This window comes from Spermophilus citellus (genome assembly GCF_964194105.1).
Source record: "Spermophilus citellus genome assembly, chromosome: 15".
NCBI classification, from domain to species: Eukaryota; Metazoa; Chordata; class Mammalia; order Rodentia; family Sciuridae; genus Spermophilus; species Spermophilus citellus.
This window is the reverse complement of record NC_138195.1, coordinates 27,341,217-27,485,395: the sequence shown is the minus strand read 5'-3', so window position 1 is coordinate 27,485,395 and position 144,179 is coordinate 27,341,217. Positions and strand designations below refer to the sequence as shown.

General features: G+C 38.3%; 3 protein-coding genes and 1 pseudogene across 4 annotated transcripts; 2 read left to right on the top strand and 2 right to left on the bottom strand.

The window, feature by feature from the left end:
* Positions 1-12,553: 12,553 nt before the first annotated feature.
* On the bottom strand, positions 12,554-14,851 carry LOC308634308 (RNA exonuclease 5-like; the record flags this gene model as incomplete). The annotated part of the gene is made up of 1 exon (XM_081268117.1): positions 12,554-14,851. The coding sequence occupies one exon, from the start codon at positions 14,849-14,851 to the stop codon at positions 12,554-12,556; it is 2,298 nt and encodes a 765-aa protein (XP_081124243.1).
* Positions 14,852-18,299: 3,448 nt separating this feature from the next.
* On the top strand, positions 18,300-36,331 carry LOC308634100 (rho-related GTP-binding protein RhoU-like; annotated as a pseudogene). The gene is made up of 3 exons: positions 18,300-18,410; positions 21,096-21,154; positions 35,699-36,331. The product of its transcript is annotated as a rho-related GTP-binding protein RhoU-like (transcript).
* Positions 36,332-58,088: 21,757 nt separating this feature from the next.
* FAS (Fas cell surface death receptor) lies at positions 58,089-86,223 on the bottom strand. The gene is made up of 9 exons (XM_081268280.1): positions 84,208-86,223; positions 69,706-69,859; positions 64,864-65,001; positions 63,710-63,818; positions 62,893-62,954; positions 62,681-62,740; positions 61,236-61,303; positions 60,307-60,331; positions 58,089-59,566 (listed from the first exon to the last, which is right to left on the bottom strand). Exons 1-9 carry the CDS (start codon positions 84,235-84,237, stop codon positions 59,229-59,231), a joined length of 984 nt encoding a protein of 327 aa, XP_081124406.1. The 5' UTR covers positions 84,238-86,223; the 3' UTR covers positions 58,089-59,228.
* A 31,358-nt stretch (positions 86,224-117,581) lies between these two features.
* ACTA2 (actin alpha 2, smooth muscle) lies at positions 117,582-134,389 on the top strand. The gene is made up of 9 exons (XM_081268842.1): positions 117,582-117,718; positions 121,467-121,618; positions 123,035-123,163; positions 125,943-126,053; positions 128,311-128,395; positions 128,776-128,937; positions 130,247-130,438; positions 131,520-131,701; positions 134,033-134,389. The coding sequence occupies exons 2-9, from the start codon at positions 121,490-121,492 to the stop codon at positions 134,174-134,176; spliced, it is 1,134 nt and encodes a 377-aa protein (XP_081124968.1). The 5' UTR covers positions 117,582-117,718; positions 121,467-121,489; the 3' UTR covers positions 134,177-134,389.
* The last annotated feature ends 9,790 nt before the right edge of the window (positions 134,390-144,179 follow it).

Genomic DNA, 144,179 nt, shown 5'->3' with positions numbered 1-144,179 from the left:
CCATCATCATGAGAATACTCATCTATTTTGAGGTGCATTTCCTAAAATCAAATAAATAGTGTTTTGTGAATGGAAATTGGAAATAACATATTAATCATGCTCTATTCTAACATACTCCAGAAGACTTTTCCATATCCATGGTTAAATTACAGCTGACCTCTACATCAGTATGTCAATGCAGAAAGCAATGCAACAAAAAATAATCTATGGGATATGAGTACTATGTGGCTTTCTGATGATACAGTTTTCTTTCGTTAATAAACTTCAAATCTTCTCTACATATACTCTTAAAGGAAAGAGGTGGTCCTTAAGGTTAAAACTTTGTTCCTTCAATGGAACAACATAGAATCCATAGTTAACAACCAATGTTCCAAAGATATCCATCTCATCTATTATGAGTTGAATTGTGTCTCCTCAAAACTCATATGTTGAAATATTCTCAGATTCAAATTGTGACTGGGTTTGAAGATAGGATGTTAGTTATGTTAAATAAGGTAGCAGGGTGCAGTGGCACATGCCTGTAATTGTAGCAACTCAGGAGACTGAGGCAAGAAGATCTCAAATTCAAGTAAGCCTGGGCAACTTAATGAAAACAAAGGATTGGAGGTATAACTAAGTAGTAGAGTGTCCCTGGGTTAATTCCCAGTTCACATCTTTAAACAAAGTCCTTAGGGAGGGCTCTAGTCAAATATTACTCATGTCCTCAAGAGAAAAAGAAATTAGCATACAGACATACAGAGGAAAGACCGTGGGGGAAATACCAGGGAAATAGAGCTATCTCCTAGACAGGAAAAGATGTTTTAGAAGAAATCAAACCTTGGTCTCTGACCAAAAACGTGATCTCAGATGTCTAACTTTCACTTTTTTGACCAGATAAATTTGTGTCACCCAATCTGTGGTCTAATGTGATCTCTAGTGAACAAATACAACACTTCTACCTACCCCACCAGGAATGAAAACATTGAAAAGGACTGGGCTTCATGTCACATTTACATTATCTCAATTAATGAAAGCGGCATTTAACTCAAGAAAAACATGATACTTGACTCAGTTATTCAAAATGACATTTCACTAGTTATTTTTATCATATTGTCTTTCAAAAACTATTTTATTTTCAGTTAGAAGCTACTCTTCCACAAAAAGAATATGAGTCTGTATTCTCTAAATTCATTTTCAGCTAAATCCATGAGTGAAAAGACAGAATTGCCCAAGCAAAACAGATTTATTACTTGCAGTTTAAAAATCGGATTTAAAATCGTAATGTCAATATATGAATCATATATTTAAACTTTTTCTCATTTTAGTATATATACTACGTTTCATTTGCTTAACAATTTATCATGACACATCCCTTCATATTTTTATAATATATAAATTCACCTTTTTATTCAACTGCACAGGTAAAATATGGCATACACCATAATCTTTGTTTGTAAGTCAGTGGCCTAAGACTAAGCTGTGATTATTAGTTTATTCTGAGAAATTAGTTGTGTCACTCACTATTTTTACCATCTTAAGAAAATACCCCACCTCTCTTTCTTAAACTCCCCAATTAAAGATATAATGACAAGTCTAGTACTCAACTTACAAAATTGTTGTAAAACAAGATAATTCACAAGAAGTCAAAGACCCCAAATAGCACCTGATACCCATTAATAAATTAATTATACTAATCATTAGCAAAATAATTATTATCTTCAGGATCAATAGCAAGGCAAACATTCCAAATTTGCAAATTTTATATAAGTTATGTAAGATATTTCTACAATTTAAAATTGGATACATTTCAGTCTATGCTTCCTACTTTATTAATCTTCTTTTTAAAAATATCATGATTCATCACAGTCTATTTTATAAGCAGAAATATATAGATACACACTTGCACATAAACATGGATGCATGCACATGCATGTAATATAAATTTTAATGTAGGAGGAAGATGATTGGAGAACTTGAAAATACTGTTTTGCCTATGTCTTATTTTGATATATCAACAATGACTTCATATTACAAAAGTGCAATCCTTAGAACCTAGTGGAAAATTGTGATTTTTTTTGTAATTCATCAATAAAGGATTCTGAAGAATTGACAGGGTCTAATTTCTGTAATGGAACCACAGGTATTCTGATTCCAGAACATAGTTGGGTCTGTGTGGGGTTAAAATGTGAATCCTAAAGCCAGAACAGGGCCAGTATTTAGTTGATACATGCTTACATATTGTTTTTTATATTGATTTTATTTTTTTAAATACAGGACAGTGGAATGCATTACAATTCTTATTACACATATAGAGTACAATTTTTCATATCTCTGGTTGTATACAAAGTATATTCACACCAATTTGTGTCTTTATACATATACTTTGGATAATAATGTTTATCACATTCCACCATCATTTCTAAACCCATACTCCTTCCCTTCCCCTCCCATCCTTCTGTTCTATCTAGAGTTTGTCTATTCCTCCCACATTTTCCCTCCCTACCCCACTATGAATCAGCCTCCTTGTATCAGAGAAAACATTTGGCATTTGGTTTTGGGGATTTGCTAACTTCACTTAGCATTATCTTCTCTAACTCTACCCATTTACCTGCAAATGCCATAATTTTATTCTCTTTCAGTGCTGAGTAATATTCCTTTGTGTATATATGATGCATTTTTTTATATCTATCATCTATTGAAGGGAATCTAGGTTGGATCCACAGTTTAGCTGTTGTGAATTGTGCTGCTATAAACATTGATGTGGCTGTGTCCCTGTAGTGTGCTGTTTTTAAGTCCTTTGGGTATAGACCAAGGAGAGGGATAGCTGGATCAAATGGTGGTTCCATTCCCAATTTTACAAGAAATCTCCATTCTGCTTTCCATATTGGCTGCACCAATTTGCAGTCCCACCAGCACTGTATGAGTGTGCCTTTTCCCCTACATGCTCGCCAACTCTTATTGTTGTTTGTCTTCATAATGGCTGCCATTCTGACTGGAGTGAGATGATATCTTAGAGTAGTTTTGATTTGCATTTCTCTAATTGCTAGTGATGATGAACATTTTGTTTTCATATATTTGTTGATTGATTGTATATCATCTTCTGAGAAGTGTCTGTTCAGGTCCTTGGCCAATTTATTGATTGGGTTACTTGTTTCTTTCTTTTTTTTTTTTTTTTGGTGCTTAGCTTTTTGAGTTCTTTATATACCTTAGAGATTATTGCTCTATCTAATGTATGAGGGGTAAAAATTTACTCCCAGAATGTAGGCTCTCTTTTCACCTCACAGATTGTTTCTTTTGCTCAGGAAAAAAAAGCTTGATTTCATCTCATTTATTGATTCTTGGTTTTAATTCTTGCACTATAGGAGTCTTATTAAGGAAGTTGGGGCCTAATCCCACATGATAAAGATTAGGGCCTACTTTTTCTTCTATTAGATGCAGAGTCTCTGGTTTAATTCCTAGGTCCTTGATCCATTTTGAGTTAAGTTTGTGCATGGTGAGAGATATGGGTTTTATTTCATTTTGTTGCATATGGATTTCCAGTTTTCCCAGCACCATTTGTTGAAGATGCTATCTTTTCTCCAGTTCATGTTTTTGGCACCTTTGTCTAGTATAAGATAATTATAATTTTGTGGCTGGGGATATAGCTCAGATGATAGAGTGCTTGCCTTGCAAAACAAAAGAGGTGAAAGACCTCTACAATAACAACTATAGAGCATCCAACTAAATTCATCCAATTAAAGAAATTGAAGGAGATGTCAGAAAGTGGAAAGATATCCCATGTTGTTGGATAGGCAGAATTAACGTTGTCAAAATGGCCATAATACCAAAAGTGCTATACAGATTTAACAGAATTCCTATGAAAATTCCAATGACATTCCTCATAGAAATAGAAAAGGCAGTCATGAAATTTACTTGGAAAAATAAGAGACACAGAAATCCTTAACAAGTGAAGTAGGCAGCATCATAATACCAGACCTTAAACTATACTACAGAGCCATATTAACACAAATGTCATGGAATTGACACCAAAACAGACCCATAGACCAATGAAACAAAATAGAGGACACAGAGACAAATCCGTATAATACAGTTATCTCATACTAGACAAAGGCACAAAAATCAACTCAAAGTGGATCAAAGACTTAGGCATTATAACAAAGACCCTGCATTTAATAAAAGAAAAAGTAGGTCCAAATCTATCATGTTTGCTTAGGAACCTACTTCCTTAACAAGAAACCTAAAGCACAAGAAGTAAAATCAAGAATCAATAAATGGGATGTTATCATCCTTGGAAACAATCAATAATGTGAACAGAGAACCTATAGAATAGGAGGAAATCTTTATCACATGCACCTCAGATACAGCATTAATCTCCAGGATATATAAAGAACTCAAAAGACTCAACACTAAAAATCCCCCAATAACACTGTCAATAAATGGGCTAAGGAACTGAATAGACACTTCACAGAGGAAGAAATACATTCAATCAACAAATATGAAAAAGTGTTCAACATCTCTAGCAATTAGTGAAATACAAATTAAAAATATTCTATGATTTCCTCTCACTCTAGCTACAATGGCAATTTTCAAGAATACAAGCAACAATAAATGTTGGCAATGATGTGGTGAAAAAGGTACTCTCATACATTGCTGGTGGGACTGCAAAGTGGTGTAAACATTATAGAAAGCAATATGGAGATTCCTCAGAAAATGTAGAATGGAACCACCATTTGACCCAGCTACCCCACTCCTCAGTTTATACCCCCAAATACTTAAAATCAGCATACTACAGTGACACAGCCACATCTATGTTTATGGCATCTCAATTCACAATAGTCTGTGTAACTAACCTAGATTCTCTTCGATAGATGAATGGATAAGGAAAATGTGGTATATATAAACAATGGAATATTACTCAGCCTTAAATAAGAATGAAATTATGACATTTTGAGGTGAATGGATGGAACTGGAAGATAATATGCTAAGCAAAATAAGCCAATCCCCCAAAACCCAAGGCTGAACATTTTCTTTTATATGTGGATACTAATTCACAATAAGAGGTAGGGGAGCTAGGGGGAAAGGTAGATACTTTGGATTAAGCAGAGGGGAGTAAAGGGAGTGGAGAGGCTATGGGGGTAGGAAGGGTAGTAGAATGAATTAGGCATTATTACCTGTGGGGACAAGTGCATGGAGTACCGCATGCATGGAGTACTGCATTCATGGCATACATTAAGGGCATCCCATGTGGTGGCAGGCCGCTTACCCTGTAGGCATAGCCCTGGGCATGAGGCCATATGTTGCAGTCCCTGTGCTTGCTCCATGGCCCACTCCTCAATTGGTCACTGCAAGGATGGTTAGCAGAAATTGAATTGGTGGTTGCCTGTAATCTGCTTAGCTAATACCTGAGTGTGTGTGTGTGTGTGTGTGTGTGTGTGTGTGTATTAACTGCGCAATAAAATCAGACCTGCTTCCTGCTTGGTCTCCGGAGGTCTTGATTAGTGACTCCGCAGCCACATTCTCCTCTACCTTGTTCTGTGGATCTCTTCTCTGGATGAGACAGAGCCCATATAATTACCCTATGTACATATATGCTTACATGACTGAAGTGATTCTATATCATGTACAACCAGAAGAATAAGAAGTTATTCTCCATTTATGCATGAGGTGTCAAAATGTATTCTACTGTCAAGTATAACTAATTACAACAAATTAAAAAATAAAGTTTATAAAAAGTAAAAAATAAATAAATAAATGAAAAGAATTACTATAAACCCAGTTGATGTCCACAAAAGAAATGCTTGATATCTGAGGCAAAACTCCCACACAGTTGGTGTTAGGAATATTGAGTGAATTGTGTGAAAAAAAGGGAAAGGTGGGGTTTTTTGTTTGTTGGTTGGTTGTTGTTGTTTTTTTTTTTTTTTTTTTTGCTATAGCTTAGATAGCATTTTGGCTATATTTATTAAAAGGATACCTATAGCATTATGATACATACTAAACTACTTATTGATTAAACAATATATCCAGAGTTTGCTTCAAAATAATCATAAAATAAAAGCAAAAGTCATAGTAGCTATGAATTGTTAGTTAAAATCTGAGTGACAGGTAAAAGTTCATAAGTTTTCTTGTGGTTTTGATAAATTTACACATAACAATGAAGATTTTCTAAAAAGAATATGTATATACCTGTATTTTTTATATTTATTTTTTAGTTGTAGATCAACACAATAACTTTTTATTTATTTTTATGTGGTGCCGAGAATGAAACCCAGGGCCTCACACGTGCTAGGTGAGTGAATGCTCTACTGCTGAGCCACAACCCCAACCCCTGTACTTGTAGTTTTACCACAAAATCTTTCTTCCAAATACCAAAAAATATTTTGCTTCAAGTTCACTGTCCAAATATTACATATTGCTACTAAACCATTTTTCATTTACAACTAATGAAAAGTAGAGAGATTCTGACCATGGCAATATACAGGGAAGCGTTCCTCTGGTGAGCAAACTCCCAGGGGGTAACTGGCACTTTGTTTCCCACCCTTAGAATGTCCTGCAGTTTCTCCTAGGAACCAGTAAGATAACTAATACATGTGCTATGTCCAGCTGCTGTGGCAATGCCGCTAGAGTCTTATCAGCCCTGAACTTGATCTTAGGCACACAGCTCCTAGGAATAAAGGAACTCTCTGGTTGGACAACCAGAATGTTTCACTGAGCCTAAACCTGTCCACATATCAGTAACTTAATACAATAGAATTTCTTGAGAGATACACAAAGCTCCTGACATTGCACATTGCAACTTAGTATGTAACTGAGGAATAAACTGCATAATGTTGCTAAGTTTGGAACCTGCCTAGCAATACAATGAACAATATGTACTAATTATGCCAATGACCTAAACTAACATTTGATATAAATCAACCTGGCAGCTTGGCAGCTTGGCCCTTCAGCCATTCTGCCATGTTTCCTTCCTCTGCATCTTGTCTCTGTGCCTCCCTTTTTTTTCCTTACAGAAAAGTACCATAACATGTTCATTTAAATTAAAAGTTTCCAGGAGTCCAGTCTGTGTGATTGCTAGTCCCTCCTCTAGTGTAAGAATGAGGTGAATCAAATCCAAAGGAGAGAAGTCAGACTTCTCTGAAGATCCTGAAGGGGTACCCAGAACTTCCAACTATCTGGTATCTAACTACTCTGGAAATCGAGGCCTTCATTAAATGTTTAATACAACTCATTAATTCAGGGATTCAACAGCAGTAGTCACATTCCCTCTGTCTTAATTTTCCATACTGTCTGGATCATCAGTCAGTGGTGTATACTGCTCTGGGAGCCACCTCTGGCGTAGCCTTGGAAATACTGGTTTCCCTAGTGTTTTCCAGGTTCTTCCCACAATTGTTCTTCCAGTTTGCTGAAACATTGCTTCCAAGTCAAATGTGCAAGCATTTTTCCTGAACCCTTTGAAATCCATGGCAACAGCCAGCTCTGGATCCAATGCTGCTGCACCTGAGCCTGTGTCTTCCCTGAGCCCTGAGAAGTCCCTGGCCAGCCACCCCGCCAAAAGTGCAGCAGGTGCAGCCCATGCCAGTGGATGATCCCTACAAACCTGGGAAGAAGTTTTAAGGGAAGATTTTTTTAAAAACTCAAGTGAAGTACCAAGTCACCTACAAATGCTCAGAAATCAGAATAAATCCAAAGGTCAGAGCATATGCAATGGCATATTTCAAGCATTGAAAGAGAAATAATGCCAAACCTGCATTGCTATATACATCAAAGTTACTCTTCAGAATCAAAGTGTTATTCTCAAATTTGGGACCCCCAAAAGACCACCAGAGACCAAGATCGATGTAAGCAGCAAAGAGGTGTCTATTGCGAGCTAGCTGGGTCGTCTGGGCGCACACAGCCACTGGTGATGCTCAGAGACCCCTAGCCCAGGGTTTGCAGCAGTTTTATACATTCTTTGGAGAAGGCAGGGACCCCCACATACATCATAGCATCTCTTGGCAAATCATCACACACTGCGGGAAAATCAAATAACAACTCTAAAACATGATTAGCACATTCACTGGAGGGAACAAGTTGGGTAGTAATGATTGGTTACTACACGAGGGGGATTCATTTGAACTGATTGTTTTATGACAAGAGGGGTGTTCTTGATGAACTACATGGTTTTCCAACACCATAAACTACTGGGAGGGTCATCTGGCATCCCAGGTATTTCCCTGTTTCATGCTGATTGGTGGCTGCTAGCGGGTTGCTATGGGTCCCCACCTAGCCTGTAAGGGACACCTGGCCCAGCATACCTCTCCTGTTATTTGTAGATAAACCACTTAGCAGGGTGGGAATGTGCCCAAGAGTGCTCTGTGGGTCTTTCCAAGGAAAAAAGTCATGTCCCATCCTTGGACAGGCTTTGCTCTGAGGTAGAGGCTGGTTTTTCAGAGGGGCACGGATGTAGGAAAGATGGTGGAATGAGACAGACATCCTTATCCTAAGTACATGTATGGAAACACAAAAGGTGTGACTACTTTGCATACAACCAGAGACAAGAAAAATTGTGCTCTATTTGTGTAATATGAATTGAATTGCATTATGCTGTCATATATAACAAATCAGAATAAATAAAAATTTTAAAATGCATCATAAAGTAAGTGAAATATAGAAAAAAATGTGATACATTTTATAATGGAATATTGTATGACTGCTAAGAAGAATGAGAAAAACTATATGTCCACTGAGGTAAGACAACCTCTAAGATATCAGGTGAGAAGAGCCAAGGGCAGAAGGGTGTACACAGTGCTATTTATTGAAAATGAGGGGATGTATGTGTGCAGAGATGTATTTATAGATGCGATGAACATTTCTGGAACTGGTACCATTATTGCTTCTGTGAAAGTGAGGAAGTGATGGAAGGAGACCATTTTTTTTGTTAACCTTATATGCATCCTGTTTAAATACCTATCAACTACACTCATAACATAAAAACATAAGGATGAAAAGCAGTAAAACCAAAACGGAGAAGAGCATTTGAATCAGGCTTTACAAGAAAATAGCATAGATCTCTTTTTGGCTCATGCTTACAGTACAGCTAGGTCCAGAGATGCAGGAAGCTCCTTGATGGAGTAAGCCACTGAGCAGATGACTCACCTGAAAGTGGCTGTGTTTTGCAAATACTTATCTGCCAGCACTGCTTTATTGCAACGGAGTCCTTGGGCTGGTTCTGAGCCTCTAACTGGACCTTCAGGACAGACACAGGCAGGATCTGGGCAGTGTCATGTGAGCAAGGGGCATAGGAGGAATGATGAATGTGGATACCGCCCAGAGCCAGCGACCTTGCTAGGTATGGAGGCAAGCTAGGCAGAAAGCGGGTGGCAAGGAAGCTCTGAAAAAATTAGTTGAGGTAGGCGCAGTGTTCTAGGTGATTTTTCCTCTGGTGTTTGGAGACATGTTAAAGTGCCTTAGAAAAGTCTACTCATTTGAAAGAGGACATCCTTGTTCCAGTTTTTAGAGGGAATGCTTTCCATTTTTCTCTGTTTAGGATGATGCTGACCTTGGGGTTTGCAGATATAGCTTTTATGAGGTTGAGGTCTGTTCCTTCTATTCCTAGTTTGTCTAGTGTTTTGAACATGAAGGGGTGCTGTATTTGTCAAATGCTGTTTCTGCCTCTATTGAGATGATCATATTATTCTTGTTTTTAAGTATATTGATGTGATGAATTATGTTTATTGATTTCTGTATGTGAACCCCACTTCATTGAGGCACACTATCTTTTTAATATGTTTTTGTATGCTATTTGCCGGAATTGTATTGAGAGTTTTTGTATCGATGTTCATCGTGGATATTGGTATGAAGTTCCCTTTCCTTGATGTGTGTTTGTATGGTTTTGGTATCAGGGTGATATCAGCTTCACAGGGTTCTCTCCTTTTCATATTCCATGAAACATTTAGAGCAGTATTGGTGTTAATTCTCCTTTGAAGGTCTCATAGAACTCGGCTGAGAATCGATCTGGTCCTGGACTTTCCTTGATTGGTAGGCCTTAGGTGCATTCCCACCACAAAAATCCAACAAAGAAAAGAAAATGTTAACTATTCTGAAGTGATAGACGTGTTAGATGATTTGAGCTATTATTTCACAGCATTCACATATAGCAACACATCATGTTATGCAACTTAAGCGTAACTGACCACACGTATTTGGCAATAAATTTTGTCAAATAAAAGGGCAGTGACGATGGATTTCTTTCTTGAATGAGTAGAATTTTCTTTTTTAAAAAAATCGTTAAAATCTGTTTTAATTAGTTATACATGACAGTAGAATGCATTTATGCATTTTGATATATCGTAAATAAATAGGGTATAATTTCTCCTTTTTCTTCTGGTACACGTTGTCAGATCACATTGGTCATGCAGTCATATGTGTACGTAAGGTAATAATGTCTGTTTCATTCTACTATTCTTCCTATCTCCATATCCCTCCCCGCCCTTCACTGGATTCTACCTAATCTAAAGTAACTTTATTCTTCCCTCGCACCTTGGCCCTGATTGTGAATTAGCATCCACATATCAGAGAACGCATTCGGCCTATGGTTTTATGGGATTGGCTTATTTCGCTTAGCATGATGTTCTCCAACTCCGTCCATTTACCCAGAGATACCATAATTCCCTCCTTCTTTAAAACTGAGTGATATTCCATCAAATGTTACATACCACATTTTCTTTATCCAACCTAGGTTGGTTCCATAGTTTAGCTATTGTGAACTGAGCTTCTATAAATAAATCTTGGGCCTCCCAGGAATACCATAAGGCCGGTCTATTGCCCCCAGGGTTAGCATTTTCCAAGAAATCTGTACACAATGGGGATGAGTCATCTCATGGCTGGTCTTAACAAGACAGGGCCATACACAGTGGGGGTGAGTCATCACTGGTGTTGCAAGAAGGCAGCTTATCCAGCTTTTCCAGGTTCTCACAAGAGGGTGGAGAATTTCCTTGGGGGGGAGAGGGGTGACAATATGGCATAGGCCGCTCCCCTTCCCGACTTGTCTACCGAGTGTTCCAGGACAGGAGCACTTGGTGCGGGACCCAGAGGACCAGGCCAGGCATCAAAAGGGTCTAGGAGGCCATTGACCGCGTGATGCTTTAAGCCTTTCTCCTCCTGGGCAGTGAGAGGACTGACTCGTTGTGACCAAAGTCGCTCCTCACCAATGGCTTCCCAATACTGGTCTCATACTTAGTGTGAGATTGCCCCATCTTTTCGGGGAGACCCCTACCTCGAAACTCTCTTGGCTTGGCGATACTCTCACTTTTGGTGAGCAGACTTCTTAATGCCCCACGTTGGGCGCCAGATGTCGGGGTTTTTAGCCCCACCCCACCCCACCCGCTTCCCTCCTGACCTGCGGGAGAGATTGGAAGAGCACGCCCGGACCATGAGGAACCAAGAAAGGAAGGGCCGACTGACCGCCCCCCTCCCCCACCCAGCCCTCCCCCACGGGAGGACAATCAGACAAGCCAGGGAGACCAGTCAAAGCAGGATCTCAGTTTATTGAGAAAACACACAGCTAATACAAGGCACGGGAGCCAATCAGGATAAAGGTCAGCAGGGTGGGGAGAGTTCGCGTGTACGCCCATCTCGCAGGCCATAACGGGAGACCCCCCCCCAGCTGTCCGGAGGGCGGAAGGGTTCTGAGCCTATCCTAGAGGTCATCTGGTTTTTCCTCACAACCCAGGCAACGCCTTCTGGATGATCCCCAGGCGCTTAGCCACAGGTGGCCCCAGGACCCGGAAGCGGGCAGCAAGTTCGGTTTTTCCTCCTATCTGATGCAACATGCTCCACATGTTACATCGGGCCCTACGTCTGTGTTTCCTTTTTCTTGCCATCATTGTCAGAAATTCAGGGAAGTCAATTTTGCCATTACCACCAGCAGCTACTCCCTTAATCGCGTCCTGTGACTCGACTTCTGTGGGATTCCACCCAAGAGACCATCTCATTACACTTCCCAATTCCTTTGTTAGTATAGTATAGTTCCATCCCCGTTCCTGTCAAATGGTGGGAAAGCTTCTTTGAATTCTGCAATCTGCCCTTCAGCTAGATGGTCAGCCACGCTGCAAGGATTACCAGTTTCCGAGACTCAACCACATAACCACTGGGCTCATTCGCTCCACTCAGATCCCACACTTTTAAAATGTCACATAGCATGAATAGAATTTTAAACGTCCGAAGATATCAAACACGTTTACATTTATTTTGGTTTAATTATTATAAGTTGTATTTATTTTTATATATATTTCCTTTTCAATTGGCACATAGTAATTGCACTGACTCATTGGGGCACAGTGTGGCGTCTTTTGTTGTTTTAGTTTCCCGCTCCCCCACCCACCCTGTCTTAAGATGAGGAAGGCTTGAATTTTAGGCATTTATTGAAAACTTGCGCTTGCCATGTAAATGGATTAGACCCCTTAGCCGGCACACCAACTTCCCACACAAAGCCGTCCACTGAACCAAGAGGCCCAGCAGTCTTTGGGGAAGCTGCAGCCTGACCCGTCTTCTCCACCATCGCCCAGGAAGGATGAGAAAAGGCAAGTGGCGAGCCGACTCACAAACCCATGCTTGGGCCGGTGCTTTCCTCTTCTTCATCTTTTATTCCCATGAGTCCCAGGCCAGAGAGGGATCCATGAGGGCTAGTGGTTCCTGGCAGGAGGATGACGCAAAGGGTACCCAGGCTCAGGCTTCGGTAGAGCCTTCCAATCTTGCGGCCCCAACGCCGGGCTGCACTCTTTGCGTTTTCCACCTTTAAATTCTGCAAGGTCTCCCGCTCCGAGGGAGGAGGTCTCACTCTCAGACCTGCGGGCCTTCTTGATTCAGGTGGTGAGCTCCTAAGCCACGCGTGCAGGTGCCTGGGGGTTAGGGCCTGCCTGCCTTTCAGCTTCCAGTCCTTGCCTGTGAGGACATGGAGGGCCCTCTGGGCATTGCCAAAAGTTTTGAATTTCAGGAAACAGTATTTTTCCTGTCTTCCGCTTTGAGCATCTGGAGGCACGATCACAGCTTCCAGGCCACCAAAGAGGCTCGGCAGTTCCTGAATATGTCCTAAGAAATCTTTACCTACTCCAGACAGATAAATGGTTCCTCGGTTCTCAGAATCTTGTTCCAGCTCCTTAACGAGCGTGTCACAATCGAGAGTGAGTTCTGTCACCGGTCTCTGTACCTTTATGTATACACCTTCCACAAGAAGGCCATTCAAGCACTCGATGGCCAGCTGGGCAGCTTCCAGGACTTCATACTCTATAGAGAGATGAGGCTGATGCGTTTCCAGAACAGCAGTCATTGTACGAACTGGGCCAAAGCTCCTAAACAGCCTCTTCAGAGCACTTAGGTCCCAATCTTTGCTCAATGGCCCAGCATAGATAGTGGACATCTCTGTCCACTTGATCCGCATCCTTCGGTTCACTTCCTCAGTGAGGAGAGGTGAAAAAGGCTCCAAAGAGAACCGAATAACGCTGAAGGGGTACAGGCGCACTTGCCTTCTGGCCTGCTCAAAGACCTCTCTGTTGGAAAGGCACTTAATAGTCTCACAATCTTCAGGAGACGGGAGTTCAATATCGTCTGTCTCTCGGGATACAAAAAGGAGCTTGTGATGCCCCGGATCGAAAGATCTTAAAGCACCTCTGTAGGTGTACTGGAACTTTTCTCTGACGTTTCTTGGGTCTTGGGCTCTCCACAGCGCCTCCAGATTGAGTTCTGCGACCTTCTTTGGGCCATACTTGAGGAAATACTGAGCCAACTCAAGGGTCGCGGCAGCGTCCTCTGTGGGATCATGACCGTCCCTTTCCGAACGTTGAATGTCCTTCCCCAATACAGCTTTGGCTAAGAACTTGAGCTTGAATCTTCTGCCCCGCTCTCTGGCATAAAGCAACGAGGTGTCGATAACATATGGATGGATCACGTTCAATGCTCGGAGATCCACGTCTAGGGAATGACCTACCAACACCGCATCAGGAGGAAGCAGTGCTTCTAACCGCCTCTGAACGTCTTTCAGTTTCGTCGTCACCGGCTTAAGCATCTCCTCCGTGATCCCCGAATAGCAGGTGGCGTAGTCCACAATCTCCTCATCGGGTTTCACCAACTCATCCATGAGACACGAGCCTCCTTCGGCAACCAGTGAGATGCGGGTTAGTTCTCTCCCCTTGGACGTGATGCACATTTCTCCGTCCAGCCCAAAGAGAGGGCTGTTCTCTGTGACAGACGCATCACATCTGGTAGTTACAAAGTTCTCACAGTCGGGAGAACCTTGTAACGGGAAGTCAAATGTTCTCATTTCCTCCTCTGTCAGAAGGCATCGCAGCAAGCCCACCTTCTGAGAGCCATACTTTTGAATGACCGGGTCATTCTGCAGGTCGACCTTGGGTTTTGTACCGGCAGATGGTACAGATCCTCCCATGGTCTTAGGCAGATATCCAGCCGTTTGGTTTGGTAGCCCGATAACATCAGCTAGAAAAGTAGGTGATGGAGGAGGCAAGCGGAATTTGTGTCTGAAGGCTTTTCGGAGAAATCCAAACTCCAAATAGAACTTGTAGAAGTGGAGTTGACTCATCCCTTGAAGGATGACAACCACTGTTCTGCTCAGTTGCTTTCCGTACAGAAGCTGGCACCACCTGGGTCTCTCAATAACGGGTGCAGCCAGAACTGCGTACCTGAGCAGCTCACATAGCTGTTCGTGGGTTACTTCACAGTTTTCAGCCATTACGATGCCAGACAACCGGGCTCTCCTGGGCTCGGGATGCCTGTCCACGAGATCCAAACGGGGTATACTTGCCTCGGGCGTCCCCATCAGCCAGTCGGGGACCCGTCTCCTCTGGCTGTTCAGCCTCCCGGTCTTCTCCTTCTCAGGCTCCATGATCCTGTACTTGAGTCCTTGTTGTGGGACGCTGTCCTTGGTGTAGAAAGCTGTCCCTGGCATAGAAAGCTGTCCTTGCCTTGATGCCAATCCAGCGAGAGAAAACGTTCTTGAGAAGGAAAAAGGATGGTTTATTGCTTGGCCAGCGAAGGAGAAACGATGGTTCTCACATCAGCAGGAGTAGAGGGTTTTTATACAGGTGATTCAGAGAAAGTGAGATCAGGGAGGAGAGATCAGGAAGGAAAAGATTAGGGAAAAGAGAACCCAGAGGAGGAGACCAGGGAGGGGGAAAAGAACAGGGAGGAGAAGTTTAGGGAAAAGAAAAACAGAAGATCAGGGAGGAGAAGGGTAGGGGAAAGAAAATCAGGAGGACAAGGTTAGGGCAAAGAAGATCAGGGAGGAGAAGGTTGGGAAAAAGGGAAACAAACATGGAAGTTTCAAAGCGACAAGGGATGTAGTCAAAGCATCCAGTGAAGCCCTGTTGCAACTTCAATAAAATCTTCCCTTTGTATTCCAGCCTATTGCCTTTGGGGGACCTTGACTGTGGATTACCTTCCAGTAGTTTCATGGTTTCTTTACCCAGATTCCTTAAGTTCCAGGGAACAGGACCGTGCCCTGTATTTTGTATTTCCTCAGAATTCTGCTGTATACATAGCAAAGACTTGAAAAAGGAAAAAAAAATTGAAAAGCAAAAATAACTAAAGGTCTTCAGTGTTTCTGTACCCCTACAATCATGAGTTCCCCAACATTACTGTGAAATACAGGGAGCAGATAAAATTGACCTAAGTTTGCTAATATGGGCTTGAGGCCTCTGTAGGTAAAATGACTACTAAAATAAAAAAGAGGATGACAGCCCATCTGCTCTGGAGGCTGAGACAGGAAGATCGTGAGTTCAAAGCCTGCCTCAGCAACTTGGAGAGGCACTAAGCAACTCTGTGAGACCCTGTCTCAAAATAATATATATATATATATATATATATATATATATATATATATATATATATATAATACAAAATATGGCTGGGGATGTGACTTAGTGGTTGAGTGCCCCTGTGTTGAATTCCCTGTACCAGAAAAAAAAAGAAAGAAAAGAAAGAAAGAAAGAAATTAAGAAAGGATTACTGTACAAGAACCCAGGTCTTTCCTACCAAAGTCTCCTTTTGTTTCTCTTTCATCAGAACACATTAAGGGGTACTTTGCCATTTGCCCAGTAGTGTGATTGGGTTCATTGATCTTATTGGGTTGTTTTCAGTGTGGCATCTTAATACTTGTGTTCCAACGTAATGATCAGATCAGGGTAATTGGCATATATGTCACTCACACATGTATCACTCCTTTGTTTTAGGAACGTTCAAAACCCTATCAGGTTTCCCCCTTCCAGTACTGAGGATTGCACCCAGGGCATGGTACATGCTCAGCAATTATTCTACCACTGAGATACACCCCCAATCAGGTATTTTGAAATATTTAATATTGTTGTCAATCACAGTGATCCTACCAGGCTGTGGAATCCTAACAGTAAGTCATTTCTCTTATCCAAGGGCACCCCCCATACCTATTAACCATCCTCTTGCCATGTTCCCTCCCCTATGCCCTTCCAGGGCTCTGGTAACCACTATTCTCTGATTTCTATCAATTTTATTTTATTTTAATTATTAATTTTTTTATATATGACAGCAGAATGCATTACGATTCATATTATACGTATAGAGCACAATTTTTCACAACTCTGGTTGTAGATAAAGTATATTCACACCAACTTATGTTTTCATAAGTGTACTTTGGATAATGATGTCCATCACATTCCACCATCATTTCTAACCCCCTGACCCCTCCCTTCCCTTCCCATTCCTCTCCCCTATCTAGAGTTCATCTCTTCCTCCCATGCTCCCCATCCCAGACTCCTTATATCAGAGAAAACACTTGGCATTCATTTGTTTGGGATGGGCTGACTTCACTTAGCATCATCTCCTCCACCTCCATCCATTTACCTGCAAATGCCATGATGGTATTCTCTTTTATTGCTGAGTAACATTCCCTTGTGTATATGAACAGACTGGTAGACCAATGGTACAGAATAGAGGACAAGGAGACTAACCACTAAATTACAATTATCTTCTCTCAGACAAAGGTGCCCAAAACATACTTTGGAGAAAAGATAGCCTCTTCAACAAACGGTGCTGGGAAAACTGGAAATCCATAGGGAACAAAATGAAATTAAAACCCCAGTCTCTCTCCATGCACAAAACTCAATCCAGAGTGGAACTAGGGCCTAGGAATTAAGCCAGAGACCTTGGGTCTAACAGAAGAAGAAGTAGGCTCTAATCTTCATCATGTGAGATTAGGCCCCAACTTCCTTAATAATACAGCTATAGTGCAAGAAATAAAATCAAGAATCAATGAATCAGATGGATTCCAACTAAAAAGCTTCTTTGCAGCAAAAAAAAAAAAAAAAACAGTGAGGTGAACAGAGAGCCTACAGAATAGGTGGAAATTTTTACCACACACAAATCAGATAGAGCATTCATATCTCTCTCTCTCTCTCTCTCTCTCTCTCTCCCTCTCTCTCTCTCTCTCTCTCTCTCTCTTTTGCTATTGGTCCCCACCTAGCCTGACTGAGTCAGGGACACGTGGCCCAGCAGATCTCTCCTGTTATTTGTAGATAAACAACTTAGCAGGTTGATAATATGCCTAGGGGTGCTCTGTGGGTCTTTCCAAGGACAAAGGTCATGTCTCTTTCTTAGACAGGCTTTGCTCTGAGGTAGAGCCTGGTTCTTCAAAAGCAGAATAAATAACCTGCAAGATAAGAATAAACTAAAAGGATTTATGACAACTAAGCTATAGGGAATGATGTAATGTGGGGCATGTTGCATCAGAAAAGAGGAAAGTTAACTTGCTGCCTGCTACCCGCTTCCCAGTCCTGGGGCCACATTGGCTAAGAGTGCACCTAGGGATTAGCCAGAAGGCATTGCCATGGGTTGTGGTGAAGAATGGGACCACCTCTAGGATAGGCTCTGAACCCTTCTGTCCTGGCAGCTCCCATTTCTGCCTATAGGATGGGTGTATATGTAAATTCTCCCCACCCTGCTGTCCTTTACCCTGATTGGCTTTTGTACATTATATTAGCTGTGTGTGTTTTTTCAATAAATGAGATCCCGCTTTGACTGTTCTCCCTGGTGCATCTGATTGTCCTCAGGCAGGGGAGGGCTGGGTGTGGGTGCCAGTGGACCTTTACCTTTCTTGGCCCGTCCTAATCAGGGCATACCTGGACACTAAGCCAACATCATGGCAGAAGAGATGAAAAGGAATCGTACACACACAAGGAATATTGCAGCCACATACACAGTGAACAAACAGTTCTCCTAGCACAGGTGGTGAGTGAATTAGGAAAATAAGAAATTATTAGAAATAAAGACAAAGAATCGATTATAAGTGAAAGTAGGACGCCATGGGTGAACCAGCCCTGCTGGGGTCTGGCTTAACCATGAGTGAGAATCCCCCTGCATATTATATAGGCTTTAAACATCAAAGGGATTCACTGGGAAAAGGCTTCTTCAAGGTAAACAGGAGGGAGTTTGTGAGCCTAACTACTTAGTTGGGGTTTATCAGTTTGCCCAACTCTTCTACTTCCAGGCAAGTGGGATTTGAATTCAAGGCTTTTGAACTAGTAAATTCCATGAAAATCACAGAATTCTGCCTATCAACAGGAGTCATCCACAAATAGTCATTTCTCTGTGCACTCTTACAGGGAGAGATTCCCAGGAGAGGCATCTTGCTGTCCAGGGTTACACAGTTCCAAGCAAAGATTCACTCACAGCTCTTGACAAAGGAGATTAAAATCAACTATGAGAGCATAGGAAAGAATAAATCTCACTACAAAAATATATTTTAAAATGAAAATTAGGAGTTAATTCTATATTAGAAATAAAACAAAATAACAGAAAACAACACACAACTATTCTATATTAATACTAACTATAAATTGACATAATTCTCCAATTAACAATTTTAGGCTAGAATATTGAATTAATTCAAAAAGTCCCAACTATATGTTGTCTGCAAGAAGCACACATGACTGGCAGACAGACACTCACAGAATAAAAGTGAAAGATGGACAATGATATTCTATGCAAATGAAAGCCAAAGGAAAAAAAGTAGCTATGCTCATACTCAATAAAGAAGACTTTAAGCAATAATTACCCAAAGTGACTACATATTGGTAAAGGGAACAACCCAACAAGAAGATCAATGATAGTATATATGTATGTCTGAATGACATTACACCTAAGTTTATTTTAAAAAAATACTACTAAGCCAAAAGAGACAGATAGGCAAAAAGACTATGAGGGATAACAACATCAATACATCACTCTCAGAAATGACTAGATGAAAATATCAACAGAGTTCCTAGAGTTCAGCTGTATTTCACATCAAATGGACTTAACAGATGTCTACAGAATATTTCATTTGACAATAGGAAAAAACACATTCTTCTCAGCAGCACATAGAACTTTCTCTATAAAAGATCATATATTAGGACATAAAGCATATATAGATCATATATTAGTACATAGGAAATACCAAAACAACAAAATTCCCTCAAATTTATCATGTCATAATGGAATGAAAATTAGATATCAGCAGCCAGAAAAACCACATAAACTGTATAAACACATAGAGAAGGAACAATGTACTTTTGCAATTGCAAATGGGTTCTTAAAGGTATCAAGAGAAAAACTTAAAAAGTTTCAGAACCAAAAAGAATAAAAACATAGCATCCCAGAATCTGTAGGATATAGTAAAAGCAGGGTTTTTAAAAAATATATTTGTTTTATTTTATTGGTACAGCATAATTAACATAGTAGTGGGAATAATTGTGGAAGATGAATAGAGACACATAACACATTTTGGTCAATCTTTTCCCCCTGTACTTTTGTTTTGCCTTCCCTCTTCCTCACCCCTCTGATCCAGTGAAAGCAGTTAACAATGGCTACTTTATCTTGACCCTCTAATATGAATTCTTCCTATGCATCCCTCTTTCTCAGTTTTATACTCATCAAGCTAGTTTCTTCTTTTTTTTTTGTTTTTTTTTTTTTGGCTTGCTTTCTAATTGTTTTCCCTTCCATATGACATAACTAAGGATTGTTTACTCCTACAAAAATCTATAAGGTTAGACCTGTACATATACCCGACCTATTGCTATCCTTGTTTTCTATTATGATTTGGAGGTCTTTTATTTCTTACTCGAATGTTTTCCATCATCATATGCATATGGAAGATGATATGTGAAAAAGGCTGAGAAATAAAGAGTTTATAAAAACACCTTAATTTTGAGTCAGATGATGAAAAGAAAGGATCAGAAAAGCTCTTTACTCTGATGGATCTTACAAGTGTGGTTTCAGCCATTTCTCCCTTTTGACTGTCAGAATTACTGTTGCCAAGCAAGATTCTATTTTCTGGTTTCTCAGTACCATATTTTACTTCTGTGACAAGAGAAACAAAGAAAAGAGTACTTTAAAACATCTTCAATTTCAAGTCACTGAGTAGCACAAGAATAAGTTGTCTTCAAATATACCATCTCTTTTGGATTGTTGAAAAGCTTTATGTAATTTTCCTTTTTCTTTTGTCATATTCTAGGTAGGGGAAAAAACTCTCTATTTGGTTTAATTTGGTTTAACAAACACAAAACTTGATAAAAATAATTATAATATTCTCTATTACCACATGATACAATAGAGTAAGCATAGGTTTTGAATTCATTTGAATGTACAAACACCAATTCTGCTCCTACAACTTTTATACAGTGAAGCTTATGAGAGATGATACAGCAATCTGCAAAGTGTTGCTCAAAATACTGCCAACTGATTATTACACAAGTACTGACATAGAATAGACTGTTCTCTTAAACCAAATAACCTGGGGTAAAAATTATATCAATTAGTAATTTAAAGTTTTTTTAATCAGTAATTTACATTTTTTTCTTTCAAAGACAAAATACTAATGTTTAAAAAATTAAATTAATTGCATGTGATAGTTTGAATGTATTTTCACAAGTTGTATATGCACAAACTATCTTTTATGGCAAAAACCTGAGGCCTGAGTTTTAAGAGTTTTAAGATGGGTTGGAATCACACAAAGCATAAATTGCTTTCAGCCAGTTAAAGATAAATCAGTTAAAGATAAAATCAGTTAAAGATAAAAACAGTTAAAGATAAATAATTATGTGAATTCCACTCCTTCCCAGAAAGAGAAGAAGAACTGGCAAGAATATGTTTGTGGGGCAATGATTGATGAAGGAAAAAGGTACAGTTACTAAACAGAAGATTAACTAAATGACCCAGCAATGTTAACAAAAATGGCTGAAGAACAGACTGAAGAAATGTTTTCTGCAAGAAAATATTGAATCTTAGGAACAAATCTCTTTTATAAAAATAAGGTGGGAAGAAATAAACAAAAAGACATGACAATTCAATGAATGTAAGTTTAAACCAAAAAAGAGAAGAAAAGGGATTAAGAATAGGTTACAATAAGAATTACAACATAGAATGTTATTCATACCAATAATAACTGATAATACTAATTTGTATTGCACTATGCTTGCTTTTTTGTTAATACTTCTAAAGCATTTATTACTGTATAAAAAGAAATTCCACCAAATATGGTTAGAAACCACTACATAAAAACTGAACAATTACTAATGAAAAAAAAGAAAAGTGGAAAAATTTTAACAATTTCTCTGATAAAGAGATTTAGAATGAGAATCCTAAAGAGTAATGTACAGCTTGAAAAGATGTGTTTATTAGCAAATGAGATAGGACTCAAAAAAAGTCTACAAGAAATTTTAATCTGAGATTCATTCTAACCTCCTGGTTGGAAGATGTTAGAGAAATATTGGTTACTAATGTTCATATTTATGACATTTCTCTAAACTCTTTGCTAGTCCTTTATAATATTGATTCAAGCTACTTCAACTGAATTTATACATCCTAAACATTAAAAGAGAATGTAAACTTAAGCTATATTTTTAGAAAGTCAGTTTTCTTAATTATTAGCTATATCGTGCATATCATATACTTAGAAAACAAGTTTTCTGAACACTTATTCATGTTGAAAAACACTAAGAAATTTCTTAAATTCAAAAAATTTACTCTAGATCCTCCAGAACATATGCAAATGTTTCCTAACCACCAATAGTTCTTATCCGTAGAAGAGCTTTAAAATAAATATTTAAATAACTAGGTAAAGAAACTTCTAAATTTTGAAATCTCAAAATGTCACATAAGGACCTGAGCAAATATTTTAAAGCAATTCAATGCAAAAAGAAACCTCTGAAACTGAAGTTTTACCATACAGTTTGAGAGCCTCTGTTTCTAGAACTAGTTATTATTTTACACAAAGCACCTGCTATTCAACTAGATCCATACTTTTAAACATGCTTCTAGTGGAAAGACTCAGAAAACAAAGTGTATGTAATCCCTTTGCAATGCAAGCATTATGAAACAGATTCTGAATTTCTACATTTCCTCAAATTCTATTATTAGAAATATTTCAGTATAAATACACAACCAAGAACAGTCATAGAGTAAAACGCTGTCCTAAACATTATATGATACTAAAATATAAAGTGTCCAAGAGAAAAACTACATGCAGTGTGCCTTACACATTTCAAACTAAGGGCATCAGAGAAATCCCATGATTCTGTTAAGATCAATTCAATCCATTAAAGATTAATTAGGCATGAGAATTACAAGTCATGTTAAGTATGATCTTAAAGTCACAGTAGTGTAAACTTATGCAAATAATTCTTGACCAAATTTCTTATTTCCTCTGCAGTTTAAAAGCTGTTCTTAATTTTTCTGTCACTATGTATTTGCTAATCCATTCTTTTTTCCAATCCCCACTATCCTAACATGCTTGATAGAATATTAATATTTACAAAAGTTAAAATAACAAAAGAAGTCAACCTAATTCTATGGAATGGGTTTTTTGAGAATATTTCCATATAGAATAATAGGAAGACCATTGTTAAATTTTATGAGTTAACACCTCAAAATCCAAAATTCAGAGCCATAAAATTAAGTTCAGAAAAGAGCACTTTACCTTGATATCAGATTGATTGTTGCCTTCATCTTGCAGGCCAGGCATTACCAGGACCAGGTTTATTGGAAAATCCTTAGAGCAAGTTTAACATAAAAAATGGGCCAGTCATTTTTCAACAAAATAAACACTGGTGAGACTTTGGATATAACTATATTAAATGATGATTCTTGACTAATATAATTAAAATATGAACACAACTTTTAAAAAGCTCTTGTTTACATATTATTGACTCCACTTTTCCCATTCTATGAAATACAAAATGAAGGCACTTGGTTCCATTTCAAAGAGTGACAATGAATATATTGGCAGAAACCAAGAATAATTTATCTTCACAAACTGCCTATCTTGAAAGCTGAAATGATGATCCAAATAATGGCTGACGTAACTTTTGTAACCTGAATTGAAACAAACCCCTGATAACCCAAGACAAGCAGAAATATATACTGTCCCCTCTCCTTTGTGTATCCCTGCCTTAAAGACTGAGTTGGGTAGCTAAAAAAAAATGGTAGTCTTGGTTCTTCAGCATAAAAACCACCTATTAGAAAGACTCAATTGCTTCTTTTCGCCCACAAGCAGCACAGGGAGTTCCCTGAAACATTTTAAATGTTTGAAAGTTGAAAGTATAAATGTCAAAGAATGAAGACATATGTCATGATTGGGAAATTGGAAATACTTTTGTCAGATGGATTTAAATATTAAAAGTTAGAAAATCTTACCTTGTTCAAGATCATATAAACTAGCAAGCACTTCATTCAGACACTCTGTGGCATTCAGACACTCAAGGGACAAGATTGCTAGAAAAGCAAGTACTGGTAGTTGTACTTCTATTTTCCTAAGTACTATCTAAATATCCTACTTCCTGTGGGCTTCCACTCCCCAGTTCCTCATCTTCAGGACTCAGGGGAAGTCTCCAACCTTTCAATCTACATCTTACAAAAATACAGATTCCTGACACAAGGTTGGGCTCAAAAGATCAAAAGTTGGAATTCTCTTTCCTTGCACCTAGTAAACAAGAAAAAATGGAGTCTCAATCACTGGCATCAACATAAGCATGTTACCATCTACCCAACTGAAGCTCCATGATGACTTTGCCAACTAGTCATTCTCCTGCCCTACCCTACATGTACATCAGCATGTGGGGAAAATGAGTGGAAGTGAAGAGACATCTGCTCTGGGCCATAGATTCAGGAAATTCTAGTCCCCTGGTGCTGGAGGCTCTCTAAACCATCTCATATTCTTGTGTGTTCTTGATACTTGGCCCACTTGAATTTTGTCAGATCCTCAATTAAACAAACAAGGAAAGGATGACCTGTTCAGTATGACCTTCAATGCCCTATTTTAATATGCCCTTCAAGATAGCTCCCAATATCCAATATCCCAATATCCAGTGTCATGAATTCTTGTTTTGTCTTTATTGAACTGGTCATAAACCCCAGTGTTCTGATCTCTTTTCCAAACCCTCATTCCTACCCAACACAGTGTCATTGTTCTTCAACCTGTCTTTTCTCTATTAGTTCCATTCTGATCCTATACCACCAAATTCACTTCCTAATTGCATTATTATCCTTTTAAGGTGGGTTCCTAGACTCACTTTCCCATTCTATTAGTAAAACCTTCACCTACAGAATGATAATAATGAAGAGTATTGTACACCTAAAATTAAGAAACCTGAGCACAAATCTCATTGCTATCACATTCTAAACCTGGAAAATTCTTTTTTATTACCGTAACCACAATTGAAGTCCATATTAAACACATTTTGAAGTACTAGATGGTATTTCTTTTAGTCGTTAAAATCCTTACAATTCTGAAATTCCCTGTGCTTTGCATTTTGTCAATAAAAAATATATTTAGTGGACAGAATTTTTTAATTATTATTTTTTATACAGTTATTTATTTATTTATTTATGTGGTGCTGAGGATCAAACCCAGGGCCTCCCATATGCTAGGCTAGCGCTCTACCACTGAGCCACAACCCCAGCCCTGAACAGAACTTTTTTTTTAACAACTAAAGAAACACCAAGAATAGACAGTAAAAACAAAAACTCAAAAAAAAGTTTAGTCATAGAAAAAGAAAAAAGACTATAAGAGAAGAACAGTCTTTACAAGACTAGATAGGAGTCTGAAGGGAAAACCAAACAGGGAAATCAACAAGTACAGAAATCAATTGCAATATCATCTAAGTCAAAGTTTAATGTCATTAACATAAAATGGTCTACATATAAGTATTCTTCATTTCCAGTTAACTAATTCTTCTCCAGGAATTGCTTGATCTTGCTTATGAAAAACCATGATTCTATGACTACAGCTGCATGAGATTTTCCCTAAAAGATTTGATGGATGAAAAAGATATTGGTTACCAGTGCAACTATCAAAAATATCAGAACAAACTCTTGGATTGTAACCAAGCTTCTCAAGTAAAGCATAAATCAGAATTAACATAACTAACTTTGCCTTTCTGAATTGATCTGATATGGACCTGCATCTTAATTATAATATTTCATGGGTCCCTATCAATCTATGCAGTGGGTCAAGAGAATGGTATTGTAAGCTAGACAGGCTGACAATCTAATCACAGGCCAGCTACTATCAATTAGTAGGTCATAGTCCAATTAGTCAACCTCTCTCAATGACAGTTGCTTAATTGGTAAGTAATAGGTTATAAGAGAACACTTTCAAAGCTATTGTGATGACTATAACAAGTGAAAAACCTAAAATGGTTTGTATCCCAGATTAACTCACTCAACACATATTAGTTCCTTTTCTCTACATTCCCTAAATAATCAACATGAATTTTTCAAGGCTATAAAATCCCACCTGGTTAAAGAGTCATATTTAGAACTCATTCACTATTAAAGAAAATGGTAAAATATATGTTTAATCAACAAAAGAAAACTATAAAATATTAAAAATATATGCCTAATGCTTTCTTATACAGTATTCCTATAGGAACACGCATGGAGACTAGAATGAAAATCAATTATATTGCTAGAATGAAAATCATTTATATTGCTAATGGGAAATTAATATATTAAGAGCCCCATGTCCCCTTCTTTTGCATTTTTTGACCATTTTTGACAATATTAATTCTACCTATTCAAAAATATAGAAAAATCTTTCCAAAGTCTTCTTCAATTTGTTTTTTCAGTGTTCTGTAGTTTTCACTGTAGAGGTCTTTTCCCTCTTTGTATATATTAATTCTCAAGTATTTTATTTTATTTATTTTTTCTTTTTTATTATTTATTTTTTAAATATATGGCAACAGTGGAATGCATTACAATTCTTATTACACATATAGAGCACAATTTTTTTAAAGAGAGAGAGAGATAATTTTTTAATATTTATTTTTTTAATTTTTGGCAAACACAACATCTTTATTTGTATGTGGTGCTGAGGATCGAACCCAGGCCGCATGCATGCCAGGCAAGCGCTACTGCTTGAGCCACACCCTCAGCCCCAGAGAGCACAATTTTACATATCTCTATATGTAAAGTATGTTCACACCAATTTATGCCATTATACATATAATTTTTTTGCATTACAATTCTTAATACACATATATACCACAATTTTTCTTATCTCTGTTTGTATATAAGGTATGTTGACATCCAATTCAAGTCCTCATACATATACTTTGTATAATGATGACCATCACATTCCACTATCCTTGCTAATCCCCTGCCCACTCCCTTTCCCTCCCACCCCTCTTCCCTATCTAGAATTAATCTAATTCTCCAATGCTCTCCCTCCCTATTTCATGATGAGTCACTCCCCTTATATCAGAGAAAGCATTTGGTTTTTTGGGATTGGCTAACTTCATTTAGCTTTATCTTCTCCAACTCCATCCATTTAGCTGCAAATGCCATAATTTTGTTCTCTTTTAATGCTGAGTAAAATTCCATTGTCTATATATGCCACATTTTTTTTTACCCATTCATCCACTGAAGGACATCTAGGTTGACTCCACAGTTTAGCTATTATGAATTGTGCTGCTATAAACATTGATGTGGCTGTGCTGTATTTATCAATTATGAAGAAAATGGAATTCTTCAAACTTTGATTGCAAAATGTAAACTATTGTGTTCCGTGACCACAATCATAACTAAAAACTGTCAAAACAATATCATTAGCAGAATCAGTATCATAAAGCTGACAGTGTTGAACAAATAGCATGCTTTTTCTGGGTTAATGGCAATAGGAACAATTATAAGAGATTACACTGACATTGTTATGACACACAGCACCTTCTCCAGATTTTCAGTCAATACTGCTCAGTTTAGAATGAACAAACTATCTTAAGCCGGCTTTGAGCATTGCACTTTGCAATATGGAAAAAACGCAGGCAACAGACTGGAGATGCTTACAAAGACATTCCAGTTTAAAGTTGAGAAAAGCTTATTAGAAATCTAAGTGCTTAAACTCACTAATGCTATTCTGATGAAGATGCAAATCTCTTAGTTCCAGCTACTTTCTCTATTTTGCATTTGGTGCAAACAAGACTTTACCTCCAGTAGAAAGAAACATTAACAAGACGACACCCTCGGGAGCTCATACACTTTGATTCATATCTCAATGTCATAGAGAAGTTTAAAAAGAAGTACTAGGGAGATAGCAGAAAGTTGCCAAATAGTAATATGTAGTATGAGAAAATATTTCAATAAATCTATTAACTCACTCAAGTTTTCAGAATATGCCAGTCATTGGCTCTCCCTAGTGGAATAAAACACTCTTCTCACTTGTGTCAAATATGAAACAAAACAAAATAACAATGTGACATTTTCCATGAGACAGAATGTACTGATAAGTATTCAGGACAGAGGATGGAATTTAGAGCTTTCATAGCATGTGTGAGCCCTGGGTTCAATCCATAGCACTGAAATAATAATAATGATAATAATCATTTTTTAAAATATCAGTGCTGTGATAATAATTTAGACTGATTTCCTACTCATCCCACAAAGGAATTAGATCATTTTAATTTATGCATACTATTTATCAGCTTTCTGGTCCTAATTCCAACAGAAAGGTGCTCATTTGTAAAAGACTCTGGATGATAATTTTATGAATTCCAATTCTTGAGACTTTCTCCTTCTTTTGGGAAGAGTACATCTGATCCCAATAGACCAGGATGGTAAACTTGGTGCTATGTCATAGAGCATGCTATCAATTTTCTCAATCCTCCTCATTAGACAGCAAATGTCTACAGACATCATGCTTTTTAAGCATGTAAACTATATGTCCTCATTTCCTAAGCTTATGAAAATGCATCACACAAAAAAATTGGAAAACAAGGGCTAAAAATGTGGCCTATTCATTAAGTACATTCCTAGATTGCATGATGCTATGAGAAATGACTAGCACCACAAAAGAAAATAGAAAAAGCAATCTTAAATGATGGCATTTAATTACCTAGAAAGTTTACTATTTTAAATATTCAAAAATATTCCTAATAGAATGTGCGATTACATGATTTTTCCAGAAAAAAGCAAAATTCCGGATGGGGTAGATATCAATGGTTGACAGGGGTAATTATAACAGGGGATAATTAGTGGGGCACTAGGGACACTTAAGACAGTGAAACTGGTTTTATGTGATACTACAATTTTAAATACATGCTGTTATCCCTGTTTCCAAAACCATATAAAGTAAAGCACCAAGAATGAAGCCTAACATCAACTACAGACTTGGGTGATAATGATATTATCAGTGTAAGCTCACCATTCATAACAAATGTACCACTCTTGTGGTGGGTACTGATAATGGAGGAGGACTCACATGTGTGGGTGGTGCAGGGAATACAGAAAATGTCTGTGCCTTCTTCTCAATTTTACTGTGAACCTAAAACTTCTCTAAAAAGTGAAGTTATTAGGGTTCAAGGGTATTCCTCAGTAGTAGAGAACTTTCCTAGCATGCATAATGCCCTGAATTTGGTCTCCCATACTGCACACACAGAAAACTATTGACTAAAAAAAAAAACAGATATTCACTGAACCTACTGTTCCCCTCTATTACAGCAAGACAGTCACCTTCAAATTGGGGGCAAAGAGCAAAACAATAGAATATGGACACTACCTCCTAAGTTGAAAATTTTGAAAATACACAAAATGAATAATTTAATGACATAACATAGGTAAGGAAATAATTAATATCATAGAATATTTCATCATCTTGTTTTAGTGACAAACTCATTTTTGGTGACAAAAATAACTAATAATTTTTATTTATTAAATGCAATCTACTTATAGTAAAAATTGAATAGAAAATGCATGTTTAGAACTAACTGATCTAAGGAGAAAATATCAGAGCAATCACAACTCACAGTCCTTTCAAACATGCTGTATTGATGGGGAAGCAGATGGTCACAGAAGACAGTTATAGATAAGGGACATGATGGACAAAAGCCACCATGTGTTTTGAACAGCAGGGAGCTTGTGTTGAGATGAAGAATGGAGAATCAGCAGTTGATGGTCCCACCCTCTATGATTAGAGGCAGAAGCAAGGCCAGTAGCATGAGTTATCTTTAGGGAGTCTCTAGTGAGAGCACTGAGATAAGGGTAGCAAATTATGTGGTTTTCAAATTCCTCATCTAGGATAGAACCCACTGATTTGACTGCTCCCCACATACTCCCTGAGGCATTTTGGGTGAATACTGGAGCCTTGAACATTTGCCATGTCCCTAGACAAATGTAGTCCTATGGGTGAATACATGACTTACTTGCATAGTCCACATAATGCCAAATTTCTGCAGGTATAAAGGGCTTCTAACACCCAGATTCACCATGCCCCTGGGGTACAGACTAACAGCCACTGGACAGTACACGCACATTCCTGGAAAGCGATGGCTCCGTCCAGATTCTCATTTTGTCTATTCTACCTTTTTAGTTATTTTTTTTTTAATCTTATCATCTATTTTTTTTTACCAAAAATACTGCTATGTTATGTATGTCAACAGAGAATATGATGGTAACAGTCACATCTCACAGGGGCCCAGGATGGAGTATGAGATGGTGGATAATTCCACAAATATATTTTACCTTAGTTTACAATGCTACACTCACTAATAGTCCCTGCTTATACAGAGTCTATCAGTGGAGAAAAAGAAAAATAAACTGTCATCTTAAAAAAAAGTAATGCAGTAATTCAAAAATTATCAAAAAACAGCATAAAAACACATTTTGGAAAGACATTAAAAAGTCAAAATGAGCTGGTAACTATTCATTTGCCCATGGTCTTGTCAGGCTAAATATTTCCAGGCTTAGAAAAATGACTTTTTTCAGGTACAGGAGCAAGACAATGAATACTGCTGATTTTGGTTATAATAACAACAAGCCGCATAGTTTGTAAATGTCATCCTCAAGCAATTGCTCTCATTTGAGCAAAGAGATGATAATCACAGGTGAGTCTTGCCAATGACTTCAATCATGGAAGTTGGGGTCATTTGCAGTTCAAGCATGATGCTCTCAAATCAAATCTGATACAAATGAAGTCCCACAATAACAAAGTTTGCAGCACCCATAAATCTGTTATTTCCAAGTCAGCTGTCCATTTGTTCTTTTAGACAGAGGGCACATATTCACTCTATTGTCAGGGCAAACTAATTTAAATAAATAGATACCAGAGGTAGAGAAAGATAGCATTTATTCATGAATGTGTGTTGCTATGTAGTAGATCTTTTTAAATATTTTTTACTAGTTCCTTAAAAATATGCAAGAAAGTAGGGTGTGTTTTGATATACCATACATACATGGAGTATAACTTATACTAATTAGGCTTCCATTCTTGCAGTTGTACATAATGTGAAGTTCCACTGGTCACGTATTCATATATGAACATAGGAAATTTATGTCTGATTTATTCTACTGCCTTTCCTATTTCCATCTCCCTGCCCTTCCCTTCTTTCCCGTTTGTTTAATCCAATGAACTTCTGTTTTATCCTCCTTCACCCCCTATTGTGTGTTAGCATGCTCATAGCAGGGAGAACATTTGGCATTTTTTGCAGGGGGCAGGATTGACTTATTTAACTCAGCATGATTGATAGTTTCCCAATCCATCCATTTACCACCAAAAGTCATAAATTCATTCTTTTTTATGGCTAATATTCCATTGTGTATATATGCCACATCCATTCATCTGTCGAAGGGTACCTAGGTTGGTTTCATAGCTTAGTTATTGTGAGTTGAGCTGCTATGAACATTGATGTGGTTATGCCACTGTAGTATGCTGATTTTAAGTCCTTTGGGTACATATTGAGGAGTGGGATATCTGAGTCAAATTGTAGTTCAATTCCATATTTTCTAAGGAATATCTTCACTGCTTTCTAGAGTGGTTGCACCAATTTCTAGTCCCACCAGCAATGTGGTCAACCTTTTACCCCACATCCTCCCCCAACATTTATTGTTACTTTCACTCTTATTAATTGCCATTCTGACTGGTGTGAGATAAAATCTCAGTGTAATTTTAATTTACATTCCCTAATTGCTAGAGATGTTGAACATTTTTTTCATATATCTGTTGACCACTTGTACTTCTTTTGTGAGGTGTCTTTTCAGTTCCTTGGCCCATTTGTTGACTGGGCTATTTGGAGTTTGTTTTGTTTGTTGTTGTTGTTTGTTGGTTGGTTGGTTGGTGTTAGATTTTTTTGAGTTCTTTATATATTCTGGAAATCAACACTATCTGAGGTGCAAGTAGCAAAGATTATCTCCCATTCTGTAGGCTCTCTCTTTAAGTTCTTGATTGTTTCCTTTGCTGTGAAGAAGCTTTTTAGTTTGAATCCATCCCATTTGTGATTCTTTATTTTTCTTCTTGTGCTTTAGGAGTCTTGTTGAGAAAATCAGTTCCTAAGCCAACATGTTGAAATGTTGGGCCTACATTTTCTTCTAGTAGGCACAGGATCTCTGTTATAATGCCTACGTTTTTTATTCACTTTGAGTTTTGCACGGGGTAAGACATAGGGCTTCCATTTCATTCTCCTACATATGGACTTCTAGTTTTCCCAGAACCAGTTGTTAAAGAGGCTATCTTTATCATACTACCAAAAGCACTATACAGATTTAGTGCAATTCTGATGAAAATTCCAATTACATTCTTCATAGAAATAGAAAAAGCAATCATGAAATTCATCGGGAAAAATAAGAGACCTAAAATAGCTAAAGTAATCCTTAGCAGGAAGAGTGAAGCAGGTGGCATCACTATACCTGACCTTAAACTATATTACAGAGCAATGGCAACAAAAACAGCATGGTATTGGCACCAAAACAGACTGGTAGACCAATTGTCCAGAATAGAGGACACTAACCCACAAAATTACAATTATCTTATATTAGACAGTGGTGCCAAAAAAATGCAATGGAGAAAAGATACCATCTTCAACAAATGGTGCTGGGAAAATTGGAAATCCATATGCAACAAAATGAAATTAAACCCCTATCTCTCACCATGCACAAAACTCAACTCAAAATGGATCAAGTACCTAGGAATAAAACCAGAGACCCTATGCCTAATAGAAAAAAAAAGTAGGCCAAAATCTCCATCATGTGGGATTAGGCCCCAACTTCTTTAATAAGACTCCTTTGGTGCAAGAATTAAAATCAAGAATCAATAAATGAAATGGATTCAAACTAAAAAGTTTCTTCTCAGCAAAAGAAATAATATATAAGGTGAATAGAGAGCCTACATCTTGGGAACAAATCTTTTCCCCTCACACATTAGATAGAACACTGATCTGTAGGGTATAAAAAGAACTCAAAAAGCTAAGGACCAAAAAAAAATAAAATAACCCAATCAATAAATTGGCCAAGGACCTGAACAGACACTTCTCAGAAGATGATATACAATCAATCAATAAATATATGAAAAAAATGTTCATCATCACTAGCAATTAGAGAAATGCAAATAAAAACTATTCTAAGATTTCATCTCACTCCAGTCAGAATGGCAGCAATTATGAAGACAAACAACAATAGTGTTGGCGAGGATGTGGGGGGAAAGGAAGACTCATATACTGCTGATGGGGTTGCAAATTGGTGCAGCCAATATGGAAAACAGAATGGAGATTTCTTGGAAAATTGAGAATGGAACCACCATTTGACCCAGCTATCCCTCTCCTTGGTCTGTCCCCAAAGGACTTAAAAACAGCATACTACAGGGGACACAGCCACATCAATGTTTATAGCAGCACAATTCACAATAGCTAAACTGTGGAACCAACCTAGATGCCCTTCAGTAGATGAATGGATTAAAAATGTGGCATCTAGACACAATGGAATATTACCCACAAATAAAAGAGAATAAAATCATGGCATTTGCAGGTAAATAGATGGAGTTAGAGAAGATAATGCTAAGTGAAGTCAGCCATTCCCCAAAAACCAAATGGTGAATGTTTTCGAATGTTTTCTCTGATAAGAATAGGCTGATAGGGAGGGGAAATGTGGGAGGAATAGACAAACTCTAGATGTGGCAGAAGGGCAGGAGGGAAAGGGAAGGGGTATGGAGTTAGAAATGACGGTGGAATGTGATGGAAATTATTATCCAAAGTACACACAAATTGGTGTGAATATACTTTGTACACAATCAGAGATATTAAAAATTGTGCTCTATATGTGTAACAAGACTTGTAATGCATTCCACTATCATATATAAATAAAAAATTTAATTTAAAAAAATAAGCTATCTTTTTTTACAATGTATGTTTATGGCACCTTTGTCTAGTAAGAGATAACTATATTTATGTAGATTTGTCTGTGTATCTTCTATTCTGTTCCATTGGTCTCCTGTCTGTTTTCATGCCAATACCATGCCATTTTTGTTACTATAATTTAAGGTCTGGTATTGTGATGCCTCCTGCTTCACTCTTCTAGTTAAGGATTGCTTTAACTATTATAGATCTCTTATTTTTCCAAATGAATTTCATGACTGCTTTTTCTGTTTCTAGGAAGAGTGTCATTGGCAGTGTAATAGAAATTGCATTAAATCTCTATAGTGCTTTTGGTAGTATGGCCATTTTGACTATGTAAATTCTGCCTATCCCAAGAATACAAGAATATGGGAGATCTTTCCAACTTCTAAGATCTTCTTCAATTTCTTCCTTTAGTGTTCTGTAGTTTTTATTAGAGAGGTTTTTCATCTCCTTTGTTAAATTGATTCCCAAGTTTTATATTTTTTAGGCTATTGTGAATTGGATAGTTTTTCCACACTTTCAGCAGATTCATCACTGGAGTATAGGAATGCAATTGATTTATGGATGTTAACTTTGTATCCTGCTACCTTGCTGAATTTATTTATGAGTTCTAGAAGATTTCTGGTGGAAGTTTTTTTTGGGGGGTCAGTTTCTAAATACAGAATCTAGTAATCAGCAAATAGGGAGGATTTGAGTTCTTCTTTTCCAATTCAGATCGATTCAATTTCCTTCTTCTAATTGCTCTTGTTAGGTTTTCAAGAACTATGGCAAATAGAAGTGTTGATAGAGGGCATCTCTGTCTTGTTCCAGTTTTTAGAGGGAATGCTTTCAATATATTTTTTTTAATTAGAATGATGTTGGCCTTGGGTTTAGCATACTAAAAAGTTTCTAGCACTCACAATGTAGAGATATGTTCCTACTATCTCTAGTTTTTCTTATGTTTTGAGCATGAATGAATGCTGAATTTTGTCAGTGTTTTTTCTGCATCATAAAATAATCATGTAATTCTTGTCTTTAAGTCTTCTGATGTGATGAAATACATTTATTGATTTCTGTATGTTGAACCAATGTAGCATTCCTGGAATGAGCCCCATTTGATCATGTTGCACTATCTTTTTAATATTTTTGGTATGTTATTTGCAAGTATTTTATTAGGAATTTTTGCATCTATGTTCACCAGAGATGTTGGTCTAAAGTTTTCTTTCCTTGATGTGTCATTGTCTGGTTTCAGTATGAGGGTGATACTAGCTTTGTACAAAGTATTTGGAAGAGTTCCCTCCTTTTCTATTTCATGGAATAATTTGAGGAAGATTGGTGTAAGGAAATCTATCTGGTTGATAGATTTTTTTGTTGGAAGTCTTTTGATGAAATCTTCCATTTCATGCTTGAAATTGATCTGCTTAAATTTTCTGTCCTCATGATTCAATTTGTGTAAGTTATATGTCCCTAAAAATTGTTCAATATCTTCAAGATTTTCTATTTTATTGGAGTATAAATTTTCAAAATAGCTTCTAATTATTCTATCTATTTCCATAATGTCCAGGGTGATATTTTCTTTTTCATCATTAAAAAACATGTATCACTACCTAAAGTAAACTAAATGAACCACAAAAATGAATCATTTATATATTAAAATGACTAAGACATCTTAGATCAGAAAATCTTGCTTCCAAACTGGGGAAACAAGTCCATGTACTCTTTTGTATAGATAAACAAGACATATCCCATGGAGATAGAGAGAGGCAGAAACATAAAATAGAAAGAGAACTATTGGAAGTAAAAATCTACTGGACTTTTGCTGCTGAGGCATGAGACTGCAGCATGAGCCTTGGCTCAGAGAGAAGGATCCTAGCAATGGAAAAAAATTAACTAAAAAATAACAAAGCTTCCTCAAAGTGTCAGTAAAGATTTTTCTCAAGAATCTTACAGCAATTTTTTAAAACTTGCATTTCGGGCCACCTTGCAGCTGAGGGCAGAGCTGCCACGGAGGTGGCAACCTAGCGTCTTTGTTGGCCCCTGGTCTGGGCCCACAGTAAGGGTGCCCATGCTGTCTGGCCAATTTGACCAAGTAGTCAAGCTGGGAGCTGGGGCCCAGGGCAAAGGGCAGAAGTTGGGCAGGGCACTGCTGACGCCAAGAAGCATGGTGTCCAATGCTTGCTGGTAGGCGATGGCATGGTGGGCAAGACCAGCCTGGTGGGAGCTACACCACCAAAAGCTACCCCACCGAGTACATACATCTCCGCTGTCTTGAACAACTTCTTGGCTGTGGTGTCAGTCAGCCTGTGAGACTCCGGCTCAGTGACCCAGCAGGACAGGATGAGTTTGACAAGCTGAGGGCCTGTGCTGTACCAACGCAGACATCTTATAGCTCTGCTTCAGCATAGTGAGCCCCACATCTTTTCAAAACGTCAGTGAGAAGTGGGTGCCAGATATCCAGTGCTACTACCCCAAAGCTCCCATCATCTTGGTGGAGACGCAGTTAGACCTCAGAGAAGATGTCCAAGTGCTCATCTGGCTGGACAAAGGCAGGGAGAAGCCAGTGGCTGAGGAGGCAGCCAAGCTGTGGGGCCCAGGAAATCAAAGATGCCTCCTACATGAAGTGTCCAGCCTTGACTAAGAAAAGCCTCAAGGCCAAGGACTGCTATGACTGGCATCTGGCACCCAGCAAGCAGACTCCCTGCAGCAGCCCAGGAAGTATTAATTAAGACAGGACTCAGGACAAAGTGAAGGGCCTGTCCAGGTCCTAGTAAAGAAAGATCACTTGGATATGGAAGTTTGCTGTAAAGAAGGAGAAATAAAAAATTAAGGAAGAAAAAATAGGAAAATCTGGCTATTAGTTGGGGAAGAGATTGAAGAAGTTTCAATAAGGGGATAAAAACTCTGTGCAAGCAAACAATCAAAGATAACTTCAAAACAACTCAAACCCATGGATAATTATACCCACCTACGTCAAACCAAGGCTTAACTACAAACAGGCAAAGAGGAAAGCAGTCATTTGAATGTATTGCTAATATGAATATATGTATATTTTCAAATCTATTCACAGTGAGAAAACACACCATATACAATGCACACAAATCTTGCAAAATGGAGAAAAGTTCAAAATAATACAATAACAGAAAAAGATATTTGAAAAATTGGAAATGTTCAAAGTTAAAAAATGAATAATATATATTAAAATGTGGGGAAATATGGAGAAACATAGACAAGAAAATTGAAAGAAAAATAAGAGAAAATCAAACTGTTGAAGGAAACAGTATACTGAACCAGGAAAGTCAAAGGCTGCTTCCCACTGGCACTCCAGATTGGATAAAAACAATATCATTTCATTGATTACGGTGTACATACCTGGCAAATTGATTTGCCTTCAGGATGTTTACTTCTGAATTTCAGATTCTTTGTATTCTTTTGCACTGAAAATGAAAATGGGACACTTTTTCCTGAACATACTAATGTCTCCTATCTTATTGATAAAGTGGCAATTCAAAGTCTTTTGTCATTTCCTTCTTGTCTTTAATTGGTTCCATTGTTTAATACTCTAAGAATTGCTACTGCCTCCTTAGAGCTTCTGTGTAAGCTCCTATAAGACAATAATGTATGGATCAAAGTAATCAAACTTATAAGAGAGTCACCTTTCCAGTGGTTCTCTCTGTGAAAGAAAAAGTCTTGTTTGTATCACACAAAGAGAAAGAAAATAGGTGGTGAAAGGAAAGTGATCACTACACTCCTAGCCACCAAGAGATCTTTTTTTATACATTTTTTTTTATTTTTTATTGGTTGTTCAAAACATTACAAAGCTCTTGACATATCATATTTCATACATTAGATTCAAGTGGGTTATGAACTCCCATTTTTACCCCAAATGCAGATTGCAGAATCACGTCGGTTACACATCCACGTTTTTACATATTGCCCTATTAGTAATTGTTGTATTCTGCTACCTTTCCTATCCCCTACTATCCCCCTTCCCCTCCCCTTCCCTCACATCTTCTCTCTCTACCCCATCTACTGTAATTCATTTCTCTCCTTGTTTTTTTTTCCCATTCCCCTCACAACCTCTTATATGTAATTTTGTATAACAATGAGGTCTTTATAGTAAAGAGAAGTGAAGAGAGAGAGAGTGTGTGTGTTCTGGCAGGAGAGAGTTTTTATAGCCAAAATCTAATGGGGTCTCTGGGTCTGCAAGCTGCCTTGTTGCCATATGTGATTGGATCATACAGTAATTGCTAAGAGTGTCATCTTCTGCTTTCAGGCAGACCAGGCAGGGGTCAGATGTGGGTTTCCCATGGGTTTCTGTTGCGCCAGAATGGGGGCTGAGTGTTCAGCCTTGAGAGGGGCTGAGTGTTCAGCCTTGAATGGGGTTGAGTGTTCAGCCTTGGGGCAAACAATCGAAAAGGAACCAGATGGGTAGGGGTTGAATGTGCAGCCCACCCTGCAGCTTACAGGTGGAACTAAGAAATTAGTAAAAGAGGATTAGTGAGAATAATTGCAATAATTTCTTTTTTTTTAAAGAGAGAGGAGAGAGAGAGAGAAAGAGAGAGAGAGAGAGAGAGAGAATTTTTAATATTTATTTTTTAGTTCTCGGCGGACACAACATCTTTATTGGTATGTGGTGCTGAGGATCCAACCCGGGCCGCACGCATGCCAGGCCAGCCGCTTGAGCCACATCCCCAGCCCCAATTGCAATAATTTCTATGAAGCACTTCTCAATGGAAAATTGGATTTTCTTTGTAAGTATTTGTCCCTTTTCTGTTCCTGTATTTTGCCATGCTACTAAGGACACTGCCTTCAGAACCAGCTTCCATGTGGTGAGGAATTTCATCCAAACTAGTTTTGACTAAAAACTTGGGGACACTGTTGTGTACCATGACACAATAAATATACTCCTTATAGTTGTTCTATTGCCATTGTTCCAGAAAACTCCTGCTATGTGTTTGGCCCTGTCAGTTATATGCTCATGATTTTGCTAGTGACTTGTTTTTCTGTCAGCCTTTCAGCTTTCAGTTAGTGTTATAGGCATGAACAATCAGTTTAGGAATCAAACACTGAAAAATCTTGTTCTTTCATTTGACAAATCCAAAAAAAAAGGATATAAGAGTTTTTATTGCCTTAATTGCCTATCAGTAAAATAAATAATATTCATTCAAGAAGAGTCTCCAGGAATGGTCCCAAAGAAATACTTTGTAACAAAATATCAGCCTCATATACTTTTACTGTTTTATATTTTTATACTTTTGATTATTTTACCATTTTATTTAATAACAGACGAGAGTTATAAAAATGAAACTTTAACCAGTAATTTATGGATTTAAAAACTGTATTTGTAAAGTACTTAGATCATACAGAGAGACAGAGGATGTTTTGAGTGTTTTGTTCTGAGCTAGAGCTCTATCATGTGCTTGACACTTGTGTTTCCTCCCTCTTTCCTTCCTTCCTTCCTTCCTTCCTTCCTTCCTTCCTTCCTTCCTTCCTTCCTTCCTTTCTTTCTTTCTTTCTTTCCCAGAAATTGAACTCAGGGGCACTTACCCCGTGAGCAATATCCCCAGTTTTTTTATTTTTTATTTTGAGACAGAGCCCTGCTTAGTTGCTTAGGGTCTCGCTAAGATGCTGAGGCTGATTTCAAACTTGGGATCTTCCTGCCTTATCCTCTCAAATCACTGGAATTACAGGCTCCACCACACCCAGCCACTATTTTTTCTTAATAGTAATCACATGGCTTAAAAATATCTGTGCTTCTATAACCTATTGTTTACTAATTAAGTCACTGTCATTCAGAGATTTTGAGTGATTATCCCATGATTCCCAAATCAACAAATAGCTGGCCTGTTATCTGACCTTCCACAGCATGGCTGACAAAGCCATTCTCTCACCCCTGAGAATAGATTGATAGGGACCCATGAGGCATTAAGATCAAGGTGTAGATCCATACCAAATGAATTCAGAAACTCAATCTCAGTTATGTGTTCATTTTGATTCAGACTTTACCTGGGAAGCTTGGATATAGTGCAAGAGTTTGTCTTAATATATGGTATAGTTGCTTTGATAACCAGGACCATTTTTTAATTATTTTATTTGATTTTTTAAATTTAAATGAATTTATTTATTCAAATTTATTATACATCATAGAAGAATGCATTTCAATTCATAGAATTGTGCTCATATAGAGCACAATTTTCATTTCTCTGGTTGCACTCAAAGAAGAGTCACACCATTCGTGTCTTCATACATGTACTTAGGGTAATGATGTCCATCTCATTCCAACATCTTTCCTACCCCAATTCCCCTCCTTCCTCTACCTCCCCTTTGCCCTATCCAAAGTTCCTCCATTCCTCCCACACTCCCTCACCCCACTCCTATTATGGATCAGCATCCACATTTCATAGAAAACGTTTGGCCTTTGGTATTTTGAGATTGGCTTACTTCACATAGCATAATATTCTCCAACTCCATCCATTTACCTGCAAATGCCATGATGTTATTTTCTTTTAATGCTGAGTAATATTCCATTGTGTATATATACCACAGTTTCTTCATCCATTCATCTATTGAAGGGCATCTAGATTGCTAGCACAATTTAGCTACTGTGAATGGTGCTGGTATAAACATTGATGTGGCTCTATCTCTGTGTTACGCTGTTTTTTAAGTCATTTAGGTACAAATCTGAGGAGTGGGATAGCTGGGTCAAATGGTGGTACCATTCCAAGCTTTCCAAGGAATCTCCACACTGCTTTCTATATTGGTTGCACAAATTTGCAGTCCCACCAGCAATGTATGAGTGTGCCTTTCCCCCCACATTCTCGCCAACACTTACTATTGTTTGTATTCTTAATTGCTGCCATTCTGACTGCAGTGAGATGAAATCTTAGAGTAGTTTTGATTTGCATTTCGCTAATTGCTAGAGATATGCAACATTTTTACAAATAGTTGTGATTGATTATATATCATCTTCTGAGAAGTGTTTGCTCAGTTCCTTAGCTCAGTAATTGTTTGGGTTATTTGTTTTTTGGTGTTAAGATTTTTGAGTTCTTTATATATTCTAGAGATTAATGCTCTATCTGATGTGTGTGTGGTAAAAACTTGCTCCCATTATCTCTTCACCTTACTGATTGTTTCTTTTGCTGTGAAGAAGATTTTCAGTTTGAATCCAACCCATTTATTGATTCTTGATTTTATTTCTTGTGCTATAGGAGTCTTGTTGAAGAAGTGGGGGCCTAATCTGACATGATGAAGATTTGGGCCTACCTTTTCTTATTCTATTAGGCATAGGTTCTCTGATCTAATTCTGAAGTGCTTGATCCGCTTTGATTTTAGTTTTGTGCATGGTGAGAGATAGAGATTTAATTTCATTTTTAATTTCATATGGATTTCCCATTTTCCCAACACCATTTATTGAGAGAGAGAATTTTTTAATATTTATTTTTTAGTTCTCAGCGGACACAACATCTTTGTTGGTATGTGGTGCTGAGGATCAAACCCGGGCCGCCCGCATGCCAGGCGAGCGCGTTACCACTTGAGCCACATCCCCAGCCCCCCAACACCATTTATTGAAGAGGCTCTCTTTTCTCCAATGTACATTTTTGGCACTTTTGTCTAGTATGGATAACTGTATTTATGTGGGTTTGTCTCTGTGTTCTCTATTCTGTACCATTGGTCTACCAGTCTGTCTTGGTGCCAATACCAAGGTGTTTTTGTTACTATTGCACTGTAGTATAGTTTAAGGTCTGGCATAGTGATGATATCTGCCTCACTGTTCTTGCTAAGGATTGCTTTAGCTATTCTGGGTCTCTTATTTTTCCAGATAAATTTCATGACTGCTTTTTCTATTTCTATGAGGAATGTCATTGGGATTTTGAATGGAATTGCATTAAATAGGTATAATGCTTTGGGTACTATGGTCATTTTGACAATATTAATTCTGCCTATCCAAGAACAAGGGGGATCTTTCCATCTTCTAAGCTCATCTTTAATTTCTTTCCTTAGCATTCTGTACTTTTCTTTGTAGATGACTTTCATCTCTTTCATTAAATTGATTCCCAAGTACTTTTTTAGACTATTATAAATGTGGTAGTTTTTCTAGTTTCTCTTTCAGAGGATTTGTCACTGAGGTACAGAAATACTTTTGATTTATGGGTGTTGATTTCAGCTAATTTGCTGAATTCATTTATTAGTTCTAGAAGTTTCCTGGTGGAATTTTTTGGATGCCCTAGGTATAGAATCATGTTGTGAGCAAATAGTGATAGTTTGAGTTTTATTTTTTTTTCATTTCTGTATCCCTTTAATTTTTTTCATCTCTCTAATTGTTCTGGCTAGAGTTTCAAGAACTGTTAAATACAAGTGGTGAAATATGGCATCCCTGTCTTGTTCCAGTTTTTAGAGGGAATGCTTTCAATTTTTCTCCATTTAGAATGATGTTGGCCTGTGGCTTAGCATAAATAGCTTTTACAATGTTGAGATATGTTTCTATTTTTCCTAGTTTTTCTAGTGTTTTGAACATGAAGGGGTGCTGGCTCGGATCCCCCCTGGCCCCCGGGGCTTGGCGCCAACCCTGGTTTCTTGTGTGCACGTCAAAGAGGCCAGCTCCCAAGGCCTTGAAAGATTTGTGGTGTCTGTTTCCATATTATTCAGCCTATAACGGTTATGTGGGAACGTCCTGACCTGCTTGGGTCTGATAAGGTTCCTGGTTGAAAGCTTAGTATGAGTCGACAAGGACCACCTGCCCCCCTCCGTCCTTGCTTCCGCCTACCAGTAACTTTCCATTCTGTCTGAAAGAAATATATAAGGATGAGCTGAGATAATAAAGTCAGATTCCCCCTGGATGAAGGACCTCGGACTCCTGTGTCTTTTTAATCCCGACGTCTCCCGCCGGACTCGGCCCATTCGCCGAACGCGTGCGGCAAAGGGGCGCTGTATTTTGCCAAATGGTTTTTCTGCATCTATTGAGATGATCATATGATTCTAACCTTTAAGCTTATTGATGAGATGAAATACATTTATCAATTTCCATATGTTGAACCAACTTTGCATCCCTGGGATGAACCCCACTTGATTGTGGTGCACTATCTTTTTAATAAGTTTTTGTATTCAAATTGCCAGAATTTTACTGAGAATTTCTGCATCTATGTACACTAGAAATATTGGTATGAAGTTTTCTTTCTTTGATGTGTCTTTGTCTGGTTTTTGAATCAGGGTGATATTGATGTCATAGACTGAATTTGGAAGTGCTCCCTCTTTTTCTATTTCATGAAATAATTTGAAGAATATTGGTATTACTTTTTCTTTGAAGATCTTATAGAACTCAGCTTTGGATTCATCTGGTCTGAGCTTTTCTTGGTTGGTAGGCTTCTGATAGCATCTTCTATTTCATTGCTTGAAATTGAAATGTTTAACTTATGTATATCATCCTAATTCAGTTTAGGTAAATTATATGATTCTAGATATTTGTTGATGTCTTTAATAGTTTCTATTTTATTATAGTACAAATTTTCGAGATAATTTCTAATTATCTTCTGTATATCTGTAGTGTCCATTTTGATATTTCCTTTTTCATCACAGATTTTAGTAATTTGAGTTTTCTCTCTCCTTCTCTTCATTAATATCACTAAAGGTTTAGCAATTTCATTTATTTTTTCAAAGAACCAACTTTGTTTTGTTAATTTCTTCTTTTGTTTCAATTTTATTGATTTCAGCTCTGATTTTAATTATTTCCTGTCTTCTACTGCTTTTGATATTGATTTGTTCTTTTTTTTCTATGGCTTTGAGATGTAATTTTAGGTCATTTATTCGTTGACTTTTTCTTCTTTTGAGAAATGAACTCTATACAATAAACTTTCCTCTTAGTACTGCCTTCATAGTATCCCAGAGATTTTGATATATCATATCAGTGTTCTCATTTACCACTAAGGATGTTTTAATCTCCTCTTCAATGTCTTTTGCAATCCATTTTTCATTCAATAGTATATTACATAGTTTCCAGGTGTGGAGGTAGCTTCTATCTTTTATTTTATCATTGATTTCTAGTTTCATTCCATTATAATATGATAGAATGCAAGGTACATCTTTACTTTTTTGTATTTGCTAAGAGTTGCTTTGTGACATAGTATATGGTCTATTTTAGAGAAAGATCCATGTGCTGCTGAGAAGAAAATGCATTCACTCATTAATGGTTGAAATATTATGTATATGTCTGTTAAATATAAGTTGTTAATTATATTATTGAGTTCTATAGTTTCTTTGTTTGACTTTTGTTTGGAAGATCTATCTTGGTGAAAGAGGTATGTTAAAGTCACCCAGTATTATCATGTTTTGGTCTATTTGACTCTTGAAATTGAGAAGAGTTTGTTTGATGAACAAAGATGTTCCATTGTTTGGGGCATATATATTTTTATAATTGTTATGTACTATTGATGTCTGATTGCCTTAAGCAGTATGTAACATCCTTTTTTATCCTTTTTGATTAACTTTGGCTTGAAGTCTACTTTATTTGGTATGAGGCCAGAAATCCCTGCTTGTTTCCTAAGTCTATGTGAGTGATATGTTTTTTCCCAACTTTTCACCTTTGGTCTGTGGATGTCTTTTCCTATGAGATTAGTCTCTTGAAGACAGCATATTGTTAGGTCTTTTTTTTAAAAAAATCCAATCTTCCAGTCTATGTCTTTTGATTGATGAGTTTAGGCCATTAACATTCAGGGTTATTATTGAGACATGATTTGTATTACCAATCATTTTTGTTTATTTTTGGTATTTAACTTGACTTGGTTTCTTCTTTGATTAGTTTTTCCTTTGGTGTAATACCTCCCTTTGCTGATTTTCATTGTTTTTCATTTCCTTCTCATGGAATATTTTGCTGAGGATGTTCTATAGTATAGGCTTTTTAGTTGTAAATTCTTTTAACTTTTGTTTATTATGGAAGGTTTTTGTTTCATCATCAAATCTAAAGCTTAATTTTGCTGGATATAAGATTCTTGGTTGGCATTCATTTTCCTTCAGAGCTAGCTATATGTTATTTCAGGATCTTCTGGCTTTCAGGGTCTGGATTGAGAAACCTGCATATGTCCTAATTGGTTTCCCTTTATTTGTAATCTGATTCTTTTCTCTTGTGGCTTTTAAAATTCTCCCCTTATTCTGTACACTAGGCATTTTCATTATAATGTGACTTGGTGTATATCTGTTGTGATTTTGTACATTTGGTGTTCTGTAAGCCTCTTGTATTTGATTTTCCAATTCATTCTTTATGTTTAGAAATTTTTTTATATTATTTCATTGAATAGATTGTTCATTTATTTTGTTTATAACTCCATGCCTTCTTCTATCCCAATAATTCTTAAATTTGGTATTTTTATATTATCCCACAATTATTGAATTTTCTACTCATAGTTTCTTACCATCTTCACTGTGTGGCCAAGTTTATATTCAAGATTATATATTTTGTCTTCATTGTCTGAGATTCTGTCTTCCAAGTGATCTAATCTGTTGGTGGTGCTTTCTATTGAGTTTTTAATTTGGTTTATTGTTTCCTTCATTTCAAGAATTCTGTTTGTTTGTTTGTTTGTTTGTTTAGAACCTCTATCTCCTAATTGAAGTAAACTTTTGCTTACTGTATTTGCTTATGTACCTCTTTATTAAAAGGATCTTTTGCTGCCTGTATTTGCTCTCTTATATCATCCTTTAATTCACAGAACATTTTAATTATGTACATGCTGAACTCCTTCTCTGTCATTTCTTCTGCTCTGCTGACCATGTATTCTAACAATGTAGTCTCTTTGTTTGTTTGGGGTACCTTCTTCCCTTATTTTTTCATGTTGTTCATGTGTCTTCCCTTCTAGCACTATGGATCTGAGGTGTTACAGTTTTTAACCCTATAGGTTTATACTGTCCATTTAGGGTTCCAATACCTCTCCTTTAAGAGGGAGAACAATATTAACAGATCTCAATACAAACAATATATAGCCTTAAGCCAAACAGCTCCTGTTAAGACATTTGTGGTTTTGTCACAATATACAGAAATGGTTAGTTCAATTATTATTTACAATATAAGCAGTAGGTTTGCAAAAGGGTCTATAGATTCTGATGATAGACAAAGACAGAACCAGGGGTGGGGTGTAGGATGAGATGTTAAAGAGGTAGGAAGTGAGGATATAGAGTTATTAGATCTTAGGAAGCATGAAAAAGGAATCTAAAGAAGTTGACTAGCAGTAGGAGAAGATAGAAAGTAATTTGGGGGAGACAAGTAAGTGGAAAGACAATAGAAAGAGTACAAAAAAATAAGAAAAATTTAAAATGTAAAATTAAGAGATAAAAGGACTGTAACAGACATCCCAGTCCTCAGTAGCCTAATCTATAAAAAGTACTTGGTTTCACAAATGTTGGGAATTTGAGGGTGGGAGAGAGAGAAAAGAAAAAAAAGAGAGAGATTAAAAAAAATCTTGAAGGAATATACAAGGATTGTTTCTGTTGGAGATCAGTATATTTCCTGTTCCCTTCTCATCCAATTGGTGGGGTTGTCTGTTGTTTTCCGGTATCTCCACTCTCAGGATGGTGAAGGTTATTAGGGTGAGCAGGTTGGTCTTGAGTGTAGGGCTCCTGGAAATGGGGTATAGCACTTGCTGTTCCTCCCCAGTGGGATACTGCACCCCAAGGATCTCCTATGGGGGCCACACATGTAGTGTGGGTGCCTGGTCTTAGCTCCTTGTATTGCCTATAGACCTCTCAATTCCTGGTCTCTAATTTAGTCTCTAAACTGTATCTCACTCACCCCTTTCCTTTCTACTTCTCAATCAGGGACCTGTCTCTCCATATGTCTTGTGGGCTGCTTTCTGGGGCCTGCACACCTGTTGCAGAGAGCTGTCTTGTATTGGGCAGTTCAGGACCAGGCTTTGCAAGCTACAGACCGGCTGTGTAGCCACAAGCACTGTGCCAGGTTAGTGGTTACAGAGAGTAGGGAGTTGGGGACTGTAGATATCATGATATTCCTTCTAGGTCCCAGTTGGTGTCCCAAGCTTGGATTTGCCCCAACTAAAGATGACAACAAAGGTGCCCCAAGATGGAGGCAGATGGTTTCAGAGATAGGATCTCAGTTTCAGGTCGGGCCAGGTGGTGGCATTTGGCGGCATATTCAGAGATGGACCTCTATGGGGTTCTGTGTTGTGGCTGGCAGTTGTCTCCAGACCCTGTGCAGTGTCATCAGGTGCAGGCTACCATGTATAGGGGGACTATGTCAGTTGTTGCAATGTCCCAAGATGGAGGGCCCTGTGTTGGTAAATAGGGGTCAATATGAGAGTGGCACCCAGAGCCATAGGCAGTAGCCGGGTATCCTGAGTGGAAGTGGCAGCCGGGATTCCTGCATGGTTGGGTGACCAGGGGTCCTGCACAGGCACTGATGCTGGTGGTCTTGTTGGGGCATGGCAGCCAGATGTGCTGTGTGGGCAAATGGCCAGGGAGTCCTGGGCTGACAAAGGCATAGGGACCTGCGCAGGCACAGTGGCTGGGATTCCTGCATGGGAGCCACTGTTGGGAATCCTCTAATAACTCCCAGAGAAAAAGTATTCCCACTACTAGAATCCCAGGTCACAGAGTGATGCAGAATTCTGCCTCCCTCTAGCCACCATCTTGGATCCAACCAGTACCTTTATAACATCAAATCTTTTAGGAAAAATCTAATATAGGTGTTGGGGATATGGCTCAAGCGGTAACACGCTCACCTGGCATGTGCGGGGCACTAGGTTTGATCCTCAGCACCACATAAAATAAAATAAAGAAGTTGTGTCCACCGAAAACTAAAAATAAATATTAAAAAAATTTCTCTCTCTCTCTTCTCTGTCTCTCTCTTTAAAAAAAGAAAAAGAAAAGAAAAATCTCACATAGCTATAATTATTGTACCATGAGTTTTATATGAACAAAATCAAGCAAATTTTAGAAAATAATTGTTTTATAGGCAAGTTTGGAATATTGATGCATAGGCCACATTATATCACATTTTATGTATTATATTTAGAAACTTTTTAGAATATATTTTAATTGATTTCTCTGTTTTCTGATTTCTCAATTTAGATTCCCCTTCAGGCTACAACCCCTGTATAGTTCTATCTAGATACTTCTTTCTTTATAGTATTTTAACTTTTATATGACTATAATCTTTTCCCGTTTTTTATTGTCATTTTTTACATTCTATTCTACTTTTCTTTTTGCTTCTTTTAGTATATTAAGAAATTCTGTCAGCTAAGTATTCCTCTTTCTATATGCCGAATCAAAAGCATGGAGAATTTCAGGGTTTTAAGAAATCTTATCAACAAATCAAAGTAGTACTTCCAAGTGTGTTTAACAAAGGCAAATGGTTGTTAAAGATATTAAAGTAATTTTCTAGATATAGTGAATGGCCAGATTAAGATCTGAACTCAGGTTCCTTAATTATTAGCCCAACGTAATACAATTTTACTGTTCTGTAGGTGTTTTTTGTTCATTTATTTTTTCCATTATTTCTTTTTAGTTATACATGACAATAGAAATCATATTACATTATTATAAAAGCATGGAATATATCTTGTTCAAATTCAGTCCCTAGTATCCCTTCTTCCCCTCCCCTCCCCCACCCAAACCCCACTTCCTACTCTATTAATCTTTCTTCCATTTCCCACAGATATTTTTTAAATTAAATTATTGCAGATATATGCAATGGTTTCACCATGATATATTCATATATGTACATAGGAAAATCATGTCAGATTCATTCCACTGTCCTTCCTTTGCTGATCTCTTCTCCCTTCCCTACACTCCTGTTTGTCTATTCCACTGAAATTCTATTATTTTTTTAACCACCCTCCCCTTTATTTTGGATTAGATTCCACATATCATAGAAAACATTCAACTTTTAGTTTTAGGGCAATGTTTGATTTCACTTAGAATGATAGTCTCCATATACATCCATTTACTAGAAAATGTCATAAAATCATTTGCTATGGCTGAGTAATACTCTGTGTGTATGTGTGTGTGTGTGTGTGTGTGTGTGTGTGTGTGTGTGTGTGTGATTTTTTTATCCATTTATCTGTTGAAGGGCACCAAGCTTGGCCCCATACCTTAGATATTGTGAATCGCTCCACTATAAACATTGATGTGTCTGCCTCACTATAGTATGCTGATTTTAGATCCTTTGAGTATATACCAAGGAGTGGTATAACTGGGTCAAATGGTGGTCCCATTCCTAGTTTTTAGAGAAATCTCCATACTGCTTTCCAGAGGGGTTGTACCAATTTGCAGTCCAACCAACAATGTATGAGTATGCCTTTTACCCCACATCCTCACCAACATTTATTGTTACTTATATTCTCAAAAATTGCCATTCTGGTTGAAATGAGTGTAGTTTTAATTTGCACATAGCTGAGTGTTATAACAATAGGGAAAAAAAAGCATGTCTAGTAAACCCAACTGAAGAAGATAAGATAGAAGTTAGTACACGAACCCCATCTAGAGGATCAGAATGGAAGTAATAGAAGAATAACAGGTTTGAAGAGGAACAATGCCGAGTTTAGAGTTTTAGGTTTTGGGAAAATAGAGCAGAATATTAGGGTTTTTTTTTTTTTGACAAATTTGATAAAGAACAAACAAACATTAATGGCAAAGTATGTTGGGAGCTATCTAGAAAGACATTTAAAAATTGAAGTGCTGAAGAGGTTGTTGCATTCTTTTTTTATTTATTGGAGGAATGGGCAAAATCCAAGTTTCTGTGGAAAGATCTTAAAATAATTTGAGCCCTGGGAAGAGCAGAAAGGAATGTGAAGATGGCTTAGAGTTCCTCAAGCATCATGGGGCTCGAAGTTCCTGAACTTCAATTTTCTATGTCCCTGAACAGATGTCTGCTCACATTCATCCAACTCACTGATTCCATTCCTATGTAGGGTCAGGCAGGGTTGTGATTGGGTGGCAGAGCCATCATGAAGCTTCAGTTGAGTAGCTGTATAACATGTTCACACTGAGGTCAGTGACTGACACTCATTTAGCTCGTTTTCCAGGAGCAGGAAGAGAGAGCCCCTAAATTTGTCCTTTGAGCCCAACCTTGTTTCAGAAATTTTCATTGGAAGAAGATTTAAAAATAGGATATTGCCTTTGAGTCCTGCAGGAGAGGGTCTTTGGAGTGGGAGCCTGTAGGAAGCAAGTTATTAATATTGTACTTAAGGAAACAGAGTTACAGCTTCCAGAACTCTACTTTGCCAATAGTCTTTCCCCTTGAGTGTCTGAATGCCTACAGAATTTTGAATTACTTGCTACTTAATGTTGGACTGAATAAGGTAAGACCTATATAAGAAACTGAGTTGGATTTTATAATGTGTAATGCCTCCCTCTCTCAGGGAAAAAGGATTCTCAGTAACAATATACACATTTGTTTTTCATTATTGTACATTCATATTTCAAACAATTAAATTGGAACAGGTAACCCCCTATGATATTTCTGGGTGAAGGAAAGCAATAGGTTCTTTTCAGTAGGTGGTTTCCATGCTGAAGAACTGAACCTGCCATTTTCAAGTTAATCTGACTTAGTCTTTGATCCCTGAAGACACAAGTGTATAGGGACATCGTATATTTCTAGCTCATCTGGGTTACCAGTTTTTGCTTCAGTTCAGGTAATAGAAGTGATTTCTGTCATCATTTGGATTTTCGGTAGAGTCTTCAGGACAATTATTTTTAAAAAAGATTTATTCTTTCAACCTATTGGCCATCACCTTTGAAACAGAACTAAGTATCCCTTCTTTTAATATTCCATTGATTGGGAAAAGTGGAAAAAGAGGGGTAAAAATAGTGTTTTGAAAAACAGAAGTCATATGTTAATTGTATCAATCTAGAAAAATCATTTAATATAGTGATATCCAGACATTGATCAGCTTTTATTTCTTTGAAAACCTGGCCTCACTCATTTTTTTTTTTTTACTCTAGTGATCCTCCAGGAAATGTGGTCCTGTTGAAGATGGGCTTACATCCAATGTGGGCAACAATAAATCTGATACCAAGGTAAAGTGTGCTTTTGTGAAATTAATGTTCTTGGTTTGAATTTTTTGTGAAGTGTGTGCCATTACAATTAGCAGTGGTCTTCTGGTTATTTTCTATTGGAGTTTTGCAAAAGGAACAATATTACGTGGATTTTGAATTTTTCTTTTTTTTCTTTTAAATTTTGTAAATAGCAGTTATATGCAAACACTTATAGGTGGTAGCAGCTAAAAAATGTGTAGTAATACAAGAATTGCATTAGGGAAAGCCTTCCAACTGCAGAGAATAAATGAAATTTGGTCAAGGATTGTTTTGTTAAGCTTATTTACTGTGACTTAAATCCTAGTGATGCAACTTACATAATATTTGGGTATAAATTAATTTTTAATTAATTAGTTATCATGGTGACTTTTCTTTGAAAGCTGTAAGCACATTGCCTGTAGTTTTTTTTTTCTCTGAGACACTTTTTTTTTAAAGAGAGAGTGAAAGAGGAGAGAGAGAATTTTTTTAATATTTATTATTTTTTAGTTCTCGGCAGAGAGAGAGAGAATTTTTTTAATATTTATTATTTTTTAGTTCTCGGCGAACACAACATCTTTGTTGGTATGTGGTGCTGAGGATCGAACCCGGGCTGCACGCATGCCAGGCGAGCGCGCTACAGCTTGAGCCATATCCCCAGCCCCGCACTTTATATTTTAGTATCATATAATTTTTTGTTAGATTTTTCTCTATTTCAATCTTTGGTTCTATATTTACACTCGATAATATTAAGAACTGTGAAAATTTAAAAATTTTAAGTCTGTTTTTCAAAATTTGCATTGCAATGGTATTGCCCCATGTTTTCTGAATACTTCCATTAATAGTGTATTTAAACCTTTTTCTCTATCTGAAGGATATATTCTATAAATAATAACCAGTTCTAGAAGCAAAGACTCTCATTAAGCATATTGTATAATGTTAATTTTAAATTGTTTTTGCATTGTTGTGTTTTAAAGTATTCACTCCAAGACCTCAAGTCACATTCTAAGATTCAAATTTCAGAAGTTTCTGTACTTAATTTTTATTTATTTATTTTTGGTACTGGTGACTGATTTCAGGGGTAGTCAACCACTGAGCCACATCCCAGCCTTATTTTGTAGTTGTGCTAAGCAACTCAGTGAGCTCCCGAGTTGCTTAGCACATCACTCTTGCTGAGACTGGCTTTGATCCTCCAGACTCAGCCTCAGAGCTGCTGGGATTATAGGCATGTGCCACCACCCATGGCCTACTTATTTATTTAAATTTTCATTTTAAAGCTCTTCTGTCACTCAGAGTTACTGAAAGTTAGAAAACAGATTTTGTGTATCTTGAAGCACCTAGAACAAGGATTTGAATATGAGAAAGTTATTGAACCATTTGACATGAATAAGCAGGCAGAAAATAAGATTTCCACATAATGAAGTTTTCTACATAATATGATAACCATGAGGTGGCTAATAATTAGGGTTACTGAATTTCTAAAACTATGGCTTAAATTTATATTCTAAGTTAGAGGAGGTAGTGAGTTGAATTAATGTCAAAAATTACAAGCAAACAAATTAAAGAATTGCTAAACATTTAACAATTGGCTGTTTTCAGCTGGCAGAGCAGTCTTCCGCATAATAATGAGCCATATCTTCAAACTGTTTGCATATGAGTAATAAATTTTTCTATTGTGTTTAAGCCAGCTTGAGTTGGGTGCCCCAAAACATCCAAGTGTTCCCACCTGGAACGCCCTTTTACCCTCTCAACAAGTTTTTCTCTCTCCCACATCTTATGATCTCAAAGGAAACTGATCCTACCCTAGAATCTCCAAGAATGAATTAAGCCAATCTGCAAAACCCACTCCCTCCATTGTGGTCGTTGGTTCAGGAATTGCTTAGCTCTAAACAGTTCGATAAGAATGCATTTCAGGACTACAGAATGGGGGAAAAAAATTTTACTAGCTACCACTCTGACCAGGATTAATATCTGGAATACATAAAGAACTCAAAACAACATCTCTATCAATCAGGGAAATGCAAATCAAAACTACATCAAGATTTCATCTCACTTTAGACAGAATGGTGATGATGAAGCATATACGCAATAATAAATACTGGTAATGACATGGGAGGAAAGGTACACTATACATTGATGGTAAGACTGTAGACTAGCACAGCCACTAGAAAGCCATGTGGAGACTCCTCAAAAAAACAGAAAGGGAATCACCATATGACCAAGCTATCCCACTCCTCGGTGTTATCCAAAAGATCTAAAATCAGCATACTACAGTGATACAGCCACTTCAATGTTTGTAGCAGCATGATTCACAGTAGCCAAATTATGAATCAACCCAGACACCATTCAAAAGATGAATTAATTAAGAAAATGTGGTGTCTAAAACAATGGGGTTCTCCTCCACCACAAAGAATGACATAATGGAATAATGGCATTTGCTGGTAAGTGGTTAGAAACGGAGAAAAGCATGCTAAATGAAATAAACCAGACTCAGAAAATCAAAGGTTGAATATTTTCTCTCATATGTGGAAACTAGAGCAAAATAAAGAAAAGAATGCAGTGGTGGAGGGGATGGATATCATAAAGATACAGGAAAGATCAGTGAGAGTAGAAGAAGGAGAATGAGTAGGAAGGAAAAAGAAAAAGAAAGGAGAAGAAATATGGAATAAATTTAACAAAATTATGTTATAGACAAATATAAATGTACCAAAGGGAATTTAATGTTCATGTATATGTAGATAGTATCCAATCAAAAATAAATAAAGGAGTAAAAAAAAAGTTCATTTGAGTAGAGAAGGAAGAAAAGGGGGAGGGAGAAGGGGAGAAAAAAGGGGGGATGGGATTGAAATCAAATTCCTTGCATGTATTATTTTGTCAAAATGAACTCAAGTACTATACATAATTATAATGCTCTAATAAAACAAAAGAATGTTTCTTAGTATGCTTTCACGGAGTGCTAGAATGGAAGTGCTCCCTCTTCTGGGTGTTGTGACAAACAGTGATGTGATCACAGGCCCCTGTCACTATTAGTCTAACAAGCAGATATATAAAAGGAGTCCATCCAGGGAAAAGCAGGAGGAACCAGATTAGGCTAATCAAATCAATCCTATTTCTGAACTTCCAATAAGATATTTCAGTGAATTTCTGTTTTTCATAAGCATATGAATTGAGGGGTTTTATTACTATCTTGAGGTAGAGCCAGGTAGTGATATGTAATTCATACATGCTTTAATCTTCATGAAAACCAAAAAATGTTGAAACGATTTTCACATTTTATATATGGAGACACTAGGGATCCAAGAACTGCATCATTTGTTTCTTCCATTATGGGGCAAATAAATATTTCATCCAAGAACTGCATGATTCTCAGTTCACCACTATAATAAAATGCAGATCCACATGGGAAACCCTCATAATCTCTGTACTTCTCTCTTGAGTCCTGTCAAAGGGCTCAAACTTGAGCATTAGTTTTAACAAAAATGTAAACCAAACCAAAAGAAAACATTGTTTCTAGTCACCTAATGCCTAAAATGAGGCAGGCCTTCAGGTTAATTGAGAATTATAAATTTATTTCCTAAGGGCCACCCCCTCTGAATCTCAGCAAATAGCAATGATAAATGAAACATCTTTAAATGAAACTAAAAATACAGAGCTTTTTTATAAAATATGAGAAAAATCCTTCCTTGCTATAAGAATGGAAAATAACTACAAGATGCTGATAAGGGCACAGGCCAAAGTCTCATTGGGTCAATACCCGAGAGAAAAGCAAAGCCTGATCTCAGGTTTAGTAGAGGAAAAAAATGTGCCTTCTGGAGACAGAAAACAGAATCAGGCTCACTTCTCAAAATCAGGATCTGTGTTGGGTGTAGCTCAGTGGAAGTGCTTGCCTAACAGAGGTGAAGCCTTGGAGTCCATCCAGAACCACAAACAAACGAAAGCAAACAAAAAGTCAGCCAAGACCAAGCCACTATTAAACACTGCCTGGAACTATGACTTATATGAAGCTGAGGCCTAAGGAGCTAGAAAGCTGTCCTCAGACACAGGACTGAAATTGCTCTATCCCTGATGTCACAAAGGGGCATGAGCCTCAAATATCCATAAATCCTGGCTCACAGCTGGGGACTCTGGAAAATCTAGTTTGAGAACCCACAAAATTACTATTGCAGAGAAATTGAAAATCATCTGTCACTCAAGATGGATCTATAAACCAAGTTCAAAAGTAGTTGAGAAGCCAGGCATAGTGGTTTGTAATCCCAGTGACCCAGGAGGCTGAGACAGGAGGATTGCAAACAAGGCCAGTCTCAGAAAATGAGTGAGGCCATCAGCAATAGTGAAACTCTGTCTCAAAAAAACAAAAAGGACTGGGGATGTATCTCAGTGCTAAAAAATCCCGGGGTTAAATCCCCTAATACCAAAAAAAAAAAAAAAAGGAAAGGAAAGGAAAGTCACACAAGGAAAGCCAACCTACAAAACTGGCATAAAATCACTGTAGTTGAAATTAAGAAAACAAAGTAATTCTAAACAGGACTTCAAGCCAGATCTGGTGATCTGGTGGCACATACCTGTAATCCCAGCTACTCAGAAGCCAGGGCAGGAGGGTTCTGAGCTCAAGGCCAGCCTTGGAAATTTAGCAAGATCTCATCTCAATAATATTGACAATATAAACTTTCTTTTTCTTTAGTTTTCTTTCTTTCTTTCTATGCTGTGAATTGAACCCAAAGCCTTGGTCATGCTGAATAAGCTATCTCCTCAGCCCCTTGGTATAAAATTCTAAATCCAAATAAATTACCATCCAGAAATTGGCATGAAAAAAAATTATTTTTGTTATTTTTGCAGTGCTAGGGGGAAAAAATTCTAAATTACATGCATTATTAATATTAATTTTATAAGCATTATCCAGATAGCTTCAATACCTACAAAATATCTGATCAAATCAGAGATGGATGGACTCCATGGACATGCTAATGAGAAAGACCAAGATACTCCAGTATGTAAGGCCACCATGTGACCTGTGACCTCATTCTACAAATAGCCTTTTTTTCTACAGCTTATTGATGACATTTGGTTGATACTCAAACCCAGAATGCCCACCATAGATTAGGCCAGGTTCACCAGCATGAGGGTGACTTTGAACCAAGGAGCTCCCTTAACTCGGGAACATAAATGTGATTGCTGACGTGGAAAGAATCCTGCTTGGGGCCCCTGGGTGAAACCAGAAGTAGAAGAGCCATACTACCAAGTACAAAGGTCTCCTCAACTTCCTCCTCCCTCCAAATGAGCCCAGAGTTCTTGGTTGGAACTCACAAGAAATGGGTACAGGATGTTCTCTAAGTCATTTTTTTCCTTGTGAAGTAGGAATTCCACTTCTGGCTATGAAGAATAACTAGCGCCAGACTTGCCTTTCTGCTATCTACAGCTAGAAAACTAGACAAGGTAACACAGCCTATGAAAACTCAGAAAAGAGAAACGAATGAGGAGAGTCCTATGATCACTCAGATTTTCCCCACACAGGCGGGGCCCCTAAGCAAAGCACAGTCATCTTGCAAAGATGAAGAGCAGAGATTGGAGTGGAGGAGGCGAAAGCTGCTGGACTTTGCAGTACAGATATACTGGAGGGAAGGGAGATATATAGGTAAAATAGTTTCAAGTATTATTTTGCCATAAAGAATAAATTGTGTTATTTGCAGGAAAATAGAACTAAAGATTTAATGAAAAACGAAATAAGCCACACTCAGATAAACAAGTATCTCATGCTTTCCCTTACATGTGGAACTTGGGGGGAAAAGATGATATAGAAGTAGGGGAGACTTAGAAGTAAGGAAGGGCTCAGGGGAAGACAGGAGAGAGGGGAGGGTAAGAAAGGGAAGTTGAGGGTAGATGTGATCAAAGTATGTTATTTGCATGTATGAATATGCCACAATGAAACCATTTTTCTGAATTAAAATGTACTAACATATGAATGTGATATGATTGTAACTATTATGTATAATTATAATTTTTATTTATTTTACTTATATATATATATATATATATATATATATATATATATTTATTTATTTATTTATTTATTTTAAATGCACTAATAAGAAAAAAAGAAAGAAAAATTGTTCCAGATCTACCCAGAGGTTCTGTGGAGTCTCTCACTAAATACTATATGGTCATGAGGCAGTCCCTAAGAGTCAGGCAAAGAATAATTACAAGAGAAGTACTACTGGGAGCTATAAAGAGAACAACTCCCAAAGCTGTCACAGGAATGGGAGGTATTAAGTTCAGCCAACCAAAGTGAAAATATTATATTGAGCAAATCTGGGCAGTGCCAAACTTTTAGGTCTGGACTGGCCATAATTAAGGCTATTATAGACCTGCCCTAACAAATATAGAGACCAGAACTATTGAATACGGTAGTCACTAGCCACATGTGGCTATTGGCCCTGTAAAATGTGGGTAGTCCAAGCCAAAATGTGCCTGAAGGTATAAATAAAACATAAACAAGATTCTGAAGACTTCATATAGAAAAAGAATATAAACTATCTCATTTACTGATTACACATCAAAATATTAATACTTTGGGAATATTGGGTTAAATTAAATATACTATTAAAATCAAACTTAAAAAGAGAGATGGAAAGAGAAGACAATGTTAGGAGAAGAAAATTATTTCCTATTATATAGACTTTGACGAAGAGAAAGAAATTCCCCACTCATATAAGATCCTGGAAGTCAGCTTCAATTATCTGATATGGCTACTAGTCAATTAGTCACATTCCCTTAATATTGCTACTATTATTATATTTGAGTTTGTGATGAAGTTTAAGCTAACTTTGGGGTTCATATAAAAGCTACTGTGCTGTGACACATCTATGTTTAAATTGTGTTCTTGCCAACATGAAAAACAAAAGGAATACATTTAAGGATTAAGAGAGAATCAGTGGTCACCAAATAGTTAGAATGGAATATTAGCTTTCTTACCAGTAAAACCTACACTTTAAAATTTGTACTTTCCTATCCTCATTTTGGTGTCTGAATGTAACCTTGTCCAACAAATTATTGTGTGCTGTTTGAAAGAGGTATTCTTGGCAATAGCAATCTACAGAAGGGATTATTTAGCTATTAAAGGGGCTTTATTAAAAGGAAGTACCTTCTAAGTGATCAAAAAAAGCTTTGAAGCTTTCTCTAAACAGTAGTTACAGAAAAGGAAAACAAAAACAAAAAGTAAACCCCCACCAAAAAGGAGAGAACTAGAAATCCAAGAACATTGCTTTAATTAAATATTTTAACCTATATTTCCAAACATTAAATGGGGAAGAATCCTTTCTTGATGGAAGCTCTTTAGGTAATTCCAAGTACCTGCTTCAGTTTATAACCATCTTCAGGTCATTGTACATCTATATAAACACAAAATAGCCTTTATTAAAGTAGAAATATAAATAGCCTTTATTAAAATTCATATTTAATACAAACTTCCACAGATGTTTTAATGTAAAAATAAACAATTACCAGTAGGCAAAGGAGCTTGTTTGAGAACCTACAGACAATAACAAGAGCAATTCCTAAAACCTGACAACAGTTTTATCTTTGTAGCCAAAAATAATACAGGGGGAATTGGGGGACATTCTGCAGAGTAGGGACAAAATAAAAACCTTACCAACCTTGATAGTAGACATGGGCTCATGATATGCCATGAAACTGTCGCTGGTAAGAATAGTGAGTCTGTTTCAGACCAGGCTAGATAGGCTAAGGGCAATCTTGATTTATGGGGTCATTAAATATTTCTTTGGCAGTCCTTTCATATTTGAGAGTGTACTGGGCTGCCAAGATGACAGCAATGGAGGTAGCAAGGGTCTAGTGACATTCTTCTGTTAAAAATGCTTTTGATACCTGAAAAAGAAATCAAGTATTTTTGTCTAGTAAAATGGTACACAAATAGAAAATATTCAATAATTTTAATCCAATCTGCATTTTCCATGCAAATTCAAAACTGAAAATTGGACCACAGAATACCAGTGATCTGCACAAAGGTCTTTGAGGCATAAGTTTATTAAATTCTACATTCAAATATATATGCAAGCTCTGCCTGAATATGTTCCTCTCAGAGTGGTAAATAAAATTTACAAACATGGCAAAATCTCTAGAGTCATCACAGAATCACACAGAAGTAATATAGAAGCAAAGCAGTCTTCCCAGTGACTGATGTGGCAGCAAAAGTTCACAGTTTCTGTTGATGTGTGGAAAGAGGACAGCAGTGGGCAGACATTTATACTAATATTCACTAACTACATTCACACTGACAGAACTGCATGTGAGATGCTACAGCATGATCCTAAGCTTTCCCCCTTTGTACACACTTCTCTTTGGGTGTTTATCATGCCACTGCATTTACTCTTGACCATGCATGTCTGTCTTCCCACCTGTCTTAAATATCTTGAAGGAAGAATCCTAAGGTCTTTGAACTCCATAAAGTTATAGTCCTACAGATCTCACAAATGAAAAAACATAATGCACCCAATAAAAAATTAATTGATATTTACAACCTTTAGCTACACAACACTTTTTTCACACTGATTTTACTTTGTTGACTGTACATACTCAGAACTGAGTTAGCTCTTTTTCACCCTAGGCCAAGCTCTGTCTTTCATTTTCATTTCTGCAGCTTGAATTTTCACGGTCACTAACAACGTCTGTCTGGACAAAATCCTGAATTTTGTCAGCCAGAGCACAAAGATTGGCTTTTCGGAGACTTTTAATTAAAGTGTTATATGCATTCTTCTTGCCATGAAATTGATACCAGTTACGAAGCAGTTGGACTTTCTGCTCAGCTGTATCTTGCGGATTGTCATTCTTGATCTCATCTATCTTGGCTTCATTGATACCATTCTTACGAACAAATTCTCTAACTTGATTGATCGTCATCTCTTCAGCAATACTAATGATGTATTTACTCAGGTCAACATCTGAAAAATAGAATATAGTCTCTGAAAATTTGTGTTTTTTTTAAATGAAATTCCCATTACAGAAAATCATGTTTATTCCTTCCCTTACCATAATTAACAATACAGGAAAATCCTAGAGACCCAAATGGCTGATTATGGAAGAACAAAAATAAAAATAATTCTGAATTGTAATTCCAGCTCCTGCTATGGCCCCAGTAGTTTGCTCTCTGATCAGGGCATGACACATAACATCTCTGTTTCTTCCTACCTCCTGTATAAAATAAGAGGTTTAAAAGACATCAACTCTAATATCCCTCACAAAATTGAAGATCAATGAGCCACAAGCCTAAATAAATAGGCCAAAAGTTTATGATCATTTTATCTCTGAAGCCCAGGTCAAATGACAGAATCAAACAGCATCAGGTATGTTGTTACAGAATTGAGTACAACAAAGACAACTGAGTCTACAATTCTATTTATTTGTCACTCTGAACAGAGGTGCTATAATACACCTAACGGGTTCTGAAGGAACAATTTCTCAGAATGTGATGTTCTGTTGCTACCTGATTTATTTTTAACAATGAGCGCTATAGATTTAAATGAACTACTGAATAAACCCTTGATAGTGAGCAAGAAGAACTGTAAGCCCAAGGGGTAGCAAAGTCCACAATATGTTACTGAAATTAGCAAGACTTTATTCTAAAATTGGCCTACTCCTGCAAAGGAAGCTATCTTTTAGAAATACAATGATAAAGCCTTACCTAAGAAATTCATTGGCTCTATTTCCTGGGGAGAAAAAAAAATGGAGGCAGGGGAAGAGACAAATAAAAACATATTTAGAATATTCTAAATGTCACTTTCAAATTCCTTAATTCTGAAGAAAGTACATTCAGTTGCCTGATATGTAAAATTAGGAAACTAGACTAAGTGATTAAGAAGGGTTCTTTCATCATTCAAATTTTTAAAGCTTTTGGCCTCACTAGAAACTAAGCAATACTGGCTCATTTTTTACAAAGACAAGGAATCTAAGGAATCCATGAAATAAAATGAGATTATTTTCCATATAGATGCATTAAAGTAAACAACAAACATAAACATTCTCAAATTTTCTTTACTATAGCTATTTTGTTTAACAGCAGAAAAATGGCTCAAAATGAAATTCTTATGTACCATATTGATTTAAAGAACTTAACTCCCTTTGAGCCCTTGCCTCAAATGAAAACATCATTATTCAATTAACAGAAACTGTTTTCTCTTCCCAATGTATAGTTTTGCTATTTGAAATGTCTTGACCCCATGTTAGAAAAAGGAACAAGAGATTGGCTTAATAGTTATCTGGAAAGAGTCGGGATGTGCTTTTGTGATAGATTTTAAGAGCAATCTCTTTGCCCAGGCTGAATCCAGGCTTTGGTAAAGGATGTCTCCCTGCAGAGGTGACACCAATGTGAAATAGGAACCTTGGCCACATCCTTCCTCCAATTCACATACAGCACACTTCCACTCTCCCTTTTGTTGCTTCTTAAGATGCTAGAAGCTTATTTATAAACTAGGTACCATATCTTAACTAATACTTGATGCTGTTCTAACCCATATACACATTAAAACAATACATGTTTGTTTAAAAGAAAGTAACTATCAAAAAGCTGAATTACTACTTTCTCTATTTTTTCAAGAAATCTGATTCACCTACCCGATTGTTGGGTAGAAGTTCATGGTGACCATGGTTTGTACTGCGGTACTTAAAAATTCTGTATATCCCTGAAAGACCAAAGTAATTTCTATCAGACTCAGACCTTAGCCTGGTAGAAAGCATGAGAAGATACTTTCACACTAAAATATATAAAAAAGAAGAAAGAGAAATTCACGGAAACTTTAAGTGGCCAAACACAACAGGAAATGGCACTGTGCTAAACTTACCCCCACTGAGTCAAGTGTTCTAGAGACAGGCCACATCTTAACTGAATCATCCAATTATCACACCCTGGTCTTATATGAAGTTGGCTTTTGACTGACTCTACGGCCACACCACTTCCTTCCTCTCCAGCATGGTGGGTGGCATGACAGCAGAAGGGCTCGGAAGCCATAGGATGTGGAATTGAAATCACCCTGCTGATGCAGGGCATTTAATGCCTAGAAGTTCAAGTATATAACACTTACAAGTAACTCATATTCAATAAGTGTTTTCCTTGAAGTTATTATGAGATGGAAGAAAGGAATCTATATGTCCCTGAGTATAACTGTTTAAACACTAATTATGTATTTTTAGCTAAACAACCTCTAAAGCTAAGACAAAAATCATATTTCAGTTGAAGAAGCAGTGACTTGTTCCAAAAAAGAAGGAAAAGTGTGATAATTCTGAGTTACTGGAAGATGGTGTGACCCTGTATTTTATTTTATTTTATTTTTTGAGAGAGAGAGAGAGAGAGAGAGAGAGAGAGAGAGAGAGAGAGAATTATTTATTTATTTATTTATTTTAGTTCTCAGCGGACACAACATCTTTGTTTGTATGTGGTGCTGAGGATCGAACCCGGGCCGCACGCATGCCAGGCGAGCGCGCTACCGCTTGAGCCACATCCCCAGCCCGTGACCCTGTATTTTATATGGTTAAAGCTATCTTCCAAACTAATTATGATTAAATCCAATCTGGGGCTTATCTGCTAACTTTAATAAATGATCCTTGCATAAAATGTGTTGTCATCATATTTTAAGTGAAGTAGGAGATATGTTAATTAAAAAAAAACAGCTTGGTCAAGGTTCAGGAGGTACAAAAAAGGGATCAGTTTATCAAGTGTCCTTTCAATTTTGTTCCAAGGATGGCCCTTGCTTTTGTGTTTTCTTAACTTATAGGAGAAACTTAATGAATAGTGAAGGATTACTTCTGATTTTTAGCTGTTACTGCAGAGAACCCTTGCTTAGAGGGAGGATGGGAATACGACTCAATTCCCTAAAACTGTTCATCAGAAACAGCAGCAGAAGGTATCATCTGTTCTTATTAGCTTTCAGGAGTATGTTCAGTAGCAGGAGATCAACGATACAACAGAGCTACACTTGGTAGCTTTCTTAAAGATAGAAGACAGAGAAAAAATCTTGTGGGCAAAAATTCAAATCTATAGTTTGAACAAACTAAGAACTTACCAAAAGCTATAAGCGGGAGTAGCAGGAGGAACCACAGCCAGTTATAATTGAAACCTGTAGCTGGAAACATTGAACATTTTATATGAAAACAAGCAATTTTAAAGATTAAACAAAATATTGTACTCTTACATAATTAAAATCAATTAGTTTTTCTTCATATTTAATGGTGAGGATGGGAGAGAGGAGAATATAAAAACAAAAAGAATCATTACTTTCTTTTTTGCATTTGGTATTGCTGGTGGGTGTACATTTCTCAATGATTCCATGTTCACACCTAGAAAAAAATACAGGAGAAATTCAGAAAGCCTGGGCTGATTCCTTCATCGTTTTCAATGGCACGTGTATATTTGGGGCCATTTTATTCATCTTTATGTCTCTGAGAAATATTTTTTTCCCAAATATATCTAGATTATCATCTAAAAACTAAGTGCAAGTTAATAACATGATTTTGGGCGTTTGGATGAAAAAAAAAAAAAAACACCAAGAGTTACTTTGTTTTAAGATACCAAAGTTAAAGGAAGATAAAATATTGGCATACAAGGGAAGATGAAATAGACAAACAAACTTCAAACTGACAATAAACCGAACTCTTAAAATACCAGACCTTAAAACAAACTATCTTTTAAAAAATGAACTACCAAGATAAATTTCAAAAAAGTATCATAGAACATTAAAATGCCCAGAGAGCAGACAATGCTCAGGATATTGCTTAGGGAAGCTATTCAACTAGCTTCTTTGGGTTGCCATTCCTGGAATCAAGGGGTGATAAGGAGAGTCAAGAGGCTCAAGTGGAATTTTCTTCATAAGTCAAACACTGACAGAGACTCAGTTTACATCATCATCTTTAGCAATTAAGGGCACAGGAAGTATTCAATCATGTTTGAATGAGTCAATGGTCATCTAGTTGCTTGGAAGGAGAAACAAAACTAGAACCTTGCTTGAGTCTTGGTCAGTGTGGGCTTCTCTCTAGGAAGACATTCTTTATTAGGGTACATCTAATATTTTCATCACTGAAAGACTAAAACTTACGTGGTGCACGGGTCACAGTGTTCACAGAGAGAAGTTTCACAATAAAAGTTCAGTTTACATCTGCACTTAGTATTCTGAGTCTGGGTACAATTTGTTTCCACTTCTAAGCCTAGAAATTCAGTTTGGAAAATATTAATTATAGCAGCTAGTTATAAATGAACTATGAAAATAATGATCAAGGGCGGCATGGAGTTTTGAGATCCACTGCTAAGATCAACAGTTATATCATCAAGCCTTTAGTAACACAGGTAATGCTAAGTAGCAACACAAATACCCACAGGTTAAAATAGCAAGCAAAGTTTTAAGTGAATAAACAATCCAGCAACCAAGATCATCCTGCCATTGGTTAGATGGTTCCTCTCTTCCTCTAGCCTAGACCCTTGCTACTAAGAAATAAGCCCATGGACTAGCAGTATAATCAATACTCAGAGCTTGTTGGAATTGAGAATGTCTAATTAGACCAAGGCCAAGGCCATCACTTGAGAGAGTCTAATTTAATTGCTGTAAGGTGAGACTTAAACACTGGCATTTTTAATAGCTCCTTGGGCAATTCTCACACACACAGCCAGGGTTGAGAAACCTTGCTTTAGAGCTTAAATAGGGAAAAGAAAAGCTTTTTGTCCAGCGGGTTTTTGATATCAAATAAAACTAGGAGTCCTTCTGTTACATTTTAATCTGCTCCCTCAGAAGAGATTGAGATATCCATAAAAATTCAGGTCCCCAAGCGGAATTATCAAGACAAATCAGATCTCCAAAGATAGGAGAATATGCTACCCACATTTTGGGTTTCTCTGCCCTTGAGTCTATAGACTTCTAAGCTATTTCTGGCCATGAATAAAGACCATTATATAAGCAAAAATCAAGGCAGTTTAAAAATAGTTTCTGTGGTTTTGACTGGAGATGATGAATCCTTTGATTTGATATTTAGTCATTTGCCTTCATCTGAGAGAACTGCTGAGACTTGACCCACAAATGTCCAGACCAGTGAATTTTAGCTCAGTACCTGGTCCTGCATTGCTCCAGCCAGCCTCATTCTGCACCTTCCTGTGTGTCAACATCATATCAGAAGAGGGGCCAATCTCAAATTGTACTACAAATGGTTCTACATGAAGTACCAGGTTTGGGCTCTTTTTATTGCTTCCTGAGACACTTACCATGTCCTCCATCACAAAACTTACATCTTCTGCATTTAGGAGAATAATGTTCATTATCTGTATATTCCTTCCCTTCTTGGCAGGGCACGCATATTGGCTTTCCCCCATTGGCTGTGCAGTCAGCATCTTTTCTTGTACCTGAGCAGAGGGAAAAAAAATCAAGTATTTGAAGGTAAGGTGGCTATGTAACAGCATGGGGAGTGCACAGGAATTATTATGGCTTGGATGTGAGGTGTCCCCTCATGTGTGAGACAATGCAAGAAGGTTTAGAGGAGAAATGATTGGCTTATGAGATCCTTAAACCAATCAGTGAATTCATCCCCTAATATGGATTAATTGAGTGTTAGCTGAATGGGGGTAGGGTGTGGCTGGAGGAGGTAGGTCATTGGATGCATGCCTTTGGAGTATGTGTTTTGTATCTAGCTGGCAGAATCTCTGCTTTCTGATCATTACATGAGCCACTTTCCTCTGCCACACTCTTCCACCATGATGTTCAGCAAAGGAATGGAGCTGGCTATCTGTGGACTGAGACCTCTAACACTATAGGCCCTCAAATAAGCTTTTCCTTCTCCTCAACAATTGTTCCAGTCTGGTTCTTTTAGTCACAGCAGAAAAAAAAAACTGACTAAAACAAGCATGACAATAAAACACTCCTAAAATGGGGTAGGGGCATTTAAGCTAATGATATATAAATACAATGGGGAGAAGATTATTATAAAAAAATCAGTTGTGAGTGAGAAAGTCTTCTAAGACAAAAGCTAAAAGAACGAGTAAAGGAATATGCCTAGAGAAACAAGATAATTAAGAATAAGAGCATATAAAAAGTGGGAGATGGTCTGGGATTGTGGCTCAGTGGTAAAGCACATGCCTAGCATGTGTGAGGTACTGGGTTCTCAGCATCACAAATAAATAAATAAAGATCTACAAACAACTAAAAAAAAATTTTTTTTAAAAAGTGGAAGAGAGGTGAGAATGATCAAATGAACTTTAAGAAATTCTTTTGCCAACTAATTATTTGGAAAGGGGAGAAGTTGGGAGATACTCAGAGCAAATGGCTGTCACTGGCCACAAAGATTACTGAATTAATTTTGTTCTAATTTCTTATTTTACTTTGAAAAGTCCACAAATCCTAATAAGAGATAATGTAGTTTTAGGGAAAGGACATTAGACGTTCCAAAGACCTTTGTCAAATCTTTAGTACCTATAAAATCTATAACAAAGTATTTAGTCTCTCTAAGCCAAAATTCTGTCATGCATAAGATGGAGATAATAATCATTCTCTTACATTGTTATTAGAATGCATCTGTTCTGTATAGTTAATGCTCAGTTTCCTCCTCTCTTCCTTTTCTTTCTACTCTGTTTCCATCCAGGAATAAAGTCCAATTTGCTGGACAAGCATAAACATATTGATAACAAAATTTATTATCAGGGTTGTTATCTTAATGCAAACAGTTTTAAATAATATTCCGGTTTCCTTTAATTCACATTAAAAATAAAGCATGGCATTGATAATACTAAGCATTATGCAACAATATTTTCTGGTAAATTTACACATTTAACAAGAACTTATTAAATGCCTGTTGTGTAAGAGGCAGTTTCTAGGAGCTGGAAATGCTGTAAGAAATAAGTTAAAGCCTTCATTGCAAGACTTTCACCTTCCCAGGCAGATAATGTGCAAATAAATATGTGAAGTCCAGGGGTGACAAGTGCTATGGGTAAAACTAGATTAACATAAGGGGACAGAGAATGAAGAAGAAAGAGACAGAAAATATAAACAGAAAAGCATCACTAGTGACTAATTATTAATGGTACAACTAATTTTAAAAGATACACAAAGCTAATCCACTCCACTCACATATACAACAGAAAATAATTTACACTGTTTCCCAAGTACGTGACTTTATTAATAACTTTATAACATTCTTATTGATTAAAAATATTTACTATAAGCAAATTATGAAATTTCAATATATATATGATATTTTAGTAAACAAAAACAACAGTCTGTCAATATAAAGAAAAAAATAAGCAAATCATGGAAACCCAGAACAGAATTCAAACACAGGACATCAGGGCTAGGTAACATCGAGGCAGCATCCTAAGGAACACAGTGAAATAACAACTGTGTTTTCTGTGAGTCGTATTATACTGATTTCCAAATGGATTGCTCTCTTCCATGAACTATCATGGAATGTGCCTAGCACAGTGTAATAGGAGATATAAGAACTCACATATTCTTTGCTCCAAAGTATACAAATTAATTTTTTTTTCTTTTGGTACTGGGGATTGAACTCAGGGGCACTTGACCACTGAGCCACATCCCCAGCCCCATTTTGTATTTTATTTAGAGACAGGGTCTCACTGACTTGCTTAGTGCCTCGCTAAGTTGCTGATGCTGGCTATGAATTCATGATCTTCCTGTCTCAGCCTCCCCAGCTGCTGGGATTACAGGCATGAGCCACGGAGCCAGGACACAAATTTTTTTAGATGAAAAATTAGTGACTGCCCCCCCCCAAAAAATGTATAACGCATTATTTTCTGAGTATAATGATACATAATTATTATAAAAAGTTTGGGAAAAGGACATATGAAAGCACTTATATATCAACTACCTTGAGATATTATTTTGTTGCACTGATATGCATATAAACATACACACATATATGCATATGTGTGAACATATGTATGTGTAACAGGTGTGTGTGTGTGTGTGTGTGTGTGTGTGTGTATAGTGTGAATGTAACAAACTACAGAATCCTTATTGGATATGACAATATGATTGGGACTTTTTGATTGATTAAAAATGTCAATTCACATATGGAATCATTAAAAAATACTGCATTTTATTCTAATTTATAAAGAATCACTATGTAATCATTTTCTAATTAGGTGACACTGAACAAACACATTAGAATTCCAGATGCTTTATTGCTTGTCATACCCATAATGTATCACCTATTTACTTTCCTGTTGGTTATTTCCTTCTTTTTCTTCCTTTCTTTCTCTCCTTCCTTCCATCTTTAGTGCTAAAATGAAAGCTTAAATACACCAATAGTCTGTCTGAATGCCTGAAATTCTCCAAAAAATTCAACCAAGATTTCCTAGAGATAAACTTATATTTTCTCAGTATTAATAATTCATCGATTTATATAAGTTAATTAAATTACATTAAAATAATAGTAACAATGAATACAAACAGATTTGGAAGCAACTTGAATACTGATAAGCCAAAAATTCAATAACAGTGAATAAAAATGAAAAGAGTGTTTATCCTGTATTTGATGCCACCTAGGATCAATAGAGGAAAGAGCAGAGAGAAGCAGTTTATCCAGTCAGCAAGCTAGTTGGCAATCATAAAAGGGGATTTATACAATTAAGGACTATATTAGAAATATATCAGAAATTCTGCTATACTTTGACTTTGATTGGCAGAAAACTACTTCTTTAAATATCCAGAAGTCACTTAAGCAATCCCACATCATTGGGTATCACAGTGAAATGCCATGCATTCAATACTTTTCTTTATTTTTTACTATTTTCTTAAGGCATTTTCTATAAATTAGTGTGTCAGTGGTTCTAAACATTTTAAAATTTTTGACCTGTGCATTCAACTTTATTTCTTATATAAGTTTGTATCATTAACATTCCTATAGTGGTAGAATGAGTTCTCATCCCATAAGCTAACTCACAAGGGCTGAGATCCCTTCTTAAAGGAAAATAAAACAAAGCAAAAAGGCAAAAATTCTTGACAGACTGATATATATACAAAGCATACTATTTTTTATTTTAACTTTTGTTTTAGATTTTAAAACTGTGAACATATTCCAATTCATAGGGAAAACTGATCCTGTTCAGCAGGTTATAAGAAAGTTAAGAAGCCATTTTTCATTCCTGTTGGAAAAGGGTAAATATAAAAGGGTGTAAGTATAAGTCAGTTGTATTATAAGGGATGTTTTTCCAAATCTGAACTGGAAGGAAGCTAAGGGGTACTCTTAGAGAATCTTTTCACATACCTGATTGATGCCTGTTTTGCACTGGTAGTGTGGGAATCCTGGGAGACCAACAAGTCCTTCTACAGGTCTACTACAATTTTTTCTGGCCCTATTAATCTGTTGCATAAATCACACAAACCCATGTATTGCTTTCCTATACCTTCCTGTCTTCACAATACAGTTGAGAAAGATCCACACCTGTAATGTACTAGTAATCAACTCTAAGTTGGAAAAAAAAAAAGTTTGTGCAATTACATCTGGCTTAGCTTCTAATTTGCTAGTGTTTGAAGGATTTCCGATATGAAATTGATTTGCATTTCAAAATACTGACTTTTAAAACTTATTGATTTGTGTCCGTTACATTTCTAGTTCATCTAGTTATTCAGCTGCAAATGCAAATATATTTTGCAGGCTTCAGTGCCAGGACTAACAGTCTTCTTAGAGACCTGACTGAGGGGAAGTGTGAGACATAGCCTATAAGGGTGAGAGTCCCTTGCTTTCAGAGCTTCACTATTGTTATAATATATCCTAGTCAGTTTTAAATGATAAGCTTTAATACCCACAAATAAATCCTCTTTTGCTCATGAGAAATGGAGCTAAATAGACAAATCTCCCATTTTGGGGGTACACATAATTTGTAAATTTCATTTAATCATAATCATATCAAACAAGTTGATAAAGGCAAATAAAGCTGATCTTTTGAAAATAATTTCATAATTGGTATATTCCTCCAGTAATATTATAACGCTACAGGGTAATCAAAACTTGTAAAGATAACAGATTCATTATTACCGATGCTACCCCTCACCCTGATTTTCATTCCTTTTTCTGAATATTTTGTGTGACCTACCAGGAGGACACAGCTGACAGCAGAACTGGCCTCCATGATGCAGGCCTTCTGAGCACTGAGTCTCAGCTTTTGTAACATTCTCCCTCAAGTCCGACACCTCAGTCGCTCGGGCACTGATATTTTTGGGCAATGATCCAACAATAAAGGTAAGTATCTGTAAAAGAAAAGCATGAAGAGGATTTATTGATTTCTGAAACAAATAACTTGGGAAATGAGTATCACTGAGCCAAATGATTGGGTCTGCTGTGCAGAGGCAGAGTCAATGTTGGGGCCCCACCCTCCTGCTCACTAATCACTGAAAAACAAGCACACTACCTGAATACAGCTCAAGCTAAGCCACACAAGAAACAGCGTCATGCATGGGAGGAACCAGAGCTGTGCTCAAAAGTAAGCACTAGCTCCTACTTACACTGCCCTGTGCCACAGATAAAGAACTTAAATTGTTTCCTTATCCACACAGTGGAAATCATCTCTTCTCATACATCTGCTGTAATAATTAAACAGAATCATGCACTTAAAGCTCTTACCACAGAACGGGGTGCATCATAAATAGGTGCATACTAAACACTGGTATTATTGTGACTATCATAAAGTTGCAGTGAAGGATAGCATAATGCAATTGGAAAAAAGAAATTTCAAAATGTCAGTGGTTTGAATCCTAGTTCTGCTATCAGAACTGGGACTTTAGGCAAGTCACATAACTGCTCTGATACTTGATTTCTTCATCTGCTAAGTGAGAATAGTATTTTCTATCTTAAAAGGGTTATTACGACAATAAGAAGTGATAATTTCTATCAAACCTACTACTTAGCTTACAGGATGGCAATTTCTTCCCTTCTTATATACTAATGCAGAATCAATGGTTTATGATTAAATCTTCATTTGTTATCCAAGCATACAATAAATATTTCATTAAAACCAAAAGTATATTCTTTATCTTTGTTCTGGAAAATAGTCTTTTCTTTATAGAGAACCAACATTTAATGTCCTTTGATTCCTTTCTCCTTCAAACAAACACTCATAACTCTAAGTGACATTGTGTCAAACTTAGCTAGCTATAGAGTGGAGTTCCTTAGGAACATGAAGAGGAAAAAAATGTATATATATACTATATATAAATATTATATATTTTATAAAATAATAAAAACACTCCCTGCTTTGATCCTTCTTTGGGTTTCCTAAGTATTTTTTCTCTCTAAACATAATTTTTAAAAATCATTCATCTTATATACAGTAAGTAAGTTCTATTACCAGTCATTTTGCTGTTAGTTTTGAACTTTGTTTTCTCAAGATCATTTTCATAGCTTTCCTGTGTGTCTTTTTTTCCCCCTACTATATGGCAGAGCCATAATACTGGCTACCAAAAAGTCACAACTTCCCTCTCAGCCCTTTTTCCTTCATCACTTAAACTGGCATCATCCCCTTCAGACCACAGGATACCACAGGACTTATGACTGAGAAGATAAGGAGGGGTCAAGAGATGCAGTGGCCCACATTTCCTCCTGGGATGGATGTGTCTTAAGATGCATTCTAACATCCAGACTTTCCAAGAGGGAAAATGACACCAAAATACCAAGGAAATGGTTGACATGTCCAGGGTCATGTCACTTACTAGCAAAAGGAGAGCTCAGATTTATCTCCTAACTTCTACCATATCTTTCTTCCCCCTGTACTCAGTGGTGGGTGGACTTAATATAGAATACAGCTGACTTTCCAGTTATGAACAATTCAATGTAAGGAACAGTTGGAATTGGCACACAGATGAAAAGAATGGTACTAAATATGCTGGCTTTCCCACCAAACCACTGCCAAATCTATCTAACACATTTGTTGAGCCGAGCTTGGAAAATACAAAGGTAACTAACTTTGATTACAATAGAAAATTAATGTCAAGTTTCCAAAAGCAGAAGAACCTCAGGCCTCACACATGCCAAATACTCTACCACTGAATCTACATCTCCAGGCCAATACCTGCATTTTATTTTATGTTTATATTTTTATTTATTTATTTATTGTAGGAATTAAACCCAAGGCCTTGAACCCAAGTAAACACTGTAGTACACAACCCCAAGTCCGTGGCTTTTATGTTTTAAAACATAAATCTATGATCTTTTTTCTAAAACACAACAAACATGCAGTTTTTTTTAAAGAGAATTTTAATATTTATTTTTTAGTTATTGGCAGACACAACATCTTTGTTTGTATGTGGTGCTGAGAATTGAACCTGGGCCGCACGCATGCCAGGCGAGCATGCTACCGCTTGAGCCACATCCCCAGCCCCCAAACATGCAGTTTTGAACAAAATAGCATTATTGACCTCAATCTCTCTTTTTAGGATAACAATTCTCCTTTCTTTCTCTGCCACAAAAGGTCATGCTGTTATCCTGCTAATATTCATCCCTCTTTTATATCAGAGAATCACAGCTAGGTAACAGAATTGGGCACTCTAGGAAACAGCAGTGTGATTGGAGGTGTACCAAAGTGTTGATTGCTAAGATAGGAGAGGCTTTCAAATGAAAGTTGTCCACATTTCTAAGACTCCTTATTCTATAACTACCTCCAGGTTCTAATTAATGGCTAAGAATTAATTATATTAACTAATCAGCATTCCAGACATTGGAGCTCATGAAAATTTTCAAATAATATAAAAATTCATTAGGAGATAAAAGAGATCAGTAAGTCTTCTTGCAAATTGAACAGGAGCAATTCTTTTCTATTGCCAGCCACTTTTGTTATTGTGAAGAATAAAGTTACTGGTGAGCTATTACTTGCTTTCCTTCTTTTTCAATTCTGGTTTCTAACTAGAAACAAGATGACACAAATTTAAACTTAAAGGGATGGGATTTATAGGAACTGGGCCAGCCCAGATTCACAGATTGACAAGTCAAAAGCACTCAAGGTTAATGCCCAATTGTGTGTGTGTGTGTGTGTGTGTGTGTGTGTGTGTGTGTAATAGAGCCCTATGCTCTTTGGTATGCAAATTTTATCCAATATCCAGGAGACTGAGTAAAGCTTTAACAGTGTATTAACTAAAAATCAATTGTTTGAATGAGACTCACCTACATTATGGAAGGTTATCAGCTTTACTCCAGAAAAGGCAGGAAAATGGGTTAAATCTAAGGTCTGAAAGGTCCATAAACTAAGGCAAATGGTAACCACATGGAAAAATAATGAAGAATAAAAATTGTTTTAAATATCCATCATAACATTTCTTTGAGTCAGAGAAATCTGGATCACATCATCCAGAATATTAGTTAAGCCATTAGCAAATTAGTTAAGCAAATTCATTTTAAGTCTTTCAGAGTTTATATAAAATCAGGGTGTTTTGTTCAGGTTGTGTGTGTGTGTGTGTGTGTGTGAGAGAGAGAGAGAGAGAGAGAGAGAGAGAGAGAGAGAGAGAGAGAAAGAGAGAGAGAGGGAGAGAGGGAGGGTCAGGGAGAGATGAGAGATTTATCTTAAGGAACTGGATGACATGATTGTGAAAGCTCAGTGAGCCAGAAATCTGATAGTGTAGGCCAGTAGTCAGGAAAGAACTGCAGCCAAGAAATCAAGTCCAGAGACAGACTGCTAGCAGAAATATTTCTAGCTCAGGTTAGTGAGGCAGCCAGTCTTTGTTCTACTTAGGCCTTCAACTAGTTGGTTAAGGTCCACCTACATTATGCAGGGCTATCAGCTTTACTCCAATTTATGTTAATCTCGTCCAAAAGACATCTCCACAATACATCCAGAATAATGTTTAACCATATATCTGAGTGGGGTGGCCCGGCCAAGTTGACACACAAAATAACCATTATGTAAAGACAAATGGTGGGAAAAAAAGAGATACACAACAGGTCAGGGAGAGAGAAATGCTATTTAAGTGAGTAAAGGAGGATTAGGGGCATGAAGAATTTTGAATGGGACGATGCTGTTTCAGAAAGAGTAGTCTGGGAATGCCAATGAGCAAGAAGACACTTGGGCAGTGACTTTACAAACGTGCAAAGGGGAGCGAGGTGGTTGGAAAGGCTTTCCAGGGCATGGCCCAAGTAAGGAAAAACCCAAACTTCTCAGCAAAAGCTTCACTAGGAGATATTAAAGGAAATAAATATAAAGGTTTCCTGATCCACTCAGATAATTAACATTTGATACTCAAGGCCACAGTAGGACCATACAGCCTTCTGTATCCATAGATACTGCCACCACATAGAATGACAGAGCAGAAGGAGACCATGGCCTCTATTCAGCTTCAAGGCAGATTTTTTAAATGGCTCTAAATGTAAGTTCATTGTAACTTGAGTCTTCTGTTACCTACAGTATTTTAATATCTTGTGCAAATGAGAAAATTTATTTCTCTCTTTCCCCTTCTGAGTCATTCATGAAAACGCTAAGTGAGAGGACCAACCCCCATTCACATTCCTTCGTGGCATTTGTCTGGCCTTTTACAAAGGCCATATATCACCTCTTTATAGCTACAGTAAATCTGCGTAGGAGGAGTTACTACTGTCCTTTTTATAGTTGAAGCTGAGCACAGAGTACAACAATGACTTATTCAATAACCCAAAAGTATGAAAGCCTGAGGAAAGACTCAGGCACCATATATTGGGCCCAAGTCTGGGCTCCGTTTCAAGTTTGTGAGCTAGTTTCCCAATGACTTTTACTTCATCTAGGCACATACACAACTCAATTGTTTTCAGATAATCATTGGCAAAAAGCCTGCCTGTTAATTGTATAATGAACCTTCCAAACAAAGGGATGTTGGGGAAAATGGAGATGTTTGGAAGTATTTCTCTTGAGGATCAGCAGTCAACTCCAAGTTATTTAGTCTGGGAAAATCGTAGCAGGACCCCCCAAAGCCAGGGCTCTGACTGGCAGGAAATGGAGATCTGGCCAGCCCCAATCACATCTTGGGAAGAAACTGAGTTTATGTCTTCATCCCTCCAATTGAGTGCTATTTCTGGGAATAGCTAAGACCATGAGAGCAGTGGTAGCAAGGGTGGGGCTCTGGAATGAACAAACAGGATGTCAAAACTGGAAGCCATCCCATACCAGAATCTTTGCACCTGCTGCCTTTGAGCCCTCCTAGAAATGAGGACACATGAGAATCTGTTCCTGTTATTGTAACATGGAATATGGATAGTTGGGTTCCTCGTCTTGGGAATTTGAGGCATGAAACCCATGGACACAAGGATGAGAGTAAAGTGACAAGAGTTAGTAGAGTAATAAAAGCAGAACTCCCAAAGGGGAGGGACCCCACAAGGGGGATGCTCCTGGGTCTCTGTGGTCTAGGGGCTTTTCAAGACTTATCTGATGGTCCAGCACTGGTGGTTGGTGTGGTGAGGGATGCCAGCATGGATCAAACAAGCTCTTCCAGCTCCAAGTTTAATAAGCCAATCAGAGGTGCATAATTTCAATCCTTTATTTGCATAATTAAGAGGATGGATCCAACCTTGTGGGTTGACTTGTCTATTGGGGAGAGAAAGTGCTTTGGGTAGGGGTCTGCTTTGTGGTTGCCACTGCTAGGGGTAAAGGTGAGGTAACTAAGGAAGGGCGGTCAAAGGGTGGTCAAAGCTGTGAGGAACAGAAACAGTTTCTCTAACTAAGAAGTCACTGTGGTTAGAGCTGACAAGGAGTAGCTAGTCAAAGGACATCCTCCAGAACCAAAGTCTCCTTCCAGGTTGGCATGATGTCCCCCACCCATCCTTTCCTTCTTTGAGGACTTACTCCTATCTGCCTATGGGAGATCTATCTTCCTTCCTTACAGTCACTGGGAGAAACAGACTCTCATTAAGGATGCCTCCAAAGAGTCAGTGGTGACAATTTGTAAAAGGATGAGCTAGGATTTGAGAAAGAAAAAAAAAAGGAGCTAAAACACATACACCACATACACACACCTTGCTCTTATTGAAGTTCAAAACAAACATGAAAAAACTTAATGTAAAGGAGTGGTGAAAAACCTCAATGTAAAGCCGTGGTGGGAAATGGCAGCCCTCTGAATGGTAAGAATGAGCAAACACGCGCCTGGCATGGTCAGTGAAATTTTCCACTACTGAGCTCAGTCATCAAACGGTTTGTCCTGACATAGCCAGGCAGCAGCAAGCTCCATAGTAATCGTGGGGAACAGGGTTTTATTTTTAACCAAAAGCCAGGAGGCAGTTTCTTCCACAAGAACACAGGGCTCAGCCAACTGTAGGAAGTTTTCCTGTCTTGAAGAGGGTAATAACAGTGGTCTAGTCAATTCAACACTAGAAGGTTAGGAACTGAAAAAAGTGCAAGGTTAACAAAAAGGATATTAAAAAAAAAAAAAGTCTCATCAGGAAACCAGCTTTTAACTCACTGAATTTGAGTAGTTTTTAATTCCTTAATAATTAAGACTAAGGATAACTTTGTTCCTTTGTTTTGCTTAACTCATCTGTTTCTTATTACAATGGACATGTGTTCATCGTACAATAACAAAAATCAAAAGGTATAACTTCAGTGGTAACCAGATTGTGTTAAGCCTAAAGATCTGTATTGAATTATCATCTGTTTTTCTTTTTCAGTAAGAAATAATAATGGATGATAATGGTAGTGAACTTAAAATAAAAGCTTACCCAGCATTTGGAAGGTGGGAAAAAATTCTAAAATTTGAACTAGTAGCATTTATTCATTCACACAAATTTAACTTTCCTCAAGTTTCTTTAGAAATTCGATGATTTCACTAAATCAGACATCTTAAATATCGACTTTTGTTTAGGTGAATATAACTTGTTCCTTAAATAAGCATGATCAGGGCTATTTTATTTCCCCTTAGTCCACTAAGATTATGACATCCATCACTCAATATAAAACCCTGTTTGACAGTGAAGGAAACTGTTTCATTTTGGAAGAAAAATTATTAGACAAAAAGATGTCTCACACTAAAGGGAATGGTTTAATTTACGAAATTGAAAGCTCGGTTATACAAATCATCACAAACTGGTAACTATAGTTGGCAGTAAGTTCTGTCTCTGCTGAAACTCAGTTTTATTTTTCTTAAAGAATATTTACCAGAAAAGAATCCTTATTAGTCATATCCTCATAGATTTCCATGTCAAAAATGCAACCCTTGAATTGCTGGGCTGCCAATGAAACAACAAGATGTGTAAAGAGTAGTTATAACTTAGCATCTTGTACTATCATGTTACTATAAGTAAATAGACACATTTCTTAAAAACCAATTTTACACCTTAGAGAGCACATGGACTAACTTTCTTGTGTGATTTATAAACTGCTTGGAAAAAAAAATGTAATAACTACAGTGTTGTTAGTTACCCACAGGGGTGGAAAACATTCATTTATATGTGTAAGTTCTGGAAGGTTTATTTTAAAATGCCAGAAATATTATCTCATATTTGAATCCAGTGTTTTGAAAAGTGAACCTTATTCAATAAGCATAACTTACCCTAATAGACAAGCATAATAAAATACTTGGCTTAAAACTTATTTTAAAATGCTTGCAGGTAGAATTATTTGAACATTAGACATCTCAAATTCTAAGTAGAATCCATTTTAACCCCTGGATCTGAACTTCAAATAGACTGATGAGAGCAGATGGGTTCTAGGGAAAAGAACTCACCATTTAAATTGTCTTTCAGAATTCAACTAAGAGGTAACAGAATGCAGAGAGGCACATGGGTGAATGGTAGAAACAGAAAGTGAGAAATTTCTAAAAATTTAAAAGTTTTGTTGACACCAGCAAAGGCGTTAGCTAATTCCTAAGATCTTCAAAATGTGAACCAAAATGTGGTATCTCATTTTAGTTTTAGGGAAGAAGGGCTCTGAAAGTGATGTCTTTAAGCCCCCTCTCTGACAGAAGAATGCTTCAAGCCAGCGCAGTGACTGGCCTGTGGTTACACAGCTAGCTCTAGAGAGTCAAGACTTGTGAGCCGAATTGTGCTCCACCGCCAAATTCATGGGTGTTGGCCTAATCCCTCAAAATATGACTACTTTTGGAGATGGGGTCTTTACAGAGATGATTAAGTTAAAATGAGGCGAGCACAGTGAGCCCTAATCCGATGTGACTGGTGCCCTGTTTTGAAGAGAAAATCTGAGCACACGCTAACACAGGGTCATGTTCAAGGACTAAGAGAGGTCATATATAAGCCAAGGACAGAGGCCTGGGACAGATGGTTCCTTTGTGGCCCTCAGAAGGAACTAACTTTGGTGAAGCCTTGATCTCAAGACTTTCCAGACTCCAGAACTGAGATAATGAATTTTCTTTTGTTTAAGCCACCCATGTGAGGTTCTTTGTTACGGTAGCCCTGGTACACTAATATAAGAACCAATACAGCCTCTTCAATCCTCAGATTCTCGATGTGAAGGATGTCAATGGTACCTACAAACTTGGGATCATGCATAGCTAAGCCCAAGGACTTCTCATCTGAAATGATGAGAAGCAGAGTTAACCAGGTAAGAGAACAAATTTCTTATGGTATACAGAAACTAAATTGTCAGGGACTGAGAAGAACCAGAACTACTTCTTACCAGACCTATTAGCCCTGCTATTCTGGTTGAAACCTCTACTACTAATGACAAAAATGAAGCAAGATATAAAGTTCCACTAACTAATTCTACTTGCTTGCTAATTAGACTTTAGTTACTTATCAATACTTAAAGAAAAAGAAATTCTAAAAAAAAAAAAAAAAAAGACTATGAGGGCTAGGGTTGTGGCTCAGTGGAAGAGCGCTTTCCTAGCACGCCTGAGGCACTGGGTCTGATCCTCAGCACCACATAAAAATCAAATAAAGGTATTATGTCCACCTACAACTAAAAAAAAAAAATATTAAAAAAAAGACTATGAGCAATTTCTTTTTTTTTTAAAGGCATCATTACACAATTCAATGTCAAGGTTTTAATGATCTCCAATATATTTTTGTAAAAAATAAAGAATAATGCTGTTTTATATACTATTATATTACTGAAAACTGAAAAAAAAATAAAATAAATTTTTACATGAAAGAGATAAGTAAAATTCCATTTCATTTGTTTTTACTTTTTTCAAAATGTCTAAAATAAAAACACAAGTTAATCCTACCCCAGGGACATCTTCTTTCTTTTATAAAGCAGTTCCTGGAGAATTCAGATGTACCTGAGACAGCAGAAATAACTGTTTAGGTCCATGACTGACCATTCAAAAAATTAAATTAAATTAAATTAAAGAACCTAGGAATTTCACCTGGGATTAGATTTCAAGTTTGATGCTAAAAAAATCATTCTCAAAATCTATCAGAAAGAGGCTGGTGTTGTGGCTCAGTGGTAGAGCGCTTGCCAAGCATGCATGAAGCACTGGGTTTGATCCCCAGCACCACATAAAAAATCTAAATTAAAAAAATAAAGACATTGTATCCATCTACAACTAAAAATATTTTTTTAAATCTGTCAGACATTAGAATCAAACAATGATTGATGCATTTAAAAAAAAAAAAAAAAACCTGGGGCTGGAGTTGTAGTTCAGTGGTAAAAGCACTTTCCTACCATGTGTGAAGCACTGGGTTCGATTCTCAGCACCACATATAAATAAATGAATAAAATAAAGATCCATCAACATCTTAAAAAAAAAAAAAAAAAAAAAAAACCTTATATCACACCACAGACCCAACAAGGAATCAGGATCTCTGAGAACAGGCCCTTCTAATGATCATCTTCAACATGTACCCCTGGCAATATTCACGTAAAGGAAGGAAAATCTGAGGTTAGTAGGCTACTACATTTATTTATGAGGAACATAAAGAGTTTACAGACTTAACAGCATCTGTGTTTTGCACCTACAAATCAGAATGTGGCTTTTCAGGGAGAATTAATGATCTTTCCAAAAATAACTCAAGAAAGAAGTCATTTTGAGCAGAGAAAACAGGTAATGGGAAGGCTACAAAGTCCTAAACAGGAGTCTCAGAGGCCTTAAATGTCCAAGGGCCACACAGATAATACAGAAGTAGCCAGATATAATAGACAACAAGGAGTGGAAGGGGCTTGTCCAACTGCAACATTCCATCCGGATCCAAGGGGCAGCCATTACTGAGCTTCAGGGAAACAGAGGCAATGTGTTATATCCGCTCAGATCTTCAGGTTTTCAAGAGAAATCGAAAGTCCTAACATTTAAATGGTGGCAACAAATATTAAAAATAAATAAGTAAATGCATATGTAGATACTTATGTGTCAACACAATGTGGGCTCAACAACATAATCTGGGGGTAGTATAAAGCCAATTTTCAAAAAAAATTTTAATGAACAAAAATTATACATATTTATATATCCAACATGTTCTAAAATACATATACATTATGGAATGACTAAATCAAGCTGCTTAAAATCTGTATTAGCTCACATACTAATGGTTTTTCTTTGTGATAAGATGTCTCAAATTTATTCATCCTGTCTAAATCCATTCATCCTAACTAAAAACTGGTATCCTTTGACCAACATCTCTCCAGCCACTTTCCTCTGACACCCCCCATAATCATCTGACTACTCTCTACTTCTATTAGGAGTTCAACTTTTTTAGATTCTACATGTAACTCACATCACATGATATTTGTCCTTCTGTAAGTATAGGCCCAATTTTTAAACTCAGGCCTAGATTTTTCAGCATGCATGTGGAAAAAAAAAAAAAAAAAACAGCTTAATGGGACCAAAGATCCTGCTGTAAGAGCAACTAACCATCAAAGTTTCTTCTGCAAGGAATTAAAGGCCTTAACTCTGAGCTTGTATGTTCTTTCTCTCTTTCTTTCCTCTGTCTCTCCTGGAGTTTTTTTGGTTTCTTTTTTCAAGATCTCTGCCTGAAAAATCAAGTGTCTATGTTTCTCACATCTTAAATTTTTATAGCCTCACAGAATATACAGGTGAATAAGTATATACCTTATTTATATATTTATAACACTACATAACTGGACCAAAAAACAGCCTGTCATTCATAAATCTAATAACAAGTTTATTCCAATTTTGGAATTTTATCCCAGTCTACAGCTTAACATAACCTGCAGTAAGTTTGGTCACCTCAAAGGGCTGAGTCCATTTGCGGATATATATACCATTATGGTAAGACATGTTTTCTTTATAAGAAATTATTAATAAAAATAATAAGTAAAATAAAATTAAATAATAATTTTAAGTAAAATTCAGTAATCAAACTCATAAAAATTATTTATGAATAATTTTTATTTGATATGTTGTCCTTTCTACAACATATCAAATAAAAATTAAAAAAACAATGGTTTGCATATATGCAAAATGATAATAAGCAGAATATAAATAGCACTGATTATACATGTAATTATGTGCAGGTATAGACAAGGCTGGGGTGTTATAAATAAAACAAAAAGATTCGAATAAATCTAAAATGAGTGACTTTATTGTTTCAATATTTACTTTTTGTTTCACTTCATCTGATTATTTATTTCTATATTTACCTACTTAACAAGAAGGAATTGATGATTCCCTATCCTAAATTTTGTTTCAAGTTGCTGTGGACTTTAGAACCTATTAGAAAACATGTGCTCACTAAGGGACTTTTGGGACCCAAGATGATTCACCAAAAGCACTTAAGTTAGTAGGGGTTTTCAAGGGGGGGGATTTCCTTATTCAGGTTTCTGATTATCTCAGAAAATGGTGATTCTCTCCAACTGACAGTTGTGCTGTAGTGATCAGCTATGAAGATTCTATAGCTTTCATAGATTCTTCTGAAATACTGACGCTTCCACTCTCAGATTGTTAACAAGTAAATTACTTGTCCACTGACCCAAAGAGACTTACTCAGAGACAATATCCAAATCATGGTTTTTCTTTGCCTCTGTCTCACCTTTTTCCCCTCTAAACTCAGTGCAAGAAATAAAACATTTTTCCAAATTAAATGCTTTACCTCTAAGAGTGACAACTGTGTCTGTCATGGACAGTAAAGGACTTTCCATCTGTTGAACTAGCTGTCACTGGGGGCCCTGATGGTCTCTCAAGTATCAACTTACTTTTTGCCTCTCAATCGTGTTATTATATATGAACATATTTTCCATGCTAACTGTTAACATTTTGATTTACATTTCATCATTTTACTGTATTCATAAAACTTTTTAAGTCCTTTGTGATAAGTAAAAATCCATTTAAAAAAATAAAAGTAGAGACATCATGCAGCCCATTGCATGCTTTTGGACTGCTTTAAGGAAAATTATTAAATTATAAATTAACTGTTCTTTTTTTTCCCCAAAACAGCTCTTTGGACCATGCACTATTTTAAAAACAACAACCACCACCTTACAAAAACAAAACTAACACAGTACCCAAAGGTGTTTCTCAAAAAAAAAAAAATATTTCGACTTTTTCTTTCTCCTTTAGAAATTTGTAAATGTTTTGGAATTTCAAACTTAATTACTGTAAGTGCCATAAAAAAATCCACCCAGAAACTACGACAGAAAAAATTAACTCTACAAGGATAGGGAGAGGGAAGGGAAGCAGAGAGGAAAGGAAAAAATAAAACAGCTCCGAGCTGTCACATCTTCTCCCAGTTCGTTAACCCAATTAAACAAAATTTGCTTCCGTGTTCCATATAACGAACATTCTGCCTCCATTTTACTTATTGCTACTACTTATAAAGCACTACCAAGTAGGGAGGTAGAAAAAGCATTTTTTCTGGAAAAACACAAGGGGACATAGCAATGTGGAAACTTCTTAAAGAACACAGATGTGATGTTGAGCAGGCAGTAGGCACAAGGCCATGTTCTGCAAATTTTAAAAAGTAACATTAAAAGGGAAAATGGAAAGTATACAACAAAATATAAACAATGATTATCTAGGTTATGATAGGGTTTTCTGACTTTTAAGTTCTATTTTTCTGCATTTATAATACTATTTAATAAACCTTAATTTCTTAAATAAATACATAATAAATGTTTTATTTAATTTTAGTATTATATATATTATTGTATCATATGTAAAGAAATGTATGTATATGCATGAATGTGTGCACTCTTTTGGAAAAGCAGTTTCCTTGGTGCTTCAGACATGCATCACTTAGTAAATATATAACTGTAGGTAAGTTAAATACACGTACCTCCAGGCCTTGACAATTTCCTTACACTTTGCTAATACTCCTGTCCAAAAACTGAGAAACTCTCAAGGCAACCCACACTGTAACTGTGGAGTGGTTAGGAGGATTATACTCTGAGGCTGTATAATTGATTTCTCAATTTTAATCTTAAATTTTCTCTAAGGAAATTTCTAAAGGAGCCTAAATATTGCACATTATTTTTGAAAAAACTAGGGGGTATTTTTTTTTCTTCTGGTCACAAAGTGGTCTCAGACACACAAACTTTTCCTTTCTATACTTAATGTGTTCTAGAAGTCAGCAGCAATCAGCAAATTGCCCATGTATTGGAATTAGATCTAAATTCAAGCTCAGCTCTGCTGTGTGATCTTAGGTGGATTATTTAAGCTCTCTGACACCATTTCACCTTCTGTAACTGAAGATGAGGCTTCAGTAAGAACTGATTTGAGATCATATTTGTGAACATTCCTATCACTGTGTCCAGGACTTCGTTTGGGCCCAATACAAGAATCCATTGACTCTCAGAACTCAAATGAACCTCTTGGGACCAAGTCCCTTAGATTTGCAATCATCAAGCTGGCATTTTCTGAGCAAGAGACTCTCTAAAAGAGGCTTCTGTCCAAGTAATACAGTTAACCTTGTTTAGTGGGCTGTGTCACCCTGGCAAGAAGCCCTGAGCTTTCAGAAACTATGGTGACAGTGCTAGCTGAGGTAGGGTAAGAGGAAAAGAAGGTAGAAAAACAAAAACAGAACCCGCTGAGACAGTGACTAACAGTCTTAAGGAGAGGAGTTTCCCGGAAGGGAAGCAAGATAAGTTTCTTTTTCTGTGTTGCAAAAAGGAGGAAAACAAACCTCCAGAAGCGTATTCGGTCCGACATAACTTTTTCAAAAGAAACAAACGGTGCCTTCCGAAGACTCACCAAGAACCACTGCCTAAGACTGACTCGCTCCCTAAGTTTGAAAACTGTCAGAAAACTAGCAGTACCGCTCCCCGTCGCCCCAGGCACCCAGCGCGCTTGCGCACGATCCCACCCGTCACGAAGCGGACCTTTGGCTTGCCACTGCACGACAAATCCAGAAGATCTCCTCTTCCCCCTGGCCGGGGTACTCCTCCAGCGACATCAAAGTCTCCCGGACCCTGCCTGCAACCCTGACTGCCTCCCACGTCCACGTTTTCGTCGCACACAGCAGCCCCCCACCCGCAACCCGCAAAGCGTTGGCGGTGCGCCGCCTGCTCCGTGGCTCAGCACTACCCAGCAAGCCCCAAGAAAAGCAAGTCCCCGGGCTTCTTGACCACCGGGAGCTAGTGCGTCTACTGCCCGCAGCACCCGCTGGCCGCCGAGCCCCAATTGCCAAGCACCGGTGACCTGCCGCCGCTGCAGCTCCGGGGTAGGTTCCGCTCCCGCCCCCGCCCCCCAGCGCGCGCTCCGGGGCTAAGCCGGGAGAAGCCCCACCCCGGCGGGAGAGGGATCACCAGAAGCAGGAGAACCCAGATCCTGGGCATGGCTGTGGAACAATCCGCCGAAGTGAAAGGGCCTCTCCAACTCGGAGCAGAGCGAGTCACCCGCCCTGGGAGACGTGACGGCCAGGAGAGCCGCACCTCGAGCTCTGGCTGGCGTCCAGGTGTGTGCTCGGCCAGGGCCCGCCCCGGCGCGCCGGCGAAGTTGTTCTCAAACTGTTTCCCTCTCTTCCCAGAAGCGTCTTTGAACACCTGTACGCCGCTTCTTTTGAGACAGGAGATACGACCTGAAGAAAACCCCTAGGGTCGAGAAGAAGGGAAGTTTTGCTGGGGAACGCCCGAGGGAGGGCTCCATTGATTCAGCAACTTGGCCTGCGCGGGGCGGGGCGGGGCGAGGTGGGGGTTGGGTAGGCCTGAGAGGGGAATGTCGGGGTTTGTTGCACAAACGGGCATTTCCCCTCCCGGGGTGTTTCCGCGGTTGTCTGGCAAGCTCAGTTCAGGTGAGGACCCTGAGAACCCGATTGCTCCTTCCTCAGCTTTCCTGGAGTTCAACCTGGGAAGGTTGGAGAAGACTTGAACCGAACCTGGAACTAAGAGTTGGTAGCTCCTGCCTGAGTGCAGGACCCTCGGCCAATTGCGGGAATCACCAGCAGAAGACTTGGCGTTCACTCAGCTCTTGATCTTGGGGTTGCTCATAGGAGCCTCTTAATATTGTATCAAGTGGCAGTCATCAAATGGAAAGGTAGATATTGTGCTATGGGATTCTGAAAAGAGAGGGTCTGTTAGGTTGTATTTCTCAAAAGAAGAACAAAGTTAACTACAAAAAAAAAAAAAAAAACAGCTGTATTAAAGGTTCTCAACGACTTCCTCTCCTTTGTTACCCATTATTTCCTGAGGAATGTTCTTTAAAAAAAAAAAAAACAACCTTGTAATTCTTTAGTGCTCTCATTAACACAGCTCAAAGACACTAATATTTTGGAAAAGGCGATATCTCCGCGCAGATGGTTTTGCATGATTGTTACAGAAAGTAAGTGTGTGCAATGACATCATTAATGAGGCTGAGTCTAGAAGCAGTTAATCAACTGCACCAGTGCAGGTTTTAGTATTTGCATATTCCATGAAGCTTAGCACCTTGCTACTACTACTTGTCTTCCACCTCAGCTGGACTCATCTTTTTAAGCACTCTACTCTGGAAGCATCCTTGCCTGGCCCACTCTTTATCCTTCAGGCTTCCTCTTAGTGGACATTTTCTTCTGGAAGCCTGTTCAGGCTGCCAAATCTGGAAATCTGGGTTAGGTCTCACTCCCGAATGCACTCACCCTGTGTTTTGCATTTGTTGCTGCACTTGTCACTCAGCCTAGTATTGATTCACTTGTCTCTGCCTCAACTTGGGGTGGATTGTTCCAGCCATCTGAAGAGGACTCTGGCTGTGCAGGTCTTGTTCAGTCTGGACCCATAACTGATGCAAAGAAGTGAGTGGAGGAAGGGAGGATGGACTATGGGGACCCTCTAGGTCATCTTTGCAGCTTTTCTGTAAATATTATACTATTCTAAAAATTTCATTTGAATTGTAAAATGTCAAGAAAAGGGGGAAGGAAAGAAAAGGGAAGAGAAAAAGAGAAAGGGAGGACAACTGGCAAAATCAACATCTCCTGAGTGTGAGTTCTGAGTCAGCAATTTTCACAAATGAATTACCCTTGAAAAAATTATAGCCAAAAAAGTTTAAGCAACACTGGCAAAGCTGGTTAGTTAATAAATAGCAGAGTGAGGGAATTGATCTTAGATGTTCTTGCTCCCAGGGCCTAGCTTTTTCTGCCACCATTCATCACCTCCCATCTATGCATCTAATTACGCTCAAATTCAAAGAAATGGGTAGAGGTGCTTTGTAGGAAGGAATGTATCTCATGGAAAATGATTTTAGAAAATTCTGGGTTAATTAATTACTTTTTAAACTTAAATTTAACTATTTGTGTGTATTCTACAAATCAATGGGTTTCATTGTGACATTTCCATACACAGATCTAAAGAGCTTTGTATCCATCCTCCCTACAACTCTCAAATAACTTCATGGTGAAAAGGAATCCATATCAAGAGGTGAAAGCTGGTGCTGTCATCAGAGTCTTGGATGGGTATATATTGTCCTGAAATTGAAACCTATACTATTCACACTAACTCAATAAATTCTGTTTTTACCTTAGCCAAATTCTTACAACTTAAAAGGATCCTGATGTATCATCAGAGTTTATTATCAGTAATAACAAATCCCTTATTTCCAAATTCAGTTGCTCCAAATTATTATTCTGGCTTCAAACCAGTTAAAGATAACTGCCTATACAACCCTATGGAGACAGCTGGATATGTAGGGATATTACTTTTACCAAAGAATTTTTCTGTCACTAGAGGGCATCAGAGCCCACATCTGCCAAATGATAAGCTGAATTTTCTATCAACTAATAAAAAGGGAAATACTGGGGACTGATAAAGCAAATTATACTACATGCTTTTTAAATTATGTCAAAATGTACCTAATGTTATGTATAAATAAAAAGAAACAATAAAAATATATTTAGCTTCTTGAAAAGGAAAAAGAGGAGAGAGAGCCTTATTTAATAGGTAATCTGTGATCCTGGTCATACAGATATTTTTATCTCCCAGAGAATATATTATTTCTTATAGGGTTACAGGAATAATATATGCAAAACATCTTTCATAATAAATACTAGTTTCTACTTTCACATTGCTTTGCCTAATAAGATGCAAATATTTACAGGGCAAACTGCTAATTTGGGTCACAGTGCAGAAGGAAATAAAGACAAATTAAATGGCTCATAACCTCCTTTCCTGAAATGACTCCTATATGAGCATGTTCTTGTGCCAGAAGGGACTGCATAGCCCTTGGACAAGTGCCTTGGTGTCCAGCTGATCAGGGCTGGGGGTCCTCCACCAAGATGTGGAGGACACTGTTAAATCTCCCAATTTCTCCCACCACAAAGATTAGTGGTATGCTAACCAACCACTTGGCATTGACCTGGAAAATACAATGCACTAAAGGATGTTTAGATGCTATTTGTAGCAACTGGGCTGCAAATAGCATTTGGGTCAGCAAGGGGGTAGAGAAAATAGCTGTTTTTCAGGCCCTGGTTTCATATTCTCAGGGTGCCCCTCCCCTACCATTTCTGCGTATAGGGGTGCTCTAAAAAGCATAGATACTCCATGACTCCATACATAAGAAGAGTACCCACGCCAGGAGTTCAAAACTGACACATTTTTCAATAACTGCTGCTCTGGGGCAGACAAAGATTAGGCCGCATCTTCATTAACCCCAGGCATCCTCTTGCCATTTTTGTGGTCCACTTGTATATATTAAATATATGTTTAAGCAGTATGTATTTTTAAAATCACTTTGTTTCTTCAGTCATTTTATTTTTAAAATAAAATATTACACTATCACCAGAAGTGGAAAAATCAACATTCCTTGCCAAAAATAGAAGGTACCCATAAAAATAAATAGATATCTACTGAAATAAAATATTTGCCTGCATGCCACTAAAAATTGTTTCCCAATACCATTGGCGAGGGTATTATCATTCTGGAACAGCTGAAATAAGAGGTGGTAATGCCTTCTCTCTGTTTTAGCTCCCCTCTCTCCCCGCATATAACAACCAGAGAAAAGACTAGCAAATCTGGGCTACAGATTATCCCTAGGAGACTACACAGTAGATGATGTTAAAGCAAAAAGATTTCGGAGCAGTAAGTGGCTTGTCTCTTGAATCCCGTTTAGTGCTGCTGGCACTACCAGGACAGTTTTTCTCTATTAGAAAAGGCCAAGGGACAGCTGATAGGAGACAATGGTTAAGTAAGAGGGAAAAACCACAGTAAATCCTGCAGAGCTGGAGAGAGATAGTAGAGTGAGAGGTCAGAGAAGAGAGAATAGGGGAGTTGAGGACTGATTGAGTACACAAAGTACTTGGTTGCTCCTGGAAGGGAGAGGTTGATGATTTTCCACCCAAGGCAGCATCAGCCAATTAATAGACATCATGGTATGGCTACCCAGTCCAACTGGGAAAGGGGAGAGAGAAGATGGAGAGTTTGGTTTGGATAGAGTATTTGTGCACCTGCTCAGAGAGACTTTTTCCTTTCCCTGAAAACACCTAACATTAGCAACTTGCAAGAGAGAGACGCCAGGGATTTAAATTCTAGTTCTGTTACTCCATAATCTATGCAAGACTGTGCATGATATATAAGCTCTCTCAGCTTCAGTTTTCTCACTTGGCAAACATAGGCAGGCTTTCCAATAATAATGATTTGCATGGGACTTGATTTTGCATTTTATAATTTTATTTTAGTGTTTTAATTTTCAAATTGCCCTCTTAAGACCATGTGGATCACCAACACCTTTTATAGTGACAATTTATGCAGGCCCTGACCATCTTTACCAACATGAGTGCCCTCAGGCTTACCTACACTGGTTTACCTCTTTGCTAGCTAGGAAAATATCCTCTGGGCTTCTCCACAAAGAAAATCATATTTTCTAAATTTTCCAGAAAAGAAATATTTTAGTCTATTTTATGGTGCTACAGAATCCCAAAGACTGGGTAATTTATAAAGAAATTTCATTCATTCATTCATTCTTTTATTGTTACCGGGATTGAACTGAAGGGTGCTTAACCACTGAGCTACATCCCCTCCTTTTTAATTTTTTGAGACAAGGTTTTGCTAAGATGCTTAGGGCCTTGCTAAGTTGCTGAGGCTAGCCTCCTGAATTGCTGGGATTACAGGTGGGTGTCACCAGCAGAAATTTATTTCTTACACCTCTTAAAGCTGGGAAGTCCAACATCAATGGTCCTCATCTGGTAAGAACCTTCTTACTATCATAACATGACAGAGGTTATTCCACAGAGTGCAGAAGCCTGCAAACTTGGGTCTCTCCTCTTTTTATTAATCCACTAATATCATCATGGGGGCTGTGCCCTCATGACCTCATCCAAACCTTATTACTTCCCAAGACCTCACTTTCAAATAACATCAACTTTGAAGCTGAGAGTTAAATATCTAGCATACAAACTTTTGTGGGACACATTCAAACCAAAAGAAGAACAGAAAAGGAATTATTGTTCCCATGATCGTCCATTGTTGCCTTCAATTAGAATAACTAAATGCAAAGACAAGGTTTATCAGAGGTCAAGAGAGGCTTGGCTCAGAGAGCTTGGACCACATATGCTTTCTGGAGTTCTCTTAGTGCATCAAAGCATAACAAAACTCACAAATACTGAAGGAATTTACAAAAACTATAGGATGTCTTGAGTGTTCCCATGTAATATATTGATGATTTTAACACTTAAAACTTCAGTACAGATCACATTTGGAGCTAGAGTTGTAGTGTCATTTATCATCTGACCCAGGATCTAGTATCCTGGTTTTACTTGAGGCCTTTCATAGATGTAGGGCCTAGGCTATTAACATGCATACCTGATAGCCTCTGACCTATGTAGGCAGAAAGTTAGGGAGCAGAAACCTTTGGAACCATGATATTAACACCTCCCTGTACACACACACACGCACACGCACACGCACACGCACACACACACACACACAGTTTAAACCAGATTCCTCTACAGCAGCCCTGGGAATTGGTGCCAGCCTTGGTTTGAACCTCCAGGCACTGGCTCCTACCACTTGCCAAGGCAGCTCATTCCACTTTAGAGAGCCTTCCAGTGGTTACAGATTATCCCCTGTGCTATAACTTTCTGTAGTTTGGCAAGTATTTGATCAACATCCACTGTGCAAAGAAACTACTTATAAACAGAATTGGAATTGCTCCATTAAAAATGGGTGCTCTCAAATCGCCCATTATGCAACTTAGGAGGAGGCATTTTGCCATTGAAAACCTTCCCCACTGGGCTGGGGATGTGGCTCAAGCGGTAGCGCGCTCGATCCTCAGCACCACATACAAACGAAGATGTTGTGTCTGCCAATAACTAAAAAATAAATATTTAAAAAAATTCTCTCTTTATCTCTCTCTCTCTCAAAAAAGAAAACCTTCACGACAAACTCTACTGCATTTTGAGAGTTTTTCTTCCAGTAACCAGAATTACTAGGCAGCCAGCCTGACTCACTGATCACAGTAAACTGAGGGAAATTGAGATTTTTTTTTTACAGCATCCTCTAGGCTGAGGCAAGATACTCTGAAGACACCTCTCCACATGGCGAGTCAGTCAATTCCTCGAATTTACTTTCTTGTAAACGATGAAAATATGTTGAGAAAGATGGTTTAACTTAGGAATTATAGATAAGATGACATGTGTAACATGCAATGCTTATATAATGACACGGACCTGCATGTAGGCTCCATGTACTTGCTAACTCAGATCTAAGTTTCATAGCTCCCCAGGAAGTAGTCCTGTTACCATCCTATTTTACAGAAGTGAAACATGTAATGACTTACTCAAGGTCACACAGTGACAAGGTGAATTTCTTTTTTTAATATTTTTTTAGTTGTTTATTTTTATTTTTTATTTATTTATATGTGGTGCTGAGGATCGAACCCAGTGCCTCACATATAAGTGCTCTGCACTGAGCCCACAACCCCAGCCTGGAAAAGGTGAATTTCTACAGTCCATGCTAAACACACTTCTTCTATAGTATTCTGACATTGGTCCCATGATCAAGATGCAAACCTCCCAGAAGTACAAAGCCTGGTTGTTTTGTTGTTCTGTTGGACATTAGGGTTTTCTACTCATTAAAAGCATACTTTTATCATGCTCTTTTCTTAAATTCCAGATTTCATTGGCTAAGATCATAATATACTGAGAGCTAAGGGAACTCTACTGCATGGAGTAATTGTTTGGTAAGAAATGTTGTTGATTATTTAGATGGTGTGGCCACAACTCCACACTTGGTGGCTTTCAAAATTCAAGAGGAATATAAATCACCTAGTAATATTAAAATTCAAATTGAGTCAGTAAGTCAAACAAGAAGAGTGAGAATCTGTACTTCCCTCATGCACCCATGATGTTGAGGTCACCATCTGCAAGGACCCATGAGGTGACAAGGGTCTGCTTTCTGCTCAGGGACATTATTCATCAACTCAGTTTTTTGATATATCACAGATAAAAACAAACTGATTCTACCTGTACCTTGCACATTTTTTTGTCAGTTGAATTATTATTTGAAGCACCTCTTTATAGTATTAGATGAAAAATGTAAGAAAATCGACAAATTTAATAATTTTGTAACACACATTTTTATCCAGTTTCCCTTTAGCTTAATATTATACTTCTTGGGTCAGATTTTCACTTAGCAGAAATAAATTGGCCTTGGCTACATAAATAATTTTTTTTCTATCAAAAAGAGAGAAAACTTAGTTCATTTTCAAACATACTGAGCATTTATTTCCGTGAACAGAAAGAAAATTGGCTAGAAGCCTGCTGCTTCCATCAACCAATCAGAATAATGTGACCATAAAAGTCCATGAATTACCCTGTCATTGAATCTCTGCCTTTTTTATTTCTGTCGTGGAGACATGTATCATACAGTTCTGTGTCACATGCTCTGCCTTTTATGTCTTACTTTTCCCTCTTCTTAAAAAAAAAAAAAATTAAGCTCAGTGGGCTCTCTCATTTAAAAATTTCTTGCATGTTAAAAGCTATTAAATAATTCACATGCTGCTTTAAATCTTTTATTACCTAGCACACTAAGACCACCTAACAGGAACCAGGTACCATTCTAAGGATTTTGTAAATATGATTGCATTTCATGCTTATAAAATCCTGTGAGTAGCTTCTTTTTTTTTTAAAGAAAGAGTGAGAAAGAGGGAGAGAGAGAGAGAGAATTTTAATATTTATTTTTTAGTATTTGGCGGACACAACATCTTTGTTTGTATGTGGTGCTGAGGATCGAACCCGGGCCACACGCATGCCAGGCGAGCGCGCTACTGCTTGAGCCACATCCCCAGCCCTGTGAGTAGCTTCTTATGATGCCCACTATGCAGGTGACATAACAAAGGCCCCAGGGTTAAGGATCTTGCACTAGTCATCCAGTATGTGACAGGGCTGGAATTTGAATCAAGAAAGTTGTTTCTTGCATTTAATAATCTATTTCCTTCAACTTAAACTAATACATACAAGTTATTTGAGCAGTTACACCTTGCCAAACTTACATCATCTCATTTAATTCTCATACTCCAATTTATAAGGAAAGAACAGCTTTTTTGATTCATATAAACAGTAAGTTTGATCAAGTTTATGCTCCAAGTGAAATACCAAGTTTTGTATAAATAAGGCCTGTGCTCTTTGCACAATAGCATATTTCCTGCCATTTTTTGTGCATTAGAAAATTTTACTCTTGTTGCAGTCTGAAACCTTTGCATTCACTGAGTCCAGACCAAAACACACAGTATCACAGTATCAGAGACTGGGACACTTTCTGGAAGGAGCCACAATACCTTACCTAACATTTTTTCCACCCTTGTCCCCATCTCATCTTTCCCACCTTCCCCAAAGCTCTCCCTTCTTTGGACATCATGCCCACCTCCTGCTCTTTGCTGCCAAACAAAGAGGTTATTGAATTGAACTGGAAAAAAAACATCTGTCCTGTCTTAACCTTGGCCATTCTCCATGTCCTAGGATCTTGTGTCTTCATTTTGCCTTTCTTTCCTTGGAGATTTAGTCTAGTCCTCACTCAAAATAGACTTTACCATCAACTTTTCTTGATACAGCTAAAGACCATGAACCTGAACAGTAAAGGACAAAGCAATGCCTAATTCCTCCTCAACCAACTATCCCTCTCTCAATCCAGTAGTTAATACATTGTAGTGGCACCCCCTCCTCTACAGAAAATCTTAATTAAGCTTTTTCAGAGACCCTCACCATAATTGTTCTTAGACTCTCAGTAAAACTTCTGCAAAAGAATTTTATGTGAGGGATATTCTTGCAGAAGCAGAGTCCATAAGAAAGATTAACCCAAGGCCTTCACAAAGGCATTTGCATTGGAAGGGAAGCTAGCTGGAAAGAAAGAGGGAGGAGAACTCTCCCTTTCCCAGGCACTGATTTTCACAGACAATGTCCTTGACTTGAATTGGTTGCCCAGAACAGTAAGAGAAAAAAGAAAAAAAAAAAAAAACACCTGTTATATGAACTTCTGCAGATTGTGAGCCTCTGAGCCCCTCCCCCTACACACTGGGTATAAAGTTCTAAAACTTTCTGAACTCAGGTTCAGAGAGATTGATGGACTGTGGTGAAAGTCCCTCTTCTGAACCTGGCTGCAGACAATAAACCTGCTTCCTACTAATTCCTTGACATCCAGCCTCATCTGCCCCACAACAACATGAATAATAATGATTAAGAGTTTAACTGCACTAGAAAAGTGCTTTGTACATGCATAATCTCACCTTTTCTTACAATCTAATATTATCCTCGTTTTTCAGGTTAAGAAACTGAGGTTTGGTGAGTTAAAGTAACGTACACATAGCTAGTAAGTGCTAGAACTAGGGTTGGGACACAAGTCTAGAGGCTCTGTCAACTAATCCTACTTCCTCTTTAATGGTCTATTTTCTGCTTAGGTTGATTTCCTTGAAGTTGGCATCCTGAAGTCCTGTCCCCAACCTGTCATCCTCTCTGGAAGGACACTCTTCCTCCACTTTGACAGCCCTAACCAAATCCCACTTTTCCTATAAGGTAAAACAGAAGACTTGCAGCGTCCCCTGACTCACTATACCTGCTTGAGATCTTTCCAAATGTAGAGCTTCCTTGGCAATTTAAAGAGAGTAATTTTTATGGAATTTGTCAAATTAATTCTCTGTTTTTAAATACACACTTCAAATAAATCCAGATTCACTTGGCATTGGACTCTTCCACTCTCACATACCAATGCTTTATAACTACTTGACTTCATCTGACATGCAACACATTTTTCATCAAAATGCAAAGTTGCTCAAGAGAAAGACACATTTTCCCCTTTCTTTGAATAGATGCTTTGAGCTTAAGTACGGATCCCTGCACCTTCCCTAAGTATACAACCGTTTTTGAATACCTACTGTGTATAGAGGGCTGTGTGAGGCCCCGGGGAACTGCATTAGGCAGGATAAGAATGGTCCCCAGCTACAAGGTCCTTACATGTTCGTAGGGATGACACATTCAAGTAATTACCACAGTCCTCTCTTTCCTCTCAAAACTCTTCTCTTTGGTGTAGCAGACATTGCACTCTGTTCTTATCCTCCCCTGGCCTGTGCTTCCCTGTTTTTCACTGGAGATGCCACTGACCTTCTGCTTATTGAAGCGCTCTCCTCAGTCCCCGGATCCCCTTCTTCTTCAAAGGTGCTCTGAAGTGTTCCTCTTCCCAGGTGACTTTCCACTGGGAACCTGGTGCTCTGACTTCTGTGTTTTATATTTCAAATGTGTTCTGTTCAATCTCTGCTCACTTTCCACTCATCACCTCAAAGTTCTTACTGTGTCTAAAACTGAACTCCTTCATGGCCGTATGGTCCAAAAGAGCAGGAAATCAGCAGCATTGAGCAAAATACTAAGTAAATAACTAAAATTAAATTTCCAGAGGAAACAAGTCCACTGCAGACTTTGGGGTGATCTGGTCACTTTCAGAACCCAACAGCCTTTGACACTAAACTTTGTCTCTTCTGTGTTTGTCCGTCTCAGCGTGGAAGCTCCTTGATGGGGTACTGTGTCCTCGTTGCACGTGGCCAGGGCCTACCCACAGCCATGACAGATGCCTTATACAAATAGGAGGAGTGGTAGAGGGTCACAGACATTTTGCAGTGGCCTTTGAAAGGTTGCTTTGAAAACGGTCACTTTGAAATGACCTTTACAGTGGCTCTGTGGGTCCATCAGACATTGGACTGTTGAGTCAGGACCAACTAGGCAATCATCAAATTATATGACCAAGTACTGTGTACCTTTTCTGGGTGAATTGAGTTTTAATTTTGTCCTAATTTGTTATAGAAGTATCCAAGCAGTTTATATTGTCATTCCCCCCCCCCTCTCAGGATGTATAGACATGTCAAGAAAAACATCATCATCATCACAATTAAAGTATGTGGGTGGGTAGGTGGGAGGGGGGGAGACTAGCCTCAGTATGAAAGTCTTGGTTTCTTTTTCCCCATACTTCAGTAGGGTTTGAGGCCTACACCTACCAGAGTCTAATCTCATGCCATAATGAGTGTCCTACATTTTAAGGGCTTCTGACAGGTATTTGGCCAGACTCTCATCCCTCCTGAATGCTGGCATCTTTTGCTTGTGAACATCTCTCTTTAAAGTCAGCAAGAATCTGGTATGTGATGAATCACAAGGCCTCACTTCCTAGGAGGCAAGGCTGGCCAAGCTCTTTGCTGTAGGGCTTGGAAACTCACTGCTCCCCCTCTTTTTTAAAAATTTGTTTTCTCTAAGCTCTCACCTCCCTCCTTGGGCCACTGCCTTCTGCACACTCACACACATAGTGTAACCTATTACAACTGGCTAAGGAATCCATCATTTTGAATTATGCTTCTCTCTCTCTCTCTCTCTCTCTCTCTCTCTCTCTCTCTCTCTCTCTCCCTAATTTTCCAGTGTTCTTGACAGTGGACAATGTTTTCCAATATAAAAGAAAATGACAACCTTTTTCCTTATCAATGCCCATTTTATGCTGATTTTTATTTTTTGTTTTTCATTTATCTCTGCCATCTTTTTCCAGAAGGAACAGAAGGACGACTTGCTCTTGTGAATGTAGAGCAGGACAAAAAACATTGCATGTACACCTCAGCTCCAGGAGATTATTAGGGGCCTGGATCCTCTTAGAACTATCCTTTTGTCTTTAGGAGGCACATTTACCCATATTTCCTACATTCAAAAGCTCGCTTACATTGAGGGTCATTCGTTACTTTATAGATGGTAACGAATGCATTCTAGATTTAAGCAGTGGCATGGTCAAATGAAAATTGACTTTGCATTTTAAACATACCAAGGAAGAAGAAGAGGAATTTTTTAGGATAGCCTGAAAACCATCTATGGACACAAGGTTTTCCATCTTCAGACCTGTTATATCATTCCCAGAGTTATATCATTTCTGTATCCTCCAGTTAGAAAGTAATGAGCTGCCCAACCAGTGAAACTCCACATCATGTACAACCGCAAGAATGGGATCCTAGTTGGAATAAGTTGTACTCCTTGTGTGTATAAGGAGTATACACTCTGCTGTCATATATATCTAAAAAGACCAATAACTTTTTAAAATATTCTTTTATTTGTAGATGGGCATGATAACTTCATTTTATTTATTTATTTTTATGTGGTGCTGAGGATCAAACCCAGGGCCTCACATGTGCGAGGCAAGTGCTCTGCCACTGAGTCACAACCCCAGCCCCAAAAAAAGACAAATAATTTTTAAAAAGTAATGAGCTGGGCATGGTGGTGCATTTCTGTAATGATAGCTACATAGTAGTCTGAAAAGGATTACAAATTCAAGGTCAGCCTGGGCAATATGGAAAGACCATCAAAAAATAAAAATAAAAATTAGGACTGGGGATGTAGCCCATTGTAGAGCATTTGCCTAGCAAGCATGAGGCCCTGGTTTTTATCCTCAACACTGGAGAAAGGAAGGAAGAAAGGAAGGGAGGGAGCGAGGGAGGGAGGATATAAAAGAAGGGTGGAATGGAAGAAATAAAAGGCTGGAAAAACTTCATAATTATTGCCAGTCTGCCTTGGCCTAGAAGTGAAACTCAAAACCAATTCATTTCTGGGCTTCAATTCCAAAAATGTTTATTGTATTTTGAGGATAGTGTTATTTTTGCAGTGAGAAGAGGAAAGGAATATTAGGATACAGAAATGAACAGGATTTGGGTCCTATCCATTAGAACATAAGGCAGTTGAGTTTAATCTACAGGCTAACAACATGGGCTCTGAAATAAAATCTAGCTCTATCCATGTTAGTTATGAGGGTTTTTTGTTGTTGTTGTTGTTTGGTTTTTGTGGGTTTGAGGGGGGCTACCGAGTATTGAACTCAGGGACACTTAGCCACTGAGCCACATCCCCAGCCCTATTTTGTATTTTATTTAGAGACAGGGTGTCACTGAGTTGCTTAGTGCCTAGCGAGTGCTGAGGCTGGCTTTGAACTTAAGATCCTCCTTCCTCAGCCTCCCACGAGGCTAGGGTTACAGGAATGTACCACTAGGCCTGGTAGTTATGAGGGTTTGGATCAAATGTCCCTCAACTCACGATGGGGGTCATATCCTGGTAAACCCATCATAAGTTGAAAATATCATAAATCAAAAGTTTGTTTAATACACCTAACCTACCAAACATCCTTGCTTAGTCTAGCCTACCTTCAACAGGCTCAGAGCACTGACATTAGCCTACAGTTAAGCAAAGTCATCTATAACAAAGCCAATTTTATGATAAGGTGTTGAAATCTCATGTAAGTCATTGAGTACGGTGCTGAAAAGGAAAAACAGACTGGCTGTATGGGTATGCTTTCACACCACTGTCAAGTCGAAAAACCTGAAGTTAAACCAATGTAAGTCAGGAATCATCTGTACTTCGCTTTTCTGAGTTTTTAGTTTCCTGATCTCTAAAATGAATGATGACGGAATAAACTTTATATGCTTATTATGAGAGTTAAAGGACGTACTTCATAGAAAACATGCTACATAGTGCCAAATATACAACAAGTTTCTTGATTAAAAACTAATTCCTAGTGATAACACAGAAGAGGTAAAAATCCAAGCAAAAATCTAAGCAAAAAGGAGAGGTTGTGTCTAGCTTCAGGTAGCAAAGAGATTTTGGAGACAATACCACTAGATGTGGAATAATTTAGCATGAATTAGTAGGACAGGGGACTCAGTTTTAATAATTTCCCCTCTCAAACACACTAGCTGGACACACTAGCCTGTGTCTGGCCCCTGATAGCAGGTTGAGCAGGAGCTCTGGTGCAAAATGACTGAGCCTGCCAGCGTCTACCCCCAGTCTCAGCATGGGCCTGCCTGAGTGACACTTCTTCCTTCTTGAGGTTGTGTTTCAATGGAACATAATCTTTTCTCTCTTTTAGCAATTTCTTATAGGTAAGAGCAAGTATGATAGAAGCATGAGCCAATTTTCAGGTTCTAACAAATGTATTTGCAGTTATGTTTTCTCACTCTTCATCTGAAATGAAGAGTGAAGAAATTAGCTTTTTTTTTTTTTTTTAACAATTCAGTCCACAAAAGCATGAATTCATTAGATGCCAAAGGAGCAGAGAACAAGTTTCTCCAGTGGGATCCTTAGGAGTATTACTTTTCTGATTGTCCAAAGTAGGGGGACATAGGCAAAAATTCCCCTAACTAGAATTAAGCATCTCAAATACAAAGCAACTCCCATACAAACTGGTTTTGGTTTTAGCCTCTAAGAAGTTCAAATAATCTTTAATGAATGAAAGAATTATTCAATTCCTTGTCTCAACCCAAACACTGGACATTTACATTTTTTCTTTAATACAAACATTTTCAAGAGAAATTCTATTCAACATTTCACTTCTACCATAGCTTTTTAATGAGGAATAGAATTGTTTAATTGAGGAATATAATTAATTTAAAATTGCAATCTGTCTCAAACTTAGAATATGCTTTTTAAAATGTAATAGCACAGATTGCTATTCATTATGTTCAGGATCCATTACAGATATGTTAGTCATTTTCAAATCACTAAAGAGGGAGTGAATTTTAATTATCGAATTATAGAATTTCAGGGTTAAAAAACCTTGAATTATATCAGTACACTGTAAGGTATATTAAATGTGATCAGTGTACTTTCTCCCTTCATTTTTCATGACCCTGTTTTACATGAGCCACTGTTTCAATCTTGACTCCATCCACCCCTCTGTTTGAGATGAAATATTGCCTCGAAGTTTTACTCCGTAATTTGTGATAATAATACTATTATTTATTTATATACAGTTACATGCATTATATAATTTCTATATATAATTAAGGGTAATCATCTGTGGCAGAGTCCTCATCTAGAAGGGACACAAGATTCAGTGGCTGGGCCACGGGCCCTGTTCTCAAGTCTGATAAGGAACTCAGATTTTGGTAACAAACTGAAGAATAGCCAGATGAGACTTATTCACAAATACTGATTCTAGATTAAGCTTATTGACTTATAGATCATTAAATTATAGTATTGTAATACAGCACGGATAGAATTAGAATTATACCATGCTACAGAGAGCACTCCTCAGGGGAGGAGGCAGATCTAAAGGATGCACCTCCAAAGCTGCAAACTGCCAAAGCCTTACCATAGTACCAGGCTCTTCCTATCCTAATAGTATAGTGTCCTCCAACTGGCTTTTATTCAATAATTTTTATTGATCCAGGCATGGCAGGTGTATACCTGTAATCCCAGTGACTCAGGAGGCTGAGTCAGGAAGATCACAAGTTTGAGGCCAGCCTCAGCAACTTATCGAGGTCCTTTTTTTTTTTTTAAAGAGAGTGAGAGAGGAGAGGGAGAGAGAGAGAGAGAGAGAGAGAGAGAGAGAGAGAGAATTTTTAATATTTATTTTTTAGTTCTCGGCGGACACAACATCTTTGTTGGTATGTGGTGCTGAGGATCGAACCCGGGCCGCACGCATGAGAGGCGAGCGCGCTACCGCTTGAGCCACATCCCCAGCCCAGTTATCGAGGTCCTAAGCAACTTAGTGAGAAACTGTCTCAAAAGAAAAAAAAATAAAAAAATCTGAGGATGCATCCCCAGTGGTTAAGGGCCCCTGTGTTCAACCCTCAGGACAAAAAAAAAAAAAAAAGGAATATTTTCAGATAGCACATTATGTGGCAGGTACTGTTTTATGTCCTAGAGCTGCAATAATGAAGAAAATTGAAAAAAAAAATTCCTACCCTCATGAGATTTACAATTAAGAGAAAAAGGAGTTAGGGTCTCAATCTTGTAGAGTCCAAGTTCCATAGATGTGTTTTATGACTGTTTTTCTTTTTCTCTATGTTTTCATATACTATGTATTCTCTCTCTTTTTACCTGAAATACTTGATTTTTCAGAACACTGGAAGAGAAAATTTTTGTCATGTCTAATTTAAAACAAGAAGAAAGAAAGAAAGAAAGAAAGAAAGAAAGAAAGAAAAGAAAGATCAAAAAGGAGAAACATTTTCTGTTTCCTAAAAAAAAAAATTAAAAATAGCAGTGCTATTTTCCTTCTCTCCATGAGGCTAATAGTACTTCAACTGAAATTCAGAGACTGAATCACAGGGGTCCTCTCCACCTCTGATTTATCTTCTGCATTTATCTAAATTAAGCAATCTTTTCTTCACAAACCTTAAAATGCCCAAATATTCAAAGAGATAGAAAATATTGAGGCAGTATCATTGTTTGCTCTTGCTTAAATTTTTATTTTTTTAATCTGTGACAACACACTAATTTTACTTTGACTTTGTAGTTTAATGTGATACTAGCGCAACCTATAGTCATAGTTAAATGCATGGAGCATACTAGACATTGCGCTAAACAATCTGTATCAATTTCATTAAACTCTCAAGATAACTATATTATTTTTCCTACTTTAAAGATGCGATTTTGGAAAGTGAAGCGAATCACTCCAAGTCACAGAGTTAGCAATTGGCTGATCTGGGATTCATATTCAATACAGCTAACTCCAGACATGGAGTTTTAGGCCACTGACTACTAAAAACTCAACTATCTGTCCCAGAAAGCTGCCCCTCTCCCTGCTCCTGTCAATTGTAGAAAATATTATTTAAAACAGGAGCCACCGCCCACATATTTTCTGACCCCACGTTAGAACATTAGTCAGGTTCCCAAAAATGCTTCCTAATTAGGAGGAAAGAGATTTATTTTACCAAGGTCTTAAATGAGCTATGCCAAGGTCAACAATAGTCAGGTGGAATTCACAGAAATATTTTTATTACTTGATAAACATTAACTGAGTTCTCTGACTACCAGAGAGGAATCCATTATTTCAGAGGACCACCAGAATTTTATAAATCGCATGCTATGGCAATTGCATTATACAAATTTTCAAACGAATTGAGTGGAGTTTTAGCTTCAGTCTCACTTTTAATGCATATAACATCCAGTTTAAAGTACAAACTTTTTGGACATCTATTTTGAGAAAAATATCAAGAACATTTTTCTATTTGACATTGGTTTCCTAAATTGAGAGCTTAATTTCTTGAACAAAGAGTCAAGCCAGCTGAAATATCACTTTAGTTTGGCTCTAGGTCATCTCAATATCTGATTTGATCCCAGTTTTATAATTTTAAGAATTTAAAGCTCCAGAAGAATATATTTATGTAAATATACAAAACAGATAGGTAAATATTTATTATGTGTGTACATATGTACCTGTTTATATTTGGTCTGGCAAAAGGTAGATTGCCAGGTGACTTTCTGGAAAAGGATTTGGTTTCGTAGCAAAAATGAATATGGATGTTATTCAAATGTTTGTAAATTAGTGAGAACCAGTTGAAGTTAGTTCAGTCTAAGTTCATCAATCCTGAAGAAAGAATGGCCCACGTTAACAAGGCTTTAAGGATATGGGGAGTAGGGGACAGGCATTACATTGCATGCAAACAGGGCCTAGTGTTAGGGCTCACTGCCTCTCATCCATGGTAATCTGATTATTAAGATGGAGTAATGTATTTTTCTTTACAAAGGAGAAGAGACAATTTCTAATAAAAAAGTGTTTTCTCTTCTCAACCCTCAAATCCTAACTTCAATTTAAAAGAGCCACATGGGCAAAGATTGAGGTGGCATCAGATGACTCCTTGCCATTGCCACTCTTTATAAAACATCCTGCATGGAATTTGCTTTTTTGTGTTTAGCTGTACTGATTTCATCAAATTAACTCTTTGAGGATGGAAAATAAATGTGCTATCTATTACTGTACACATTTGGAGGTGTGATACCCATTTAAGTAGTTGGAATTTGCAACTTTAGGAAAAGTGAGACAAAGCAAAACATCTGCCTTCTCCAGCTCAGGTGCTCTAGAAAACCCTTTCCTCCCCAAACCCACAAGTGACTGAACAGTACTTAGAAATCAAATTCCATTTTTCAGGAAGATAGCTCTTAAGAGTATATACCTTTCATGGATCAGGGCCATAGAAAACAAAGTTTGTCTTTGAGTGGTGGAATCCCAATGTCAAAATGCAAACATTTTTTTTATCAGATTTGGGATATATAAATATCAAATGGGAAATTCTACAGCTATGCAAACCCTCTAATTCCTGGACTATCTCAATGTAATTTTGATATTCTGATATAATGTTCTTCTTCTCATTCCTTAGAACTAAGCTGAGTTGTGCGCAGCTAGAACTAGGCCTATTTGGATGGTCCCAGTACAGTGAATGGGGTATCCTCCCTGAAAAGCAGGAATCTGAGTTCCAACAAGACTGGATGAAAACAGAGATGGCGGTCAGGAGGAGGCTTAACATTTGCTGCATTCAAAGGGAACCCAACAAAGAAGACAAGACAACCAACTTCATGCCAGAGAGTTTGGCTCAAAGGAGCCCCAGGAATATACCTACATCTTTTACACACTGCAAATCCCAGTAATCCCAATCTCCAATCCAGGGAGTAGAATAGGAAGGAGACATTAGAGAAATGAATCTCCTTGAACTGGGCAATGACTTTGCCTTTTAACCAAGAAACAATTGATAAGTGCCTTGAAGTAGGAACATAAACTAAAACTTTTTCCAGAGCACCATATCCAGAATTTTAACATTGAACAGAAGGATATGTAGAATGCTTGAACATTTGGAACATTGTTCTGTCTCTCAAAACTCATCTAAATTCACATTCTTTCCAGTTATCAGTACAGTTATATCTGAGATCTACCATCAGCATATTTTTCAAAAAAAGTGCCTTCCTTGAAGAGTTAGAGGCATTTATTTATTCATTCATTCATCATAAAGCCAAGGTAAAATTTGTAATTTACAACATCCATGCAAACAATCTTTACTAAGCCAAATGCTAGAATTAGACCTGTCTAGGTGGTCTCAGCACTCTATCTGAGTCACTGTGATAGACACTGGCATACAATGGTGAATAATCAGAGTCCCTGCCCTAGCCCAGTGAGGAAGGTAGATGTAATAGAAATAATCACAAATAAATATATTGTTATAAGCTATGATAAGTACTATGAGGAAAAGATAGAGTACTATTCAACTATATAAAAATATCTAAGCCAGGCATGGTGTTGTGTGCCTGAGATCCCAGTTACTTGGAAGGCTAAAGCAAAGGCTGAAACAGGAGAATCTTTTGAGCCTAGGAGTTCAAGGCCAGCCTGGGCAACATGGCAAGACCCTGTCTCAAGAAAAAAAAAAAACACTTTTACAAACCAACAACAACCAAAAAATTTGAGGCAAAAATAAAGCAAATAGGTAGATCTAGTTGAGAGACTGGTACGGTGGTCAAGGAAGACATCTTACCTTGATAAACTCATCATCCTAGAGATCTGAAAATTTTAAGGACTAAACCAGCCAAAACCTTATCATGATACTGGGAACATAAAGCTGCTTTAAGAAAACAAAATATACTTTTAAATGATAATGAAAAATGGACACTAAAGCTCAGAAAGTCTCCTTTATACAGGATGTGTCATGTTTTTCGTCTGATTTACAGGCTGTTCAAATAGACCCCAAAGGCAGAGTGATTGCTCAGCCATACAAGCAGGAGTTCAGGCCCAGTGAAGCCCCAAGACATAGTAGTAGGTAGAAATATTCATACTCATTCATTTCTTACAAATAATGTTTTTCTTTGGAATATTGATATTGAAGTCTTTTGTTTGTTTGTTTGTTTGTTTTAATGAGAGAAACAACTAGGTGAAGAGGGCATTAGAAAAATCTCTGTTAATCCTAGGGAAACAGCAATGTGTTCCAATGTCCCTCATCCCCACCACTCAGGATTTTATTTTTTATCTCCTACTTATGAAAGTTCTGTTAAATGTGGGAGAAGGGGAGGGGGAATAGTAGGGGATAGGAAAGGTAGCAGAATACAACAGTTACTAATAGGGCATTATGTAAAATTGTGGATGTGTAACCGACGTGATTCTGCAATCTGCATTTGGGGTAAAAATTGGGAGTTCATAACCCACTTCAATCTAATGTATGAAATATGATATGTCAAGAGCTTTGTAATGTTGTAAACAACCAATAAAAAAAAAGTAAAAAAAAAATGTGGGAAAAAAAATTCTAATACTACATAGATAATAACCTTCCAAACCTTTAACACCTACGAGTTCTGAAATACTCCTTTTTCAAAAGACTCTTCTACCCAGCCACACTTTCCATCTGTATGTAGTCTTGGGGAAAAAAAATTAAATAATATAATGTGTTACCTAAAATACCAAACCCACACAGAATGCTGATGGACAGAAACTTTTCTAATTCTGAGAAATCCTCCTCCACGTCTGCTTTCCGAGAAGGCTGTAAAAGGGGTTGAGCGAGGTATACGAAACCTGCGACATGTCCACACTATGTTACTAGAAAAGACATCAGAAATGCCTAAATCAACAGTTGCCAGTCCATTTTTAGCAGAGCCTCATTCCAGGCAGCCAGTGAGAAGGAAGCAGGAAAAGCCTGTGATTCAGAAGCTGCCTTCCCTTATAAAGTCAAGGTTCTCCAGAGTGGTATTTTGACTACTTTGGAGGAGGGGTTGCCTGCACCCAGTTCTGTGAGGAAGCCAGTAATTTCTGTTCCTCTCTACCAAAAAAGTACTCCACTGACAAATATGTGTTCAAAATGCAGACTGTGCCTGCATTCTTTCAGGCTGTGGAGTGCCCCGTTACCAGCATTCATTGCTGGGATTTGGACAAGGTTCTTGTTGCCATGGATTCAGGAAAACAAACAGGTTTTCAATGTTCCATTATGAGATTTCAGTCCAAGGTGACCAAAAACTTTATGTGCACATTCATTGGGGTCTGTCCCCGAAACAAACCATTTTTGTATAACCTTACTGGAAAATAAGAACATTAATTGAATGCATAGATAGGAACACCCCAAAACATAATTAGATAGTCTGACTAGTCAACCATTCTAGATAAATTAGGATAGCTATACCAAACCAGTTTTTCAGGACTTAAATGCCAATTAAATACACAAAATATAAGTTAAATACAAGTAACTATAAACATTCAAACTATTAATTTGAATAGTTTCTTTTCTTCTTCTTTTTTTGGGGGGTAGCAGGGATTGAACCCAGGGACACTTAACCACTGAACCACATTCCATATCTCCAGTCCCATCTTTTTTAGTATTATTTATTATTACTATTTTGAGATAGAATTCCACTAAATTGCTGAGGCTAACTTTGAACTTGTGAACTTCCTACCTCAGCCTCCCAAACCACTGGGTATATAGGCTGAATATTTACTTCTAAAAGAATATTAAGACCATGAAATACTTAATATCACAATAAAATCCCAATTGTTGTTATGTGTTATAGCAACAAAACAGTTTTTATATGGACAGGATTATTATTATGCAGTTTGAATTCTGGATAAGATATAACCTTGCAGTACTGTGATCATACTGACAAACTCTTGAGATTTTATTCCTGTAAAAACTCAAATTTGTATTTGTTCCAGGCAGTGTCCCCAGAGGGGGAAAAAAAGGGGTAACCTTGTCATTCATCTTCCTGTGTTGCGCTGAGTGAGGACCAAAATGGGCTTAGGTGTGTGGGGCCTCGTTAGGCCGAAGATATTCACAGTTATTTGGCCTCTTTTCCTTTTATTGGCCTTTACAAGACATGATTTCCAGGAAGAAAATCATGAACTTATGTGTACTTTATATGTTCATCTTTCATCTTGGAAAATTTAAAAAACAAGGGCTCTTCCACCTAGCTTTGTCAGTGTTTGAAGGTTACCAGGTTGCACTGCAGTTAGCAATTTGGGTTTAAGCAATTGATGCCAAAGAACATAACAGTGAAAGTCACTGGGATTCTTCACTGTCCTCTCATCAGTCCTCACAATCTCTTGATGAACTTAGTGCTACACCAACCCACTTTAAAGATTGGAAAGCCAAGGAGGCAGGATGCTGGAAAATTTACCCAGGGACTCAAAGTAAGTTGCTAAAAAATTGGTGTTTGAGTCAAATCTAATTCCAAAGTCCACACTCTTACCCTTATTTTATAATGTCTTTCAGCACAGATAATAAGAATTTTGTCCTCTTTCAACTATCTCAAATTCCAATCAGGTTTTTAAGCAGTGGGAGCTCTGCAGTATAAAATTACCCTATAGGGTCTCAAATTTGCAGTAAAAGGAAGTGAATGCCTCAAATTCCAAGTTGCAGCTTCTAAAATTCTTAAGCATCCAAAGCTGCCTCACAGGGTCCTTTCTGTTCACTTTTCTAGGGGCGGGGAGGGGGGAGGGGGGAAGTATGCCTAATGCTAAAATGAGTTGTGTAATCTCTGGGGCTCATCTTGGCAGGCAGCCTGCCCTCTCCAAGTTTAGGTCACTTAGCTATTGTGGGATCATCTCACTAAAACCTCAGACTCTTCTAGTAGAATCCTCAGTGTCCAGTGCTTCACACATGACTCTGGACAACAAGCATTTAAATACTGCCTGACACCTGACGCTAGCCTGAATTAATTCAAATTCAGGTTGACAACTGATTGGCAGTTTATAGTTTTAAGACACTTAAGCTGGACTGCAGTTCAGTGGTAAAGCATATGCCTGGCATGTGCAAGGCCCTAGGTTTAATCAACAGCAAAAACACACTGTAATAATGATAATAATAATAATAATAATAATAATAATAATAATAATGACATTTAAGAAGATTATGTCTTTTTTTTCTGCTCAAGAACCCTACAAAGTGGTTGCTAGAAGGTGTCATTATCATTTTGCAGATGAGGAAACTGAGATGCAGGTTATTTGTCCAAGTCACATACACCACTAGGAAGTGATAAAGTGCCCACCCAGGAATGCACTGTGTCCAAGTCACACTTTCCCTTTGGGAAACTATCAACCTCATTGGCTGATTAACTCACAGATGCCACCTACAAACAGGAGAGTTTACACTTTCTTTTCAGAATTTCAAATTCCATATTCCAGTGAAATACTGTTAGAAATAGGCAGGATGTTAAACATAGGGGCCCAGGGCCTGGTCCAAGAGCTTAACCAGCTGTTTGAAGACACACAATTAGCAGCAAAACCTAAAAGAGAACATGGGCCACACTCCTATCCTTTCCCATTCCCCTGCCTACATATATGCTGTTCACTCAACTCTTTGGGGATATGTGCTTAAGATTCCATAATCTAATGAGAGATAAATATGTAATAATGATGAAGAACCACCATTTTTTTTGTTTCCTCTAACAAAGTTTTCTTTACTTCTGGAAGTTCCATGCTCCATTTTACTCCTGTCCTCTGTCCCAGAGCTTCTGTTTGGCTCCTGTTTAAATGTAGATCTCCAGGTCTCAGCCCAGATACTCTGGCTCAAATGAGCCCCATGAATGTACATATTAAACTAGTGATTGATCCTGGTGATAATGATTATATTTTTATCCCATACTATAGGAAACTAAGCTTGAACTCACTATTTCAAGACTTGGATGGAAAAAACATTGGCTACTTACATTTAAGGAACAATTTACCCTTTGTAAATCTATCCCAAAGACCAGCTATAATAACTGGCTAAAAACAGCCAATCAGCCCAAATCAGCAATATTTTCACAGAACCTAGACTCTTCCAATGATTATGCATTTCTTTAGAAAAGGGATTCTCCATTCAATGACCGTGGGGAAACCCATGTTTTGCAGAAGTGCTGAGGAAACATGATGGCTAACCTTGGATACTTTGTTTAATGGCCTGACCTTCCACACCATGGGCCAGCCTGCTTGACCAAAGACTTCTGTTCTGTGTGTTGACCTGTGGTTATTGATGTCCATTAATGTATGTAACTTTCTTGACCTCCTGAAACAAGGACACCAGGCAGACAAACTCTGCTTAAGGAAAATGAGGCAAAATTGTCATGTTGTAATATTCCTGAAATGTGCTAAAGCAAGCCTAGAGCCAGAGAACTTCCCTTATCTCATGCATCTTATCTGTTCTTTCCTTAAAATAAATTAGAAAAGCTTTCTGAAAATAACAAAGTCTGAGATGGTCATTGCAGCTCTTTTTAAGGTTTTGGGGAAAAGAGGAAGTTGCTTAACTACATTCCTGAGATCCCACTACACGTAGAGGGACAAAATGCCCCAGATGTTTGCAACCTAATGGTGACTATGTGGCAAATGTGAAAAAATTAAGAGCTTCAGAAAGGTAATTGTACTGAGGGAATCACTAGAAAGGTTAGAATGTCCTCTGCCTGGAAAATTTCCTCTAACAAAGGAAATTTGCTGTAGATGAATTTTGACCAGGCTTTTGAAGTAAGGCCAGGACATGATTTAGCAGAATAAGAAAAGGGAAAGCATCCTGGGCCGTGGAAATATGTGAGAACTTAAGAGACTGGACCATATGAATTTGTGTGATGTGAATAAAGAGAAAACTTGGACATTCTGAACCGAACATTTGTGAAGCTTGGAGTGAACATTGCAGGAGGATAACAAGTAAAAGTGGTGGCAGGAAGCCTTTGCATGTTCATGCTCTCCTAATAGTTTAATTTTTTGTAGCTACATAAAGGGAAACAAGCCAGCTGGTACAAGATAAGTAGATACTATCTGTTGGGATGCTAGAATATGCCACCCAGAAGGATGTTCCTTTGGCATAAGGATTACTTTGAGCTGAAACCAACGAGAGAGAGAGAGAGAGAGAGAGAGAGAGAGAGAGAGAGAGAGAGAGAGAAAGCTTTCTGTCCTCCACCTAGTTTTTTTAAAAAAGAAATTCATAAATTTACAAAGGTGTCTCCTCCCCTCACTACCTGGAAGGACAAAGTTGGATTGCCAGTTATGACCTTAGACCCCTACACTGCCAAGAGACAGGCACAGAGGAATCTACACAACAAACTACTAGCTTTTATCTACCATTAGTTTCCCATATATTTTGGCTTTTCCACAATTGACACTCTTAGGTACTCAAGGTCCTTTTCCTTTGTCTTGCTACTGCCCTCAAAATTTATTATTCTTTCTGGAAGATGCTACTTAAGACAGAGTTCTAAAGCACCTTTTTGAGTATTGCTCATTCCCTGGATGTCTCCCATGTATATCTGAGTTAAATATGTCAATAGGTTTCCATTGCTTTTTGGAAGATTAATGTCTTTTGTTGTGGGATAAGAACTCAGAAGGGTATAGAGGAAATTATTTTTTTGTTGTTGTTGTTGTACAATGCAAAAATACATCGATGCATAGTCCAAATTTTGATAGGGCCTTTGATAGGAAAAACAAGAATTAGAAATAAGATGCTGAAATAAGAAAAATCCTTTTAGTCTAACCTAGAAAGCAATTTGAAACTGTAGTATTGTTACCAAAAGCTTGGTCCTTGTCCTCAATGCTCATCCAATAATAAGGAGAAAAAGGAAAAAGTTTTATTGAGAAAAAAGAAGTTTTATTGCTTTGTTAGCAAAGGAGAAAGAAGCAGAGGGGACTCCTATTCAAAAGGCTGTGATTCTGCCCATCAGGGGGTGATTCAAAGGCTATATTCCATGTGTTCTCTGTCAGAATTGTAATTCACTTGTTAATTTGGGAGATAGTCATTTCTGTGCTCTTCTGTTGCCATCTCCAAAGTTTGCATACTTAGTTCTTGTGGTGGGTGTGTGCTCTGGGACAGCTGACTCTGCCTAGGATGGGGAAGAAAGGTAATCTTGTTCCCCCTGAGATTAGAAAGTAGAAGAGATGTTAAGGAGGACATTACATCATTGTAATAAATTACAGAAAAGAGGAATTTTTCAGAAAACTGCAAGAATGTATAGCTAAAAGTATATTGTACATTTTCGTTCATTGTAAGCCACACAAGGATACCAGACTGATTACTCCAGAATCTGCCTCCTTTTTGACCAAAAATGTTAAAATCCAAGTGTGCCCATTCACCCTCTTTACTAGCCTTCCATGAGAATGACATTTTGTGGCAAAGGACAGAAACTTGCCAACCCTACTGTGATCCAAAAGAATTTGCTGTTGGCCTAGGTCCATGGGACCAGACTATTTGAGCAATGGCAGGCACTGCTGAAATAGTTTAACTTCCCAAAATGACTTGTAGGAGAGGGACAAAAATTACCTCTCTACAAAACCAGGTGTGTTTAAAAAAAATTAAAATTCTCATTACAATTCTAACTATAACTGTCCTAGGAAGTCTGTTTAACTCCTTACTCACAAAGGGTAAGAAACGATGTCACTTTTCTTATTATCTATGTAACCAGTATTAACCTTGGGGTCATGAGAACCACTAAATAAGTGTTCTGTTCCGCTTTGGAAATAAATCTGGACTATCAGGCACTTCCCCCAATTCTGTGCTCCTTAAAACTGCCCAGAAAACTGGTGCAGATTTCTTTGTGGAATCTGCTGTACATCCTAGTAATCTCCTTACTTCAGACTCTGAAATAGTGCCTGACACTCTTATATTCAGACAGTTGGTATCTGGGACAAAGACTTCATCAAAGACAATAAACAAAGAGCTTTTGTTACTCCTTTCTAAGTGAAAATCACAGAGCCACATTCAAGAAGCTGATAACACAACAGGAGAAGGAGGCACACCTGACCTCCCCCTAGCTGAGACTGCCCTCTTCCCTCTTTCCCTTTTACACCAACCCTTGAGATTATTTCATACTCCTGCCATTTTAAAATTAGTTATCCATTGAATGCTGTAGGATGGCATGTCAGAAATCACTGGAGTTGTGATTGGACTGATTGCCTTATTTGTACGTCAGAGTTAACAAATTGTATACCCACAATGCTATGGTTTGATTGTGAGGTGTCCCAAAAGCTCCTGTGTTGATGCAGGAATGTTTGGAGGGGAAATGATTGAACTGGGAGAGGTGTGACCTAATCAATTCATCCTAGTTCAAATGAACCAGCTGGGTGGTAACTGTAGGCAGGTGAGACTGGAAGCGGTAGGTCACTGGGGGGCGTGGCCTGGAAGGGTTTATCTTCCCTGGGACCCCCCCAACACACACACACCTCTGCATCCTGGTGGCCCTGAATGCAGCCTGCTTCTGTGCTATGCCCTTCCACCCTGGTGTACTGCCTCATCATGGGAACCCCCCAGCAGTGGAGTCAGACTAAACCTTTGAAATCATGACTAAACCTCTGAAAGGGTGAGCCAAAATAAACTCTTCCCCCTTGAAGTTGTTCCTATTGGTCATTGTGGTCACAACAATAAAACATTAACTAACACATTCAGAAAGAATTTATTTAGCCTGTTCCCCTTTTGCGATTTCTACTTTCTTTTTAAAAGCAGAGGAGCTAGGAACTCTAATCTAACACATTAATAATAGGCAGGAGCTGAGTGATGGCTGATGTCTTTATAGGAGACCTGTTCATCAGAAGTACCACTTGTTCTTTTCATTCTTCCCTTGTTTACGGACTCCATTGCTGGGGAACGCCCTTGGTGAGGCAGAACACCAGGGTAGAAGGGCATAGCACAGAAGCACGCTCCATTCAGGGCCACCAGGAAGCAGAGGTGGAAAGAGGTGTCCCAAGGAAGATGAACCCTTCCTGGCCAAGCCCCCAGTGACCTACCTCTTCCAGTCTCACCTGCCTACAGTTACCACCCAGTTGGTTCATTTGAACTAGGATAAACTAATTAGGCCACACCTCTCACAGTCCAATCATTTTCCTTCCAAACATTCCTGTATTAACACAGGAACTTTGGGGGACACCTCACATTCAAACCATAGCACTATGGGTATACCATTTGTTATTCTTCTCTTGTAGGCATTTGAATTTGCAAATCGTGTCCTAGATTTTGGGACATAGATGACTGATGCATGGCGAAAAATATCACATATAGTTTATATGAAATTAAACTAAAGAAACTAAGAAGTATATAGTTTATTCTATTTACCTAAAGAAATTAAGAAGTAGAAATTCAATGCAGCAGTAATAATCCTGCCATTTATAATTTTCTGGACCACCATTAGCAAACCCTGATTTCAAGGCTTGTAGTTTCCATCAACTAGTAATACCTAGCACTTTCTCACAGCTACTGAGCAAATACTGAGGACCAAGGGAAGATTGTGTAGAATGTTAGAACTAAAGAAAACTCACAGGCAAATTAACCTGAAGCCTTCATTATAATATGAGTAATTGAGATCCAGAGGTGTAGAGATCTTGTCCCAGGTCACAAGGGCTTCTTTGTGGAACCATCAAAACGGTGAGTCTTCACACCTGGGCCCTTGGTCCTCCTCTGTAGCTGGTCTCCTCTTGCAGGTGCCAAGTTTTCCTCTGATGTGTGTAAACTAGGTAAAGCTTAATTGGTAAAAGCTTCACACTCTTACTGCAGACTACTTCGTATTTGTAACAGTTAATGCTGTTGAAGGGACAGAGATGAGCACTGACATTTAGACTCTCGGCAAGGTGCCACTTCACTGTGTCAAAAGGTTGGAGAGTCAGATTTAAAGGGTACTTAAAGGTCTCTTGAAATCTCATGTAAAACAAAAGTACTTTCTGTAATAGCCCTGAAACCATCTTGCTGCCTCTGAACCAATTCTATGGACATAGCACACACTGCCCCCAAAGCAATCTTTCCTTCATGTTATTAGGTTGTTTGTTAGAAACTTAACCTATATTTCTAGGTGAAGGTAAATGAGATCTGTTTCCTTGTAGATGTAATCTATGCTAGTTATACTTTCATATTTAATACACAGGCTGCTGAAGCAAGTATTCACTTCTGACTAAACCTTTTCAGCTACTTAGAGATGTTGCTGTTTGTGGTCAGGTTTCTAGGTCCCTCACAATCCTTGCCACATTACTGGGTATTTCCAGAATTATTAAAACTTAACACTGTGTTGATTGTGCCCAGAGAAAACAACAGGTCTCTTAACTGCAGCTTTGCCAAAGCCAAGCAGGGATGTAGGGAACAGAGATTTTCTGTGTCTTATAAACACAGAAATAATAAAATACTTTCCTCTTGGGAAAACAGCTTTGTCACTACTTCAGGGTATTCCCTAGTGAGAGTTGGGTTTCTGAATTACCTTTTATACCATAAACTCTCAAAAGTTCATCTGCTGAAACTCTTGCTGATGGTTTAAACCTCGGCTTGTCTTTCCTCGATTGTTTCTCCAAAGTGAGTGGCTTTAATAAGGGTGGTTCCTTTTTCCACCTTCCCACGTGGGAGCATGGTTGCCTCTTTCCTGTTTCCTGTGCAAAACATCCTATGTTTGAGGATGCACTGTTCCTCCAAGCACGCAACTGTTCCTCCAAGCATGCAACTGGTCTTCTTCACTTTAACTTCGGGTCCAAAGTCATGCTAAACTGACCCTGAATTTTATACCTGTCACTCAGTAATGTTATGACTTTGGGTAAGTTGCTGAAATTCTTCTGAGCCTCAAGTACCTAATTTTAAAAATGGATCTATTAATAGTACAGTTGATGCAAAATGCTAAGTGAGTACATGGTACATGCTAATTGCTTAATGAATGTCTGGTTTTTATTGTTAATTATGGCATTGTATCTCTGAAGTGTCCAGTTATGCTCATGGGCCATAATAGTCCTCTACACATGGCCATATAGGTCCCAGAATCCTTTCCTTCCAAACACACCCATTTCTCTAGTTGGTGCAGTTGATATTTTCTCCACCTTTTCTCCCACAGTGTCTATGACTTCTTTCAAAGCACCATATATATCCTTCTTGTATGGCTTTTTTCCTCTGCCAATATGCTAGGTTCCAATTCCCAAACACTCCATGGTGGTAACATCAGCAGTTCTATATTTATTCACTGTTTTGTGTCCAGAGGATCCATGATTTGCCTTCCGGATTAAATAAGTGATAGTCTCCACAGAAGTTCAGTATACCGACCCCTTCACCAGGGTGTATATACTCAGTGAATCATAATAAACCTGGAAAGCCCCATGCCATTGCATGGTTCTTCCCCCTTCAGTTCTTTATCTGAGAGCTTCTCAAATTTTGTAATGGATAAGAAGCATTGAGGACTCTATCCAAATCCAGATAATTTACATAGATACTCTGCCCTCAAGGAGGTGAAGCATAACTTCCCACTCTTTAAGTGTAGCTATACATAATGACTTCCATACAAGAGGAGAGTATGGACAGGGTTGAGGAAAGAGAAAATTTACATTAGAGAAAAACATCAGATGAATAGAGGAGTATCAGTAGTGGTAAACCATCTTGATAACCTGTACCCTTGATGCAAAGTGGTGGGAAGGGTCTTAACTAGGGTCTTGCCCTGAAAACATAACCTGTGTAATCATAGGGGAAGCATCAGACAAACCCAGACTGAGGGATATTTTATAAAACACCTGACCAGTATTCCTCAAAACTGTCAAGGTCATTAACAATAAGGAAAGTCTGAGAAACTGTTTTGGCTAAGAGCAATGTGGCGTTCTGTGTGAGCTCCTACAAAATAAAAGGGAAAATAAGTTAAAACAGAAGAAATTCCAATAAAGCACTGACTTTAATTAGTAATAATGTATCAATATTCGTTCATTAATTATGACAAATGTGTGATACTGCTGTATGGGAGAAACTAAGTGTAGGGTCTATGAAAACTCTCTGGTCTATCATCTCAATTTTTCTGTAAACTTAAATCTAATGTAAAATGATTGGTTTATTTAAGAAAATTGATCCCAGGGATGTGGCTTAGGAGGTTGGGGGGGGGGGGATAATCCTTATGTATTATTAACACACTCTCTTGTTAATTCTGATACAGAGAATTCATAGGCCTTGCTTGGAGAACCCTCTATTCTATATTCTGTTCTGAAGTTTCTGACCTTTGGCTACACATTAGACACTAGCTCTGCTTTAACTGGTCTAGAATGTAGCCTGGGCGTAGGGATTTTTAAATGCCCTTTAGGCAATTTCAATTGCAGCCAAATACAAAACTCACTAATATGGTAGTCACTAGCTACATGTAATTGTTCAAACTGAAATTTAGATAGAATAAAATTCAAAAATTCCAATCCTGCACACATTTCAACCATCAGTAGTCACATGTGGTTAGTTCTGCTGTGTTAGAGGATGCTGATAGTGAACATTTCCATCACTGCTGATGAACACCCTCTGTTTACTCAGCTCTGGACTGGGTTCCAAAGGGAATGAAAATTTGTCCCAGTTCTCAAAGGATTTATAGTGAATCATCACTAAATACATAACAAGATGGTGTGTGGTATTTGAACAACATGCCTGGAGTTCATTCTTAAATGTGGGCTTATAGCTTGGAATTTGTTTTATAGTTTCCCTGAACTGCAACCAAGTGGCCAGACACTGTTTTTCTAATTGCTCAATAATTCCTTAGATATATGGCTGTCAGCCCCAAGAGCTATCTGGCCACTCGAGTGGAGTTTTCTTTGTGCATACACATACATACTCATCCAGTGCTGCTTTCTCTCACGGAAGAGACTTGGAATGGATATAAAAGTATAAATCTTGAACTCAAACAATGAGACTATGAATCACACTCAAAAATTTATTTCAGTCACAGGTCTTCCCTGGGTAGTGTCAAAGATTCTTTTAAAACACTTGTAAGAAAAACTAAATCTTAAGTCCTCTTTTATTATGTCTTTTTATGTCATCATAGTCTGATTCCTATTAGGGCTATGGATGTACACTACTATTATCAAAGAATAAATGATGCAAGAATCATAGGGTGATTTAAAAAAATTAGTTGTAGATGGACACGATACCTTTATTTATTTATCTTTATGTGGTGCTGAGGATAGAACCCAGGGCCTCATATATGCTAGTCAATTGCTGTACCACTGAGCCACAACCCCAGCCCTCATAAAGATGATTATCAAGATTCTTCTGTTTGATTTTTAAAGGAACAGTCATTTCGTCAAAATATCAGGGATGACATAGACACTGCTTGAGACAGAAATGATAGTGGAGGGGATCCTACCTCTACTCAATCAGGAAAATATGGAATTTGTGCTTCACATGACCCCTTGTGATGAAAACTATTGGATTAATATCAAATGCCCACCTCTATGTTGTACTATGTAGTCTTCATATTTTAGCATTCAAGCACTTGTATTTTATGGTTGGTAGAAATGAGGTACAGTTCACAAAATCCTGAGTAATACAGAGATATTCTGTTATGATTTAGTATTAAGCTATTTAGGTTTTTATAATCATGGCTGGGTGTGGTGATGCATGATTGTAATTCCAGTGATTTGGGAGGCTGAGGCAGGAGGAGTGCAAGTTCGAGACCAGCCTGGGCAATTTAACAAGGCCCTTAGCAACTTGGTGCGACTCTGTCTCAAAATAAAATGAAAAGGACTGAGGATGTAGCTCAGTGGTAAAATATCCCTGGGTTTAATCCCCAGTCCCTCCTCCCACAAAAAAAAATTCTAATGACCAACCACGAAATTCCTCAAAGATAAATATGCACATATGTATGTGTCTACCACAAATCAAATGAGTGAACAGCTGATCACAGCTGTAAACTCAGGCCTTTCATTCTGGTACTTTTCTCACATGTCAACAGTCCAGAAATACGGTATCCATCAAAAATATTTCTATTATGAATTGATTTATAATCTTGGCTTGGAGGAAAGTAGTAGAGAAGCGTAAAGCCATTGAAGTTATTCACTGATGCTTGAGAATGACAGCTAATGTTTTTAAGAAATGATGGGGTCCCCTGATCTGTATTCCTGTCAAAAGAGTTCATGGGAGAGAGGAGGAGGCTTCCTCCCCACCTTCTCTTTTCTCTCCAACTAATTTTGTGACAGGGTGCCTGGTAGTCTTTCTGGCCAAAGGATGGCTCCTTATCATGTTGCTAGATTGCTCAGTGACAAATTAATAGACAGATCTAATGTACCCAAGGATTAAAGTGGTTATGGTAAAGCTTACATTCTATCTTTGAAACAGGGCCCATTAGTTCTGTATCTATACCTCAACTCTTGTTTCCATTAAACACCACTCAAGAACTCGGTTTGTTAACATGGGGTGACTGCCATAAAGACTCCCTCTACCTATCTGTGGGCAACTGAACTCATAGCTTTCTTTGTTGCAAGCCTCCTTTGCAGGAGAGTTTTTAAAGGTCCCTGCTAGTCAGAGGCAGCCCCATTCTGCTCTAAGTTCCCTAGGAAGTAGTCTGAAAGGCCAGCCAGACAGCAGGCTGACATCTCCTGAGGAATGTGCAAACTGTGCCTGCATCTGCCCTATAATACTAGCCCAGTGTCTCTGGGCACTCCAGCAGTTGTTCTGAAGACTTGAACTGTTTATCTCCCACGGGCAGCTGAGCTGCCTCCCATTTCACAAGCAGAGCAGTGGAATGCAGTGGAAGAGACTCCAGCCTCCAGCCACCCAGATGAGAGAGTTTTGTGCTGAGGTCCCTATATGGTTGTGTTAGACTGAACGATGGGCTCCAGTCCGTCTTTGCTCCTTGTTTGGGAAGCAAGTGGGAGGGGAGCAGAACAAGGGGCTATATAACACTTCAGTGTTCAGCTTCCCTGGACACCACCCACCCAGAGTGGAGAAGCCGAGCTAAGCACCATCAGGGTAAGTGGTACCCGCCCAGGGATGTGACTTAAGAGATTCCACTGGCTCTTGTATTATCCAATATAATCAGACATTGTCTGCAGGGTTTTGGATAGGCTCATGCAATCTGATATTTTTGAATGAAGATCATACCATTAATATGATTATAGCTTTTGGCTCTCGTGATTTAACATCTGAGACAAGGTTTAAATGCAGGTTGGATGGTGGAGGAAGCAGAGAGGAAGATGGAATGAATTTTATTCATGCATATCACCTATGAATGCTGTTTGTACTAAACCAACAGCTCAGATTTTGTAGCACGTTCTGGGGATAAAGACTAGCTCTTTATAGTAAATTACACATTTATTTATATTTAGGCAGTGGAAACTCCGGAATTTATTTTAGTTCAAATTTAGTGTGGAATTTTCATTGGACTGTATTTTAGGTGCAGCTGATGCTTTTGGAAGTGGATTTTAGAAGTGAACAGAGGGTAATTTGATTTTGACTGAATTTATGTATTGCTTGTGGATTCCCCCGGATCTAATTAGTAGTATCTTATATTGGAAATGTGTGTCTCTTGTGTGTATCTGTGAACTTATTTGTTAGGATCTGCATCATTGGTCATTTTCGGCAGAATTCAGCAAGCAACCAACTTAAATTTTTCTCTGCAAAGAAAGAGGGAGGGAGCCGAGCTTGCATCTGACAGCTGTGTGTCCCGCAGAGGGAGGTCTGGTTTGCATTTCTCTCAGCCTCAAGTTCCCCCCCAGCCTGGTGAGGCAAGTGTGACTGTGGAGCCAGCCCTGCCACCCCAGAACTTTGCTGTAAATCAGGGTTTGGCAGCGTCAACCAGGACTGGACCACAGTTTTCACGCTGAGATTTTCCTTCCGTTTGTGACTCATGACTAAATATGGTTTGTGTTTCAAGACCAAGGAGCTGGGAAAAGTACCATTCCTCCCTCCCCACCCCCCCCCCGACCCCATCTAACTACTCATTTTTGGCACAAGAAGGACTGTACTTGGTTGGAGCAAACCCCCTGACCCGGGTGCAGTTCCAAAAGCAGACATTGGAGTGAACATGTTTTACCTAATTAGGAAATGCTTTGCTGCAAACCAAGCTGCTCATTTCAGGTTTGATAAGAGTTGTTTGTAAACCATCAAATCAGCTCTCTCTGGGGACACAGACTTCTTACAGATAACAGTGCTCCTTTTGGAGATTCTAAAATTCTTCCTGGACATTTTTCACCAAATATAAATATATTTACTGAATTTTGAGTTTTTTTTTTCTTTCTGCATTCTTGCTAATGCTATGGGATCAGCCTACTTTTTCTGAGTATATTCAAACACTTCCCCCAAACCATCACTGCCCAACAAAAGGCTTCTTAGGAATATCTCTTCCTATTTTCAGAGATCATCCTAATTTTAAATATTTTATCCTGTGATCAGCTGTTACTGTCCATTTGGAGACTAGGCTTAGCACATCCACAGCCTGCCTGCTGATCCCCTGCGGCCGGCTGCCTTTGACATATGCTCAGCACTCAGTGCTTCTTCTGTTGCATCTCCCTTATAGTTCCTACCTATGTTGGAATGTCTCTGGATCTGTTAGGAAGGAAGCCAAATACAATCAGTGTCTGAAAAGGGAAGGGAAGCTGGGTGGTGGGAGAACAAGCCATTTATAAGTTCCATTTTCCATTTTGCAAGTGGAATACACACATTGAAGATTTTCATTCTGATCTTGAGTTGTGTGAAAAGAAAGCAAAGATTAGAAACCAAAATATCGGGACAATGGTATTAGTCATATAATAATGGTGATCATGATGAAACAGACATTTATGGAGAATTTATAATGTATATGAACAATTTATTATTTTAAATATTTCTTTTAAAATGTAGTCCTCATATGAACTCTTTGAGCTATCTACCAGTATTATAACTGTTTTATAGTTCAGAAGACTCTGATTTTGAGATTTTGGATAACTTGCTAAATCACAAAATGTTTAAGTGGTGGAGACTGGAGTCAAATCCTAGCAGTCACGGTCACTACGTAATCTCCAGAGTCCTCAGTGTGTCAGTCTGGGGATCTTGGACTAGTCACTTCAATGCCCTGAGCCTGGAGTTCCTTGTCAGTTGTAGATAATTTTGTAAGCCTTGATCTTAAACTATGTCATCTCAACTGAGGTTTATATTCTTTGCAAAGGACTATGCTACATGGAGCTCTGCTCTGGAATTTCTGACCATTTGAGATGATATAGCATTGATTTTGTAAGAATGATCTGGCAAAACCCCATATCATTAATAGAAGAAAAAAGAAAACTTTTTTTTCCTACTTCCTAGAAATTTCCTTAACAGAATCGTCATTTATGCGTAGGTCTGGAGTTCACCTATTTAAAAGAAGAATCTGAATGAGGGATGTGGCTCAGTGGTTAAACATTTGCTAGCATGCACAAGGCAAGGCCCTGAATTTGATCCCCAGCACTGCTAAAATAAATAAATAAATAAAAACAGAAGAATCATCTTGCTCAACTTGATATCTTGAGATCTCAACAGCATCAATGCCAGGCAGAGAACTCTGATAGTACTTCTCTTCACATACTATTTCTCTTTAATTCTGTTTGGAAAATGTAAGGACTCTTGGATTAAAAGCACAAGGTGGCCAACAGGCACCTGGTATCTGTCTGGGCTCTGCCTCAATGTCCTGTGTGCCCTTGAACAAATCACTTTACAAGTGGGGTTTCTCACTTGTAAAACTGAGAGCACTGGATGAAAACATCTACTATTATGCCTTCATTTTCACACAGTTGTGTTGATACTTCTGCTTCCAGACTTCATCAAAGAATCCAAGCTTAAAAGTGGGCTGTTTAAAATATTGTTTTATAACCAAAGGAATTTGTAAAATTAGAGAATATAGCAGAACTCAGGGAAGATAGTTACAAACCGCTACAAAACCCACCACTTCCAAATATCCCCAGTCAATATCTTGATAAATATATGTAATCTTTATGGACAAAAATACTACTTTCTCTAACCTTTTATTACTACATAAGAATATTCCATCGTCTTCTTTTTACTTATCTTTCTTAATGGCAGCAAATATTCTACTACATGAAATGTAATTTCAATAGACTCACCCTTGCTTGTTGAACTTTTAGATTAAAGGTGACTTTTATTAATGAAGAATAAGTATAACACCTAAAATTTTAAGTACCATCTTAGGAAATCTTGACTCATTTTAACATTTCTCTGAGGGTCAAGTAAAAGTCCTCAGGATCCAAAAAGAGACCATTATTTTGAACATTTATGTTAACTAAATATCTAAGCGGTTTAAGATTTCCAAAGTTTCACATGCTACTCATCTCCCAGAATTTTTTGGTTTTTTTTGGAAAAAAAATTGAAAAGTATAACATATCTGGAAAAATATGTTTGGGTTAATACAGAAAATTCTAGGTGCTTCCTAAATAGTATATGATGTGTCCCTGTGAAGATTGAGTCTCAGAGGCTGGAAGCTCAGCCTATCTTTAAAGTGCTGGTAAGAATATGTGATGTGCCAGTCATTGTGTTGGGGGCCAGTGATACAAACGTGCAAGTCAGAGTTTTGGATTATCAAAACCTTGCAGTCCAATGAAAGTACTTTAAGGTAAAAAGGTTGTGTGTTAGATAAGGGGAAAGCCTGAAACAGAGGAGGGGCCCAAACCCACTCTGGAGATGGAAGCCATCCAGTAAGTGCTTAATAACGGCTCTTTTACACCTACTGCTTCTTCCCTGTATTCTGTAGAAACCTGTGAATCAGTTCCAGTCATGTGTGAAGAAGAGGACAGCACTGCCCTGGTGTGTGACAATGGTTCTGGGCTCTGTAAAGCTGGCTTTGCTGGGGACGATGCTCCCAGGGCTGTTTTCCCATCTATTGTGGGACGTCCCAGACATCAGGTGAGTGAAATTCTGAGAACGGCAAGAGAATAGGGCTATAGGTTAGATCCCTCTATGCCCATATGTACCCACAAATTGTCTGTTGCTCTCTGCACAGCAGGTATGTAACCTGTTAAAAATATATCGGTGATGGATTGAGGATGTGGCTCAGCAGTAGAGTGATTTCCTAGCATGTGTGATACCCTGGGATCTATCTCCAGTGCCACAAAAATATATAGAGAGATGGATAGATAGAGTGATAGATAGGTAGATAGATAGATAGAATGATCCATGTCTAGGAGTAAATGCCAGTTTCATATAAAATACAGATTGTTTGGTGGGTGGGTGTCTATCAGATATAGTTGGCCCCTTTTTCATATGTTCTTTTTTGTCTAAATATCATCATTGTCATCATCATCATCATAAACACTTTTGAGTTATCCTATGTACACCATATCTACTCTTTGAAAAGAACCTAAAATAAAGATCCAGGTCACTCAACTTCAGAGAGCTTGGTATTAGATGAAAACAACATTGATATCAATGTCTTTTTATGTGATGTTAGCTGTCATCAAAATACATCTTCATAGTCACTAAGTAATTTTACATATTATGTATAAACAAAATTTTGGTGGCAGCCATTTGGTAAAAACTAGATGGTTTCATCTCAGAAATTCTACCTCACATCCAAAATGTATTTTGTGTATTAAGCCCATCTGCTTGATGGTTATGGCTCTCCATTTGGTGTATATTCATGAGAATAAGTCACAGAAGCCTCTTCTGATGGATGAAATCTGTCTTTTTCTTGAACTCTGCACAATGGACATATTTTATACAAGACAAATATTATATGATTTATAGTGGCCATAGTTATTTTGCAATTCTAAACAGTCACTCCAGAGCAATTTAAAATCCATTGAGGACTTTTTTAAAACATCACCTTAATGATTTAGCTGCTTTTTTAAGCAGCTAACTAGTTTAGGCAATTAGAATCATTGATTGCTATGATAGTTAATAGCAGTCTGCTGCCATGGTGAGCAAGACAGACATAATCTCTGCCCTAACAGATCTCATCAAGAAACATAAAAGTTTATGGGCTGGGGATATAGCTCAGTTGGTAGAGTGCTTGCCTTGCATGCACAAGGCCATGGGTTCAATCCCCAGCACACACACACACACACACACAAAAAGACCATATAAGTAAAAAAAAAAAAAAACACAGTGTAAAGTTGCCACTCCCACAGCATCCCCTGCTGCTTAAAGGCTGGTTCTTGTCTGTTTCCTGTCAACTAAGGAACTTTGCAAAGTGACAATGACTCATATTATTGCTACTAAAAAGGAGCCTCCTGTCTCAATGTTTTAACCCTTTGTGAGCTGGTTGCAACCAATTTGCAAGTGTTGGGAGAAGCTGACTTGTGCTGTGTTGAACCTTTTCAGGGAGTGATGGTGGGAATGGGACAAAAAGACAGCTACGTGGGTGATGAAGCACAGAGCAAAAGAGGAATCCTGACCTTAAAGTACCCCATAGAACATGGCATCATCACCAACTGGGACGACATGGAAAAGGTACCAGGAAGTTTGCTCCAGGTTGAGACCCCAGCTTGCATAATTCCCACAGTCCCTGATTCAAAACAACATGCTACTTCTGGGGAACATAACTGGCTCATATTTCTCAATTGCCCTTTTATTTGTTAATGTTTATTCTAGACTATTACTCAATGGGAAAAAAAAACACTGAAATACTTCCTCTAAAACAAACATAAAAAAAATCCCTTGCCTACCAGATTGTGTAAACAACTTAGAGGGGAGGAGTTTTATAGATTAGAGAAGCAGCCCTTTGCTAGTGGTGGGAATTAACGGCCCAGGCCATTCCTCATGTCATCTGGACCACCCTCATAGGACAAGCATTGCATGAGCATTGGCCTAGGGAATGACCCTCCCTGACACTCTCCTCAGAGGCTGTGTGGCCATTCCTTCAATGCAACTTAGCTAAAGAGGAGTTGAAACCCGTTCTTGAAAGCTTTTCATTAATTCACCCCAAGAGTTTAAATAAAAAGTATTATAGTTTATACTGTTGAAAAAGGGAACTGTGATGTTGTGGATTTGGTACATTCTTGAACACTCCTCCACATACTGAAGCACAATCATAGCTGACAAAAGTTTTTAAATTAATATTTAAAGGATGACCTTTCTGCATTGCATTAAGTGAGGCCCTATCTCCAAAAACGCTTTTAAAAGAGCTAATAAAGAGGAGTTTGACATTTGCTATTAGGTATTTTAAAGAAATACCAGTGATCAATGAATAAGCATAAGGAATGATAAGAAAGTGACAAAAAAATATTAAGTGCAGGGGACTGGGAATATAGCTCTGTGACAGAGCATACACACTTAACATGTGTGAGACCCTGGGTTCCACCCCAGCACCAAAAAAAAAAAGTAATTAAAAAGTACATCTGGCATTTATTTATCTATCGGCTCACTAAACTCACTTTGACACACATACTTTCATACACATTTACCAATTTTAAATAAAAACACATAGTGTTTCTAGAATTCATTAGTAATTTAGTACCTACACCTGTATTTCTCTACAAAAATTGCCTATAAATTGGTTCACCTCATTTAAGATTATGGCTTTGGAAAGATGGCAGTTTGCACTGAGGAGAAGATGCTAACATCAGTGGGAAAGTGCTTTTTAGAAGTTTCTCTGTGGAGCTGACAGCATTTAGAATGGATGCTCCCAGACAGAGATTAGCAGAATATTTTTTTTTATTATTTCTAACATTTAAATCCAAAGAAAATTCTGGAAGGATAGAAGGAGAGCTGGATTAGCAGTTTTTTGAGTTTTTTAATATTTATTTTTTAGTTGTAGTTGGACACAATATCTTTAATGTATTTATTTTTGTGTGGTGCTAAGGATTGAACCCAAGGCCTTACACATGCTAGGCGAGTGCTCTACCACTGAGCCACAACCCCAGCCCAGATTGGCAGTTTTTTAAAGGTAACCACAGTACACAATCTGACTGGGAGGGTTTCTTAAGTGCTCTGCTCCCCTTGCCCTCGCCCCGGCCATTTTAAAAGACAAACATGATAAACAATTTGATAAACAACTTAATAAACAAATTGAACATCTAGTTGGTGGGATGAGTGTGGAGAGTTCAGGAGCAGCTTTCCACGGATCCTTAGAGTGGTCAGTTTCAAGGTTCCTAAATCACCCTTGTGTAGCCCTGCCCTCTTCTTACCAAAGAAGCAGAACTGTCAAGTGTCTCTTTTCCTTTCTAGAGACCCACAATTTCAAAGGCAAGGAAACGGAACCTTTTGTTAATTTATAAACTTTCACTAGCAGTCTTTATTTTGTTTTGTTTGGATTCTCGGTGAATCTTGTCTTCCTGGTGCTGGTAGAGAATTTTCATGCTTTTAAAAATTTGCTCATATTGCCCTGTTTATAACAGTGTGTTCTTTGGGGCATCTGGGCATTAAAAAGGACTCTCAACCATAAAGTAAATGTATTTTTACCCAAAGCACATTCACATAAACACGCTGTATATAAAATGGCATGAGATTTTTTTTTAGAAGCACCTGAAGGCCAAACGCCTGTCCCTGAATGGAAGACCCAGATTGTGTGGACAGAGGCCAGCTTCTGACAGCCCTAGAGGGCAGAGAGGGAAGCAGGAGGCAGACTTGTTCTCTTCTGCACCCACACACAGCAAAGAGCAATTTCTCTAAAAGCATTAAAAGTGGCAATTAGGTTTTCAGGTCAGCTTCATTTGTTTATTCATGTATGTATTCATTGTCATTTTATTTACTAAATTAAAATTTTAGTAACTAAAATGGAAGGAGAAGGTGAAGAAGATACAATTGAATAATAATAAAATTTGCTCTGTAACTAGTAATAAAATTGACTAGTAACTCCAGGTTTATCTTTAATTCACATAAAGACTTGATGAGGTACATTCTAATTATTCTCATCTCCCTATACCCAGTGGTGAGACTAGAGCTGAGAACAGTTAAAAACTTGCCAAGCTCCCTAACTACAAAGTGGCTGAACTGAGATTTGAAGCCAGAGTTTGCTGTAGAGTCTGTGCCCTTGATACTCCACCACCCAGCCTCACAGACCTGGGCCTGGGGTTTTGCTCAGTCATTTACCAGATGTGAACCTTTGCACAGAGTACTAACACTCTTTGTGGTAAGTCTCTGCATCTGCACAAATATGAGCACGTAAGGAGGACTTGTGGCACTTCCCTTGGCCCTGGTTTAATCTAGCTCATTCTGGTCCCTTGTCGGTTTCTGCACTGCCCTACAACATCACGTCATGTGTTTCTCCTCTGTCTCCTCTGCTCCCTAGATCTGGCACCACTCCTTCTACAATGAGCTTCGAGTTGCCCCTGAAGAGCATCCAACCCTGCTCACTGAGGCACCCCTGAACCCCAAGGCCAACCGGGAGAAAATGACCCAGGTAAATAATGGCTTAGGCACCTAGGACTTTTGGGGTTGGGAAAAGTCCTATTAGAATATAGCTACACAGGACAACAGAGAGAGAACCCCAATCAGCAATCCACAACAGACTGATCATTTTCCAGAAGCTAAGAAATCCCAAAGGCCAGGAATATCTTGATGGTATTCACATATTTAGTGCAAAATAGATCTTTTATCTCCAAGAGCAAAAGAAAATTTAGAAGATCTAATCAAGAAGGGACATGATTATGTTACAATTTCTATGGAGGAGTGATTTTAAAAATTAGTATGACATATAGTAGGACAGATCTAGGCTTGAAAATGGATGTGTCATTTATCAGTTATATAAAGAGCCCGCTTAATTTCTCAGAGCCTCAGTTTCCTTGTCTATTAGTTGGGAATCATAGTAGTACTATTAATTTTCAAATGATTGCTGTGAAGGCTAATGATCCAAATGATAAACGTGTATCATGGTAACTGAACATGAAACAAATAATTAAAATAGTCATTATTGTTACCTGTCTAATGCTCAAGACCTTACAGCAGGAGCCCATCTAGCCCGCTAGCCATAGAAAGTTTCTGGTTTGGATGAGCTATTAATCACAACATCTAAAGTCAATTTGGCTCTTGCTGTGGTCAAGCACAGGACCAGGCATTTTGCATGCACTGTCTCTTTAAATCCTACCACCACGGAGCAGCAATTACTATGCTGACTAATTGGTTGAAGAAATCAAGACTCAGATACATTAAGTGATTTCCCCAAGATCACAGAGCTGGGAGAGGCAGAGCCTGGAACTGACCCATGGTCTTCGCCCTTGGAGAATAACATGTGTAAATCCTGCAGGTCCCTTTCCAGAAGAGCTCTTGATGCTCACACCAGTGCCCCTGAGGTTCTTCTCCACAGCAGAGCCCAAGTGGTCTGGGAATGACTCACAAGCTGTTGTTCTGATGACAGCTTCTGTTCCTCTAAATGGCATGTAGGCAGAAAAATGGTTGAGAATCATGGCTCTTTAGCAAATTCCAGGCATTCTGAGTCACAGACCAGGGAGGGTAGTATGGATGGGGAAATCAAGGCCTATTGACATCTTCTGGAGCATGAGTGGCCTGGAGGGGCTCTGCTTCTTGGGAAAACTGCATCAGCTGGGGCACTGGTACTCATTATGCCATGAAGCAGAACCTTCCCACTGCAGCCAGAGTGGCCTCATTCCAAGGTGAGGGTTGGTCCCCAAAACTATATAAAAAAGGAGAGTGGATGAGATGGAAGCACAGACAGATTCACACAATCAGGGGTACTCCCAACCAGCCCGAGCATCAGACTTTGAAAAGCCTCAGGTTTAAAAGGTCTCTTTCTTTTTTTATTTTGTTTTTGTACTGAGGAGTGGACCCAGGGGCGCTTAACCACTAAGCCACATCTCCAGCTATCATTATTATTTTATTTAGAGACAGGATTTTGCTGAGTTGCTTAGGGCATCACTAAGTTGCTGAGGCTGGCTTTGAGGTCATGATCCTCTTGCCTTAGCCTCCCTAGCTACTGGGATTACAGGTGTGTGCTACCGTCCCGCACCGGCATAAAAGGTCTCTCTTTTTTTAAGCCAGAGAAATCAAAACTGTATTTTGTCTTTTCTTTTTCTTTTAGCTTTTATATAGTTAATAAGTCTTAGACTTTCTATTCTGGATGAAACTAAAAGCTCATCTAGTCTAACCCCTCCTCTGAAAGATGGTGGAATGAGATGGACATCATTACCCTAGGTACATATATGAAGACACGAATGGTGTGACTGTACTCTGTGCACAACCAAAGAAATGAAAAATTGTGCTCTGTGTACTATGAATTAAAAAGCATTCTGCTGTCATTTTTAACAAATTAGAATAAATAAACAAACTTTAAAAATAAATAAATAAACCCCTCCTCTGTTTATAGTTGAGAAACCTGGAATGAAGCACACATCAGTAGCCTATCAATTTGGTGACTTCTCACAGGTCACACTCAAGGCAGGGCCAGGATCAGAGCCACAAGCTAGACCCTCATTTCTCCTGGCCTAGTCTTGCATGCCTACTACTCCCCATCTTCTCTATCAGGTCACCGATATGATGGTCTCTCCATTAGTACCTTCATTTCTCCTTGGCTCTTCATTACCTTGGTCTCTGCGGCCCAGAGCCAGATGGTCCCGTCTGCATTCATCATGGAGGAACATTCTTTGAACATTCTTTGTAAGACTGGCAGCATCACTAATTTAGCTCTTTGAATTACTTTGCAGATTATGTTTGAGACCTTCAATGTTCCAGCCATGTATGTGGCTATTCAGGCAGTGCTGTCCCTCTACGCCTCTGGACGTACAACTGGTAGGTGGCTGGAATGGGAGCCTTGATCAGATGCATATACCATGAGTTACAGTATTCGATGGTTATAAACGTGGTTCATGACAGATAAGGGGTGAGTTTGAATTGGTAGGATTGATCTCAGCCCTCAAAAGATCTTCTCGCCTTTTCAAGATAATCCCCAGACATCTTATTTCTAGCAGGAATTTCTCTGTGGTTTCCATCTTCTTGTTTTTTTTTCCCAAGCCCTGAACCACCTTCTCTCTTCCATCAAATACCTTCTTTCTTCCTTTCAAATAAAAGGCTTATAAATTCCCCATCCCCCAAAGCTTCCTTCTACTACACCAGTAAGTGACTGCCCACCACCTGCTGCAGTGACTTGTATCATGCCCGTTGTCCCCCAGGCATTGTGCTGGATTCTGGAGATGGTGTTACCCACAACGTGCCCATCTATGAGGGGTATGCCCTGCCCCATGCCATCATGCGTCTGGACCTGGCTGGCCGAGATCTCACCGACTACCTCATGAAGATCCTGACGGAGCGTGGCTATTCCTTTGTGACTACTGGTGAGGCCTGTGGGAAATAAAAGCCAGAGGGTGTAGAGCAGTGTGTTCTTCAGGGGAACTTACAGGACCACTGTGACTGTGCAGGGAGATGATGGGATGGAGACTTGACGATGGAAAGGCCTGACTCTAGGAAAAGCAAAGCACAGTTTCGTTGGCTATGTTGAATTGCTAAATTATTATACACTACTTTGGGGAATTTCTTTGAGAACGGTTATAATTGCCTCGTATTGTGAGCCGGAGTTGTAATACTTGAATATTTTTAAATCTCCATTAGCAAATACAAAAGATTATATAGAAGATGAAGATAAAATGATGTGGTGATTGGCAATCTTTGGCAACTCTAAACAGGATTTAAGTCCAAATTCTACTCACTAGCTATGTCTTTGGACACGTTTACAAACCTTGCTAACCTTGCTAAGCCATAGTCTCTTTATCTGAAAAATGGAGAAGAGCATAAATTCCTACTCTCGTGATTGTAAGGAATGTGACATAAAATAATCCATGTGGAAAACCTAGCAGAGCATAAGCATTCAGCCTTGTTGGCTATTATTAACACTGGCCAGGCAGGTCTGTCAAAGCTGCTGTCACACACTCTGTCTCCACAAGAGGGCAGTGTCAGACATTGCTAGAAACATGGAGACAGTTCCTGCACTCCAGCTGCTTATACAGCCCTCACCAATTTGGCATTATCCAAATGTACTGATTTCTGGATGCGCCTGAGGTGTATTTCAGGCTCCAAGTTTGAGCCCTGGTGATATTAAAGTCTCCTTTTGCAGTATGAAGTTGAGTTAATTTCATTCCCGCTCCCCATAAGGGATCCCAAAACACCTCCCAAAAGTTCCTAGGGATTCCTATGTAATCAGTAGCTCAGAACTTCAGGGCACAGGAGTTTTTGCCCACTTCTCCCCTATCTCCTTCCATATGCACCACTGGAGCCTCCAGGACTGGGCTGGTCCCGAGCCAGCACCTACCTCTTTCTTGAAAGTGGCAAATGTGCCTAGGGTTTGAGCGACGATCTATCTGGGACAGGCAGCAAAGATCTTGAAGGCTTCTGGAAGACTGTGGGTCCTCCGAGGAGCTGATTCTGCATAAGACTGAAGGGGAGCAGGTAGATCTTTAGCATCTGTGTAAATCCTAATGTGGGAGCTGGGGACGTGGCTCAAGCGGTAGCGCGCTCGCCTGGCATGCGCGCGGCCCGGGTTCGATCCTCAGCACCACATACCAACAAAAGATGTTGTGTCCACCGAAAACTAAAAAAAATAAATATTAAATCCTAATGTGTGCCGTAACATCTTCATGTGTTTGACAGCCGAACGTGAGATCGTCCGAGACATCAAGGAGAAGCTGTGCTATGTAGCTCTGGACTTTGAAAATGAGATGGCCACTGCTGCGTCCTCCTCCTCGCTTGAGAAGAGCTACGAGCTGCCTGACGGGCAGGTGATCACCATTGGCAATGAACGCTTCCGCTGCCCAGAGACCCTCTTCCAGCCGTCCTTCATTGGTAGGCAACAAAAAACCCTTCCCCGGGAAGGGGAGACATCCTCTTTTCCTGCATCCAGCAGCCTGTGGCTACCAAAGCCCATCTGCATGTGAGATGTGTCAGGGACCCGAGACCAAAGACATTTCTAAACCAGGGAAAAGAAGTATCATGTTTCCAAGATGAGAAGCCCAGGAAAGGAGTTTTCTTCCTAGGAAGACACTATGTGGAGATCAAGCCAAAAGCCTTAAATCTGTGCTTAGAAGCCAGTGGGATGTTTGGGGAAGATGTGCTCAGTACTTAGTCTTTGGGAACAGTGGGGGGGAGGGGGTCGGAGAGAGAAATGGACAAGCATTGACTTGGGGAGATTTGATTTTACATCACACTCCTCATAACCACGAGAGTTGGGGTGGCATAGGTTTTTACAGAGCTAGGCTCTAGGAGTAAAGACCGTGGTGGGTTGATGACTTTGTTCTTATTTCTTCATGTATAAATGAAGACTGTTTAGATATCATTAGTAATTAATAATTAGGTGCTAGTACCATTGTTAGTATTAGATCTCAGCACTGCAAAAGGTGAAGAGCCACCTGAAGGTTTTTCCAAAAGGCCCACCTCAGAAATTTAAAAAAAAAAATTGACAAAAAATTATTAAGACTGAAGAAAAATGAGTCTTTGTCCAGATAGGAAGAAACACTTTTCTAATGATTCAGTTCCATTTAGATTTGAGTGGGGGTAAGAGGCAGCAGCTACAGAGAGATGGGAGAGTTCTGAGTGATGGCTGTAACATTGACTAGGTGTGGGACCTTCTACAGGGAATTTGAAGGTTTTGCCTCTGATTTAAATTATGTATAATAGAGCATCTATTTAAAAATTGGTATTAGCATGCTGTACTCCCGCCGTGGAGAGGCAGTAAGACTTCCCCATTAGAGGAAGAAGGACATGGAGCATAACAAGACTCTTTTGGTCTCTCAGATGAGTGACTTCTAGATTATTACACCTGCATAGTCTCATCCTGTGTAAGATCATCCAAGTGCTCAAGTCAGGTCTTACTGGCTAACCTGAGTGTTGCCCCCACCCAAGGACCGTGGCTTGTGTTTCTTTTCAGGGATGGAGTCTGCTGGCATACATGAAACCACCTACAACAGCATCATGAAGTGTGACATTGACATCAGGAAGGACCTCTATGCTAACAACGTCCTCTCAGGGGGTACCACCATGTACCCAGGCATTGCAGACCGGATGCAAAAGGAGATCACGGCCCTCGCGCCCAGCACCATGAAGATCAAGGTACTGTTCAGTGACAGTCCCCAGGCTATGCCACCAGGGGTGTCAGCCCCATAACCCGATGGAAAGGACTCTTTTGAGGCCATATCCTGGTCATATGCACTCATGGGTTCCAGGGCCAGGCAGTGGGTAAAATTCCACACGTCCCATACTTTGTTTAAGTCAATCCAGTTCATAAGAGAAACTACATTATTTTATACAAAATTTATTCTACACTTCTGCTTGTTTATCAGCCTCTTTTTGCAGCTGCCATCGAGGTCCATGCAGCTCCCCACATGCCTATATCTCTTCGGGACATATATTTTGTTGTTTTACCTCATCACAAAAACAGTGTGTCTCACATGTAGAGCATTTTCTAAAACTACAGATGAGCCAGACGTTTCTGAAGCAGTTTGAACCCCGTAGATTTAGTCGCTTGTATTCTTTCATGGCTAAATGTGACCACGAGTGGCCAGGAATTAGAGTTCTTTCTTCATCTCTCTCTGTCTGAAACATCTTTTGACACAAGTGGCTCAAAAGCACAGGATGACTCTGGCATGACCAGGCTCAGTCCCTGAGCCACCCAGGTCCCTAAATGGATTTGGCTTTGAGTTCCAAGCAAGGGAACTCAGAGATTAAATGGTGATGGTTCCTTTAGAAGGAAGTGTCCCCTGGCTGGTGACTCCTCAGAGGCTCTTATCTCTGAAATCAGAATGCCACACTGAGACCTTTTGACCCATGTCATAGGAAGCGAAAGTGGCAATTTTAGTGCAGTTCACACACACACAAGGCAGTCAAGAGAGCAGACAAGCTCTCTGTTGTTTGCACTCCCTTCTCTCTTTAGCAAAGGATTTGCAACATAAGAGAATGAGCTAGACTTCAACACACGTTCTTTCTCTCTGTCTCACTAGCCTCTGGGAAGTCCTGTGCTAAAAGACTTCAGGTGGGGAGAAGAGAGGCTTTCCTGAAAGGCTTGTGTTCCTTGGATGTCTGCGGGATCAGCCCTCTTACTACCATACAGGAGGGAGGGGCTGCTGGGGGGTACACTTCAGCACCAAACTAGTGATGTGGGGAGGTGGCTGAACAGAGAGAGGCTGTAGGGAGAGTTGGGCAATTCCTAGTTCTCCAAACTGATTTCTTGAATAGAACTGAAAGTGAAACTTTGGCCCCCTGCATGGCAACAGAGTACAGAGATCCTTTAAAAACTGTAGACAGTAAGATGACACATTAGGGAAGAATGAAACCAGGTGAGGGAACTGTGGGAACTCTCTGTACTGTCTTTGCAACTTTACTGGAAATCTAAAACCATTGCCTAACTAGGAGAACCCTGGTTTGAATATTGGGCCTGACCCTGACCAGTTGCACTACATTGGTTGTGACTGGTTACTTACACCTCGCTCAGCCTCTGTTTTCTCATATATAATGTGGGAACAATTTAATATTTATTCTTCAAGGTGGTAATGAGAATTAAGTGAGATAACGCATGTAAAATGTCTAGCATGGTGCTTGGTATTTACAGAGGGTTTAGTAAATGTCAGCTATTTGTTTTTTTTTTTAAATAAATGCTCAATCAGAGCTTAAGGGAAAAAAGAAAGTTATCCCTTTAACTGAAGTTTCAGAAACACCTGTTGGTTGAAGCGTTCATTTCTACCAAAGAATCCCAGTCTGGACTGGCATTTGGAGTTGCTCAGTTCTAGTTATTTGAGTTGCTACAGGACAAGACCTGGGGTCCAATTCAGCTTTCTCCTCCTAAACCATTCATTTACTTAATAATCGTATCCATGCTATCACACATCTGGCCTGAGCTCTGGGAAAACTCAACCCATATAGCTTAATGGGGACCCATTCCAGGGAATTGTTCTTCCCAACTGGGACTATGGACCCCGAGTCCCCTTATGGCAGAGAATTTCTGAGAGCAGTAGTGGACTTCAGTGGGAAAAGATTTGAATAAAAGTTCTGGCACAGTTAAAACTTCTTAGAAGATGCTGGTGTTTGGTTCTACAGAAAGTGCCGTGTCATGATGAGCTTTGAAGCACAGCTCATGGAGATTGGAGGACTTGTTTGTCAGGGCTTCTATGGTGGTCACTCGGGACTGGTGGTCATCCCCGGATTGGGGGTCAGCTTTCAGTTGGCTAAACAATGCGATAGAGACGCTATGGGTGGTTTGGAACCGATTCCATGAAGGAAGCCAGAACAATAAATGGGTTCAGTGAGGAATCTCTAAGGACACGGCCTCCTCACCACCCAAGACTGCACAGGAAACAGCAGCCAAACCCACAAAATGGGGGCCAGGGTAGAAATCCCCTGTGCTGCCTGATGGCACTAATGCCCTTTCCTTTTCATCCTAACGCACAGATCATTGCCCCTCCGGAGCGCAAGTACTCTGTCTGGATCGGGGGCTCCATCCTGGCTTCTCTGTCCACCTTCCAGCAGATGTGGATCAGCAAACAGGAGTACGACGAGGCCGGGCCCTCCATCGTTCACCGCAAATGCTTCTAAAACACTTCCCTGCTCTCTGTTTCCAGCACACAACTGTGAATGTTTTGTGGAATAATGGCTTCAGTTCCTTTCTAAATCATTCCTAGCCAAATCTCTGACTTGTTACTTGTTTGTTTGTTTTTTTTTTAAATAAATCTGAAATATGCTACCCATAACTTTTGAGCCTTGGCCTCTGATCAACACCCACTGATCACTTCTTTCCCTTAGGTTGACCTCACTCGCTGAGCGTTGGCTCCCTCTAGTGGCCCACCCTAGATACAGCATGATTAGGAGGGCTCTTTCCCAGGCAAGGGGTAGAATCACATTAACTTGGGAAGAAAGTCCACCTAAATGAAGCAAACAGGAAGGATTTGAGAATACATGGGAGATTTAAAAAACCAACACAGATTAAAGAGTGTCACTGGGAAAATCCACACTGACTTCACAATTTGCTGAGTGATTACTTTACACTCTTATAACCTCAGTATTGATTGCCTGATTCATGAACAAAAATGTCAATATTTTATGTACATAAAACTTTGTAAACAACTGTATATTTATTAAATCACATATTTTATATTAAAACACATATATGCATATGTGTGCATGTGTAACTTTTAATATATAATGTGCGACTTTAATATATGTATTAGACTTTATATGTAAATGCATTTAAAATAATATAACTTAAGTTTATATATGTATGTATATGTGTGTATATGTACTTATATGTATACACATACACACACACACACACACACACACACATTTGGTATCAGGGATTGAACCCAGTGGCGCTTAACCTCTAAGCCACATCCCCAGTCTATTTTATTTTTTACTTTGAGACATAGTCTTACTAAGTTTCTCAGGGCTTCACTATGTTGCTGAGGCTAGCTTTGAACTTGCAATCCTCCTACCTCAGCCTCCCTAGTTGTTGAAATTATAGGCATGTGCCACTGGGCCAGTCTTAAACATGTATTAAAAAAACACTGATAAAGATTTAAAATCTCAGTACACACGTGGATCATCTGTTTCCCTTCTTCTTTTCACTATCTCTCACTAAAAAGGATGCTACAGTTATATTCACAACAGAAAGGATGGGAAAGAGAACAGTACTTTCCAAGATCAGTACTGTCAATCATCACATGAAAGGTTTTGCACACATCTTCTTTCATTTGTTCTTCAGAACTATGTGGGAAAAGTATTGATATCAGCCCATTTTATAGATGAGGGAACAGAGGTTATTCCAGAAATGCAATTATATAAGAGAGCTATCATTCATATATATATATATATATATATATATATATATATATATATATACATACATATATATATATATATATACACACACACACACACACACACACACACACACACACACCCCAAGCTCCTTGTATTAGAATCTCATGTCCTGTGATAGCCATTTGTATTTGGTGTTGTTACTGCTTTTTTACAGATGAGTGACTGAGGCTATGAGTGATTAAGGAATAGTCCCTACCATCACAATCCTGGCAGACATGGCACAAGCTTGCTGCTACTTGAGTTTGTAAACCCACACTCTTAGCCAGCATTTCTCAGTGAACAGGCCACACAGGTCAAACTCATCAGGGCTTATTTTAAACACATGGGTTTATGGTCACTTTAAATATCTGCTGAACTGGAAATTCTCAAACTGAGGCTAGGAACAGAGGTTTTAATTAGATTTCTCAGCTGAAACTTAAGTACATCAAAATTTTAGAATGACTGTAATATGATTAAGAGACAATTTCCACCTGTAAATGAGCGCTTTGGGAGCACATTCTATACCCACCAGACTTAAAATCTAGGATTAATGTACAGCTACTTACTACCATATCATAATTTACATATACATTTTCAAAAGTTAGGCAAAAGTCACCAACCATTGCTGTCATCATTACAAGGTCTATTGACTTAAAACAGGCCTCTTGTACCGTCGTTCTTCGCATTTGCCACTAGGGGGTGCCCACTCTCTGATAAAGAAATAAGTGCTTGAAAGGTCTCTCAAGTACTGGGAGCAGGCATGCCTACTGGCAAAACTGAGGAAAACCAGATGAATTCACTGAAGGAGTATTGGTGAAATGTTTCTTTCTTGTGAGTCAACCAGCTGTAGTACTCAGCACCCTCCTGTCAGTCACAGAACATTAAATTCTGCCCTGGGTCCACAGGATGTCCAGTGACTTGAAGGGCTAAGTCCCCAGGATATGCTTCATCAAAGTCCTCAGAAAGATAAAAGCAGCAACACAGAATTGTCTGCCTAGTCAACGACCTTCTCTCTTCTAACAGTAGCCAACCAGACCCTTCAAAGTATGTAAGCACACTTCTTCCAGTTTTCCACAACAGGTTTTTGTAACTTCTGGAGTGCTACAGTTTTCTAATAACATTTAATTCAGATGTGTGGGAAGAAGCACCATTTTTAAAAATAATAGTTTTCTGATGTTGGTATGGCATTATTTGTGCATCTTGGAAATTCTCTTTGGAAGAACTTCCAACACAGAAAAGCCTGGAGAAGAATTTCTGATGGTAAGAGGCCAGAGGCTCTGGATCCACACAAACAATCCAACCAGAAACCAATCCTCCAGTGAAGCTTGTTCAACAGAAAACAAGGAAAGGGGCCAGCTAGAGCTGTGGTTTTTCTGGGTCAGGGTAGGAGAAACAGATGTCTAAGTAATATCAATTCAAATGATGACTATCATGAACATTTTCCTGAGTTAGGACAGAGAAAGGCAGCAAGAAAATAGAGCCAGGCAAGGCTCTGCCTGAATGCAACTTAGAGTCTAGCAAGGAAAATGGACATTAAACAAACAGGGCAAACAGGGGTGATGAAAAAAAAAATATCTGGGTACTTGCTCTTATGGCCAAGAGTTCTTACCTGAGCCAGGGGCTCGGAACAGTCTTCCTGGAGAGACACTAGTGCTTAATTAGTTTTTAAGAGGAACGAGTAAATAGGCAATAAAGATAAATTGGGAGCCATCCAGGGGTTGAGGCTGGGTAAAGGGAAGTAGGACATACATGAGATTTTCAGGCACACTCCCAGAGATGGGGCATGTGCTGCAGACACAGAACTGAAAAGGCCAATGAATTGGATCACACATGGACTTTAGAAGTACCACTGGCTTGACTGTAATTTTCCAAAGTAGAATTCATACCACTTACTCCATTGAAATGCCTTGAAATCAGACACCAATTACAAGCAGCTAAGGCAACTTTAAATGAAATTTAATCTGATTCAATTCCCATTCCCGAGCATTTAGTCTTGCAAGTTAATTAAATTCTCCATCTCGTGTCTGGGAAATGAGTATCCAAACACTGCCACCTCCCATTCTATAATTTATTCATGGAAGCTACAGCTATTCCAGAATGTTCTCCTTAGCAACTTTATGCTCCTTAAAGGCTGAAGGGACTATAAATGACTGTTATTTGTCTGACTGGGTTTTTAACATACTCTGTTACCAAGGAAAACTGATGACCAGAATCCCACAGTTGGTGTCAGACTCCTACTTAGTTTATGTAGATTTTCAGAGACCTAAGTCTCAGGTGTCTTTAAGCAGATTTTCTATTCTTAGAGAACAATATGTGTTTCTGTAGACATACTAAGTCAAAATATGGTCTTTCCATATTCTTCTTAAATCATGCCTTTTACTTCTTTCCCTTGACATTTAATTTTGAACCTTACTCCTCCTCGTTTTACTGGATCAGAGATTTTCTTACATTTCCTTGCATATGCTTTAAACCTCCAAAGAAATGGCCTCAGTATTTGACTTCTTTTACAAAATAACAACACTTATTTGGGAAAACATGTATTAAACAGTAAATTCTATTCTTAAAATTTAGAACTAGCCCTGGTTCTTAAAAAAAATAAAAAAGTTTGCGATTTCAGTTGAATGCCCCCTTAAGAAGGCAGGAACCATTGGGTACAATAGAAAGCAAATGCGGTCTTTTAAAGTGCTACTGCAGGTGGCTCTTGTTGGATCTCTCTCTTCTATATTTCTAATCCTACCAGCCAAAAGAGCTGACCATTCTTGATAAAAATAAAAAGTTTTCTCTTTCTAAATACAGTGCTAGTGGATTTGGTCATGGCCTGATACGGGTGACCTACAATGAGTACTATGAGGGTTCACTGAATTATGGATACTTTAGACTTCATCAACTTTGTTTTAAAAAGCTGACTTTGAAAGAGTTAAACTAATCATATTTTGCTGTGTCCAAAGCACAATAAGATACCACTTCATATCTACCCGGATGGCTATCACAAAATTTTTTAAAATAAACCTAACAGAAAAGAGGTATTGGTGAGGGTATGGAGAAACTAGAACACTTGTACATTGCTAGTGGGAATGCACAATGGTTCGGCTGCTGTGGAGAACAGTCTGGAGGCCCCTCAAAAAGCTGAACATATGATTCTGCAATTCTATTCCTATATATGTAAGCAAAAAGCATTGAAAACATGCAAGTGAATGTTTGCAGCTCTGCTAATCACAATTGCCAAAAGGTGGAAAAAGCCCAAAGGGGCACCAATGGATGAGTAGGTGGACAAACAGGTGGTCTACAAACACAATGCAATGTTAGTTAAAAAAAAAAAAAAAGAATAAATTGGGACATGTTACAACACAGATGAACCTTCGAAATGTTAAGCAAAAGAAGCCAGACAGAATAGTTCACATATTATATGATTCCCTTTATATGAAATATCCAGAATAGATAAATCCATAAAGATGGAATGAAAAATGACAGGCACTGGGGATGGTAAGAAATTGGGAGAAACTGCTTTAATGGGTAAAAGAGTTTTTACTCTGGAGTGATGGAAGTGTTTTGGAACTAGATAGAGGTGCTGGTTATGCAAATACTACTGAATTGTGCACTTTAAAACGGTCAATTTTATGTTGTGTGAGTTTCACTTCAATAAATTTTTTATTTTATTATTTTATTTTTCTTGTGGTGCTAAGGATCAAATCCAGGCCTCATGCATGCTAGCCAACTGCTCTATCATTGAACTACAACCCCAACCCTAATAAGTTGTTTTTTAAAATAATCTGTTTCCCTGGAGAGAATTTCACAAATACAGAATTTTATTACTAAAAGAAACCTGCTAAATCAGTAAATGGGTAAAAATTTCCCCAATGTGATAGAATGTGCTCGTGGCTTTCCCCTGAAGTCAGGGATAGAACAAATGTCTTCTAGTTTGTGCTGTTTTCCTTAAATAAATAAGCTTTAGACTAGGAGGCAACCTAACAGAGCCTGGGGCTTGTGTTATGAACAATCTGTAAATGATTTTTCTCAGAGAAGAATTTTTAAAAATCCTTTTCAGAGTCAAGCATATAAATTCACTTCTCATTGCTTGAGTACATCTGGGACCCACCTGGACAAGGACTATTTCAAGTAAACAATTTTGGTTTTTCTCTATACACTGTCACTTACCTAACACAGATGCATGGGTAATTTTCCTTAATGGAGAAAAAAGATCTAATTACCTCCATTTGGTTGTAGAACACCTTGTGGTCTAGATAATGCCAAGGCGTTCACTTTGCAAAAACAAAATTAAATAAAGCCAGTCTGCAATGCTCTTATTCTACTTTCCTTCTCCCAGGGTTTTTCTGTTTTTTCTCTCTCATCTTCTGCATCTCCACACCCCACCATCCCTGAGTTCTAGCAAGCCAGTAACTATCTTAGGAGTATAATAAGCTTCTTTTGTAAATAATGTTACCTCCCCTATATTTTTCTCCATCTTTTCCATTTCTCCAGCTCTCTTTTGTTGTTGTTGTTGTTATTCAAACATATACAGGGATATGAATTTTATTAAATTCCTTTAATTATAAAAACATAAATTAAAACATAATCATATAAAACATTATAATTATAAAACAACATTATAAACATGCAATATATATTGCTCTACTTAAACAAAGCCTTTTTTCCAAGAGGTTTATTTTTTTTCTTAAATTGAACTCCAATACCTAGTGTAACTTAATCCATTGGCAATTCTTTTTGAAAACTACCCTTTTAATGAGTAATTCCTTAAATCTACTTGAGGACATATACTGGATCAAGACAATCTAATAACTGAAATTTCCATTTGCATTTGAATGGTACTTTTAAATGTAATAACTATGGGATCTAAAGATTTATATTGCAAAGACTCCGTATGCCACTCCAAACATACAAACTATTAGCTATTTTGGAACTTCCCTAACTATGGTCTGATGTCTGTGTTTCCCCCAAATTCATATGTTGAAATCCTAACCTCCAAAGTGATGGTATTTGGAGGTGGGGCCCTTGGAAGATAATTGGGTCGAAAGAGTGAGACCCTCATAAGGGCCTTGTGATAGTGTCCTTACAACTAGACACATGAAAGAGATGATCTCTCTCCCTTCCGTGTGAGGACAGAACAAGAAGGCAGCTGTCTGCAAATTAGGCCCTCACCAGGAGCCCGATCATGTGGCACCCCATTCTTGGACATCCAGCCACCCAAGCTGTGGACATAAACATTTTGTTATTTAAGCCATCCAGTTTATGATATCTTACGATAGCAGCCCAAACTAAGACATGAGTTTTGACAATTTCTTTTTAAATATATTTTTTTGGATATCAGTAATGATGACTCTATAGAAGCCACTAAGTAATTTTTTTGCAGCTGTCCCCAAAGAAAAAAAATGCAGTTGCTTCATGAAGGATCAAGATACTAGAAAATAAACAAGTTTCTTAAAAGAATAGAGAAGAGGTCTTTGTATACTGTTTGACTTCTCAATACATAGCAAACTAGACTCCTCTAAGAACAAAGAGCTAAAAGTTTACCTTTCTTCCTTAGTCATTTCGAAATACATGGCATTTCTCAAGCATCCTCCTCACAGAAGGCATTGCTCTTGCCAGACAATTCTGCAAGACATGCCACAAGAGAAACATCTGCTTTCCACATTTGGGACCCCTTCAGCCTGTTTTGCAACAGAAACCTCAACTAAGGCCAAACTGCTATCATGACAATCTCCAACACCACTGATGTGGCTCCAACATGGGATGAGCTGGCGGTGAGGACCGGCAGAATGAACTCATTCTAGGATGTGGTCTCAAATAAAATGTCAATTTTCCACAAGCAAAATCCTTTCAAAAAGAAGCCAGGACAATTTCAGTAGCTGAGAAAAAAGCCATAAACATTCTGCTTTCCTCTTCTGCATTTCACAAATCCTACAGAGAAGAGAATGATCTGTACCCCATAACAACAAAGAAAGCCACTCTTAATCAGTCTCTGAGAAAAAGATAAAAATATTTGTTAAGAATAGTTTGCTAGGGTTTTCATAATAAAATACACAGACTGACTGGCTTAAAAAACAGAAATTTATCTTCTCATAGTTCTAGAAGCTAGATGTTCCAGATTAAGTTGTTAGTAAGGCTGATGTTTTTCTGAGACCAACTTCTCCCAGTATTTCATGTGGTCTTCCTGTGTGTCATTTCTCATTTCTTCTTATAAGGAAACCACTCATATTGGATTAGGGTTCCTCTAGTGGCCTCATCTTAGCTTAATGATCTCTTTAAAGACCCTCTACAAATACAGTCACATTGTACAGTACTAAGGGGGTTAAGGACCTCAATAATATACTAGGTGCTTGACACTGTATGTAATAAACAGACTAACATTCACATCCAAAGGAAGCAGGCTTAATTGGTTCAATTGTCTACACAAACACAAATCTAAAAAGAAATGCAGAACTACCGTTGTCTTAGGAGGTCAGGAAATGGCACGTAGGACTGTGAAGCTGATTCACAACTAAAAGAGGGAGCCTCACTATTGCTGTGCAAAGAAACCCAAGTAGCACCCAGGGAACTCCAGAGGTCAACCACCTGCAGGGGCACTCAGCTGCTCAGGGTGGGCTGGCTGGCTGTGCTCTCTGGATGGTGCATTCCTCAATGGTGTGCCCACACTCCTGTTCTCCTTTGGTTCTTCTTTCAGTGATGAAGCACTGGGGACTCATTCTACCAGGCAAGGTCAGGTCAGTGGTTTGTGGTCTCCAAGAGTCGAGCTCTGTGACAAGCCTGCTGACTAACTGGGTTTGAACTTGGCAATAAAAAAAATCACAGCCCCTTCAAAAAAAAAAAAAACTTCTTCAGACTTTACCTTGGTTCTCAAGTTTTGCATCTCCTTACAAGGAAACGTTAAGTGTCAAGAATGCCTCCCTTGCGTAGGGGATACGATACACCTTTTTAGTAATAAAATAGGTTCCCATCTAATTTGCTATTCAAAAGGGGCCTAATTAGTTTTGCAGACTCATAGCTTCTCTTTGGAAATCTAAGAAGCTAAATGTTCTTGGCTCTCAGTTGAATTGTTTGTGTCTCTAAGCAACATTCCATATCCAAAGACTTTTCCTCAGACGTCATTTTACATTTTCTTCATCTATTACTGTATCTTTGAATACTATACAGAAGATAACACTCATTTCACAACCGCCACTTGTCCCTACAGTTATTTTTGCTAGAATAAATTATATAATCTTGTTCTTTGCTCAGGCACATGAGAATATCATAGTGTCCTTAAGTGTTTAGAAGTTGAGGACAGCACACTTAAGAAAGAGCAGGGGAGACAGCCTTGCAGGGTCAGTTTGCCTTTAGCAAGAGGTGGCCACAGACTCAAGTCCCTAGGCCTAGGGCCAGCCAAGCTCTCTTCTGAAATCTGAGACCCGAACTTTCTAAGGCTACAGATTGTCAGACAACAGGAACAAGTCATCCATCTGCCCATCGTCAGTTCTTCATGAAAGAAAACAAGCAGAACTTGTGTGGCATGCTTCTGGAATTGAGGAACAGATAAGTGGAAGAAGACATTAACTTATCCAAGTACAGAGCACAGGGCATACCCCTCCTTCAGAAATCACTGAACTAAAAAGCAGATATTAGTACAATTAGGTAGAGTTCAGACACCAAGATGGAGGAGATAGCGGGTTAGAAAGAAGCTGCGGGAGGACAAGACAAGTCATGTCCATTTACAATAAATCCCATTACCATGACAAGGCCAACTACTGAGGACTTATCACCATGACAACTCCTGCCACAGGTTAAAATTTTAAAATGATCCATGCAGGTAAAGTGGGCAGTATTCTAATTAGATTCTCTAAAATAACCAATGGTGGGGGGGGAATGGAAAATATTCTAATCAGATACTCTAATCAGAAAATGAGGTCAGGTCTTCAATTGGGTCCATATAGAGAACAGCCCACAGTTCAGGATAGAAGACTGTGATATCCAGACACTGGGACCCTGAGCCTCTCTCTCTTGCTAGGCCCACTCCACTCTACATAATGGAGCATTACCTTCACCTTCAATAAATCTGTACTACATTTGTTACTTCTGTGTGTCTTGCTCAATTTTCTGTTTGGGACACCAAGGAGTTGGACTTCAACTGGACATCCCAATGATAACAGTACTGTGCATGTATACATGAACTGTTCAGACACCTCAGATATAATGCCAGGAGGAAAGCAAGGAGTGGGATAGCTGTGGTTGAGCATATTAGACACGGGGAATAGAGGACATTAGATAGGATTAGTTTTACTCTATTGGAAAGAAATGGAGATACAAGAAGAGACAGTAAAACTATTGGAAGAGTTGGGGTCAGGGGAGAGAAAGCCAGACTAGAATCAGCTAATACCCCAAAGGATGAGAAAGTACTTGGTGGCCAAGTATGGTACTCAAAGCTAGGGCAACCAGCTCAGGATTTCCCCAGGTGTCTGGGAGCAATTTCTGCCAAGACTGAAGTTGTGCGTGCAGAACTGGTGTTCATGTTCTTAAAGTAGTATTATCACTTTCACTTTCTCTTCTTATATTTGTAGCTGAATTTTTCCCACAATGTTTCCATTCTCAGGTTTTCCTCTAGCAATCTAATTTGCTAACAGTATTCATAAGACACCGATTACTTCCATTTAATCTGCATCTTTTGGTCTAGTAAGTGCTTTCATTATTTAAGTCATAGACACAAATGCTACAGCAAGCCTCAGCAGTCCATGCCACTGTATTTAGGCCA

Coding starts and splice junctions, on each gene's coding strand:
- ACTA2 (XM_081268842.1), top strand. CDS start 121,490: ATGTGTGAAGAAGAGGACAGCACTGCCCTGGTGTGTGACAATGGTTCT. Junction 123,164..125,942: donor ACTGGGACGACATGGAAAAG/GTACCAGGAAGT, acceptor TCTGCTCCCTAG/ATCTGGCACCACTCCTTCTA. Junction 126,054..128,310: donor ACCGGGAGAAAATGACCCAG/GTAAATAATGGC, acceptor ATTACTTTGCAG/ATTATGTTTGAGACCTTCAA.
- FAS (XM_081268280.1), bottom strand. CDS start 84,237: ATGCCCAGGATCTGGGTTCTCCTGCTTCTG. Junction 65,002..69,705: donor CTGTCAGCTGTGTCCTCCTG/GTAGGTCACACA, acceptor CCCTCTGCTCAG/GTACAAGAAAAGATGCTGAC. Junction 62,741..62,892: donor TACCAAATGCAAAAAAGAAA/GTAATGATTCTT, acceptor CAATGTTTCCAG/CTACAGGTTTCAATTATAAC.